Source organism: Sus scrofa, chromosome 1 (genome assembly GCF_000003025.6).
Source record: "Sus scrofa isolate TJ Tabasco breed Duroc chromosome 1, Sscrofa11.1, whole genome shotgun sequence".
In the NCBI taxonomy this organism is placed as follows: Eukaryota; Metazoa; Chordata; class Mammalia; order Artiodactyla; family Suidae; genus Sus; species Sus scrofa.
Genome location: NC_010443.5, coordinates 66,347,190 through 66,472,130, shown reverse-complemented (window position 1 = coordinate 66,472,130; position 124,941 = coordinate 66,347,190). Strand labels below are relative to the sequence as shown.

The window sequence follows — 124,941 nt, the reverse complement described above, 5'->3', positions numbered from 1 at the left end:
TGTGATTAATAGTGCATTTGGAATGGATAAGCAATGACATCCTACTGTATAACCCTGGGAACTATATCTAGTCACTTGTGATGGAGCATGGTGGAGGATAATGTGAGAAAAAGAATGTGTGTGTGTGTGAGTGAATGACTGGGTCACTTTGCTGTACAATAGAAAATTGACAGGACACAATCTTTTTAAATTCATGGATTCCTCCTTTATTTCATTTAAAAAATACCCATTTGGTTTGCTTGTCCACTAAGAGTTTCCCACCATACATATTTTACTGATTGTAACCTTGAGGTGTAACTTAACATGTCCCTTTCTTCTCCATATTTCTAAATAAATTGGTCATTGAATCCAAAGTCTGATCAGGTTCAGGCTCAATTTTTTTTTTTCCTTTATAGCCTACTGTGTAAAGTGTCTTCCAACTGGAGGCATATGATAGCTGGCTTTCTCTTTCTGTGATTTAGCAGCCATTGATTATGTGCATTGTCAAATAATAAGCTGCACTGCCCAGTGTGATAGCTGCTAACCACATGGCTATTGAACACTCAAAATGTGGCTAGTCTGAATTGAGATGTGCTATAAATGTAAAAATACACATTGGATTTCAAATACTTGGTACAAGACAAAATAAGATAAAAATATCTAATTTGTTTATAATGATTACAAATTTGTTTTTTTGTTTGTTTGTTTGTTTTGTTTTTGCCTTTTCTAGGGCCTCTTCCCGTGGCATATGGAGTTTCCCAGGCTAGGGGTCTAACTGGAGCTGTAGCCACTGGCCTACACTAGAGCCACAGCAATGCCAGATCTGAGCTGCGTCTGCGACCTACACCACAGCTCACAGCAATGCTGGATCCTTAACCCACTGAGCAAGGCTAGGGATCAAACCTGCAACCTCATGGTAAGTCGGATTCGTTAACCACTGTGCCATGACGGGAACTCCTGATTACAAATTTTAATTTTTTTTTTTTTTTGTCTTTTTAGGGCCACATCCACGGTACATGGAAATTCCTAGGCTAGGGGTTGAAACAGCTGTAGCCACCTGCCTATACCACAGCCACAGCAACGCGGGATCTGAGCCACATCTGCGACCTACACTACAGTTCACAGCAATGCTGGATCCTTAGCCCGCTGAGTGAGGTCAGGGATCAAACCTGCGTCCTTATGGATGCTAGTCGGGTTCATTAACCACTGAGCCACCACAGGAACTCCCTGAATGATTTTTTACTTTTTAAAATGTAAGAAAATTAGGAGTTCCCGTCGTGGCGCAGTGGTTAACGAATCCGACTAGGAACCACGAGGTTGCGGGTTCGGTCCCTGCCCTTGCTCAGTGGGTTAATGATCCGGCGTTGCCGTGAGCTGTGGTGTAGGTTGCAGACGCGGCTCGGATCCCACGTTGCTCTGGCTCTGGCGTAGGCCAGTAGCTACAGCTCCGATTAGACCCCTAGCCTGGGAACCTCCATATGCCACGGGAGCGGCCCAAGAAATAGCAAAAAGACAAAAAATAAATAAATAAATAAATAAATAAAAAAATAAAATGTAAGAAAATTAAAAATCACATGGCTTACATCATAATTCATTTGGACAGCGCTGCTACAAGACATAAGGAAAATGTATCCCAGTCTCATTTCCCTTACTTATTCTTGCTCCCCAGAGCAACTTTTAGTCATTTCTCTGCTGTTGTGTTACTTCCACATTTCCAAGTAACAAGCTAATGATTATATAGCATTTATTGAGCACTTATTAGGTGACAAATATGTTCTAAACTCTCTGCATGATGAAGTGATTTAATTCTCAGAATAATCATTTTAGAGATGAGTAAACTCAGGAACAAAAAGTAACTTACTGAATCACAAGTCAAGTGACAGGAACTTGGATTAGATTATTAAGACCTGGGGAGCTGTGCTCCAGGGGACAGGCTCTTAGACACTTAACCATGTTGCCTCCTCTGCGTACCCTCCAGTTTCTTTTTTCTTTTGATTTTTTTTTTTTTCCAAATATCATCTATTAACTTCCTACTATGGAAGATGAAGATTTATTTCACTTTCTCACATGCCTCCTATTCTCCACTTAAAACTTTCACCTCACTCCTCCACTCCCAAATGTGTTCTACACTGGGACTTCTCCTCCCCTCATCCTCCCAATTTAATTGTGTCGTTTTTGATAAACTCATATTCAGTACATATTTAAGTATACATAGATAAATGTGTTCAGAAGTATTTCCTTTTAGAACATTTTTTGTCTTTCTGGAAGCAGTAATTGTTTTGGTTGTAACTTGTTCAATTTACCTTATACTTTTTATTAACTTATCACCAGAATCATTTATCACAAAATCATTTTCATTTATTCCACAAATCATTCACAGGGAGACATTCTTCCTTGAATCTTTCGTCTTTTTGTTCAGATAGTAGCACCTCATTCTTTTTTTTTTTTTTTTTTTTTTTTTTTGCTTTTTAGGGCCGCACTTGCAGCATATGGAAGTTCTAAGGCTAGGGATCTAATCAGAGGTACAGCTGCCAGCCTACACCACAGCTACAGCAACACAGGATCCGAGCTGAGTCTACAACCCACACAGCTCACGGCAACACCAGATCCTTAATCCACGAAGTGATGCCAGGGATCGAACCCACATCCTTATGCATCCTAGTTGAGTTTGTTAACTGCTGAGCCATGAAGGGAACTTAGCACCTCCTTCATATTTGAGAATGCAGTGTGTTATCATTCTAAGGATGTTAATTTAGGGGTTTTTTGTTTGTTTTTAAGTTTTCTTTGCTCCCTGCATTAATGTTTCTTTGAAGTTCCTTTTTTTCCTATTTAGTTTGGTCATAGTTTTTCAAGTTAGACTCTTGCCTTATCTTCAGATCCTTCATATTTAAGAGGCAGAGAGAAAGCTAACTGGAAGGTCTCTGCATGGGTAGGACTTTTCAGTGCTGGGCTTCACAGTAGGGAAAGGGAGCAACAATGCTTTTTCATGACCCATTCCTCCTAACACCAGCATCATATTCTGAAGCTTTTTTCTTTGGAATGGATCCATTTTTCTAGAGAGAAAGCTTCTAGCTTTCAATTTGAGGTGGTAAGAGCTGGGCTGTCAGAGTTTCAGAGGTAAGTGAGGGCAGGAGGGTAGGTATTATTCAATATTCAGAGTTTCACTTTATCTTTGTATTTTTCAGTATGAGATCTTACTGCCATTACTGACCTCAGATGTTTAACTGGAAGTTTCACCTGCCTTCTTTACCCATTAATGGTAAATGAATGCAAATAGCAACCCCAAAATATCAACTACTTATAAATAAGTACCAGACTGTACTGATTATAACTTATTAAAATTTCTCTCCCTTTTCCTTTTCCCTTATCCTTGCTCCTATTGAAACTTCTAGCACTGAAAAGAGGTGGTAACGAAATTACATTTCTCCATGAATAAATAAATAGACACTGGAAAATAATTTTTACTGAATGGTGAGAAGATTCAATTTCCCATTTGTCTTTAATAATAAAAACTCACAGATTAGCTGTTGATCCTACTTCTCTAATATTTCTATGGTATATACATACTACACAGCAAAAAGGTGCATTATCACAGAATCCAAGAGAACTCACTCAAATCATAAGGCAGGTGGGAAATGTACAATATAAATGAGGAACCTGGGATACTGATTAACTCAGAATGCTGAGACTGTCCACTCTTGCCACATTTTCTAGGACATCTTTCTTCTACTCCATTATGAAAATAATGTACAGCACACAGAGTGTTTACAAATGTAATCTGGCTTTTTTATATTTCTGAAATTTTTGATCTACTCTTGCATTATCAGATTTAAAATGATATTCTCCCATGATTGAAATAAACAGCCACATGTTAGTGATGTATTATATACCGTGCTATTTTGGGGAGTTCTCACTGTGGCTCAGCAGTTACGAACTGACTAGTACCCATGAGGATGCAGGTTTAATCCCTGGCTGCGCTCAGTGGGGTAAGGATCTGGTGTTGCTGTGAGCTGTGGTTTATGTCACAGACGTGGCTCAGATCTGGCGTTGCTATGGCTGTGGTATAGGCTGGCAGCTGCAGCTCTGATTCACCCCCTAGCCTGGGAACTTCCATGTGCCACAAGTACGGTGCTAAGAATAAATAAATAAATCGTGCTATTTTTTCACATTTTGAGGCATCTGATAGCAGACTTTAGTAATGATTTTACTCTTGAGAGTTTCACTGTACATACAGGTCAGTGCTGTTTCAGATATGTAATTTAACTTTTTCAAAATAAACGACAACTAAAACTAAATTTAGTGTAGAAAACAAATTCTGATTTATTAATCCATTGCTTCTTCAAAAAGATACAAATACAATTACATTTAGGTAAGATACATTATTTATCATAAGTTTTTTTCTTTAAAAAAGTACCAAGAATCCAAAGGTATTATGATTATAGAATCTAGTTTAAAGTGTCTCCAAGTGGGGATACGAAGTTCCTATCCCATTTTACACAGAAAAAGTATTAATTTAACCACCAAACACATTAAATACTATCACAACCTTCTGTGTTCTCACCCCAGAGGAAACTTCTGAATTTGGTATTTATTGTTCTCATAATTTATACTTATACATGCATATATGTGTACATACATGTAAAATGCATAATATATGGTATTTTGTATGTTTTACGCTATTTTGTAGTGTATGTTCCTGTAGTTTGCTTTTTCTCACAATCTCAATTTGAGAGTCATCCATATTAATGTGTGCACCTCAGTTTTTCATTTTTATTAATCCTCATCAGTTGTGTCTAATCTGCTGTTAAACCTATCCACCATATAAAGTCTGTCTGAAAACTCCAAAATGTAAAACTTCTATAGGTCTGTTTCTGTCGTATCTTCTTTTTTCTTATTTTTCAATCATGAGGTCCTATTTATTGCTACTTCTAGTAAGTTTTGTTTTGTTTTTTGTCTTTTTAGGGCCGCACCTGCAGCATATGGAGGTTCCTAGGCTAGGGGTCGAATCCGAGCTGTAGCTGCTGGCCTACACCACAGCCACAGCAACACCAGATCCAAGCTGTGTCTGCGACCTATACCACAGCTCAAGACAACACAGGATCCCAACCCAGTCACTGAGTGAGGCCAGGGATCAAACCCGTGTCCTCATGGATATTAATTAGTTGGGTTCGTTAACTGCTGAGCCACAATAGGAACTCCTGCTACTTCTAGTTTTGGTAGAATTTTGAGTGTTGCATATGAAAAACTATAGGAATAATGTGTAGCTCCAGCACAGAGTTCTGCAAACTATGCTCTATGGGCCACATCCCACCTGCCACCTCTGTCTTGCCTTTGAGCTAAGAAAGTTTGCTTTATTTTTTAGTTGTTGAAAAATAATTAAAAGAAGACTATTTGGGAGTTCCCGTCGTGGCACAGTGGTTAACGAATCCGACTGGGAGCCATGGGGTTGAGGGTTCGATCCCTGCCCTTGCTCAGTGGGTTAAGGATCCGGCGTTGCCGTGAGCTGTGGTGTAGGTTGCAGACGCGGCTCGGATCCCGAGTTGCTGTGGCTCTGGTGTAGGCTGGCAGCTGCAGCTCCGATTCGACCCCTAGCCTGGGAACCTCCATATGCCATGGGAGCGGCCCAAGAAATGGCAAAAAGACAAAAGACTATTTGGCAGCATATGAAACATAAAATTCAAACCTAAGTGACCTATTAGATTTATCAGAATACAACCCCACTCAGTGGTTTTCCTTTTGTGTATGGCTGCTTTTGTGCTCAGAAGCAGAGATGCATAGTTGAAACAAAGACTTTATGGCCTACAAACATAAAATATATTCTTTTGCCAACCTCTGCTTTAGCTAGATAATGGTGTCTTTCTCCAAGAGAGAATATACTTCTGGAAGGCCCTTAGGGTATCAAGATCACCTTAATTCATTCAAGGATTTAGTTGGTTCAAAGGTACCCTTGCATTTTTATGAGGATTAGTCATTTTCCAATTCACCTCTACTCCTAGGGTATAGCTTTTCGGAGCTTTTAACTACAAGTCTGGGGTATTTACCTATTCTTTGATGGGCCCAGCACTTCAACGGTGGTTCATTCTCTACAGCTTTTCTTCTCCGTGAGATTGTGGCTCCTCAGATTCTTACTCCCTTAGTATATTGCCCTAGTAATATTTGTTTGTATAAATGTATAAATAAAATTTGTTTAAAGGCATCAAAGAATTACTAAGGCAGCCATGATCTGGAGAGCACTGGTCCAAGGAGAAGGAAAGGCATAAAGGATGAACCAACACAGAAGAGAGTGTGTGTGTGTGTGTGTGTGTGTGTGTGTGTGTGTGTGTGTCTGTGTGTGTGTCTGTTATGTGTGTGTTTTCCAGGTTGTCTAGTTCTTGTAGGGAGTCTTCTCTGCTAGAAACTAGACTGACAAAGCAGAAATAGAAGTTCAAGGTGATAACATCACATCCCTACCCCAGGTTCTCCGATGGCTTAATAAATCATTTAGGACAAAATCAAGACCTTATAGTTTACTTGCTAGGCATTACATAATCTGAATGACTATATAAATGAGACTAAAAACAGATGGGTCTGAAGAGACACGGATGGAAGAAAGAAATTTTGTTTTACCACCAGTACACTAGTGTACTACCAAGTACAGGACTTAATGTTCCAAAGGAATATACTCATGCTAGTGGGAGTCATTTACATTTAAACTTTTTTTCTATTTTCATTATTTGTGAAATATAATTACAGATAAGGTATAGTTTTAAAGTTTTCACTTCAATTAAGTTTTTTTTTATACATCCACAGCATATGGAGGTTTCCAGGTTAGGGGGTCTAATCAGAGCTGTAGCTGCTGGCCTAGGCCACAGCCACAGTAAGGCCAGATCCAAGCCACATCTGCGACCTATATCATAGCTCAGGGCAACATTAGATCCTTAACCCACTGAGCGAGGTCAGGGATCGAACCCACAACCTCATGGTTCCTAGTTGGATTCGTTTCCACTGCACCATGATGGGAACTCCAGGTTTTCATAAATGTATACCCCTATGTTACTGACACCTCGATCAAGACATAGAGCACTTCCTGGAAATTCCCATTGTGGCTCAAAGATGATGAGCCTTACTAGTATCCATAAGGACTGGAGTTTGATCCCTGGCCTCGATCAGTGAGTTAAGGATCTGGCATTGCTGTAGCTGTGGGGTAGGTCAAAGACGCAGCTCAGATCCTGCGGCAGCTGTAGCTCCGTTTCGACCCCATGCTGGGAATTTCTATGTGCCACAGGTGTGGCCCTAAAGAGAAAAAAAGAAAAAGATATGGAGCACTTCCACACTGTAGAAATTTTCCTCCTTGCCTTTTCCAGCTAATCTTCCTTGCACAGAAGCAACCTCTGTTCTGATTACTATCCCCATAGATCATATTTTTTTTTAAATTGCAAATTATATTGCCACCATTGATGGCCACACTGCCAAAAGTCTTTGGATGTTGTTAATGTATTTTCATTGTTGATTTTTCACCTACTTTTCTGGATCCCAGATTCTTGGTGTTTTAAGGTTAAATCTGTCTGTTAATCTACTGGTCTAGCTCATAGCCTCTTTGATGAAGAGTACAGAAGCTATATACTAACACAAATGGTCACACATTATGATTAGGCATTACAGGTAACCAGGTCTTTTGGAATACTACTGAACTATACTAAACTATTTACAAATTAATATTTAGAATCCCAATCCTTCTATTTCCATGGCAAGTCACATACAATTACCTCAATCCTCGGTAGCCTTTGGAAGTAGGCAGAGCACATGGTATTCTCAATTTGTAAGTGAGAAAAGGATTCAACAAATATTTGACTTATACAAATCCCCTTGCCATTAACCAATGGTGCCAGGGCTACATTTTTATTCTTTTGCTTATTCCACTGTCCTGGGTTGCATGTACACAAGGAAAGGGCCAGTTGTATTCCAAAATTCAATTTCCTTGTTTCTTCTCTGAAAATTCATATGTTGCCCATTCCTTCCATCCTCCAGCATAGTGTTGTGCACTAAAAACATAAATAATTAGTGCTATAAACGTTTTCTCATGCTTTGCAGCACAAGGTTTTTTTTTTTTTTAAGGGCCACACCTTAGGCATATGGAAGTTCCAAGGCTAGGGATCAAATTGGAGCTACAGCTGCCAGCTTACACCACAGCCACAGCAACACAGGATCCAAGCTGCATCTGTGACCAATATCACAGCTCGTGGCAACGCTGGATCTCTGACCCACTGAGCGAGACCAGGGATCAAACCCGAATCCTCATGGATACAAGTTGGATTCGTTTCCACTGCGCCACAACGGGAACTCCTGGAGATAAGAACTTTAAAGAGAGAAGCAATGGCTTCTCACCAGGCTATTTAGACTTTAAGCCTATTTAAAAGATTGCAGGGTAAGTAGAGACTTGCAGTCTCACTGTCCTCCCATTACAAACATAGTAATTATAAGAAATTCTTCAGCAGGCCAATGAAAATATCTGTGAAACACTGCAATACACATTCTTGAATCCATTTTTATCCTACACCTACACACCTGTTAAAGCCCAGAGATACTGCTGTGTTCAGAGCCTTCTTGCTTCTCACTCCAGCTAAACAAGAAAACACTAGACTGTCGGATTGGGATGGTTTTACTTCATTGTACTTCTCTTTGAAGTCTTTTGGGCTCATCTGCAGAGCTTTACCTACATCATCCACTGAAAGAAAATGTTAAGAATTTCAAGTAAATTTTAGATGCAATTACTGGCTATATATTTTTCTAATGAATCAGGTTAAGACACATGGCACTTACATGGTATATTGACAGACCCAGGGATTTTTCCATACTCAAGAATTTCCCAGGTTTCTCTAACATCAATTAACATAATTTTTTTGGATTTCAAGAGGCTTTTAAGTTCCGTATAAGTGACATCTTTACACTCAGCAGTACAAAAATTGTGGTAGCTTCCTTTTATTGACTTCAAACCTAGAAAGAATAAAATTAAGTACCTTCAAAATGACATCACTATTAATATCTGCAAAGAGTAGGTCAAAGGATTTTTCCCCCTTGTTCCATTCAGCTCCATACTGGTCTTCTGACTTTACTAAACTGTAACTGATGTATGTATTTTGCACACAGCCTATCTGGGCAATGAGATGTAGGCCTGTCTTCCTGTCCTGCATACTTATGGCTGGTCTTAGGCCAGCTCCATGTTCTACTCTCTCCAAGTCCTTTATTAGCGGGGGCCGGGAGGCGGGGGGGGCGGGGGTGGTTGTAAATACACATTCAGCGTTTGGTAACTTTGCAAATAATTTGTAAATCTTACCCTAATCCAAGTCTTTCTTGTATAGTAGAGTCCATTAGACTGACATTTAACTCTAATTAAACAAGGGTGAGGGGGTGAAGAACAGGAGGAGTAATCAGTAAGACTGGATCTTCTGGAGTTCCTGTCATGGCTCAGCAGTTAATGAACCCGACTAGTATCCATGAGGACGCAGTTTCAATCCCTGGCCTCCCTCAGTGGGTTAAGGATCCAGTGTTGCCGTGACCTATGGTGTAGTTCACAGACGTGGCTCAGATCTGGTGTTGCTGTGACTGTGGTGTAGGCCAGCAGCTGCAGCTCTAATTCGACCCCTAACCTGGAAACTTCCATATGCCATGGGTGCAGCCCTAAAAAGACCAAAAAAAAAAAAAAAGACTTGATCTCCTGCCCTCCACTCAGTGGGCAAAAGCATGAAACAAGCATGTTATGTTCCTGGATGAGTCTCAGCTTCCCCAAGCCTCTCACAGTATGAGACTGTACTTCACACTAATTATTAAAGCCATAGTGTGTGTGTTTTCATAAATTCCACTTTATCTGGTGCTTAACCAAAAAAACAGCAATCTGCTCCCACATTGAAGAAAACCTAGCTGTTTGGGATTCGTGAGAGATAATATATGGTTCTCTTCAGGGATTTTTTAAGAGTAATACAGACTATATGTGACTTTCACTTTTTGAGCTTAAACTTTATATTTATTTATTTATTTGTCTTTTTAGGGCCATACCCACAGCATATGGAGGTTCCCAGGCTAGGGGTGGAATCGGAGCTGTAGCTGCTGGCCTACACCACAGCCACAGCAACATCAGATCCAAGCCACATCTTCGACCTACACCACAGCTCACAGCAACACCGGATCCTTAACCCACTGAGCGAGGCCAGGGATCAAACCCAAAACCTCATTGTTCCTAGTTGGATTAATTTCCAATGCGCCATGGTGGGAACTCCTGAGCTTAAACTTTAAATAAACTCCAATTTTGCCATTTCCACACCAGTAAATCCAACCTCACCTGGTTGCTCCCTCCAGCCTACATTACAGGATTCAGTCCAAGCTTCTTAGTATGATCCACAATGTCCCTCAACTCATCAACATAATTACCAAAACTCTTCCTCATTCCGTGTCTGCCCCAATTATCCTACCCTCCAGCTACATATATCAAAAAAATATATATATGCTCTAATCTCACTTTTATAGTGAAAAGAGCTGGGACTTTTTTTTTTTTTCCCAGCCTGCCAGCACATGGAGTTCCCAGGCCAGGGATCAGCTCCCAGCCGCAGTGAACTCTGACGCCAGAACCTTTAGCTCACTGTGTGGGGCCAGGACTGAACCTTCATCCTGGTGCTGCAGAGCCACCACAGATCCCATTGCACCACAGAGGTAACTCTAAGAGCACAGATTTTACAGTCAGATAAACCTAGGTTCAAATCCTGGTTGCCCAAATAGCTCTGTGACTGGGCAGATTACTTAAACTCTGTGAGACTATTTGTTATTTCTAAGATCAAATAATATTTAACCTTGAAAATTTGCTGTGAGGTTTAAATAATCTATACAGGGCACAATAAGTGTCTGTTTTGTTGTTGTTGTTGTTTGTCTTTTTAGGGCTGGCTGCACCCACTGCATATGGAGGTTCCCAGGCTAGGGGTCAAATCATAGCTGTAGATGCCAGCCTACGCCATTGCCACAGCCATAGCCACAGCAACTTGAGATACGAGGCCACGTCTGTGACCTGTACCACAGCTCACCACAACATCAGATCCTTAACCCACTGGATGAGGCCAGGGATGGAACCTGCGTCCTCATGGATGCTAGTGGGGTTCGTTTACGCTGAGCCACAAAGGGCACTCCTCAAGTAGAATTTTAAAAATGAAACAGGCACCTTTTCTCTAACACCTTCTCCAACTCATCAGTTGTTCTTTCAACTGCATGACTGGGCTTTGTGTGGTGATGGTTTAAATCTGTGTCCACCCCCCCCAAAATGGTGAGGTGAACTGTATCCCCAATAGGGGCGTCTGGCAGATTAAGAGCTCAATAAATGATTATTAATTAAAGGTAAAATCAAATAACAAAGAATTTCCATGAACTACACATCTTCAACTACAGAGGATGTACCCAGAGTTAAAACAGAATAATTGGACTGGGACGGGGGAGGGGAGAAAGTGGAATGGCTGGGGTCCCCGTAGCTTTATCCACTAAAGCTGTTGCTAAAGGAGAGGCAGCATGTAAAGCAAAGAGAAGGGACCGGAGGCCTGATCTGAGTTCTAGACCCACTTCCTCCACTAACCACCTTTGCTTCTCTGGCTTGTGTTTCGTCAGCTGTAAAATTAGGGGTGGTGCTATTATATCCCTAACATGTGATAACTGTAGGTTTCATCAACCTACAAAACACTGGGAGGTCACAAGTATAACTCGCTCGTCATTGCGTCTCTCCTGGGAGGAACCGGCCATTGGGCTCATTCCTCTGACCTTCATTACTCATGCAAGCACCTTTATAAACTGCCTTCGCACGCGAGCTCCCTGGAACAAAGTTTACCCCTCTCCGTTCGTCCGCCGAGAACAACCCCAGACCCCAGCAGCCCGAAATCTGAAGGAATAAGAACTGTAAGTGGGTGTTACATACCCAGGGACCAAGAGAAATGCGTCTGGCTTTTAACTGGAAACCTTAAACAAGCGAGTACCCCCACCAATGCTATCCCTCTCCAGGGCCCCGAGGTTAGGCTTTCTCCTTTTCCCCGATAGCCGAGCTCACCCCAGAACGCAACCTCCGCGGACCCGAGGATTGCCTGGCGCGCACTCCCGAGCAGCAGCCGCTGCAGCACCATTGCGGGTTCCTGACGCAGGGCTACCGACCGCTTCCTCCTCCCGCTCTTGCTCCTCCTCCCGCCGCTGGTGAAGCCGCGCCGGGCTCTCGAGCGCCCTCTAGCCTGGTGCCGGCCGAACCGGGTAGTGCCCCTTGGAGTAATAGTGGACCGAAACGAGCCCTGCTTTAAAACTTAAAATCATGTGAAAAGCAACTAAGAGTTGGGCTTGTTTTTTTGGTGCTGATTATTATTTTTTTTTTTAAGGAGAGACTAAGTTGAAAAGTGGAAAGAAAATTTAACAAAGATAATGTTTAAAGGTAAAAACTAAATAATGCTCTCCAATTTACTTCATGACAGGGTTAAAGCAAACTACATGGAGGCTTTTCTTAGAATTACTCTGCACTCCCAGAGCTGATTCAACTGATGTCAGTATTAAGGTAATCTTATGCTGTCATCTTTTCCCTGCAACGTGGTATTTGACTACTTCAAGGATAACCTTGTCACGGTTAGATCCAACTATGTTATAAAATGTGTTCAGGGAGTTCCCGTTGTGGCGCAATGGTTAACGAATCCGACTAGGAACCATGAGATTGTGGGTTCGGTCCCTGCCCTTGCTTAGTGGGTTAAGGATCCGGCGTTGCCGTGAGCTGTGGTGTAGGTTGCAGACGCGGCTCGGATCCCACGTTGCTCTGGCTCTGGCGTAGGCCTGTGGCTACAGCTCCAATTCGACCCCTAGCCTGGGCACCTCCATATGCCGCGGGAGCGGCCCAAGAAATAGCAAAAAGACAAAAATAAAATAAAATAAAATGTGTTCATTTCCAATTGCTACTATAACAAATTACCACAAATTTATTATGTAGTTTTGTAGGTTACAGGTCATTCAGCTAAAGTTAAGGTGTCAGCAAGCCTGCGCTCCTTCTGAAGGCTATAGGGGAGAATTTCTTTGCTTACCTTTGCATCTGCTGGAGGCTGCCTGTATTCCTTGACTGGTGGTCCCTTTCTCCATTTTCAAAGCCAGCAGTTTAGCATCTTCAAATCTCTCCTAACTCTGATTTCTGCTTCTGTTGTCACATCCACTTCTCTTCCTCTAACCCTTCCGCCTCCCTTTCATAAGGACTTTTGTGATTACACTGGGACCACTAAGATAATCTTAATTATATGTGCAAAATCCTTTTGCCATTTAAAGTAATATATTCATAGGTTCTGAGTATTAGAACATCTTGGTATGTGTGTTGGGTGTGTGTAGGTCACAACTATGCCTCAAGTCCAATCCCCGGCCCAGGAACCCCATATGCCACAGGAGCAGCCAAAAAAGGGGTGGAAAAAGCATTAAAGTTATTCAGTGTTCAATAATCAATAAAATCACTTCAATTTTCTAAACCAGTGACATCACTTATAATTACGTTTTTCCAAATCATTTGGAGTTTAACTATAGTCTCTGTGTAATCTGTTTTGGGGACTGACTTCTTAAATTTTATTTTATTTTATTATTATTAAAGTATTGTTGATTTACAATGTTTCATTAAGTTCTGTTGTACAACAAAGTGTCCCAATCACACACTTCCCTATCCATTCCAAATATAACAGTTTGCATCCCCAAGACTCCCAAAATGCCCATCCATCCCACTCCCTCCCTTTTCCCCCTGGGAACACCAAGTCCACTCTTCTTGGCCAAGATCTGTTTCTGGTTTTTGTTTGCTTGTTTGTTTGTTATTTTTAGATAGGATCATCTGTTCCATATTTTAGATTCCACAAATAAGAGATATCATATGGTATTCGTCTTTCTCTTTCTGGCTTACATCACTTAGTACGAGAGTCTCTAGTTCCATCCGTGTTACTGCAAGTGGTGTTAGTTTGTCATTTTTATGGATGAGTAATATTCCATTGCATGCATATGTACCACAGCTTCTTAATCTGGGGATTGACTTTGAACTAAGATGTCATTATATATTGTACTCTCTATGGCATCCCCATCATAAACCACAGATAGCATGGACACAGATATGGAAACAGTGTACTTGGCCTCAGTGAATCACATTTAATTTAATTTACACTTTTGTGAGAACACATATTACTAAACAATTCTTTTTCAAGTGTTCATGACTAATTATTTCAGAAATATTTTTCTGTTCTGAAAAGATGAATATGCCCTCCTGTAACTAGCACAGTGCCAAATTTGGTTTATTTAAGAGAACTTAGAGCAAAAAGATTGTGTCAAACAAGAATATCGATCCCTGCTCCTTGGACAAGTATCCGAGTTCTTCCTTCAAAGTCAGTGTGATGGGGGGAAGTAAGGCTCAAAATGAGATGAAAAGGAAAGAAATAATTTGACACTTCTAGGAAAGGTCTACTACTGCTGAGTTGATACAAATCATTAATTCTCAAACGACTCTTTTTTTTGCCACAATGCAAGTGAAGAACAATTGAAAGGAGGAGGGTTTTAACAGACTTGAGATTTTTCCCATTTCTTCCTAAATCAACATCAAACCCCCAGATTTTAGACAAATCGAATGAAGAGTTAGGAAATGTGTGTCTTTCATGCAACGTTCTTTTGAAGAATTTTTATTAAAACTTAAAATGAGCATCTGTTGACTCAGCATTTTCACTAATAGTTTACCTACCTAAAATATCTGCACAAGTAGGCAAAGATTAAAGTATATCACCAGGGGACTGATTGGGAAAAAATGATACATCCATCACTGGAGTTTTAAGCCAACTAGTCAAAACAATGGGGCTAATGTAGAGATACGTCTAAGACATAAAATCAAGTGAAAAAAATCAAGTTGTAGGCTACAACATAGACCATAATCTAACCTGACTTTTAAATTTTAACAAGTGATAGTCATGTAAAAATGTAGTACAAATGCATATTGTATATGCAAAGACAATTCCTGAAACTATACACAAGAAACAGCAAATAGGGGAAAGACAACGTTACCTCTGAGGAAAGGAAATGAGAGTGTGGGAAGGAGGAAAAGATGAGGAACTTTATACCAAACTCCTATGTATTACTTTTATTATAAAGAGTGCATCTTTAAAAATAAATGATAGGGAGTTCCCTAGTGGTCTAGTGGTTAGGATTTGGTGCTTTCACCAGTGAGGTCAGGGTTCAGTCTCTGGTCTGGGAATTGAGTTCCCACATCCAGCCACTGTATGCTGGCAGCAAACAAACAAACCAAAAAACCATGGTAAAAACTGTAAAGATATATGCATAGCCTATAGCTTAGTAAAGTTTACATATATTTCCAGGCAGAACAAGAAGATAAAATGAAGATATTTAACTTATTTGAAATATATACACAGATGAGTTTTTACATTTCTATTTGGTACTTTGTTATAATGTTTTTGCAATAGCACTAAAAATACACTTATTAGGTACCATCTGAAAATAATTTCCAGGAGTTCTCTTGTGGCACAGTGGGCTAAGGAGCCAGCATTGTCACTGCAGCAGCTTGGGTCACTGACATGTGGGTTGGGAACTTCCACATGTCACCGGTACAGCCAACAACAACAACAAATTAAAATTAAATAAATAAATAAAAGCAATTAGGTTTCCAAAGAAAATAATAATAATTTCCTTCCTTTGAAGGATCTATCAAAGAGTAAATTTTACTTTCAAGTAAGTGAAAAGTAAATAATTTGAAGAACATCAGAAACAAAAACTTAGTGTTAGACAATTTTCCCTAACTCATGCCAAGTTTTCAAATGGAGATTGCAATCTCTGGAGATTTTGATTATGCTAAGAGTGTATCTGCTAGAAATGAAGACAGCATTTTTGGAGATTTTGGTTATGCTAAGAGTGTATCTGCTAGAAATGAAGACAGCTTTCGGATTTTTGTCATTTTTCAAGAAAGATTTAAGTAGGAGTTCCCATCGTGGCACAGAGGAAACGAATCCAATTAGGAACCATGAGGTTGCGGTTCTATCTCTAGCCTTGCTCAGGGGATTAAGGATCTGGCGTTGCCATGAGCTGTGGTGTAGGTCACAGACCCGGCTCGGATCTGGCATTGCTGTGGTTCCGGTGTAGGTTGGCAGCTGTAGCTCTGATTGGACCCCTAGCCTTGGGAACCTCCATGTGCCACAGGTGCTGCCCTAAAAAGACAAAAAAAGAAAGAAAGATTTAAGTATTAAATGATGATTTGCATAATTCCTAAATTTCTTTAGGAAGAGGACATAAACTTCAATTTTCAAATTCAGTCTTCTCTTTTTTTCCCTCTGTAAATTGGATTCCAACATAGGACACAATTTAAACATTCCTTTTACTGAAATGCAATTCAGCTTTCAAATTATGCAGATTTGCTTAAGATTACATGTCCTTTACCCCTCCATGTTCTGTTTCAAATCTGATGTTAAATGATTTATGATGTAGACAGTTTTGTTTTGACTTACATGGCCTATTCTTATTTGGTGATTATTTTCTTTTTCTCTTGGGAAAAAAAAAATTCCCTCACCCTGAAATTTGATTATGTACTTCGATACATAGTGGCCCACACATTTGTACTCAGTTACAGTTGTTGAATGAATGGTTTCAATACATACAATGCAAATATCTAGTAATCTCCTTTTCAAGTTTGCTATATGGAAATAATTTTACCTCTTTTGTAAGAAATGAACAAGAGTTTTAAAGGGAGAATCAGTTTTTGGATTTATTTCTAGTAACTTTGACTCATAATCCAAGGCTCTATCCATAAGGCCATCTGTTCCTTGGCTGAAATTACGAAAGCTTATAAGACTTGTACAGTTTATCCACAACCAGTGTTGATTTTTATGATTATCATTCAAACGAAGTATTTTTCAACCAACTATTTTTACTAAACATATGCAAAGAGCAAACCACTTTAACAGATGAAAAGATACATGTATAGGTCAAGAAATTAACTGTCAAAGAAGAGAGAACAACGGGTAAGACAATAATAATGGGAAAAAGCAAGAAAATATATGATGTTAGATATGAGTTTACTGCACAGTAGAAATGTGACGCTGGAAAGTCGGAAGTTGTTTGAGCGGTCTGCACAGCAACAAGTGGGACTCAATTTCGACTCCGAGCTGCGAATTCCAGGCCACTGCCAGGATCCAATTGTGAGTCTATTTACATTACTATAAGATTAGCCAGGGCCTACTCAGCCCTGCAAACCTAGAGGACGCGGGACTGACGCAAGCCAGACCCGCCCTATCCATACCCAACTCCTGGTGCGCGTCCACGCGAGGGGCGGTCCCGAACCCCCACCCTCCTGTGGCGTGGGGGCGGCACATGAGGCCCCGCCCCCGCTAGCGGGAGAGACGGCCGCGCAGGCGCAGTTTCTTCTGGTTGTAGACGCGGCTGCTCGGCCCGGCAGGGTGAGTCCGGGGTGCGGTGCTGGGGTCGCCCCAGTTTCTCTGTCTTCGTTCCTGACCCCTTGTGGCGTGACCCGCCGGGGAGAGAAGCCCCTTCCGCTCCCTCACCTTTCCGATCCTTGGGGGCGCCAGGAGGTCACCAACAGCCGCGTGAGCGCTGCCGGGCCGGCCAGGCATCCGGGCCGCGGCGGGGGGAGCCGGGGAGGCGGGGCGGGGACAGGGGCCGCCTCACCTTGACCTAGGGGCGCGTTCGCTCAGCACCCTTCCGGCTTCCCACATCCCCTCGCTCACACCTCCCAGCTCACTTTCTTTTCAGAAATTTTGGATGTTTTTGTGACCGGAGGAAGCGTGTCTTAGGACGGGTTTCTGGCAGTATCGTGTAGTATTAGGAACCTGGAGTTGGACTGTCTGGGTCCAAATCCTCATCCATCACTTAGTGGCTCCTGGCCTCTGCAAGTCCCCTAACCCCTTTGTGTCTCAGTTTAAGCATAAAATGGGGGGAGGGGGGACAATAGTAACCTATCTCATAAGATGGTTGTTATGATTGTAATTGTGAGGATCAGGTGGGTTAGTTATCTCTGAAGTGCTTAGAACCTAATGAGATTCATGCACAATTAAATACGTAAGTGCAAGTGCATCTTTTTGAGCCTGGTATCTAAAAGGAGAGTTTTGTCTTTCTCCGCCCTTCCCCAGAACCCCTGCCAAAAATAATTGCCCAAGACTGGGGGAAATTTTTTTTTTTCTTTTTTCAGAGTAGGGGCTTTTGTATGCATGGCCTTTTTAAAAAATGAAACATTTCTAAACAATTTAGTTGCACATCCTACCTTAGAGAAAAGACAGATTAGGGTAATGCAGAAGTTGAGTTGAAAACTGGAAGAACTTAATTTGTGCTGAAAAGATTTAACATAGTAGGCCTGAGACTGCTCTCCTTAGAAGGTTCCGCTTGCAGAGTTGGGCCTTGCTTAGCATCTGGGAACAATATGCTGTAGGATACAGTTTATGCAGAAGTTAGCAGCTTCCATAAATATCCCATGCCTGTGAGTCTGTAATAAATTTCCCTGAGCAGAAACATTGCACAGACATTATTGGATTTTACTCATTGTGGGGAAGAGTGTGGTTTGTTTGACCCCTCCTGGGAGGGTGAGAACCTGAGGAAGCCTGCACATGAATTCCTCTGGACTTGGCCTGTGTCTTTTTCCCTGTGATCAGTCTGTGTGTCCATATTACCTTGCTGTAATAAATTTTAGCCATGAGTCTAACTATATGCTGGGTCTCGTGAGTCTTTCTAGTGGATCTCCAAATGGGAGGGTGGTATTGGAACTCCCCAGATGCAGTATTGGTGACAGTATTTGAAGCTCTACCATTGGACTTTCATTTTGTCTCTTTTTTCCTGAAAGGGGAATTGAAAAATAAAGCCATACAGATAAGTGATGCCAAATAGTGGGTTACTGTCCAAAAATGAGTCTATGTTTAGACATACTGCATGTGTCAGAAAAATCACTGGACATTGATTCGACATGGCCAAGTTAAGTTAGAGTCAGTGCATTTGAAAATAGGCATAGGTCTTTTATAGATCACAGGTCAAATGACTTGTTCTTTTGGGTATTCTGCCAGCCTTAGCTATGTGTTAATGCTCATTTATATCAAACTCTCATGGGGAGTGAAAAAATGACTAATTTCTCATGGGATTCTGTTATGTCTATTTTCAGGGCAGCAAGTTAAAAGTTTGAGGGTAGAAAGATCAGATTTGCTATCTGATTATGTCTCTTTTCTCTCAGTAAAACAGAATACCAGATTATATTTGGAGGAGTAGGGAAAGGAGGAGTAGGAGGTTTGGGAGATTGCCAAATGGCTCTGTAAGTAAGTTGGCCAGAAGGTGTAGTAGATGATGGGATGTCTTGATCCATGTGAGATTGTGACTGAAGTTAGCAGACCCAGTTTCCTTTCTTGCAAGACTTTCTCCAGCCTACTTGGATGCAGACATGAGGAAAGTGGCTAATAATCCTAGAAAGAGCTCATCTAGGATTGGGGTTCTGTTAGTGGAGTGGTCTGGTGGTCATTAAGGCTGTGCACACATATTGTGTTCTTTCTGGGTACATGATAATGTTACAGTCTTTGTTCACATATCCTCTCCTCATGCCCACCCCCAGCCCCCTTGTCTACTTGAAGATGACTGTGGCCATATGACTTGCTTTGGCCAGTAGTATATAAGCAGACATGTGTCACTTGCAAATGAAGCTTGAAGAACCAGGACTCCATTTGCCACTTGCCTTTCTTCCTTCCCTGCTATGGTGATTGTGGAAGCACTCGCTGAGATGCAGCCTCTTGTCACCCTGTGCACTAGAGGAGGGTAGGAGTGGCTGACCATGAAAGCTGGAAGAACTCAACGTTGTGATCAGATAATGGAACTTGTATTAGTGATTTTGCAAGTGGGAACTATAGGGATAAGTGGATGCAGTCTGGACGGTGAAGGCAGGCAGAAGCAAAGTGGTTAAGGAGCCCAGAGGCCTGTGCGTCTCTGTAACCCTGAAGGCCTTAATTTATTGCAGCTTTGTTCAATGGTGATGACCCTTAGACTTAAAGAAATGGCTCTTAAAATGATAAACTCAGAAGCTTCCTTATGTGGAACATGGTATGACTAAATCAGGATTCAGAATTTATTATTGAATTCAAAGAGTTTTCCACCTTGATCAATAAAAGCAAATAAATCACCATGGAAATTCCAATAGCATTTAGCCATGGAGTAGCATGACATTAGGATGGATTTAGGATATGGTGGTTTATTTATGTAGTTATTTTTGTCTTTTTAGGACTTCACCCATGGCATATGGAAGTTATCAGGCTAGTGGTCAAATTGGAGCTGCAGCTGCTGGCCTACGCCACAGCCACAGTAACGCCAGATCTGAGCTGCATCCGGATCCTTAACCCACTGAGTGAGGCCAGGGATCAAACCTGCATCCTTAGGGACACTGTGTTGGGTTCTTAACCTGCTGAGCCACAGCGAACTCCTGACTTTTAGTTTTTTTTTTTTTTTATTATAAAGAGTTCATTAAAAAAAGTTTATTAAAAATATAGAGGTAAATAAATATCAGGAAGAAAGAGATAAGTTCGGTGTGGGATGTTATACGGCTTTGCTATTGAAAGTGTGGCCTGTGGATCCCAGCAGTGGCTTCCTCTTGGGAGTTTTTCAGACAGGCAGACCCTCAGGTCTTCTGCTAGCTTGATGAATCAAAATCCACATTTTAATAAGATCTCCAGGGTGACTCATATGCACTATCCTGATATCTTTAAATAGTCAGTGTCTTAGGAAAGTAAGACAGTATTAACTCTCTATTTCTTATGAGAAGAACATATTTGTAGACTAAAAAATACTAATGTGACGTAATCAATACAATGAGCAAACTTTGAATCCTTATTCAAAAAACCAGTGTAAGAGTTCCTGTTGTGGCTCAGCGGAATCTGAGTAGAATCCATGAGGATGCAGGTTTGATCCCTGGCCTTGCTCAGTGAGTCAGGAATCCGGCATTGCCCTGAGTTTGGTGTAAGTTGCAGATGTGGCTTGGATCCCATATGGCTGTGGCTGTGGTATAGGCTGGCAGCTGTAGCTCTGATTTGACCCCTAGCCTGGGAGCTTCCATATGCTGCAGGCGAGGCCCTAAAGAGCAAAAACGAAAACAAAACCAGTGCAGAAGCTACTTTGGGTCAGCTGAATAAATTAGAGTATGATGGAATATGAGATGATATTAGGGAATTATTGCTAATTTTCTTAGACTTGATAATGATGTGATTATATAGGAGAATCCCCTTGAGGAATACATACTCTGCAACATTTTTTTTTTTTTTTTTGTCTTTTGTCTTTTTAGGGCCGCACTTGTAGCATATGGAGGTCCCAGCATAGGGATGGGATCAGAGCTACAGCTGCTGGTCCGCACCACAGTTCACAGCAACGCCAGATCCTTAACCCTTCGAGCTAGGCTGGGGATGGGGATCGAACCCTCGTCCTTATGAATACTAGTCAAGTTCATTAACCACTGAGTCACGATGGGAACTCCTATGCTCTGCAACTTTTAAATAGTTCAGGAAAAATAAACATACATACGTGTGTGTATGTATATATATTATATGTACACATTGATATTTAGATAAGACATGGCAAAATGTTCTAGATGTGCAATGTAGATGGTGTATGGGTATTTGTTATACTTTTTTTTAACTTTTGTGAAAGTTTGCCTATTGTTACAATAAAAAATGGGGAGGGGAACCACAAAAAGTGCCATAACTCAAGATAGAAGTATATTGCTCTCCCAGTCGTCCACTGCTGGGTCCTACAGTACAGGAGGGGGCTCTACTGAGTTTGGCACCTGGCTTCCATCCCTGGTCTGTTGTGGCTTTTTCAGCTCCTGCTTTCTCCTACTTGGTGAAATGGGAGAAAGGGCAGAGGGAGGACATGAACCAGAAGCAGCATAAATCCTTTTTTTTATTCACCCTGACATCTTGCATCTGGGGATCAGCAAGTAAAAGTCAAATGTAAGGTGCCATGTGTATACTGGTTTAATAAAGATCTCTTTGGTTTTCAGCTGATGTTCTCCTCTTCTTCCTCTTATTAATTTACTAGACCAATTGAAATCAAGTTCATTTCCATTTTAGTATTCATTAAGTAAAATACATAATTTTTTTTTCTTTTTTGGCTTCCCTGAAGCATATGGAGTTCCCAGGCCAGGGATCAGATCTGAGCCCCAGTTGTGACCTAAGCTGAAGCTGCAGCAACACCAGATCCTTAACCCACTCTGCTAGTCCAGGGATTGAACCTGTGTCCCAGCACTCCCAAGATGCCATCAATCCTGTTGCACCACAGCAGGAACTCCAAAATATATAAAATTTTAATTTTGAGGATTAATATGTATTTTTTCCCTGAACCTTTTCAGTAAATAACAGATGCGGGTGAAAGAGCCATCCAAAGCTTTAACTGAGAAAGCCAAAAGAAGTAAAAGACCTACTATACCTCATGATGAAGACTCTTCAGATGACATTGCTGGTAAATTGTGATGTCTGGCTTCCTGAATAGTGTTGCAGAGGAGAAATAATAGTTATGTTTTTAATTAATACTTTAGTCTTTATTTCATCGTTTTCTGCATGAGCTTTAAAATCAGCTTGTCTAGTTCCAAAATATCCTGTTGGCATTTTTATTGAGATTTTCTTTATTTTATGAAGTAACTTAGAATTGGCATCTTTTCTTGTTGTTGTTTTGCATGGCTGTTAAAACCAAGCCCTCAAGCCAGTGAGGTTGGCAGCTGACCCTGGGGAGCTGTTGGCTTCCTGGCTTGGCTTTTTCTTTTAACCTCATGCTTTGGGTTTTGGCCGCTGAGGATTTTCCTTACTGACTTACCCGTTCAGTCCTCCATTTAAAAAGTTGTTTTTAATGTATTATTTCCATTTCTAAGTATTTTTAACTTGGAGGAGTGTTTCAGGTTAGATTGCCATATTGAAGGAAGTCTGAATTATGTCTTTAAATATTTGTTCGATTCTGTTAATACAGTTTTCTTCAGGGGTTCTAATTATTCCTCTGTTAACTCTTTTGCCTATCTTTTGAAGTTAATATTTTTCCTCAAATCTTCTAAAATTCTTATTTCCTTTTTCTTTTGTCTGCTGTTTTCATTTTTTTTTTTTAATTTTTATTATTTATTTATTTATTTATTTTAAGGCCAAGCCCGCAGCATGTGGGAGTTCCAGGACCAGGGATCAAACCCTCTCCACAGCAGCAACTCAAGTCACAGCAGTGATAACACTGGACCCTTAACCTGCTCAGCCCCCGGGGAACTTGTTCATTTTTATTTCTTACTGTGTCTTCAGCAGTGTCTCTTTCACCTTACCATCTTTTTAGCTGTATCTTTGTTTTTGTGGTTTATTTACTTCCATTTCTTTCCTGGACTGTGCTGGTCACTTCCTATTGTTTTGCCACCTTGGCCTAAAGTATTTGCTTCTTTTTTGTGTTGTTATTTCGTAACAGTGATTGCTTTGCCTTTTTTCCTTTCCCTTCTTTGCTTTTCCTTATATTATCTTAGCATAGAATTTGTGGCTTTGATTTTTCTTTGATTAGCCATTCTTTGATGTAGGGTTGCTTTTTTTGGGCCAGTTGGTTTTAGAATATTTGTGTAAGAAGGAAAACCAGAGCATTGTCTCCTAGTTTTTCTGAAAATGAACTTGGTGTTTTTTTTTTCTTTTTTGGCTGCCCCACAGCATATGGAGTTCCCAGGCCAGGGATCAGATCCCAGCCATAGTTGTGCCCTAAGCCACAGCTGTGGCTACTCTGGATGCTTAACCCACTGTTTCAGGCTGGAAATCGAACCTGCATCTCAGTACTCCCAAGACGACCCTGATCCTATTGCACCACAGTAGGAACTCCTGAACTTTTTGTTTCCTGTTCTTTTTGCCCTTGGATAGTGTTGGGGAGGATGAAGAGAAAATGTTCATTTTATGTCACCATTTGCAAACTAGAAGACCTCCTTGTAAAGTATTTTTGTTTTGTTTTGCTTTTGAGGGCTAAACCTGAGGCATATGGAAGTTCCCAGGCTAGGGGTTGAATCGGAGCTCCAGCTGCTGGCCTACACCACAGCCACAGCAACAGGGAATCTGACCTGCATCTGCGACCCACTCCACCGCTTATGGCAATGCTGGATCCTCAATCCACTGAGTAAGGCCAGGGATCCAGCCTGCATGCTCATGGATATTAACTAGTTGGGCTTGTTACTGCTGAGCCACAACAGGAACTTCCTAAAGTTTTTATTAATATTTAAACAAAAAAATGGAGATTTTGTTTATTGTTTTTGATTTGTTAATGTGAAACAACTGTAGACTTTACATTTTTATATTTTCATTCAGGAATCTCTCAAGGACCTACTTGTCAGATGAACTTTGGACAATTATATGATGAAACAAATTGCAGAAAGCTGAGGAAATTTATTTATTAATGTAGAAGGAAATTTTTTGCATTTTCCCCACAAAAGATAGTGAATACTATTTAATACTTGTAGCTCTTGTAGGGAAACCTCAGACTTTTTAATTTACTTATAAAAAATATATGTGGTTGAGATATTTAAAAGCTAATCGATTTAATTTAGAAGCCTGGGTGCTTTTAATCGTGAATTCACTTACATCTGAATTCATTAACAATTTCAGTCTCCTGAGTCTGAATTGTAGAATTAAAGAACAGTTGAGTTGTACCATGGCCAGATGCCACGCCAGAGGTGATATAGAAGTTGTGTGGAATGATTTTTCCCTTAGGGAATTTTAAAATATAAAAACCCAAACAGGAGTTCCCTTGTGGTACAGTGGGTTAAGGATGTGGCATTGTCACTGTGGCAGCTTGGGTCAATGCTGTGGTGTGGGTTTGATTCCTGGCTTGGGAACTTCTACATGCCGAAGGCGTGGCCAAAAATACCAACCGCTGCCCCCCAAAAAAACTCAAACAAAGCAATGACATTTGGTAAACTGTTTCTAGGTCCTGTACTTGTATGATCTTTTTTATCAGTCTTCCCCTGAACAGCCCTTTAATGTCATGCATACTTGCTTTTGAAACATAGGACTTCAGAATTACTCCTTTATTAGTCTAGTTTTACACCAAATTTGCTCTTGGTGTAAAATTAGAAGTTTTAATCTTTTTTTTTTTTTTTTTTTTTTTTTTTTTTGCTTTTTGCTTCTTAAGGCTGCACCAACAGCACTTGGAAGTTCCCATGCTGGGGGGTCAAATCGGTCAGAGATGCAGCTGCTGGCCTACACCACAGCCACAGCAATGCCAGATCTGACTTGCATCTTCAACCCATACCACAGCTCACAGCCGTGCTGGATCATTTAACCCACTGAGCGAGGCCAGGTATCGAAATTGAGTCCTCATGGATACTAGTTGGGTTTGTCGCCCCTGAACCACAACAGGAACTTCTAGAAGTTTTAATCTTTTATCAGATTTACATATTATTTTTGTTGAAATTGTTTATTATAAATAATTTCTCAGAAATCATATTCTACGTCTTCAGAATGAAATGGAACTAATGCTTAGTCTCCAGTTAACCAGTAGGTGAAAAGCAATGCTTTGCCTTCAGAAAGAGAAGTAGAGAAAGTTGAAATGTAAATGCTCCTTCTCTTTCCCTCTTCAAGGTATTCAGTCTCTGCCTTTGTTGTTTGATTTTTAGCAAGTCGTTGTAGGTTTGGTGTTTGGGACATTTGAGGTGTAGAAATTGAAGCATTCAGTGTTTGGGAGAAATGGAAGTGTTATTGAGCCCTTGGGAGAAGAATATGGTTATTTGAAGAACTAAAAACATACTTATTCATTTTGGCCATTTGTCTCCACACAGTGCACTCAGTGGAAATCTATTATAAAGGATAATTAAGGACCATGCTAAATGCTTGTTATTTTGGGAACAGCCATTAAGGAGAACTTTGTTCCTGCAAATTATGCCATTTTTTGCTCCTCTCTTTTCTTCATCCCAATGGTGAAAATAGTGTCATAGCCCATGGGAAAAGATTTCTCTTGTGTATCTTAGTGAAAAGAAAATATACTAAAATTTTTGACACATAGTAGCTGCTCAATAAATAATCTTCTTTATTAATTAAACTTCTAATTTTTGAAATAATTTTAGATTCACAGGAGGGTACAAAGACATATACAAGGAAGTTCCATTCACCTTTCATCCAGCCTCCTCTGATTTAACATCTTGTATTTCTATAGCACCATATCAAATCCAGGAAATTGACATCAGTATAATTTTTGGAGCTTATTCAGTTTTCACCAGATGTACATACATTTTGTCTGTGTGGGTGTGGGTGCGCATGTGTGCATGTGCGTGCAATTTTATTACATGTGTAGCTTTCTGTAACCACTGCAGTCAAGATACTTGACTACAATGTCACCACCCTGAGTGCTACTTATTTATAGCCACACCACTGCTCCTGGCAACCGCTAATCTGCTCTCCAATTTTATTACACAAATGTTTTATAAATGGAATCATGCAGTATGTATCCTTTTTGAGTTATTTTGTTTTTGGAATCTCTGTGTTTATTACAACATTTTAATATTAACTTTTGCTTGCTAATGGTGGTGCTTTGGTTTAGCAAAGAAAATGTTTAACTTTTGTTTTGTCTTACTCAGTAGGTTTCACTTGCCAACATGTAAGCCATGCTATCAATGTGAATCATGTGAAAAGAGCAATAACTGAGAATCTGTGGTCAGTTTGCTCGGAATGTTTAAAAGAGAGACGATTCTCTGATGGACAGCCAGTACTGCTTTCTGATATTTGGTTGTGCCTCAAGTGTGGTTTTCAGGTGAGAAAAATCTCTGTAATATGAGTTTGTCTTAAATATTTTCCTTAAATGCCTACTGTGAGTTGGACTGTTGGTAATGTTTGGAACTTAAGATAAATTTACTCTCCATTGAGACTGAACTCTCCAAGGCTGAGCTTATGTTTATGTTTACCATAAACATTTCTGTGTTATGTTCAGAAAGTAATCATGTGTGGTTTATAAATACTTTGAAAGGGAATCCAACCCACTTGCAAAAGTTCTCATATGTGGACTTGCCTTTATCTGTTTGTATTTACTTCGGAAATGGATCCAAGTTGTTCTGGGTTTTTTTTTTTTTAATCTTTTTGCATTCATGTTTTCTCTGAGAAGTGATTATTCTGTCTTTTTCCCCCCCTTTTTTTCCCAAAGTAATTTCTCTTAAGAGCATAGAAGTGATTGATATCGTTAATAAAAGAATTTTTAAATAAAATTAAAAGGTTTTTTGTTTTTGGTTTTTGGTTTTTTTGTTTTTTGTTTTTTGCCTTTTTTTTAGGGCTGCAGTCATAGCATATGGAGGTTCCCAGGCTAGGGGTTGAATCACAGCTGTAGCTGCCAGCCTACGCTACAGCCACAGCAATGTGGGATCCAAGCTGTGTCTGCAGCCTACACCACAGAGCACGCAATGCCAGATCCTTATCCCACTGAGCTAGGCCAGGGATCAAACCCGCAACCTCATGGTTCCTAGTTGGGTTTGTTTCTGCTGTGCCATAATGGGAACTCCCAAAGGTTATTACTATTTTTTTTTAAATAAGAAGCATCTCTGTTTTCTCACATAATAAGCCAAGAAGTAGAGCCACTTCAGAATTAGTTAATTCAATGAAAAAAACATTAAAAACTGAGATTTTTCCATTTTTCTGCTGTGCCATCCTCATTTTCATGGTTTCAGGATGGTCAAAGATGTTGCATGCACAGTGTTATCACACAGCAATTTCCAAAGGCCAGAAAGAGGGCAAAAAGTACATCCCTTCTCTGTGTTTTTTAAAATATGTGAAACTTTTCCAGAAACATCCATTAGACTGCCCCTTATGGCACATGGACCAGAACTGAATCTCACTTTATTTCTCTGATGATGGACATGACTGTGACTGGTCTGAGTCTCACTAGTTTTCCGTGGAGGTGTGTACAGGGGAGGGGCACTACTGGCCTGTGAGCATGTTCAGTAGCCCACCTTGCTAAGACAGAGAGTGTGTACATTTTTAATGGTATGGAAATTAACTTGGCTCATTACTGTTTTACTGTACAGCAAAAACCAGGTTAGCCTCTTTGCAAGAAATTGGATTTAATGAGAATCTCTGTTGCTTTCAGAAACTTTTCTATCCTTGAAATTAAAAACAAGAGAAACTTTTTTATAAGTTCGAGTATGATTTAAGTTTTGATTAGTATGAAATAGACCTATGTGTAAATCATGCAAATGGTATTCTCTTCATCTTTAGGGATGTGGTAAGAACTCAGAAAGCCAGCATTCAGTGAAGCACTTCAATAGTTGGAGAGCAGAGCTTCATTGTATTATAATTAGCCTAAGCACATGGATTATATGGTAAGTTCGATTTTGTTAGTACTTGTGTCCACTATAAAAAGTACCTTTTTTTTGAGTTTTATAAGGTAAGATATTTAACGATGTTATACCAGCTTATGCTTTTTAACCTGAACACCACATATGGAATAATTTAAGAAAATTAACATTATCCATGAATATACAGTTTAAATAAGGGAAAACCTAGTCATCCCACTAATTTTCGTTAACATTTTCTTTGTACAATAAAATAAAATTCTTGTAAGTTGATTTTTTTTTAATGAACTTACTAAATGAGAACTCTAGAGTTTTAGAGGAGGAAGGTGGTTAAAGTAGTCAAGCGGTTTGGCAAGTCTCTGCAGGGAAAAAGGAAAGCCTAGGCATATATAGTTTGTAAAAGTTATTAGATGATTCTGTTACTTAACCCTGGTTTGGAACTAAGTCTAATTCCCCCGTTTTATGTATAAGGACACGGAGTATCATTTACCTTTTTGTGGTTACACTGTAAAGACCCAGGCGCTAATATAAGTCTCTTGATTCTTTTAGTCCCTTACCAGCCTAGAACATTGCTTCAGTGGTATAAGTGCACACTGTGTTGAAAAGCTTTTCCTATATCTTAACAACAGAAATTTTCTGACTGGAGTTCCAGTCATGGCACAGCAGAAACAAATCCGACTAGGAACCATGAGGTTGCAAGTTCGACCCCTGGCCTTGCTCAGTGGGTCGGGGATCTGGCGTTGCCATGAGCTGTGGTGTAGGTTGCAGATGTAGCTCGGATCTGATGTTGCTGTGGCTGTGGTGTAGGCTGGCAGCTGTAGCTCCGATTCAACCCCTAGCCTGGGAACTTCCATATGCCATGTGGGTGCAGCCCTAAAAAGCAAAAAAAACTAACTGTAATTTATAGACTCCTAGGGTTACTTGCATGAATTTTCAAAGCTTTCAGGTTTTCTCTAGATGAAAATATTTTAACTTTTTGTTTCATTTCAGGGTTCTAAAATCAATAAAAGGATGTTTTGGTTTATAGAAAAGGCATTCATTGTATAGTTTAATTTAGTCACAGGATTAGATGCCTGCTGCATTTGTGTTTTTACTGTTGTTGGCCCCAAGTAATAGAGTTGGGGCGAATGAGTAAAGAACAGCTAGAACTTAAGATGTAGATGAAGCATTGGAGCCCAGGGAGAGGGCAGGATGCCCTAGTGTGTGGCTCAGCAAACATTTCTCAGTAATCTGAATAGTGCAGTGTCTCCAGTGGTAGGGTGTATCAGAATCATCAGCAGGGCTTGTTAGAATGGATGACTGGGTCCCAGGCCTTGAGTAGGGCCTGAGAATTTGCATTTCCAACAAGTTCCCAGGTGTTGCCCATGCTGCTGGTCTGGGGGCCACAGCTTGAGGACCACTGAAACAGAAAGAGGTAGCGGAAGAATTGAGTGGCACCTGGTAAAATAGGTTCATCTCAGGTGCATCTGAATTGGAACTTCTGTTGTAGCTCTTCAGGACCACAGTTATGGTATGGATCATGACTTCATTTCAGCAGCAAAACCCTACTTAGCATAATAGAGTTGTTAGTTTTAACTGAATTGATTTTGTAATTTTGTTTTACATTTCATTGTAATTTTGCTTTCATAGTTATATAGCATTACAAGTCTAGAGTTATAAGGAAGGTGAATTTACTGAGTTTTGTGAGATGAATGTATTCAATTTGTATTGTAATGAAAATTATTTTAAGTCACATTTGGCAATCCATAAAATTATTTCTCTTTCAAAGGAAGAAATTCAAGTTTGTCACATGCATTTACAGAAAGTTAAAAGCTGTGACTGTTTTCTTTTTCTCATCTAATTCTTAAACCTTAAAATGTTTAACAATTTCAGTATAAACTTCACTAATTTGGATTAGAGAAGGCAAGCCAGAACCAGAGAAAAACATGAAAAACCTAAAAAAAAGAAAGGACTATTGCAGATTTGATAACTTAATCATGACTAACAAAGTGTTTCTGGATAGTGGATTTAATGTTGCTTGAACAGATAATAATTATCACTAGTCATTGTTGTTTTTTTATCTCTGACTTCACATCAGAATCAGAATGAAATTTGAAAAACCCACAGACACCAGTGATCCTCTATTAAATCAGGGATTCTCTATTTTTAAGTTCCATAGGTAATTCTTACGCCTAACCAGGATTTAGAGGCACTGACTTGATACTTAAAAATAACATATAAATAAGTGCTTTTAAATCACTCAAAAGTTTGTTGAAAGAAGATTTATCATTTTCTTTATTACTGACTTGTGAGCCTGTGTCTAAGTTTCTCATCTGTAAAAAGCAAATATTGCACTTCTATTAAGCTATTTATTTTTAAAATGATCATACTTTTGGTGGGGGGGTGAACACGCAGCATATGGAGGTTCCCAGGCTAGGGGTCTAATTGGAACTACAGCTGCCAGCCTACGCCAGCCAGTCGCCAGATCCAAGTCTCGTCTGCGACGTACACCACAGCTCACAGCAACGCCAGATCCTTAACCCATTGAGCGAGGCCAGGGGTCAAACCCGCAACCTCATGGTTCCTAGTTGGATTCGTTTCCGCTGCGCCATGACGGGAACTCCGATAATACTTTTTTGATTGTTGTGAGGAATTAAACCAGAAAATGCATGTAGAATTTTTAGAACAGTGCATGGTGCATAGTAAGTGCTCGATTATTTTTTTGGTTATTTCTAATGGAAACAAATAGAATTATCTTGAGCTCTCCTTTTTTTTCCAAATTCCCTGCCATTGTGCAGTTTTTATGTATTTTTTTGTACTCTTAAAGGTACAACAATGTGTTTAATAACAAGTAAAAATTCAATTGCAATCTCAGTAAAACCTGCGACATTTCAATATTTCTCAAATGAGCAGTTATATTTTTATTATTTGTATCAATCATTGCATCAGTAAATATAAAGCATCTGTTATAGTGGCTGCTTGATAACTATAATTGTTTAAATTCCATCATGGTCTACTGGCGAAGATATTTAGGGAGTATTTTCTGACTTCATTCCTTTACCAATTTATCTATGTATCCGTATTTCTTTTTTTTTTTTTTTTTGCCAAAAAAATATTTGTTACAAACAATTCAAGAATTTAGCATGCTTACAGAGTACAAAATTAATGTTTATAAAATTATTAAAATATGAAAGTATATGTAAACACATATAACAAGCATTTAAAAAAAATACTACAGGAGTTCTCATCGTGTCTCAGTGGTTAACAAATCCAACTAGGAACCATGAGGTTGTGGCTTTGATCCCTGGCCTCTCTCAGTGGGTTAACGATCCGGCATTGCTGTGAGCTGTGGTGTAGGTCGCAGACTCGGCTTGGATCTGGCATTGCTGTGGCTCTGGTGTAGGCTGGTGGCTACAGCTCTGATTAGACCCCTAGCCTGGGAACCTCCGTATGCTGCAGGTGCGGCCCTAGAAAGACAAAAAAAAAAAAAGAAAAAGAAAAGAAAATACTACATAAATAGTAGCTATGTATCTGTATTTCTGTGTGCAGAGTGATAGAGTGGATCCTCAGTAAACATTTGACTGAATTTTAAATGCTATTTAGAAAAGAAACCCAAACCAAGTTTATAATAAACCAAGTTTATTGATCCCAGGACCACTAAGTTATAAACAAGAAAATTGCGAAGATCTAAGGCAGTGTTGGCATAAGGCATTGCATTTATAAAACACTTTCAGTACTGTCACTGTTCTCATTTGATCATTAGCTCTCATTAAGATGATAATGTGTGGAAGAAACCTTTATTAATACTACGTGCACTGATGAGTAAACTTAGTGGAGTGTAGTATTCTGAAAAGGAATATGTTTTGAAAATATCTTTTCTAACCCCCTCTTCCCAAATAAACCCCAAACAGAATGAAACACTTATATTGTCTAGTCTTGCTCTTCTCTGTAAGTGGAACCTCCATCACTTAAGCATTCAAGCCAGAAGCCTGGCAGTTAGTTTCTTCCCCTTTTTTATTTCATTTTATTATTCCAGTCTTCTAACAAAGATAGACAAAGTGGTATAATGAATTCCTCTGTATCGTTCAGCTTTAAACATTAACTCATAGGATGTCTTACTTCATCTAGACCAGGATTTCTCAGTCTCAACACTGTTGTCATTTGGGTTGATAATTCTTTGTTGTGAGAGGGCCATCCGGTGAGGGGACAGGATTAGCAGCATCCCTGGCCTCTAACCACTGGATGCCAGTAGCAGCTCTCCCAGTTGTGACAACGAAACAGGTCTCAAAACCTTGCCAGATATCCTCTGAGGGGAAGAATTGCTGTTTGGGTATCACTGGCATCCCCACATTGGCTTCTCCCTTTCCTCTTCCTTATATCCCATTCATTACTCCTACCTGAAAATATGTAAACCTTTTCATTTCTCTCCAGATCCACTGCATCAACCCTGATCTGCTTCCATTCCTGATACCATCCATCCTGACATTAGTCAGAGCGATGTTTTCAAAATGTAAATTGGATCATAGCACTTTCCTGCTTAAAAACTTCTCTTGGCATGCCATTACACTTAGGATAAACTACAACTCTAATTTGAATGATAAGGCTCTATATGAATTGTTCCCTGCTTATTTCTGTAGGTGTACCTTATTTCTCTTGCCTCATTCTATATATCCCTGTTACCTCATTCTTTAAAGACAGATAACACCTTTATTACCTGATGTGCAGAATTATTGAAGCTTCTTTTCTAATATTTGCTTACATTTTATATTTTTTCAGGTGTTATGAGTGTGATGAGAAATTATCAACACATTGTAATAAGAAGGTTTTGGCTCAGATAGTTGATTTTCTCCAGAAACATGTTTCTAAAACACAAACAAGTAAGTTAAGCAGTTGCTAAAGAAATTTGTATGAAACTATGATATTTCACAATTCTTATAAGGAGATAATAAATTCATAAAGAGTACTTTGGATTTTATTTTGACCTCTCAGTAGGCGTGCCATGAATTCTTAGGTAGCAATTTTGTGATGATGTTATCTCTTGTTGTATATACGTAACTGATAATGAGAAGCTGGAGAGAGTAGTGACTAGATTGTGGCCTTTTGAGTTAAACATTGGCTGAATTTGTTTTTGCTTTTTTGGGGGGTGGAAGGGGGCTGCACCCATGGCATGTGAAAGTTCCCGGGCCAGGGATTGAACCCACACCTCAGATGCAACCTGCGCCACAGCTGTGGAAACCCTGGATCCTTAATCTACTGCACCCACAAGGGAACTTCCCAAACAGTGCTGAATTTGATTTTAGATTCAAGTTCCTGTCTGTGTGGCTTCTACTCCATAGCTTCCTTATGTAAAAAAGTTAGTGCAGTAATTCTGTCACATGGGATTGTTGTGAGGCTTAGGGTTGCTTTCTAAAGACTTGGAAATAAAGTGTGCAAAAATCCTTGCACAGTTGCATAGTCCCTAGCACATACTTAGGAAATGATATCCGTTATTTGTTACAGAATTGTCATGTGGTTCTGACACTGCCTACCTGCCGTTAGGCTCAGCTTGCCAATTAAGGGCTCAGTTCCCTGAAAATACTGCCCTCACTTCAGACATTCTCAAGCTAGCAGTTCTCTGGCCACCTGCATTTCTGACCAACTGGCTATGGAGGTTCCCACTACCCTTTTTGGTTCAATAATTTGCTAGAATGACCTAGAGAACAGGGAAGTGCTCTACTTATAGTTACAGTTTCATTGTAGCAACGACAACAAAAAGAAATAGAAATCAGAACCAGCCGAAAAGAAGAGCCACATGAGATGAGGTCTGAGAAGGTCCCAAACGTGAAGCTTTTGTATCTTCTTTCTGTGGAGTCAGATGCACCATCTTCTCAGCACATGGACTCTAACAGTACACACAGAGTATTGTTCACCAGGGAACCTCATTGGAGTTGGGGTGTGCAGAGTTTTTAGGGTTTCATTGCATAGGCGTGGCTAATTGAATTATTGACCAGCATGATTTAACTCAGTCTCCAGTATCTCAACCCTCTAATTACATGTTTGGCTTTTCTGGTCTGGCTGGCTCCCATCCTGTGTCATCTCATTTAGCATAAATTGTCTAGGGTCCCACAATGAATAAAAAATATACTTAGTTAACATAAACTATCAAGTATCTTCCATGGAGCCCACCATGAGTAAAATAGATACTCCTGTCACACTGGAAATCCAAGGATTTAGAGGGTGCTTCTTAGGAACCTCGGACAAAAGGACAGCCAAATCCTTTATTGTACAATAGGAATGTGTTATATATGGCACTTTGTTATCCAACATATAAGGAACATGTAACACATGTTAATATAAATTTATTGTATATAGAGAAGCAGTTTCTTGGTTCAAAAATATTAAGTGCCTACAACATGTCAAGTTTTATACTTTATTTGACATGTTGAATAAAACAAGTTTTCTCTTGCCATTGCAGGGTTTAGAGCTTAGTAGGAGAGACAGAAACATAAGCAAATATATAACTTGCTTATAATATATAAGGAAATATATGGCCGTAGTATAAGTACTACAAAGGAAAGGAACAGATTGCAGTGATAGGTAATAATCTAGTGGTCCTAGTGATCAGGAAAGGCCGGTGTGGCTGGAGTATGGTTTGCTGGGAGAGAGTAGAATGTGATGAAGAAGTAGGTGGGCAGATCCTGAAGGATACTGTAAGGAATTCCATGGTAAAGAATTTCTGTTTTAGGAGTTCCCTGGTGGCTCAGCAGGTCATGGAGTCAGCGTTGTCACTTCTATGGCTCGGGTTACTGCTGTGGCTTGGGTTTGATTCCTGGCCTGGGAGGTCTGCATGCCTCAGAAGTGACCCGCATTCCTCTTTTATTGGAAGTGCAATAGAAGCTATTAAAGAGTTTGAAGCAGAAGAGTAACAGTCATTTCATCTTTTTAAAAACAAAGATAACTCTGATTGCCATTTGGAGACTAGACTCTTGTGGGTTAAGAGTGGAGGTGGGTTGAGAAGACAGGAAGTTATTGTGGTAGTCAGGTGAGAGATGAGTAGAGGTACTGGTGAACTGATAATTTAGGTGTAATGAGTGAGGGAGAGTAGGAGGAATCAAGGACAAGCCTCAGGATTTTGATTAACCAGTTAAGTAGGAATAAATGGCCATGATAATTTTGAAATGCCTTTGGAGAAGGAATTGAACTGCTTAGAGATGTAATCAGAAACTGAAAAATTAGGTAAAAATACAGTTTTCAGCTGTATTTTCTTTTTCGGTGTTGTTTCTTTTTTGGCCACCCTGCGGCATATAGAGTTCCTGGGCCGGGGATCAGATCCAAGCACTTGCGACCTAAGCTGCAGTTGGGCGGCTCCTTAACCCACTGTGCTGGCTGGGGATGGAACCTGTGTCCCAGCACTCCTCAGACGCCACTGATCCCATTGCACCACGGCAGGAACTCCTTCAGCTATATTTTCTTATTTTTTATTTTTATTTTTTGTCTTTTTGCCTTTTCTAGGGCCGCTCCTGAGGCATATGGAGGTTCCCAGGTTAGGGGTCTAACTGGAGCTCTAGCCACCGGCCTACACCAGAGCCATAGCAACGCAGGATTTGAGCCGAGTCTGGGACCTACACTACAGCTCACGGCAACACTGGATCCTTAATCCACTGAGCCAGGGATTGAACCCTCAACCTCATGGTTCCTGGTTGGATTCGTTAACCACTGAGTCATGATGGGAACTTGCTATATTTTTTTCTAGCCCACTGTATAACTGTTTTTGTTAGCTATTGCTCTGGGACAGTCATAGTGAAAAAATTGGAGGAGGAACTACAGGAGGTAAACATGGGTTCTTGGACAGCAAAAGAAGTGACTAATTTTATCACTCATTCATTGGAGAATATGGTGGTTGTAGACATTTAATACTTACAGATGTCAGTCTTAATGCTGTCTCCTGAAAGGTGCGAATTAGTTTCATTGGCCAAGAGAAGAAATGTAGGGAGATGATGCCAAGGGTGGCAAAAGTAGGATTGTACTTTTGGATTTTTTTTTTTCTAGACTTTTTACCTTGGAGTTTCCTTAAAGAGCAAAGCTGGTCTGATTCCATTCAGTTTTACAGGTTTCTTAAATATTTATTATCACAAGGATATAAGGTGAGGAACCTGGAATGCTATGAGAGAAGAAACATAAGCCTTGAGTTGGAGGAGTGGAGATGCGGGCAGGGTCTGGCTTTCACATTTGATTCTTTCAGTCACTAGCTCTGTGACCTAGGACAAATTGATTTGTCTGAGCCTCCTTTTCCTCAGTACCTTCTCCCTCTTGCTCCAGGAAATAGAAAGTGGTTAAGCCCTTTCCTAAAAAAGTTTTAAAAAGGTGTGAGATTGAAAAAAAGAATGGTGTAAGCTGAATAGAATTTTGCATCTTGAGTGATATTCAAGCAGAGTCCTTCAGATATTCAGAGAGGGATGCAGTGTTCACTTGAAGGGACTCAAAGGAATCAGGATGAGCTGGCTTCCATGCTGACCATTAAAGGATGAACTTTGGAGAGTTGGAGAGAGAGGAGGGAAGAAATCCTTTCAGGTGGTGGGAAGGAAGCACCAATGTAAGCTTTAATTGTGTTTCTGCAACCATGGGTAGCACCTGGATCAGTGCGCAACAGGTTCTTAAAGGCGTTTGAGAGGGTCTAGAGCCTTTAAAGTTTCGGGAGAGATGTAGTTCTGAATTCAGGGTGTCCAGAAATTCTGGGGCAAAATGTTATTTTCTTTGCATTCCAGGCTACAGCAGCTCTCAGGCAAGTTTAATTTAAAAAAAGATTCCTTGGTATTCTAAAAGTAAGTTGGGGGGAATATAGAGTATTTCTATAAAATACTTTACAAATCAAATACGCAAGTTGCTATTGAGGTTTGTAAGAATGCTGGATATGGTTATGTAGCTATTTTAAATGATAATTGTGGGCATGTCTGTGTCTGGTAATTCAAAAAGACTGTGAAACTGTATATATTGTGTTCAGGTTAGAGAATAAGAATGGTTTAAAAGGAGCCCTGTTGTATTTTGTGGTAAGTAAAAATAGCTAATGAGAGGAAAGCCTGTATTAAATGAACTTAAACATGTTTTTAAGTTCTACGATACCTGGGCTGATTTCATGTCTCATACGCCTACTTCAGCTTCCCTGCTTGGTGAATCTCAACTTTTGTTCCCAGTAGCCTTTAGGACTCTTAAAAAATTATTGAGGACTTAAGGAGCTTTGGTTAAATAGAGCATATCTATCAATATTTATCATTTTAGAAATTAAAACTGGAAAATTAGAATATTTATTAATCTACTGAAGAATAGTAATAATTCCATGACATGTTAACACAAATAACACTTTTCCAAAACAATCCAAACTTATAATGAGTGGCATTGTTTTACATTTTTTACATATCTCTTTAATAGAAATAGCTGGATTCTCATACCTTCTTCTGCATTCAGTGTGTTCTGATGTCACATGGCCTGTAGCCTCTGGGAAACAGCTTTGTATAATTGAGAATGAATGAAAGTAAAAAAATAATAATAGTAGTAACATCTTAGGCTTATTATGAAAATACCTTTGCCCTTAAAGACACCTGAAAGGAAGGGTTTGTCTTCGGATCCACTTTCAGGACTGCTGAATTAGCCAGCACATTTCTGTCTTTATAGTTTCTTTGTTCTTACTTGCCCTAAGACTAAGCTCAAATCCTACTTCAATGACACTTTCCCAATCCTTTGCTGTATCTCTTCTCTGAAGCATACTGTAGAATCTTAACATTCAGTTTTTTTGTTGTTGTTGTTGTTGTTGTTGTTGTTGCTATTTCTTGGGCCGCTCCCGCGGCATATGGAGGTTCCCAGGCTAGGGGTTGAATCGGAGCTGTAGCCACCGGCCTACGCCAGAGCCACAGCAACGCAGGATCCGAGCCGCGTCTGCAACCTACACCACAGCTCACGGCAACGCCGGATCCTTAACCCACTAAGCAAGGGCAGGGACCGAACCCACAATCTCATGGTTCCTAGTCGGATTCGTTAACCACTGCGCCACGACGGGAACTCCCCAACATTCAGTTTTGTGGTGTTTAGCTTTTATGTGTCTACGTGTCTTATTTATAACACTGTTCATGCCTTGAGGATTGCACTCTGGCTTACATTCTTTTTGATTCTCATATAACGAGGCAGTAAATTCTTGCTGTATTGAACTGAACTAGCATGTTACCAGTTTTTACTAAGTAGATAAGCTTTGCATTTTCAACACAACACCCCTGAATATTATGATTTTTTATTTTATTCATTCATTGTTTTAATACATTTGAATTTCTACCTTGGGCTGGACTCTATGCTCGATACCGGACATACAGTAGTGAATAAGACATATCTAGTTCTCTGTTCCTGCCGTTATTGATCTTTTGGTCAGTGAGGGATATTGTCAGATCCTAGTTATGATTACTGTTTAAACAGTGCCATGATAGAGCAAGCATAGAGACTGTAAGAACACTTTGGAGGAGTATGTAACCTAACCTAGACTTTTTATTTAGAGGAAGAGATTTCTAAGCTGGGAGCTGAAGGATATCTAGATATTAGCTAGGCAGAGAGGGAAGGGGTGGGAATATGCTCCAGGCAGAGGAGACGGCTCTTTGAAGAGGGATCTTGATAACATGCAGGGTTGAGTTTTGTGATGTTGGACCATGGTGACAAGTGAGAATCTAGAGGTAAGTAGAAATAGCTATTGAAGGGCCTTGCAAGTTTAAAATTTATCCTGCAGGCAGTGAAGAACCACTTATAGGTGTTAAGTGGAGACGTGGAGGATCAGTTTTGTATTTTAGAAGTATCAACGGACTGTAGTATGGAGATAGAGAGGAATGCTTGAGTATGAATACTTGCCCATTCATATGACAATATCATTTTATTATATGACCAAATAAAGATTTCTAAGGCTTGGATTTATTGGAATTTTGAGAACAAACAAGTGAGGTAATTATTATTTGGTTCCAAGATAGAAGAGTGGTGAGATGGCAAGGTTTTTCTTTTTATTCTTTAAAGATTAAACTTCTTTTCAGCTGTAGAAAGGGGCAAATTACATTAATACTACATGACTGGTTTAGGTAATTGCATTAAGCAGTTGAGGGAACCCTAGTGCTGGTTCCCAGAAGAATGCTTACAGCTGTGTAGGTTTCACATCTGATGCTAGGCTTTGCTTAAAAAACAAAACAAAATCAGAAAAAAAAACCCTCAAACTCTCCACCGCCTCCCCTTCAAACACATACCAGAAAACTAAAAACAACAAATAAAATCCCCATGTCATGAAAAGGTCATATGTGACACAAGATTGAAAAAAGAGCAAGAAAACTTTCCTTTGAGACCCAATCATAAATATGTATTGTTAAAAGGGGGCCAATATTCTCTGAAGGGCTTTTTTCTCATTCTGGTAGTCTTGTAAATGTTACATAAGTATTCTACAAGCGCTTATAGGAATTCCCACTAAAATTATATTATTGAATATTGGCTTGCTGTTTGTGAACCAGACAGATAGATTAACAAATCTCACATTCTTTTCTAAAGCAATACATTTGGCTCATAAGTTTAATATTAGTGGGATGCCATATTCAAAGAACTTAGAGCATAAAATATTGTATTCTGTTAAATACGTTAAGCTTATACTCTTGGTATAAAAAGACGTGTTATGTTGGTTCTTTTGGTTTTATTAAGTTTGCTGTGTCTTTTTTTGAAATAAGAAAATAAATAGTACATTTGAGATCTGAAATAAGATATCAGAGTATAAATAATATCATCCTTTTACAGTTACAATTTGTAATATAATACTTTGAATTTATTATAAAGTAATACATTCTGTTCTGCTCTGAAGTGATAATCATATTCCTAAAATTTGCATTTTCAAAAATTAATACTAAAAAATAGTTATTTCCCTAGGCAAAAGGGGTTAGGAACAAAAAAATGTTGAACATTCAAAAAACAACTTGTGGGAGTTCCCTTCGTGGCTCAGTGGTTAACGAATCTGATTAGGATCCATGAGGTTGAGGGTTCGATCCCTGGCCTCACTCAGTGGGTTAAGGATCCAGAGTTGCCGTGAGCTGTGGTGTAGGTTGCAGACGCAGCTTGAATCTGGCGTTGCTGTGGCTCTGGCATAGGCTGGCAGCTACAGCACTGATTGGACCCCTAACCTGGGAACCTCCATATGCCGCAGGTGCAGCCCTGGAAAAAGACAAAAAGACCAGGGGAAAAAAAAAAAAAAAACCTTGTTCCATAAAAGGATTTAAATCTGGGGTGCCTCGTCCAAACTATAGAACATAGAGAATTATTCGAATGACTGTTTTCTCAGTTATCCCCGAAACAGCGCTAACTTCTGGACATATAGGAAGAGGTTAATTGCAAACATTGGGTACCTTGGGCATTAGGACTTAACTTTTTCGAGGAATGCTCTGAAAAGGGCTGCTGTAAATTTTAAGAAAGCTATAAATTCACACACCAAAGACATCCAGCAATTGATCTCATCTAGCTTTTGCTTGAGAGTAGTGGTCTTTTCTTTTGAATCACAACTAGCATTTCATTACTGTCTTAGATTATCATATTTATTAAACATTGTCATCCTTCGTTATATAGACGGAGAGCAGTTCATAATGGTTAAGTATGTGGATTCTGAAGCCTGACTGCCTGGGTTTGAATCTGCTCTTTTTTTTTTTTTTTTTTTTGGACTTTTTGTCTTTTCTAGGGCTGCACCCGAAGCATCGAGGCATATGGAGGTTCCCAGGCTAGAGGTCTGGGAGCTGTAGCTGCCAGCCTATGCCAGAGCTACAGCAAGTCAGGATCTAAGCCGAGTCTGCAGCCTCCACCACAGCTCACAGCAATGCCGGATCCTTAACCCACTGAGCAAGGCCAGGAATTGAACCCTCAACCTCATGGTTCCTAGTTGGGTAAACCACTGAGCCATGACAGGAACTCCTAAATCTGCTCTTTATAACTAGCTGGTGCCTTCGTTTGATCATCATCTTTACAATGGGGAAAATTATCAGAGGAGATGATGCTCTCAGACTCTTTATTTAAATAAGCAAACTGCAAAATAAGTTTGGCTTCCCAGTGCTTATGGGAAACTCAGGGTGCACTGGTGTTCCACTTCTGGTTTAACCAAGGCAAGTCACAAGTATTTATACCTTTGAGAAAACAGACATTCAGTATTACTTGGCAGCGAATCCACTATTGGCTGTTTCCAGTTTTCTCCTTTGGTGAGCAAAGCTGCATCTCTGTGTACTTGCTCTTTTATTTCTGTAGGTTAAATTTTTTGGAATTTCTGGCCATTTTATAAACACATCTTAAATTTTGATTACTTTTGCTAAGCTGCCCCCCAGAAAAATTATAAGAGTAGTCATTTTTCCATATTTAACTTTGTTTTGTTTATAGTCTTTAGGTTTTTTTTGTTTTTGTTTTTGGCAGTAATGAAGTTTTCAGTGGCATCATTGCCAAGTCTATCAGTCTTTTCTGCAATGGTTTTTTTGCCTTTGGGGGTTATGATTTGAAAGTCTTTTTGTACTCCAAGATTATAAAGATATTCACCCACAAGTTTCTGGTATGTTCAGAGCTTTTTAAATTTATAATTTAATGTCTTTAGACTTGGTTTAAAAAAATAGTTAGAGGATCTTTGTGTTGGAATCTTTTTTTTAGGACTGTGCCCGAGGCACATGGAGGTTCCCAGACTAGGGGCCGAATTGGAGCTGTAGCCCCCAGCCTATGCCACAGCCTCAGCAATGCCAGATCCGAGTCACATCTGCAACCTACACCACAGCTGACGGTGACGGCAGATCCTTAACCCACTGAGCAAGGCCAGGGTTTGAACCCGTGTCCTCGTGGATCCTAGTCAAATTCATGTCTGCCGAGCCACACCGGGAACTCCCTGGAATCATTTTTGTGGTAGAAAAATTTGAGGTACTTAAGGTTATTTTTTAGATAGTCTTAGCCAAATTGTTGAAAACAATTTTCGTTTGTTTTGTTTTGCTGGTGCTTCAGCGAGTTTTCTGTCTTGCCAAACCTGAGAGGTATGTACAAAGCCTATCAGGTCTACTCAATTAACTGGCAACTCTTTGAGTACTCAGATTACAGGCCTAAAGGTAAACGAGAGAGGAGTTCCTGTTGTGGCACAGTGGAAACAAATCTGACTAGGAACCATGAGGTTGCAGATTCGATCCCAGGCCTCGCTTAGTGGGTTAAGGATCCAGCGTTGCTGTGAGCTGTGGTGTAGGTCGAAGAAATGGTTCAGATCTGGCGTTGCTGTGGTGTTGGCTGGTGGCTATAGTTCTGATTAGACTCTAGCCTGGGAACCTCCATATGCTGTGGGTGGCCCTAAAAAGCAAAAATAAATAAATAAATAAATAAAAGTAAATGACAGAGATATCTATGAAAGACCTTTAAAACTTTTTAATCTAAAATGCCTGAAGTTTTCTCTTCATGTTCTTTGCATTCTCGTGGGTGTCTATGTTATATTGTTAAATAAGTGTAATACCTGATGGCAACATTGGTAATATGAAGGAGAAGGAGGTAAGTAATGTTATGTAATAATAGATAATATATACCTAACATATTAGATATATGTATCATTGATAAATATATGTGTCATTAATAAAATAACCTTCTAACCCAGAAATTCCGTGATGATTCTTCATAATTATGGGCATTTCATGGATTCAAGTAAAACTTGAGGAAAACAAATGATTCAAATTTTGGGTCATTTGTCTTTTTTGTTATTGTTGTAGCAGCTTTGTTCTTTTTTTTTTTTTTTTTTTTTTTTTTGTCTTTTTGCCTTTTTGAGGGCCGCTCCTGCGGCATATGGAGTTTCCCAGGCTAGGGGTCAAATCGGAGCTGTAGCTGCTGGCCTACGCCAGAGCCCTGGCAACACAGGATCCGAGCCGCGTCTGCAACCTACACCACAGCTCACGGCCACCAGGTCCTTAACCCACTGAGCAAGGGCAGGGATCAAACCCGCAACCTCATGGTTCCTACTCGGATTCGTTAACCACTGCACCACGACAGGAACTCCAGCTTTGTTCTTTTAATTGTCTCATTCATCAATATATCTTGAATCTCAGTCCTTAGTACATTCATTCCGTGTTATAAAGGAAGAGTTCTTTAAGTGAATATGGTCTAAAATCACTACCGGGTTGAGAAAGCTTTATTGTCTCCCAAAACAAAATGATCAGTAATTATTCTTCATTAGAAGTAATGAATTGCTTTTTATTAAAATGCTTACCTGCTTGTAGGTCAAATAATTGAGAGACTGATTCAGACACCCTTGTTTTAAATAAACTAGGATCTTAAACTCTTAGTTGACAGTTTCTTAGCAAATGTACATGAATGCTTAGTTTCTAAAAGTTTTACCAGGATGTTATCATGAATTTAAGACTTAATATCTCTATGTTGTTCACTATATGTTCATTCCTTATACTCTGGACATAAATCATAAGCAGTTAAATATAAATAATTACAGATATTGGTTCATATAGTGCCTGTCAGTAGACATTTGATAAGTCAATTGAATTTGGATTCTTATTTTATAAATGTGGTGCTTAGTAAAAGGAAAAACTTGCAATTGAAATACATGTAAATAGTTCTTAGAAAATGGAATTCTGTTTTCTAGTTATATTATCTGATCTATTTAATATTCAAGTCTAATAGCATAATTAATTTTGAATATGTTCTCACAGACTTAATGTAAAAGTCAACAGACTCTTGCCACTTGTGTGAAGTGGCTATTTAACCATGAAATAAACTATTTTTATTGCCATTGCCCTGTGGATATGTTCTTTCTGGCAGTGCTGTCCATATTTGGTGGCTTTGCATGGAGAGCCAGGTGGTGCTGAAAAGCATCGCACAGTGAAGCGTGGATATATCTAGGTTTGACATTTGTCATCCCTTACTGCTGAAGGGAAGGGTAAAATCTGTTTTTCCATATGTTTATGCTTTTTTTTTTGCCTGCAGTTTTGACCAGATGGTCTTATGAACATTGTTTACTTTAGGATGCTATCCCAGATGTTTTGAAAACTGATGGGTAAATGTAGTACACAGATATATAAATCATTTGTGTGTTATAGTTTTAAAAATGCTATTTGGTCTTATAATATTAAAATATAATTTATTTCTGGAAGTGTTTGCCCAGGCAAATAATAAGTATATATTTACATAGATATTTTTATGTATATAGTTAATGTAATCTATATAGTTAATCTAATCTGTGTGGTTTATTCCATCCACTCTGTTTTCATATTAATAAGCTAAAAAATATTATGGCAACATTTAATAAGAATGTTAACTAAAGGAAACACTTCTGAGGAGTCATATTTGTTTGACTCAAATCTGTAAGAACCTTGCCTACTATTTTTTGTAATTCTGGTTGTGCATAAATCGCTGAAGAGAAATTACCTGGCAAAATAACAGTAGATTTATAATTAAAAGGTTATCATTATAACCTTGGGCAAATTACTTAACCCGTTGGAGACAGTTTTGTAAATGTAAAATCAGAGTAACAGTCTTGCCCTGAAAGATGGAGCACTGTTTGGATTTAATTACTCTTTCATCTTAAATCTTTTAAAAAGCACTATGAAACCATCTAGTGGCAACAGCTCTAATGAGAGCCTGAAACCTGCCAATTCTGGGCTTTAGTTGGAATCTCAGATATAATTAAGAGGTGGACTGCTCTCATTTGCAAACCCAGCCAGGATCGGTATGAGGCTTCCTTTTGTTTGTGTAGTGCTTCTTAAGCACTGGCTGGCTTTTTCGTTTGCTTTTCCATTCCCTTGCAGGTTTGAATATTGTCTGGCCTTTTCCTTCTCCTTTTCTCTATACCTGGCCTCTACACTTCTCTGACCTTTCCATTGATTGTACCACCCTTTGCCCTGAAGCTCTAGTATGGCGTTTCAATTTTTTTTTTTCTTTCTGCGATGTGCAGTGGCTTGATATGAGTTCCCAGACCAGGAGTTGAACCTGTGCCACAGCACCGAAACCACTGAATCCTAACCCTTAGGCCACCAGGGAACTCCTTGCAGTTTAATTCTTATCACTTATTTTAATGCCTGGAGGACAGAAGAGATCTATTTTGCTAGTTCCTTTCTGTGTTAACTCAGAATTCTAGGGTTGGCAGCTAAAAACAACTCTTCGTTATCTGGATGACAGCCAGTAACAATCAATAATGTTTAAAGAATAACAAATAAGAATAAAGGTGAAAAAAAGGGTAATGAAACATTGCAATGTTTCATTTATAATGAAACATTGCATCACAGGATAAAAGTTAAGACTTGAAAGAATCTTCCTTGTAATAGATTTGCTTAGTGAAAGAAACATCTGCAAAACCAATTTATTTTTTTCAATCATGTTTCCACATGTTAGGAGGAAAAGCCAAGATCATGAAAACCAGAAGGTCAGTATAAAAGATAAAACTCAGAGTAGCACTTCAGAAAATTCAATTAGAAATAAACTTAGATAAAATTATCAATTGGATAAATAAAATTAGATAAACTTGGGGGAAAAAATCCAGAAAATACAGGAAATTATTAAAGAGAAAAAAGAGCAGATAAACAATGGACATGAAGGATGCCTCATGAAGATAAGGATTTTGGCACAAATAATTTTGGCACAGATTGCTGCCAGGTGCTTTGCAAAGCAAATTTGGCTCATTTAATCCTTATGAAAACCGTATGATAAAATGTGTTAATAATCCCCTTGATTGATCCTAGAGCCCTATATCTAGATGCTTTTTCTTTGGCAAAAGTCCCAGGTGCCAAGTCAGACCTTATTCAAACCAACAGGATATGCATGACATCAGTCTGCCTACCTGAGACTAAAGTTTCTCTTTATGGTGTTCGTTTCCTGCTCCTGTCCCTGAGAACAGGGCCACCTCCACTCCTTTTCATCTCCCATAATGTTCTTGTACAGAAGGGCGGGGAAGGGATGTCTTATTTCCTTCTAAGAACTCATTAGATTCACAGAAAGCTAAAATTCAACTACATTTACTGTTTAATCTTGTAAGTTTTCGTCTATATTGAAGTTGTTGTTGTTTGGGGTTTTGGGGGTTTTTTTTTGGCTGCATCTGTGACATGTGGACGTTCCCGGTTGGGGATCGAACCTGTGCCAAAGCAGTGACCCAAGCCATTGCAGTGATCACACCAGATCCTTAAACCTCCTCGCCACAAGAGAACTCTTACATTGAATTTTTTTATTTTTATTTTTTGCTTTTTAGGGCCACAGGTGTGGCATGTGGAAGTTCCCAGGCTAGGGGTCCAATCGGAGCTATAGCTGCCGGCCTACACCACAGCCACAGCAAAGCCAGATCTGAGCTGCATCTGCAACCTATACCACAACTCAGTTCAACACCAGATCCTTAACCCACTGATTCAACCCGAGTCCTCATGTTTATTGGTTGGGTTCATTACCGCTGAGAGACAATGTGAATTCCAATGTTTTATTTTTAAATTCACATGGAATTTATTCTGCTTTGGGGTTTGAGGCACAAATGTATATGTTAAGATGAATTTAATTGCTTTAGCAAAAAGATCCAAACTGGAGGCATTTATTTTTGTTTGTATTTTTGCCCTTCAGGAATGTTGATGCAAAGAAAAATCATATTTAATTTTTAATAATGCATTTATATGATGTCAAACAATATGTATTTAATTTTAAATCTCATGTCCATTATGTTTCCTCTAACTTAGATGCATTTTCTAGAATCATAAAACTTTGTGAAGAAAAATATGAAACAGGTGAAAAGAATAAGGGAAGAAAAAGCAGCAGTGTAACATCTGTAAAAGGAATTACGAATTTAGGAAATACCTGCTTTTTTAATGCAGTCATGCAGGTAAGAGCCATAAAAAAGCTTTGTGAAATGTAAAAGGTTATTTTAATTAATTGGTTTATTGGCATGCCTATAGACTGTCAGATGACTGCTAAATGTTCATCTTGAAGTTTGTCTGATTTCTTTTTGTTTTAGGCTATCTTTAGCCAGTGTCATATACATATACACACCTTCTTTTTCCACCAGCTTCTGAAAGCTCTCTGTATTTTAGCTGTCAGTAATAGTGACATTTGGTAAATGTAAAATGTATTCAATTAAAAATACTTTTGCCTCGCCAGATGATATTTGAAACTTTTTGAGAGAATATTCTGTAAAATCAGAATTATAACTGAATCAGAAGATGTTACTTTTGTTTTCTTTCAGAATTTGGCACAGTCTTACATTCTTACTGAACTGATGAATGAGATCAAAGAACATGGTGTGAAACTCAGGATTGTTCCTTCCTTAGACTCTCAACTGGTGAGAAGTATAATTTTTTGGATAGCAAGTAGCTTTTTTTCACATGAACCAGTGATGTTGCCAAAACCTACCTCTCCTGTTTTTCAGAACTATCAATTGAGGTGGTAGCCAGAAATTTTGAAAACGCAATTCAAAAACATTTTGTGAAAATAAACAATTAGACTTAAAATTTCTATAATCATAGCTTTAAGATGTGTTATAGTTCAAATATATCATGGGTCAAATAACACAAGAAATAAGTTGAGGCAGCTTTCAAACAGACATACTAGAAAAGACAAAAGGAGTTTGACTTTTGTTGAGGAAAATGTCTAGGACTCCTGTTTTGTGATTACTGGTGATATTTGCTTAAATATAACATTTTTGTTCTTTAAATGTAGATTTAATTTTTATATTGACCATCTAAAGGGTTTTTTGGAACCTAGTTTGATATTGGGTTTTAAACTAATGAGAAAAGAAGAAGAAGAAAAAAAAAAGCAGCCTCTGATATTTAGGAGCAAGCCTAAACCCACAGTTGGCCCATGTTATTAAGACAGTCTCATAGACTATCAGCCTCAGGCTAGGTGACGCCAAGACTGTTAAAATGAGACAAAGCAAGGCCACTTCATAATTTTGTCTAAACACAAACAAAACAAGGTTACTCTACCACTTAGAAAAATCCCAAACACCCTCTCTTGGCCAAAATGAGTCACCGTGACTTTTTTTTTCACTAGTTACAGCTTTATCCTCATTCTAGTCTTCCTTTATTGAGATACCCCATCATAGAATTACCCCCACTTTCTTTTCTTTTTCTTCCTTTCTTTCTTTTCTTTTTTTTCTTTTTTTTGCTTTTTAGGGCTGCACCCGAGGCATATGGAGATTCCCAGGCAAGGGGTTGAATCCGGAGCTGCAGCTGCCGGCTTACACCACAGCCACAGCAATGCCAGATCCTGACTGAACAAAGCCAGAGATCAAATCCACCTCTTCATGGATACTAGTTGGGTTTGTTACTGCTGAGCCACAACAGGAACTCCCACCAAAGAGACAATTTTGGAAGACAGTATTATTGTATTTTTTTGTTAAAAGGCAGTCTATAAAGCCTCTTAAGATTTTTATGGTGGATCCCAATGCCCTTTTCTAAAGTGTAGTGAGATAGTGAAGATAACCGAATGGAAGTTAATGGGAGTCATTTGAAGAGATTTCTTATTAAATGTGATTGAATGTTAGGTTTAAGTATTTCACATGTGGAGCTGTGAAATTACCAAATGGCAATAAAATATTATAGCTGGTCACTGTAGGTTTGTGTCATTCTAAAGGGAAAATTTCAATTTTAGGTCTTAGGTTTTTAGGACATACAGTTGACCTGAGCTGTGAGATTATCAGTGTAGATCACTGTTGTTTCAATCACCAGTTTTATTTTGTCCTTTGTGATCTGTCCGCCTTTTCTTTCTTTTCCTTACCTTATTGTGCTGGCTTGAACCACCCATAACGTGTAGAATAGAAGTGATGAGAGCGTGTATCCTTGCCTTTATCCCCAAATTAGGGGGAGAACACTCAGTCTCTCACTATTATTAAGGGTAGGTATAAAATAAGCTACAGGAATATATTGTACAACATGGGGAATATAGCCAGTGTTTTAAAATAACTAGAGTAAAACCTTTAACAATTATGAATCACTATATTGTGTACTGGTAACATACAATGCTGTTCATCAACTACACTTTAATAAAAAGAAAAAAGGAGTTCCCACTGTGGCGCAGGGGGATTGGCAACATCTTGGGAGCACTGGGACTCAGGTTCAATCCCTGACCTATCACAGTGGGTTATGAATCTGGCATTGCTGTAGTTGCAGCTTAGGTCAAAACTGTGGCTTGGATCTGATCCCTGATCTGGAAACTCCATATGCCACGGGGCAACCAAAAAAGAAGCAAGAAAGAAAGAAAAATAAAAAGGATTTAAGATTAGAAACTGCACCACCAAAAAAAGAAAAGAAAAGTGAACTTAACTGTAGGTTTTTCCATAGGTGTTCTTTTTGTTTTTCTTTTTTTTCTGTGTGTGTTTTTTTGCCATTTCTTGGGCTGCTCGGCGCGGCATATGGAGGTTCCTAGGCTAGGGGTCGAATTGGAGCTGTAGCTGATGACCTATGCCAGAGCTACAGCGACTTGGGATCCGAGCCGCATGTGCAACCTACACCACAGCTCACGGCAACGCCGGATCCTTAACCCACTGAGCAAGGCCAGGGATCGAACCCGAAACCTCATGGTTCCTAGTTCGATTCATTTCCTCTGCGCCACCACAGAAATTCCTTTTTTAAATTTTTTTTTTAGAAATGGGTATTGAATTTTGTCAAATACTTATTCTGCATCTACTGAGATTATCACATAGCTTTTCTTTATTTTCCATTAATGTGGTAAATTACATTGGTTTTTTTCAGATGTTAAACCTATCTTGTATTCCTGGGACAAACCCCACTTATAACAATATGATGTATTATTCTTATATGTTGCTGGATTCAGTTTGTTTATATGAATATCAATAGTGTGCTTATTTCTTAAGAACTTTTTATTAAGGTATTCACACAGGGAAGTGTACGTCATAAATTTATAGTTGATGAATTTTCACAAGCTAAATACACTGAACTGAAATGGAATGAATATTTTATGCAAGAAATATTGCCAGCAGCTAGAAGCCCCTTCAGTTTGCCTTCCATCCCCTGCCTCCCTCCCTACAAGGATAACCTCGTTTCTAAAGGAAAGAATAGTTTTATTCATCTTAATATCATATATAAATGAAATTATACAATATGCACTCTTTTTACATTTGGCTTTTGTTAATATCGTAGTGAGAGCCATTGTTAATTGAATTCTTATCAACAAACTTTTATTTTCAAAATTTAAATATATTTTTGAAAACTGAGGTTATTTACTCACTCAGCTCTGAAGTGGGGTTTTTTTTTGTTTTTTTTTTTAAAGGTCTGCCCCCACAGCGTATGGAAGTTCCTGGGCCAGGGGTTTTGAATCAAAGCTGCAGCTGCTGGGCTACACCACAGCCACAGCAACGCTAGATCCAATCCACATCTGTGACTGGTACTGCATCTTGTGGCAATGCTGGATTCTTAATCCACTGAGCAAGGACAGGGATCAAACCTGCATCCTCATGGATACTAGTTGGATTCTTAACCCACTGAGCCACAACAGGAAGTTCAGTTCTGAAGTTTTTAAACTTTGTCTCAAAATGCTTTAGTCAGGAGCAGGAGATATAGCACCTTAATGTTTGAGCTTTGAAACTGCCTTAGATTTTATTTTTGACCCTTGAGGTAACTTTACCTTTACTTATTATTGCAGAAAGCCTTTTTAAACTTTTATTTATTTATTTATTTTGCTTGTTAGGGCTGCACCCGCGCCAAAGCACATGGAGGTTCCCAGGCTAGGGGTCTAATTGGTGCTACTGCTGCCAGCCTACACCATTGCCACAGCCACTTCAACACAGGATCAGAGCTGTGTCTGCAACCTACACCATAACTCATGGCAATGCCGGGTCCTTAACCCACTGAGCGAGGCCAGGGATGGAACCTGCAACCTCATGGTTCCTAGTCGGATTCGTTTCTGCTGTGCCATGACAGGAACTCTCAGACAGCATTATTTATATTCAAGAACTATAGAAAATTATAGCCTTCCTTTTCTGTGATATTGGCCAGATGGTGGATTTTTAAGGATAGTTGGTATGTATCATGTATTTCATGAATATGTGAATGTGATAACATATATGATAGTTGTCTTAGAAGGTAACATTCTATAATGTCTGAGGATATATTTGGGATCTGCTTTTTATTCATTGTCCACAAGGAGAGGGGGTTACCAGCGAGGATAACATTTGAAAAAATAAAACTTAGGAGAGAATTCTAGAATAAAGAGTAGCGATCCTTCACACAATTTTAGCTGCTTTAGTCAATCTTTATGTCTCTTTCCTTTAAAAGAGGGAGATGATGTACCAATTTTGTGACATAAGTTCCCATTTCTTATTTTTTTAGTAAAGTATGTTGGGAAAAGAAGGATATGGGGTTTTGCAGTAAATGTAACTTATGATTATTTGTGAATATGTACAGATATCAAATAGATGAGTAATTTTACTTTAGTTAGAAGAGCACATTTAGGGAGCTACAAGCAACTAAAAATTGGTTTTTCACTCTTAAGTTTTATTAAGTAAAGGTCAGAGAATATGAGAATACCTGTATTTTTCAAGGAAAGGTATTTACTTTCATTTTTTATATATTCATTTTATGAATGAGGGAATGATGTTTCTTAATATACTTGAAGCAGTGTAGTCATCACTGAAACAGTATAACTCTTAGGTTTTTAATAATATTTTATTTTAAAATTATATATTTCTGACATATAGTTGATCATGTTTTTAAAGGACCCATTAGTGGTGGAACTTTCAAGCCCTGGACCGTTGACCTCAGCCTTGTTCCTGTTTCTTCACAGCATGAAGGAGACTGAAAAAGGACCACTTTCTCCTAAAATTCTTTTTAATCAGCTTTGTCAGAAGTGGGTACATCTACATTCTTATTATATATAATCAGGAGTTATGAAACACTGTGTTTATTGTTTAATTTGAGTAGTTTGACTTTTACTGTGACATGGCTACTATCGCCTAGACTACCAAGAGAAAGAGCTAATATTTGTTTAGTTGCAGCTGTGTGCTTTATGGAAATTATATATGATAATACTCTGAAGAAATGATTGTTTATCCCCATTTTATGTATAAGGAAACTGAGACTCAGAGAAATTGAGTAGCTTACCTTGTTTCATAGCGATGAAGGCAAGATTCAGATAGAGGTCTGTCTTGACTCAGAAGCCCATGATGTAGTACCATAAAGTGAGAAGTGATAGTATTATAAAATCCAGAAGTGCTATATAGATCATCTAACCTAGTTTTCTTATTTTTAAAGATGAGCTTTGAGGCATATAGAGTTTAAGTAAATTTCTCAAGCTGTAGTAGTATTTTTAAAAACAAAATTCTTGTGTGCCTAGTAGTTTGCAACGTGCTTGTCTTTCTTAATGTATTTTGTACATCTTTCTGTGTTAGTACATGTAGATATACCTTATTTGATTTTACATATAAATATATGTGTGTATTTGTGTGTGTGTGTGTATCGTTGTACTTGTGAGAGAACATCTGTAAGATAAATAGAGTTACAATGTTAATTTGAGGAGTTCCCGTTGTGGCTCAGCTGGTTAAGAACCTGACTAGTATCCATGAGGATGTGGGTTCAGCCCCTGGCCTTGCTCAGTAGGTTAATGATCCGGCATTGCCATGAACTTCGGTGTAGATCTCAGATGTGGCTCGGATCTGGCGTTGCTGTGGTTGTGGTGTAGGCTTGCAGCTGCAGCTCTGATTCGACCCCAGGGAATTTCCATATGCTTCAGGTGCAGCCTTTAAAAAAAAAAAACATTTAATTTTAAATTTTTTTTTTTTTTTTGGTCTGTTTTTAGGGCCTCGCCCGTGGCATGTGTAAGTTCCAAACTAGGGGTTGAATTGGAGCTGCAGCTGCTGGCCTACACCATAACTCATGGCAACGCAGGATCCTTAACCCACTGATCAAGGACAGGGATCAAACCCGAATCCTCATGGATACTAGTCAGGTTCATTACTGCTGAGCCATGACAGGAACTCCAATTTGAAAATATTTTAAAATTTTCATTTTCTTGCTTTATTATGTTTACTTTAAAAAGAGATATGTCTATATTAACAAAAGGGATTTATTTTAAAATCTGATGAAGATATAAGCTAAGGCGTTGAGTATATTTTTGGACTTTGCTCTGTTCTTACCCCAATACTGTACTGTCTTGATTACTGTAACTTTATACATAGTCAGTCTTGGAATGGGATGGTATAAGTTCTCAAACTTTCTTTCTTTCTTTTTTTTTTTGGAACTATTCTAGATACTTTACTTTTTCATGTAAATTTTATTTTATTTTATTTTATTTTATTTTTTTTTTTTGTCTTTTTGCTATTTCTTTGGGCCGCTCCCAAGGCATATGGAGGTTCCCAGGCTAGGGGTCCAATCGGAGCTGTAGCCACTGGCCTATGCCAGAGCCACAGCTATGTGGGATCCAAGCCGTGTCTGCAACCTACACCACAGCTCACTGCAACGCTGGATCGTTAACCCACTGAGCAAGGGCAGGGATGGAACCCGCAACCTCATGGTTCCTAGTCGGATTCGTTAACCACTGCGCCACGACGGGAACTCCTCAATGTAAATTTTAGAATTAATTTGTTAATTGGGATTACATTGAACGTGTAGATCAATGTGGAGGGAAATGATATCTTAACAATGTTGAGTTGTCCAGTGCATGATTATGATATACCTTTTCAGTTTTTTAGGTCCTTGATTTTTCCTCATCAAAGTTTTATGGTTTTCATCCTACAGATCCTGCACCATTTTGTTAGATTTATCTTAAGAATTTCATGTATTTTTGAAATGCTAGTTATTGTAATTTGATACTTTAAGATTTTTTTCAATTTCCAGTTGTTCATTGCTAATATATAGAAATACAGTTGATTTTGGTATAGTGACCTTGTTTCTTGCTGCCTCGCTTGGTTCACTTACTGGTTAGAGTAGCTTTATGTGGATTCTTTTGGGATTTCCTGTGTAAACAATGTTATTGCTAAGCAAAGACCATTTTCTTCTTTTCCAGTCTGTATCCTCTTATATATATTTTTATTTTTAGAGCCACACTGCAGCATATGGAGGTTCCCAGGCTAGGGGTCCAATTGGAGCTGTAGCTGCCAGCCTATGCCACAGCAATGTGGGATTTGAGCAATGTCTGTGACCTACCCCACAGCTCATGGCAGCACCAGATCTTTAACCCACTGAGCAAGGCCAGGGATCTAACCCACATCCTCACGAATACTGGTTGGGTTCGTTAAATACTGAGCCACGAGGAGAACTCCTTATATATTTTTCTTTTTCTTTCCTTTTTTTTTTTTCTTTTTTTTGTCTTTTTGCCTTTTCTAGGGCTGTTCCCGCGGCATATGGAGGTCCCCAGGCTAGGGGTCCAATCAGAGCTGTAGCCACCAGCCTACACCAGAACCACAGCAACCCGAGATCCAAGCTGTGTCTGCGACCTACACCACAGCTCACAGCAAAGCCAAATACTTAACCCACTGAGCAAGGCCAGGGATATAACCCACATCCTCACGGATAGTAGTCGGGTTCATTAAACACTGAGCTATGAGGAGAACTCCTTATATATTTTTCTTACCTTATATCATTGACAAGGACTTTTAGTATAGTGGTGGAGTGGTCAAATGAACATCCTTCCTGTGTTCCTGATATCAAGGGCAGAGCATTCAGTTTTCCACACATAAGAATAATAGCTGTAGTAGAAACCTTTCATCAGGTTGAGGAAATTTCTGTTCCTAGTTTTTTTGAGAGATATTACTGAGTATTGGGGAATTCCCTTGTGGTGAAGCAGGTTAAAGATCCAGTGTTGTCACTGCAGTGGCCTTAATCATCTCTGTGCCATGGGTTCAATCCCTGGTCCAGGAACTTTCATATGGCCCAGAGAAAACATGGGATAATAAGTGCTTATCATTTTTTAAGAAGAAAAGATAGGTATTAAATTTTACCAAGTGCTCTTCTTCATCTGCTAAAATAATCACTTTTTTTAATCCATCAAAATAGTGAATTGTATTCATGGATGTTCTGAATAGCTTTAGTGGATATATTTGACGTATAATTAACTGTACGTATTTAAAGTATACTATCAGTTAAGTTATGACATGTATACACTTGTAACACCATGGCCACAGTCAATATGATGAATGTATCCATTGGCCCCTAAGAATTTTCTTGGACCCCTTTGTAATCTCTCTCTTTGGACTCCTTCCCCTGAGCGCTGTCCCAGGGCTACCATTTACCTGTTTTTTGTCACTGTGCTGTAGTTTGCATTTTTTAGAATTCCATGTATATTTGACCCTTGAACAACACAGGGGTTAGGGACACTAACCCTTCCTGAAGTTAAAAATCTGCATATAACTTTACAGGCAACCCACTCTCCAGATCCCTGGTTATATATTTGTGGGTTCAGCCAACTGGGGATCATGTAGTACTATAGTACATATTTACTGAAAAAAATCTGCCTGTAAGTGGACCCACACTCTTCAAACTTATATTGTTCAAGGGTCAACCATAAAGGGATCATGCAACCTATAGGCTTTTTGATCTGGCTTCTTTCACATGGAGTAATTAGTTTGAGAGTCTTCCATGCTGTATGTATACATTAATTGATTTTTGAAAGTTGAACCAATCTCTTGAAGATTTTGTTATAATAGTGATTGTCAGATGTTTTGACCACTTGTGGTGAATTGTTAGAAGCAAGTTCTTCGACTGTCTTCTGGCCTTTTTTTTTTTTTTTTTTTTTTTTTTGCCCCTTTTTAAGACCACATCTGTGGCATATGGAACTTCCCAAGCCAGGGGTCAAATCAGAGCTGTAGCTGCTGGCCTATACCACAGCCACAGCAACGCCAGAGCCAAGCTACGTATGCAACCTATGCTGCAGCTTGCTGAAATGCCGGATCCTTAACCCATTGAGCAAGGCCAGGGATCAAACCCATATCCTCATGGACACTGTGTCAAGTTCTTAACCTGCTGAGCCACAAAGGGAACTCCCTGGGCTTTTTCATTAGTTTATTTCCTCCTTGAATACCTTATTTGCAATAGTTTAAGACTCACAAAAGGTTACCAGAAGAGTACAGTTTCAGTGTACCCTTCATCCGGCTTCCACCAATGATAATATCTTATATAATAACAGTGCATTGACAAAACCAAAGAATTGACATTAATGCAAAATTAGCAGCTCTGGTACAGATCTTATTTGTATGTCACCAGTTTTTACATGAACTCTTCCTTGCAAGATTTAGAGATGCTGTAGAGTGATTCTGTTTTTCCATTCTTATTCATGCCTGTCTTTTGCTTCCTTTATTTCTTTATGTTGCTGACTAATACTGATATGCTGAGCTTTCTTTGGGTTTTGTCCATGAGGAAATTACATACATATATATATATATTCCTAGTTTTGTGATATTCTGTGGTGTGTCATATACCTTAAGGGTGCTACCAAATTCTCCAGATAGAACGAGAGAAGAGTTCCCGTCGTGGCGCAGTGGTTAAAGAACCCGACTAGGAACCATGAGGTTGCGGGTTCGGTCCCTGCCCTTGCTCAGTGGGTTAAGGATCCGTCGTTGCCATGAGCTGTGGTGTAGGTTGCAGACGCGGCTCGGATCCAGCGTTGCTGTGGCTCTGGCGTAGGCTGGTGGCTACAGCTCCGATTCGACTGCTAGCCTGGGAATCTCTATATGCCGCGAGAGCGGCCCAAGAAAATGGCAAAAAGACAAAAAAAAAAAGAACGAGAGAGTTCAGTATAATGTAGTATTATGGGTATTTCTTCAGTGTATCTTCTAATTTACTAATGTACCCTTCAACTGTATATAGTTTGAGTTTATCTTTTGCATTTTTGTGTCTGTGGTTTTATTTTCTTATTTCTAATATTTTTAACAAGCTATCCTATATGTACATGCTTTCATTTAGTTTTTTCCTATTTTTCTTAACATCTAAGCTTTTATTGGAGGTATGCTTTTATTTTATGTTTTTGGACCTTCCCAACATATTTATGATTAGGTTTTTGTGACAGTTTTGTAAAATTTATTTGGAGTGAAGTAAATTTGTTTCAGTTGGTGAGTTTTCAACATTAGATTTCTTTGCGTGTTTTATAATATTGGATTGTAGGCTTCTTTGGAGGAAAGTTGTTTTTCTGTTCCTATCTTTGATCCCTTTGCTTTTTTCCATTTCCTCCACCCCTGCTTGTTTCCTGGACACTCTCATCTCCTTCTCTGCCTCCTATCATCTCCCTTCCACAAACCCCTCCTCTCTCTGCCTAAAAATTTTAAATTTTAAGATAGCCTCACCCCCTCCCTCCAGGCTGCTGGACTTGGAGGTGCAGGTTTCTTTCTGTTTTTTTTCTATTGTCCTTTTAGGGCTGCACCCAGGGCATATGGAGGTTCCCAGGCTAGGGGTCCAATCAGAGCTGGAGCCGCTGGCCTACACCACAGCCACAGCAACTCGGGATCCAAGCCGAGTTTGCAACCTACACCACAGCTCATGGCAATGCCAGATCCTTAACCCACTGAGTAAGGCTGAGGATCGAACCTGCGTCCTCATGGATGCCTGTCAGATTCATTTCTGCTGAACCATGATGGGAACTCCAAAATGCAGGTTCCTTAATGGTTCAGTTCCTGTGCTGTCCTGGTTCGGGGGATGTGAGAGGAGTCTGCAAAAGACGCATCTCAGCCTCAGGTTGTATCTGTGTTCTGTTGTAGCCTTAGGCAACACTTGCTTAAAGGCTTACTCTCCCTGCTCTTGGTAAGATCTGCCAGACTTAAACAATGAGCCTGGCTCTGGTCTCTGTCTGAAATACTTTTAGTTCTCTTTACCCTTCAGGACTGAGCTCTTTCAGGGCTAGAGTCTTATCAAGTCTGTTTTTCAGTCTGCTTACAATTTTGTGTTCTATTTTTGCTTTGTGGGAGATACACACACACACACACACACACATACACACTTTTTTTTGGTATTGATTCTCACTTAAGCCTTTTTATTTTTTCTTTTGGGCCACACTTTTGGTATGCGGAAGTTCCAAGGCCAAGGGTCAAACCCCCACCGCAGCAGTGACAACACTGTATCTTTAACCTGCTGAGCCACCAGGGAACTCCTAAGCCTTTTGTTTGTTTTCTCTTTTTTATATTTTGTTATGTTTGGAGCAGAGAGAGTTTTGGGGTTATGAACAGACTGATTCATCTTCACCTAGAAGACATCACAAAGTCTCTCTTATTTTAAATTTCTTTTTAACAGTCTGTCCCTGTTTTATGAATATGCATCATACATTTTCCTCCTAAATTTTAGATTTTTAGGCATTCCCAACTCTTTCTCATAGTAACACTTTTTATTAAGGTACAATTCTTGTGAGTGTTTACTGTTTCCCTACCTTTGAATAGGGTGAATTTTTTTCATATATTTGGTGATTTTTCTGTTTTTATCCTTTAAGTTTGAAGGGTGTTAAAATTAATATCTTTTGGTATTAGTAGTTTAGATAGGCTTTATTAGAGATTCTGTAAGTCATCATGATTCGTTCCCCAGTCCTAGGTAAAAGAAGAAAGAAAAAAAATCTAGGTTTATTAAATTTTCTTCAGTGGTTTAGAAGGCAGTAAATGCCTTGTACATGGTTGACATGGAGCTGTAGGCAGAGACATGGCAGGAACAATTTCTCTTTTTTTTTTTCTTTTTTCTTTTTAGGGTTGCACACACGGCATATGCAGGTTCCCAGGCTAGGGGTCGAATCAGAGCTGCAGCTGCCGGCCTACACCACAGCTCACGGCAACACCAGATCCTTAACCTACTAAGTGAGGCCAGGGATTGGACCTGTCACTTCATGGTTCCTGGTTGAATTCATTTCCGCTGCTCCACAACGGGAACTCCTCTCCTTTGGGGTGTTTTTGTTTGTTTTTGTTTTTTGCTCTTTAGGGCTGCCCTTACGGCATATGGAAATTCCTAGGCTAGGGGTAGAATTGGAGCTGCAGCTGTTGGCCTGTGCCACAGCCACAGCAAGAGAGGATCTGAGCCAAGTCTGAGACCTACGTCATAACTCACGGCAGTGCAGGATTACCGACCCATTGAGTGAGGCCAGGATCGAACCTGCATCATTATGGATACCAGTCAGATTCGTTATCACTGAGCTATCATGAGAACTCCTCAAGGTTATTTTGTATGGTAGGAATATATCGTTGATAGAATGATTGATCTTTTTTTCTTTCTTGTTTTGTTATTAAATCATAGGGCCCCTGGATTTAAAAGTCTCCAGCAGCAGGACAGTCAGGAGCTTCTTCATTATCTTCTGGATGCAGTCAGGACAGAAGAAACAAAGGTCAGGTTTCCTTATGCTTATCACTATACACTTTATTTTATTTTATTTTATTTTTTATTACTCAAATGAATTTATCACATCTGTAGTTGTATAATGATCATAACAATCTGATTTCACAGGATTTCCATCCCACAGCCCAAGCACATCCCCCCACCCCCCCATACACTTTAAAATGAGGGTACAAACTGAAGGAATTAATTTTTGCCAAGATTTTAATGTGTGGTTAAGAGTAATTTGATTTTTTGACTATTCTGTGTATTCTCTACCCCTCTTTTTTTGCCTCTCCTACCATAAGATTATTTTTTTAACCCGTTCACAACACTATTATCCTTTATTAGTTAATGCTGTTTGATTACAAATAACAGAAATTAATGAAAACTGGCTTAAATAAAGAAAAAGGAATCTAATAATCCAGATAAAGGGAGATATAGGACAGGAAGGTTCTCAGCAATCCAAAAAAATAGTCTCCTTTTTTCCCAGTTTCTCTGGCTCTGTAGATTTTATTTGTCCATCTCTCTGTGCCCTGAATAGTTTTTGTGCTCCTCTGTCTGGTTGGTAGCACGTGACCACCATGGTTTGCATGTTGCAGTTGCACAGATATAAAAAGGAAACTGGCTGTTGGTGAATCCCAAGTCTAAATTCCCAAGAGAGAGAAACTTCATTATCTGATGTTGGATTAGGATCTACTCAGGGACCAGAGGATTAGGGTCCCAGCCTCCTGGATCAGGGAATGTTTCTGAGTAACGAAGGACTGGATAGACTGCCCATTGTTTACTGTAATCCTCTTAGTTGATTGCCTGTTGGTTGGCTTTAATATTAAATTGGTTATATTCACCTTTTTTTGGTGGGGTCCTATGCAAATAGAATAGTTTTTCAGAGAAAATGCAGGATATTCGAGAGCCAGTCAGAGCTGGAGCCACTGGCCTATGCCACAGCCGCAGCAACTCGGGATCCAAGCTGCATCTGTGACACACACCACAGCTCGTGGCAACACCGCATCCTTAACCCACTGAGTGAGGCCAGGGATTGAATCTGCGCCCCCATGGATGCTAGTCAGATTTGTTTCCAATGAGCCATGACGGGAACTCCTGTAAATTGTTTTTTAAAGAGATTTGTAATTAGTTAAGTTTTAGCACAATCACCCTGAGCTAATATTTGATCATATTTTCTTATACTAGAAACTGATACTGAGAATGGAGATTCAAACTTGTCTTTCTGACTACCAAACTAATGATCTAATTTTTTACAAATTTTTATTGGAGTATAGTATAGTTGTATTGTATACTCCTATACAAGGTAGTGTTAGTTTCAGGTGTACGGAAAATTGAATCACTTATATATTTATAATACATGTATTCATTCCTTTTCAAATTCTTTCCCATATAAGTCACTACAGAGTATTGAGTAGGTTTTCCTGTGCTATGCAGTAGGTTCCCATTACTCATCCTTTCCATGTGTCTTACTGTGTCTATGTCAATTCCAACCTCTCATTTTATCCCTCTCCCCAGCATTTTCTCTTTGGTAACCATAAGTCTGGTTTCAAAATCTCCGAGTCTGTTTTTGTCTTGTGAACAAGTTCCCTTGTATCATACTTTTTTAGATTGCACATATTAGTGATCTCATATGGTGTTTGTCTTTCTCTGACATAACTTCACTTAGTATGGTAATTTCTGGGTCCATTTACGTTGCTGCAAATGGCATTATTTCCTTTCTTCTTATAGCTGATAGTCCATTGTATATATGTACCACATCTTCTACTTTTTTTTTTTTTTTGTCTTTTTTGTCTTTTTAGGGCCTCACCCACGGCATACAGAGGTTCCCAGGCTAGGGTTCTAGTTGGAGCTGTAGCTGCTGGCCTACAGCAATGCCAGATCAGAGCCAGGTCTGCAACTTACACCACAGCTCACAGCAACGCTGGATCCTCAACCCACTAAGTGAGGCCAGGGATCGAACCTGCAACGTCATGGTTCCTAGTCGGATTCATTTCTGCTGAGCCACAAGGGGAGCTCCTATACCACATCTTCTTTATCCAGTCTTCTGTTGATGGATGTTTAGGTTGCTTCCATGTCTTGGCTGTTGTAAATAGTGCTGAGTGAACATTGGGATATAAGTATCATTTTGAGTTATGGTTTTTCTCCAGATATATGCCCAGGAGTGGGACTGCTGTGTCAAACAGTAGTTCTTTATATCATGTTTTAAGGAATCTCCATACTCTTCTCCACAGTGACTGTACCAATAACATTCCCACCAATAGTGGAGGAGGGTTCCCTTATCTGCACACCTTCTCCAGCACCTACTATTTGTAGACTTTTTGATGATGGCCATTCTGACTGGTGTGAGGTGATATCTCACTGAGATTTTGATATGCATTTCTCTAATAATTAATGGTGTTAAGCATCTCTTCATGTGCTTTTTGTCATCTGTCTGTCTTTATTGGAGAAATGTCTTTTGAGATCTTCTGACCATTTCTTGCTGGGGTTGTTTGTTTTTTTTTATATGAAGCTATATGAGATATTTATATATTTTGGAGATTTATCCCTTGTCAGTCACTTCGTTTGCAAATATTTTCTCTCATTCTGTGGGTTGTCTTTTCATTTTGCTTATAATTTCCTTTGCAGAAATTTAATTTAATTAGGTCCCATTTGTTTACTTTTGTTACAATTTTCTTTACTCTAGAAGGTGGATCCAAAAAGATATTGCTGTGATTGATGTCAGAGTGTTCTGCCTACATTTTCCTCTAAGTTATATAGTATCTGGTAATTTTTTTGATTAAAAATTAAAAAAAAATTTTACAAGTATAGTTGATTTATGGTGTGCCAGTTTTGTTTTTTTTTTTTTTTTTTTTTTTTTTTTTTAGTAGTATCCAGTCTTATATTTAGATCTGTAATCCATTTGGAGTTCATTTTTCTATGTGATATAAGAGAGTATTCAAATTTCATTCTTTTACATGTAACTGTCCAGTTTTCCCAGCACCATTTACTAAAGAGACTGTCTTTTCTCCACTGTCTATTTTTGCCTCCTTTGTCAGAGATTAGTTGACCATATGTGCCCGGGTTTATCTCTGGGCTTTCTATCCAGTTCCACTGACTAATGATCTAATTTTACACAATACTTCTTATTAAAATTTAATTTTAATGCATGGTCATCAGTGATTAGCATAAATAATGTATTTTTAGGCTTGTTATTTAAAATTTACTCATAATTATTTCACTATTTGAAAAAAATGTTAAATCTGATTCAGTAACTATGATATATTGATACCCTTATTGAGGAAGTTGATACAAGGTAGCAAGGTGGAAAGAGATGCTGTGTCTTTCTATTATGAATAGCAAACACATTTTGACTTTCTGAGAGCCTACAGATGACATAGGAGTTACTTTAGGATTAACTCAAACTGTGGGTTGCTAGAATGATTTTTTTTTCCCCCTGTGATTTGCAGGCATATGTTTTTTACATGGTGGTCTTATATCATTGAAATGGAATTAAAAGTTACCTCTTTATATTAAGTGTTCTTCTCTGTTGATATTACAAATAAAAATAAAATCTATCCCTATTTTTTTCTATTTTACTTTTATTACTTGATGGCATTCTTTGTTACAATTGAATTATGCTTCTGTCATAAGGATGGGTTGGGATTCACAGTAGCTTGAAAACTTGGGCAGTACCGCAGGAAACACTGGCTTTTGAAAGCTCTTACCTTTTTTTCACTTTGAGGCTTTTAGATGGTGTGGCAAAATTAAAATGTCAAGTCTGTGGATCTATTCAGTCTTGTAAGCAAGGACAGCCCTGCCGGTCAGTTACAGTGAGTACCCAAGCAGGAGCTGCATTGTCTAGCCTGGGAACTCCACAGCTGTTCATCGGGCTATTGCTGTAGTTTGTCACTGCCATGTGTTTTTTGATTGAAGGAAGGCAACAGCAGTATGTCTGCCACCAGACTCTCTTAGTGATGATTAAAAACGAACTGACCTTCTTTCATATTGTTTCATTAAAGTTGGGTTTTTTTGTTTTTGTTTTTATGTCTGTGAAGTTTAGGGATATAACACGCTCTTGCTGACTAGAGAGCTAAAGGGATCATTTGCGTAAAAACTAAAATTTTTATGTATGGAATAAATAAATTAAACTTTAAAATAAGAGCTTCCTTTGTGGCAGTCTTCTCAGCTTAGAAATATATGCTTCTTCACTTTTCCTTTTAACTTGAGCTATCACTAAATTAATGATACTGTATTTTTATTATCAAAGATTTATCGCTTTAGTATATTATTGAGTAAATTATTTTCAAGATAGACTATCTCAGCTGACTTAAATTATGAGTGTTTTACATTCTTATTTTTGAAAGGAGTTTAACATGGAAATTTAAACTAGTTGAACCTTGATAATGCTAATTGATTATTGTATTGTGGTTATTAGTAGCTCCTTAACCAAAGTCTTTTTTTTTTTTTTTTTTTTTTAACCTAAATGGGTCAAAGCTCAACTCTTAACAGTGAAAGGTTGTTGATGGACCTAAGCCCATTTATTTTATTTGGCTTGATGAACTACCTCTTAACCAACTCTTTAACAGCTTAGAGCAGAGAATATAAATTTACGGCTAGGCTACAATAAAAGGACAAAAGTCTAGTAGTTTAAAAGTTAATAATTTAAACAACTTTATTGTTTTTACTCTTTTTTTAAAGACTGTGATATCAGAATTCTCATTGTGGCTCAGCTGTAGTGAACTCGAATTCCATATGCTGCAGCTGCAGCCCTAAAAAGACAATAAATAAATAAAGAGTGTGATGTCATGGTTCACCTTTCAGAGTATAGTAAAGACTCCTCAAATCATATTGAAAATCGTGTCTGAATTTGAACATTTTACTAATTGTAGGATAAATTCACAGTCTTCTAAAGCTGAGGTGTTTGGTAGCTGGAGAAGCTTTTCACACATACATTAAATTTATAGGTGAACATGGGTATTCATTGGAATTTCTCATTTTTCATTAAATATTCTCCTTTGTGGAATTCACATCATTCTATTTTGCTTATTTTAATCCAATAAATTCTCTTTTTCCAGGTGTAAAAAGTCAACTTTAGCTTAGACAAATCCAAATTATATCAATTTTCAAATTTATTGAGTCTTAGTTATAGATTATTCAATACTTAATAGCTTTGGGACACATTGTTTCAGTTTCCTTTATGTATATTTCAGGAGAGCATGACATGACATATAGATTGCTGTATGTTTACTTTTATACCCCATTTTGTATATATTTAGGCTTTTTTTTTTTTTTCTTGGCTACAGCTGTGGCATGTGGTAATTTCTGGACCAGGGATCAAACCTGTGCCACAGCTGCAACAATGCTGGACCTTAGCCTGCTGCACCCTACACAGGAACTTCCTTTTATTTAAGTTTCTGAATATTGCATTAATTTTCGAAATACAGAGTTCCTGTTGTGGCTCAGCAGTAATGAAACCAACTAGTATTCAAGAGGACATGGGTTTGATCCCTGGCCTCACTCAGTGGGTTAAGGATCCAGTGTTGCCATGAGCTGTGATATAGGTTACAGACACAGCTTGAATCTGGCGTTGCTATGGCTTTTGTACAGGCTGGTAGCTGCAGCTCTGATGTGACCCCTAGCCTGAGAACTTCCATGTGCCGTGGGTACGGCCCTAAAAAGACAAAAAAAAAAAAAAAAAAAAAAAATTGTTTTCAAAATATGCTTGAAGAAAATAGCAGTTCTAAAGAAATAAAATATGCTGATCATAGGCTAGTCAGTAAACAAAACTCAGTGTCATAATTATTGGGGGAGGATGTTAAAAACTTATTGTAAAACATATCGAACATATAGAGCAATGTGTACAACATACATGTGGCTTAAAGCATAAGTTCCTGTCATGGCTCAGTGGTAACAAACCCAACTAATATCCATGAGGACACGGGTTTGATCCCTGGCCTCCATCAGTGGGTTAAAGGATCTGGTGTTGCCGTGAGCTGTGGTGTAGGTTGCAGACATGGCTCGGATCTGGCATTGCTGTGGTTGTGGCTGTGACTGGCAGCTGTAGCTCTGATTCAACCCCTAGCCTGGGACCCTCCATATGCTGAGAGTGTGGCCCTAAAAAGACCAAAAAGGTGTAATATCAACACTAGCACTCTTTCTTACCACCGCCCCTAGAGTTACAAAAAGGTTCTTTTCATTAGTACTGTAAAATCTACCTATTTTGTTTTTGCAAGCACTTCTTATTGTTTTGAGGGCTATTTCTGTATGCTTAAACATTATAATTTAGTTTTGTAAGACTGGGTAGCAAGCATAAACCTATTTCCATTATTGGATGAAGGTAACCCAAAGATGATGATAGTCGTTGCTGTGGCTGTGATGTAGGGCAGTGGCTGCAGCTCTGATTTGACTCCTGGCCTGGGAACTTCCATATGCCATATAAGCATCTCTAAAAAGCAAAAAAAAAAAAAAAAAAGTCCTCCTCTTATTTAAGAGGATGAGGCTTGAGTCAACTGTTACTGAAGCTAGATTCTATTCACAAGAATGCAATATAATGCTCTGAAAGAATACATTCTAGTATAGATTCTTATTAAATTCTTGTTGTTTTACAGCGAATACAAGCTGGCATTCTAAAAGCGTTTAACAACCCAACTACTAAAACTGCTGATGATGAAACTAGAAAAAAAGTCAAAGGTATGTTGACTTTTTCACTGTTAAAACTTTCTTCTAGAAGAAAATACTAAAAAGTTTCTTCTGGGGGAGAAAGAACTGAGCATTATGTGAACTAATTCTCTGAAGTAGTGGCCTTAGAAGGAAGAGTGTACTTACTCCTGTGGTTGCGAGATAGTCTGGTGGGTCATAGAAAATGTTAGGATCCATGTGAATTTTTAAAAATAAAACCAATAACGTATATGCAGATTGACACTGATGCCCTTATGGGAAGTATCCTATGGGAGACCTGAAAGGTTGAAAGCAATAATCTCACTTGGAAGTTCGTTTTTATCATATTGTAATGTTTTGCATATAAAGTGTACTTAGATAAGTGTATTTATGGCCATTGTCTACTAGACAGTGCTTCAGTGTTCCAAAGACTCCTGCCAGGAAGCCATTTATTTAAAAGAGTACTGTTAAGTATACATGTCTATACCTAGTGTTGAATCTTCATCAGCCAAAATGTGAGGCCAAAACAATGATTAACTAATCAAAGCTGATCATTTACAGTGATCAGTATTTCAGTATAGGTTTATATCCCATGTTGTTAATGATTTACCTTGTCCTAAGTGTATATTTTGCCTTGAGATATTAACTAATGGTAGTAATGTGTAGTCATTTTTAGAAAATATTTAAAAACATTGTATTTTATTCTCATTTCTACATCTTTTTTTTGTAGCATAATATATAATACATGTCTATAATTGATAAACAGATATACATACATTATAATTGTATGTAACAAAACATTATTGGGTTCAAGATTTTTAAAAAATGTAGAGCGTGAATGTTTTGCTCTTTTGTTTTGAGATAGTGCCATCTAGTGTATGTTTGGAATAACTGCTCATTTTGTTCTTTCACTTCTTTCCACTTTGTAATCTTACCTATTTTCAATCCAGGCAATTTTTCTTTTCTTTTCTTTTCTTTTTTCTTTCTTTTTTTCTTTCTTTCTTATCTTTTTGCCATTTTCTTGGGCCGCTCCCACGGCATATGGAGTTTCCCAGGCTAGGGGTCGAATCGGAGCTGTAGCCGCTGGCCTACACCAGAGCCACAGCAACGTGGAATCCGAGCCGTGTCTGCGACCTACACCACAGCTCACAGCAATCCCAGATCCCCAACCCACAGAGCAAGGGCAGGGATCGAACCCGTAACCTCATGGTTCCTAATCGGATTGTTAACCACTGGGCCATGATAGGAACTCCCAGGCAATTTTTCTTAATGAAACATCTTTGTTTAACATAACATCTAAATAGCTATCATCGTAATTAATAAATGTTTATTGTTACCTCCAGATAAAGTCTGCTCTGTCATTCAGTGATTCAAATAATGTTTTTCAATGATTTAAAATGTTGTTTGTATGAAATTTGAAGATGGAGAGCGAAAAAGGATAGAAGAGACGTTTGAAAGAGGAGTGAATAGGTTTGGTAATATATTTTTCCCCGTGGTTTACTATGGAAAATTTCAAACGTCCACTAGAGAGCATGGTCTAAGGAAGCCTGTGTGCATGTGTGCCCATTGCCTATGTTAAATGACATTCCGTCCATGGTGTGTTATGTTTCATATATTTCCCTCCAACTGCATATTATTTTGAAGCATATCATCAACATAATGTTCTTTTATTTATAAATATTTCTGAAATAAATAATTTTAACATTTTATTATGGTTGAGTACAAATATAACTGAGTTATTAATTGCCATGTGAGTTCTTTATGCTATGCAGTGTTTACTTGTCTTTTACTACCCTGTTGTTTCCATAGTTATAGTCTAGGCCTCTGTAATCCTAAATCATATTCTTCCCAATCCCTCTGTCTACCTCTAGGCTAGGCACAGAGGCTTTAAAGGATTTGGTGGGAGAAGTTGAGTATGGTATGAACGGTGGTTATTGTTTTACTTCTTAAGTTTAAGAACAGTTTGTTAATTCTTAGAGACTACTGTAGTTGCTAGTTACTTTTTCTCTGTAGAATTGTAAAGAAGAAAGACATGGTGATATCACATAGTAAAATATATTATTAAATATGGTACTAGATATCTGCCATATTCAGATTTCTGTTGATTCAACAGAAAACAAGCCTATTACATTGTTAGGTTGATGGTTGACATGTTTTTGTGCATTAAAAAGTATTATTTTTACAGCATATGGAAGAGAAGGTGTGAAAATGAACTTCATAGATCGTATCTTTATTGGTGAATTAACTAGCACGGTCATGTGTGAAGAATGTGCAAATGTAGGTAACTTTGGAATTCACTTCAACATGGAATAGATTACAGTTACATTGTTTTTACTTTCTTTCACATGTAATCATCAGCAGTCATTTATTTTTATTTGTGACAGATGACTACATAATAGTTTTTTTTAAGTCTTGAAAATACATCCTTCATTCCTAGAAAATAAATATAATGTATAATTTTTTACTAGGAAATGTGTTATCTAACTTTTCCTCTTAATACACCTTTGCAGTTTATTTAGCTTGTTTTAATATGCTTCAATGTGTTAGCTACTCATTTGGATTGAAAATGAAAGAGAAACTCCTGTGAAGAGAGTAACCATGTTAATATAACTGTGTACTGCTCTGAATTGTAATCTGAATAGAAGTAATTTAATGTAGTAACATAATTTAGGCTGATCTACTTTTTAAAAGTTTACATTTATTTGACTTGAAGTTTTTTTAAGCAGACTTGACTCATCTTTGAATTTAGTGATAAATGTTAATTTTGAATGACATCTGTACATTAAAAACTTCTTAAAATATGTATAAATTTTTACAGGTTTTCAGTTGCTTGGTAAAGAATATTTCTGAAAGCATATGGCATATGATAGGTTTAAACTTGTCTTGGAGCTCTCTTGTGGTGCAGTGGTTTAAGGATCCAATTATACCATTGTAGTGTCTTGGGTTGATGCTGTGATGCAGGTTTGATCCCTGGCCTGGGAACTTCCACATGTTATGAGTACAGCCTCTCCAAAAAAGAGAGAGTCTTTATGTCCATTAACTTGTCCCAGATTATGGAGTACCTTTCCTCTCTAGTCTTATAAAACCAGGATTATATAGTATATCTCCTTCTAGCCTGTCATACTAAAACACGGAACATGTCAACGTAATATTATAGTTGGGCTTTGAACAATATGGGTTGAATTGCAAGAGGGCCACTTATGCTCGTGTTTAATTTTTTTTTTTTTTAATAAATACCACCACAGTACTACATAATCTGTGTTTGGTTGAATCTGTGGATGCAGAACCCCGACTGTAAAATTATACTCTGATTTTTTTTTTTGGCTGCCTTGTGGCATATGGATTTCCCAGACCAGGAGTCTGATTGGAGCCTCAGTTGCCACCTAAGCTGCAGCTGCGGCAATGCTGGATCCTTAACCCACTGTGCTGGGCCAGAGATTGAACCTGTGTCCCAGCATTTCCAAGGTGCTGCTGATCCCATGCACCACAGCGGGAACTCTAATTATACTCTGATTTTTGTCTGTTGAATGGGATGGGGGTCAGCATCCATAACCCCCACATTGTTCAATCGTCAACTCCACTCAAATTTCTATTATATTCAACGTAGATGTTTTCTTTTTCACGAGGTACAGAGTATCTTGTTTTGTTTTTGGTGGCACCGTCAGCATGTGGAAATCCTTGGACAGAGATTGAACCTGCGCCACAGCATTGACCTAAGTTGCTGCAGTGACCATACCAGATCCTTAACCTACTGTACCACAAGAGTATCATCCCCCCCCCCCCGTTTTTTTTGGCTACCCTGAAGCATATGCAGTTTCTGGGCCAGGGATCAGATCCGAGCAGCAGGTGTGACCTATGCCGCTTGTGCAGCAACGTTGGATCCCCAATCCACTGCCCTGGGCCAGGGATTGAACTTGTGTCCCAGCACTCCGGAGACTGCCTATTCCATTGCACCACAGAGGGAACCCCCCAAGAATATCTTTTAAATTATCCTAAAGAATCTATAGAACCAAACTCTCTGACTTTTTTTCATGACATTTTTTAACATTTCATATTTTATGTTATGGTCCTAATTTCACCAAAAATATGTTTATGTCTTCAATTCATCCATTTTATTAAGTACAATTTATTTTAAAGTTACTTTAAGTATTAAAGGTTAGTCATATTAACAGTATGATAAAATTCAACTGGATTGCGTTTATTCAGGTTTTAAAATATCTTGATTTAGTAATATGCATTGCTATACTCAAATTACTGTTTGTTCCAGGAACACTTTATAACTTAAAATTTTAAGTTGCCTGGGAAGTTTGATTTCTTTAAGACTTTACAAAACTACATTGTCTATATTAGAATTCTAACTAAAGTCCTCAACATGTTTTCTTTTTAAGATCTCCACAGTGAAAGATCCTTTTATTGATATTTCACTTCCTATAATAGAAGAGAGGGTAAGGAGAAAAAAAACTTAAGTCTTTTTGTGAAGGGAGTTATAAATTCCTATGTTTAGACATGTGTTGAATGTATTATCAGATATCTGAGAGTCATTATTTTTTATATGCAATACTTGAGTTTATGCAGTGTGTTTGATATTGGAGTTTGTGTATGTTTGCATGAAGTATGACATAATTCTTATTCTCAAGGAATTTCAACCCTTATGCTTTATATTTTGAGAAATAATGTTAAGAAAATTATCCATATTTCAAATGAGTTAAAAATTTTGAAAAGTAGATGATATCCAGAGTTTATTTCCTAAAGAAGTTTTGTGTTGTGTACATGGTATCTATCTAGGTTTCAAAACCTGTACTTTTGGGAAGAACGAGTAAATATAGAAGCTTACAGGAGACAGATAATAGTCAGTACAGTGGCTCTGTTACTGTAGAAAATACTCAGCAACCCAAAGCCACCAAGAAGCATTCTCCATCTAAAGATATGGTAAGATTATGAGCATTTATGAGATATCTGGTTTTTTAAAACTTTTTTATTAAGAAAGAGTTTAAAAGTATATAAAAGTAGAGAAAAAAGTATAATAAACTCCCATGTACACATTTTTCAGCTTCAGTTATCATTCACAAGTAATCATGTTTTATCTGTATCCCACATTTCCCTCTTCCCCATCCTAGATTATTTTGAAATAAATCCCAAATATATACTTCAATATGTATTTCTAAAACAAGCTCTTCTTTAAAAGACATAACCATCATATCATTATTTTACCTAAAAATATTAATAACTTATTAATTATATAAATATCTAGTCATAATTTAAACTTCTGCAGTTGTCTCATAAAGTATTTGTTTTTTTGTTTTTGCTTTTTAAAACATATTTGAATTTAGGGTCTAAAAAAGATATATAGATTTGCCATGTCTCTTAAATATCTTAATCCACAGATTCCTCCTTTTTTTTCTCTGCAATTTATTTGTTGGAGAAATCAGGTCATTTTTTCCAGCAGTTTCTCACATTCTCACATCAGTAGTAACTCATTTTGCATGTTGTGGTAATTCATTTTGTGTGTACTAATTCATTAACATATTGTTAAGAGGTAACTCTGTCCCTTTTGTTTCCTTTCTAAGGCAGTTTGAGGTAGAGACCTAATTAGGTTTAAGCTTGATTTATTTAATTTTTGATTTTTTTTTTTTAAGGGCTGCACCTGCTGCATATGAAAGTTGGGCTAGGGGAGTTCCCGTCGTGGCTCAGTGGTTAACGCATCCAACTAGGAACCATGAGGTTGAGGGTTCAATCCCTGGCCTTGCTCAGTGGGTTAACGATCCGGCGTTGCCATGAGCTGTGGTGTAGGTTGCAGAGGCGGCTCGGATCCTGCCTTGCTGAGGTTCTGGCGTAGGCCGGTGGCTACAGCTCCGATGGGACCCCTAGCCTGGGAACCTCCATATGCTGCAGGAGTGGCCCAAAAGACAAAAAAAAAAAAAAAAGACAAATAAAAAGACAAGAAGACAAAAAAAAAAAAAAGAAAGTTGGGCTAGGGATCAAATCAGAGCTGCAGTAGCAGGCCTATGCCATAGCCACCCAATGCCAGATCTGAGCTGCATCTGTGACCCACACCACAGGTGGCACCGTCAGCATGCCACCATTCCACAAAAGTCCTGTTCCCTCTCTATGAGTAGGTAACCATTATTTTTGGTTTCTTGTATAGGAGTTTACTTTTATTTTTTATTTTTTGTCTTTTTAAGGGCCGCACCTGTCGCACATGGAGGTTTCCAGGCTAGGGTTGAATTGGAGCCATAACTGCCGGCCTATACCACAGCCCCTGCAGTGCCAGATCCAAGCTGTGTCTTCGACCTACACCACAGCTCACAGCAATGCCAGATACTTAACTCACTGAGTGAGTCCAGGGATCAAACCTGCGTCCATGAATGCTAGGCTGAGCCACGATGGGACTCCTGAAGTTTACTTTTGAATTAGAGCTTTTTGTTAGCATATCTTCAATTGACTGCAGTTTAGGTAGGTTTAGGAAATAGATATCAGAGATATTAGAAATAGTATTTTAGTAATTGTGGAATATTTAAGACTTATTGCCATTTATTTTCAGTAAGGTCACAAGATTCTTTTCTCTGAAAACACTGTCAACTTACAGAATCAACTAATTCATGGCAGAAAATGTATAAGAAAATTGTCATCTGGAGATGATAAGGCTGCTGTCATGTACCAGAAAAACGAAAACCTTGAAACGGATGGAGGCTCTTCATTGTTTGCAAGCGTCAGGAGCACTGAGTCCACTCTGACTGAAAGCCCTACCGATGGCAGTGAAAAAGAAGCCAGCCTTTCTGACAGCAGTGTTGATGCTGACAGTGAGGCTTCAGAGTCTGAAAGTGCCCCTAAACAGACTTTGTTGTTGAGGTCTGGCAACAGCTACTGTGTGCACACAAATGGACACCTTCGCCACCCATCAGAAAGTGAACCACCCGCCAGGGAGAGTGACAGCGGTGATGACGGAGTGGCTCAAGCTGTTTCTGAACTTCGTTTGAGCAGCGCTGTAGCTGGAGATGGGGATTTTGACCGAGAAAATCCGCTGCTAAATGTTTCAAATAATTTATGTTTTTCAGAGAATAAGCAAATGGTGCCTCAAGGCCCCCAAAATGCTTTTCAGACCCTTTCTCAGAGTTATATAACCACTTCTAAAGAATGTTCAATTCAATCCTGTCTCTATCAGTTTACGTCTATGGAATTACTAATGGGGAATAACAAACTTCTGTGTGAGCACTGTACTGAAAAGAAGCAGAAGTACCAAAAGGAAACCAGTTCTGCAGGTAAATGTTTAGCTTAATTTTTTTTTTTTTTAGGTATTCGTGGATGATCTGATCATTAGTGACTTGTGGGTCATAGATCCCAAGTAGAGGAACCTAAGAACCTTGTCTCCACACTTCAGCTGCATGGACGCAGGGGTTGTCTATTCAGATCTGTATCTCAGCACTGAAGATACTGACTGGGCAGAGTCAATCTGCAATAGATCTGTTTAGTTAGTTAGTCTTTTTAGGTCTGCACCCATGGCATATGGAGGTTCCCAGGCTAGGGGTCTAATCGGAGCTGTATCTGCTGGCCTACACCACAGCTCACAGCAACTCGGGATTCTTAACCCACTGATGGAGGCCAGGGATCAAACCTGCATCCTCATTGGTACTAGTCAGGTTCATTATCACTGAGCCATGATGGGAACTCCACAGAGCCACATAATCTTATTTCAGGGGACTAGCTATCTGAAATTTTTCAGAAGAAATATTCTTAAAACTTAAAATTTTATTACTAGTAAGATTAATGTTCTTCACAAATCCCATCAGTCTATTGTAAAGTCATGTCATAAGATAGAAATATGAGGAGTTCCCATTGTGGTGCAGTGGAAACAAATCCGACTAGGAACCATGACATTGCAGGTTCAATCCCTGGCCTTGCTCAGTGGGTCGAGGATCCAGCATTGCCGTGAGCTGTGGTGTAGGTTGCAGACGCGGCTCAGATCCCACATTGCTATGGCTCTGGCGTAGGCCGGTGGCTATGGCTCTGATTAGACCCCTAGACTGGGAATCTCCATATTGCCATATGCCACGGGAGCGGCCCAAGAAAAGACCAAAAATAAAATAAAATAAAAATAAATAAATAGAGCAAACACTGATTCTTAGTGACTAGTTTTTTCAAAATATAGATTTGGGGAGTTCTCTTGTGGTGCAGCAGGTTAACTATCTGATGTTGTCACTGCAGCAGCTTAGGTTGCTATTGTGGCACAGGTTTGATCCCTGGCCCAGGAATTTCTATATGCTATGGGTGTAGCCAAAAAAAAAAAATGTAGGTTTTATTATTCAGTTATGGTGAGCCCAGCAAATAAGGAGATGATTGCCACTGTCAGTAAGGCCCCATATATCAAAGCATCAGAATGAAGACATGCTTAATACATTAGTAATTAAATGTCTAAATGGGAGAGGAAGAAATGCCAACTTAACATTAATCCAAGTTAAACATGCAGTTGGCCATATTCAAGTCCTATCATGAGTCCTTTGAAACAGCCTCTTATTGAAATGCCCCATTGTTCCGTAATAGTGAGCTCCTTCCACTGCAATGAGTAATGACCAAGTTTTTTTCAGCTATAGTTGTGTTTCTGATGATCTTTAGAGGACATTGACACAAGTCATTTATGGTCTGTCTGCTTATAGCTTCCAAGTTATGTTGCATGTGTCACCTCCCCTATTCTTCATCCTTATAAGTGTGTGCCTTAAAAAAATCACTTTCATATTAGTGGTGTTTGGGTAGAGGCTGTCTGTAACTAGAAGTCTGATTTCATTTTTAATATTTTCAAAAATGTGGTATAGTGCTTCTGTATAAATTTTAACTATATTAGATGGTAAATAATGTATAAAATGGAACTTTACATATAAATTTATAATATTACATTTTATGCAGAAAAGAAAGCAGAAGGGGTTTATACAAATGCCAGGAAGCAACTGCTCATTTCTGCTGTTCCAGCTATCCTAATTCTCCATCTTAAAAGATTTCATCAGGTAAATTCCCTTTAGTAGCACTATAGTAATTTTCCTCATATGTTTTACAGAGCCCTAAATTTGTTAAAGTATTGTCAAGGATTAGACAGTAATTATATTGAATTTGCAAATTTGTCATGTGAGATTTACTGCTTTTTCAGCTGTAATAGCTTACTTTTCTAAATGAAATTGTTTAATTCACGGCATTTGAAGATTTAGGTGGTAGGAACTTAAGTAGCATTCATATGCATGTGTGTGAGTGGAAAATAAGATTATTAAGAACCCTTAGAAACAAAGAAATTGCCTAGTGCACATAGTTTTTTTCTGAGCTCTCATGTTTGAGATGAGAGTGATGCTTGGGTTGGCCGTGGTTGACTGGGACTAATTGCAAAAAGGGCTACAAGGGAAGTTCCTGGTGGTCTAGTGGTTAGGACTTGGTGTTTTCACCTCTGAGGTCCTGTTCAGTCCCTGATCTGGGAACTGGGATCCCACATCAAGCCTCTGTATGCTGAGGCCAATTTAAAAGGATGGGGGAGTGGTGCTGCAAGGCAGACTTCACTCTTGTAGGACTCTAATGAGAGAGAAACTAAATATTTTTAATGTGTTGGGTTTTTCTCCAGTTATTTATAGTTTTAATTCAATGCCATCTCTCATTTTTTTTTTTGCACTTGATAAAATGATTTTAAACTTTCTCGAAAAGCAACATTTTTCCCCTGCCTCTCTAGAAGAAACTTTAATAATTAAAACAATATGGTCAGAATTGTCAAAAAATAAAATTTGAGTATAATTTAAAGCTCTTTTGTTATGTTAAAGGATGAATTTCAAATCATTTTGGAAGAGGCTTAATTATTCAGTAAAGGACTTAGGGAAAATAGGTGTTTGAAGAAATAAAAATATGGAGCTTTCTTATTATACCATATATATCAATACTATTTTCAGATAATTTTTTTTTTTTTTGGGGGGCTGCACCTGCAGCATATGAAGACTAGGGGTCAAATCAGAGCAACAGCTGCCAGCCTATGCCACAGTCACAGCAACGCCAGATCTGAGCTGCATTTGGGACCTATGCCACAGCTTATGGCAACACCAGATCGTAACCCACTGAACGAGACCAGGGATTGAACCCACATCCTCATGGATACTAGTTGGGTTCTTAACCCACTGAACCATAAGGAGAATGCCTCAGATAAATGTTTTTAGTTGTATGAAACAAATTATTGAAAGACTAGAAGAAAACTTGATAAACATTATTAACCTAACATCTGTATGAAAGATAGAAGTACAAAAACCCTTGAAAAAAATTTCAAAGGAAGAGATTGCTTTGATTATATATCTGCAACAACAGTTCAGGTGGGCCATGCATGGATGGGCAGGAAGGGCTTTTTTTCTATCTAACCCTATCCTTACCCACAGGAATTAGATTAAGTTCTTGATTTTCTATAGCCAGTGTAACAGAAACTCAGTGGAAGTGAAATGGCCGTGGAGAGCAGAAGCAGTTGTATCATGTCTCCTTACATCAGAATGCGTAATGGAAGGTATATGTTGGCAGTGATTCTGTATGAATCTTGCCAGGGTCGTGCCAGATCTGAGAAACTAATTTTATGGTGTGCCACGGTTATTTTATATTTAGTACTTGCATCCCTTTTAGGAACAACTTAGAGAAAGAATTCATACCCGTTAAGGCATGAAAAAACTAACTTCCAGGATTCCAGTTTGGGTTTTAATTAACAAACATAATGATCTTGTTTAACTAAGTTTGTTGCATTAAGAAAATTTCCTTTGGTATTTTTTTAAGGCTGGCTTGAGTCTTCGCAAAGTAAACAGACATGTGGATTTTCCACTTACGCTTGATTTAGCACCATTCTGTTCTGCCACTTGTAAGGTATAGTATATTATTAAGATATTTAATTGACTTGCAAGTGATATCGAATATATTGTTAATTAGGTCATTTAAATTAAAAACATTTTGTTTAATACATAAAATATTCATGTAGTTACAAAGTCAAATGTGTGAAACAGAGTAAATTTAAACGAGGATAGCTTTTCTCCATGTCTTTTCCACCTGTTTCTCTCCTCCTTTATAGATAGCCTTTTTTTTATTTTATTTATTTTTTTATTATTTTTTGTTGTTGTTGTTGTTGTTGTTGCTATTTCTTGGGCCGTTCCCGCGGCATATGGAGGTTCCCAGGCTAGGGGTTGAATCGGAGCTATAGCCACCGGCCTACGCCAGAGCCACAGCAACGCGGGATCCGAGCCGCATCTACAACCTACACCACAGCTCACGGCAACGCCAGATCGTTAACCCACTGAGCAAGGGCAGGGACCGAACCCGCAACCTCATGGTTCCTAGTCGGATTCGTTAACCACTGCGCCACGACGGGAACTCCAGATAGCCTTTTTTAAAATGATTTTTATTTTTTCCATCATAGTTGGTTTACAGTGTTCTATCAGTTTCTACTTACAGCAAAGTGACCCAGTCACACATATACATACATTCTTTTTCTCACATCATCCTCCATCATAAGTGTCTAGATGTATTTCCCTCTGTTATACAGCAGGATCTCATTGCTTATCTACTCCAAATGCAATAGTTTGCCTTTTTTTTTTTTCTTTTTTTAAAGGGCTGCGCCTGCAGCATGTGGAAGTTCCCAGGCTAGGAGTCAAATCAGAGCTGAAGCTGCCAGCCTATGCCACAACCAGAGCAACGCCAGATCTGCGACCTATACTGCAGCAACGCCAGATCCTTAACCCACTGAATGGGGCCAGGGATGGACCCTGTATTCTCATGGATGCTAGTTGAGTTCATTACTGCTGAGCCACAGCAGGAGCACTTTTTTTTTTTTTGGCCATAACTGTGGCATATGGAGGTTCCTGGGCCAGGAATCAAATCCAAGCTGTAGCCATTGCCTGCATCACAGCTGCAGCAATGCCAGATCCTTAACCTACTGCATCGGGCGAGGAATTGAACCCATGCTGTTGTAAAGACAATGCTGGATTCTTAACCTTCAGCATTACAGCAGGAACTCCAGGATAGGCATTTTTTAAAATTATGGTTTATTCATCTATTTTTAAAAAATAAATAGGCATGTTATATCTGCATTTCTTTAATAATTATAGTTTATAATATGTATGCTTTTTTCCACCTTATTCTTAACATTATATCCTGGAGGTTATTTAATAGCAGTATTTATTGAGAGTCTGCAGTCCATTTTTTCAAGCAGCATAATACTCTGTTTTATGGATGCATAATAGTTTATTCAGCCAGTCCCCAGTTTATGGACATTTGAGTCTACTCCAGTTTTTTGATACTACAACTAATCCTATAGTTAATAATCTGGTGCACATCTCTTTACATTTTGCTCATATTCTTCTGAGATAGAATCCTATAAAAAAGATTAATAAATCTGAGGGTAGTACACATATAACTTAGCTAGATATCCTTGAAGAGGGGTGTACCCCTTTGCATTCCCACATGTGAGTACTCTTCCCCACAGCCCAGCCAACAGAAAATATTGTCAAGTTTTTGCATTTTGCCAATCTAATACATGTGGGAAGTTACCCCAGCATAGTCTTACTATGCGTTTCTCTCTTATTTTAAGTAGGATGTGCAGGACCTATGACGCAGTGGGTTAAGAATCAGACTGCAGGAGTTCCTGTCCTGTCTCAGCAGTAATGAACCTGACTAGTATCCATGAGGACATGGGTTTGATCCCTGGCCTCGCTCAGTGGGTTAAGGATCCGGCGTTGCCGTGAGCTGTGGTGTAAGTCAAAGATGCGGCTCGGATCCCATGTTGCTGTGGCTCTAATTTGACTGACCGCTAGCCTGAAAACTTTCAGGTGCGGTCCTAAAAAGACAAAAAAAAAAAAAAAAAAAAAAAAAAGAATCAGTCTGTAGCGACTCAGGTCACTGCAGAGATGCAGATTCAAACCCTGGCAGGGTGCAATAGGTTAACGGAGCCAGTGTTGCAGCAGCTGTGGCTCACATTCAATCCCTGGCCCAGGAACTTCCATATGCTGGGGTGCAGCCGTAAAATAAAATTTTAAAAGAAATGTAGGAAGTATTTTTAGCTTAATTTCCTTATAGTTATAATTTCCTTATGATTTTCCTTATAATTTAGTATTTCACTAAATATTACTAATTTGAGTTTTTTCTTTGTCTAAAAGAATGTATGTGTGGGTGATAAAGTTCTCTATGGTCTGTATGGCGTAGTAGAACACAGTGGCTCAATGAGAGGAGGTCACTACACTGCTTATGTGAAAGTGAGAACACCCTCCAGGAAATTATTGGAACATATCACTGGAAAGAAAAATATACCAGGTATGCCATCCTAAGTTTATTTTATTCTTAAAAAACAAATGAATTTAGTCTTCCTCTTCTGGAAGAGGTTAAGTTAGTTCAAGTCGAGTCACTTTGTTAAGTGAGAAATACCTTTAGGAGTACTTAGATAATCTTAGAGGAACTTAAAGATCATAAAACTGTATACTTCAGGTGATGTGAAGTGACACCCAGTTTTTCAAGGTGTTAAGTTATCATGTATCACGGTGAAGTAGCATTTTATTTAACAATACCAGTAGTTTTTGAAGACACACCGGATCCTCAGAATAGAGTTGGAGTAGAAAATTTGCTGGATTTGCTTAGGATCAGCAAACTAACTTTGTATTATTTTTCTCTCTTTTTTAGTGCAAATGCTTCTTTCTTTGAATTAATAAATATTTACAAGGCTATCTAATAGTTCACTAGGTACTTAAAGTAAAATGATACTAATAGTAATGCTCTGAAGGAGTTCATTTTAGAAGGTGCTTTAACCCAAGAAGAAACAGACGTATGCAGTAAAATCTTGCATTAGATAAATACAGTCTGTAATGAATGTGTTGTTTATATGTAAAGTCAAAACATATTTATTATAAAATTATACTTCTTTTTGTTTTGTTAGGTTTGAAAGAACCTGATAGTGAATCAGCAGGCCAGTGGGTCCATGTTAGTGACACTTATGTGCAGGTGGTTCCAGAATCAAGAGCACTAAGTGCACAAGCGTACCTTCTTTTTTATGAAAGAATATTCTAATTATCTGTTAATTATTAATGGCAATGATTATTTAGATCACTTTTATTTAAATGCTGCAATGATAACCATAATATGCAATGTGCCTTTCTTTGTAGTCTTTTTCTCTTCTGTATGTATAGCATATCCCTCAACTGCTCCTGAACATTCTTATCATCTGGGGTATCCTTTTTAAAAAAAAAAAATCAGATTTACTAAATGCTTTCAAAATTATATTCTTAAAATAAAGCTAAACATGTATTTTTAAAAATATATTTATCCTTGAAAAAACCCAGAATTTACAGTAGTAGAGGAAACCCTTTTATGATGTGGCTTATCACAAGCATTCAGAAATGATGCTGGCTAAATCAAATCGTTCCTTAAAACAGTCACATCCCACCTTTCTGTTCTCATGTGTATGTGTGTATACACACACACACACACACACACACACACACACACACACACATAGACATATATGTATATATCCTATGTCATTGTTTACTTATTATTTTTAACCTTACCTTTTAGCCTTTTTAAATCATAGTTTTATTTTGGGCATATTCCACATTGTATGTGCTAGCTGTGTCTTTTCCAAATAAACATTAAAATAAGAATATAAATATTTAAGAAAAATTGTTCATTCATGAAGCACTCCACTTAAAATTATCTCAGGGCTATGTATATACTGCTTGATGGGAAATATTAGCTGTAACATGTACTTACACAATTGGCATAGTGACCTTGTTCTATTTTGTATGATTCAACCATATAAAAAGGTAGCTTTAGTAATATGGATTTACAAATAATATGTTATTTAGCTTATTGCTTTGGGGTTTTGAGAACTAGAAAAATATTGAAATATTTTTCAATATATTATTTGCAGTCTATTCATGGTGAAGTTGAGGATAATTTGCAAGTTATGTGCCAAGGTCAAAAATATATTTATAGATGCAACATGTGAAATTGATAAATTTTAATTGTTGATCCATATGGGACCATAAGATACCTTTAAAATGTAAATGACCAAATCATATTTACAAGTAATAGAGAATTATATTCTTATTATACTTAGCAGGAAAACATAATGCATTTTCTAGTTCTATAGGTCAGTAAATATTAATCATGGTTTTAAGGTTTTGGAATCACCTTTTGTCTTCAGCAAGCATCATAAGTTCAAGTGTGTTTAGTTTTTATTATTTTAATGGGCATAAGGTTGGCATTTTTTTATCTTCTTTTAAAATCATTAATAGCAAAAATATGGTAGTTTTCCCCCCAGAATACAAATTATTAAGCTGACAAAATTTGGCATGAAAATGTTATCATTACTTAGGCTTACCTGTTTAAAAAAGGACAATTTTGGTAAACCAGCTATAATGGAAAGAATAAAAATCATTTTAAAAAAAGATAAAAAAGGGGGAAAAAATGTAATTGTAATGTATACATGTAAGGATAACCTGACCCCCTTGCTGTACAGTGGGAAAATTAAAAAAATTATTAAAAAAAAAAAAAAAGATAAAAAAGGACAATTTTGGTCTTACCTTTTTGGGGGGTGTCTTTTTTTTTTTTAAGGCCGCACCAACAGCATATGGAGGTTCCCAGGCTAGGGGTTGAATCAGAGCTGTGGCCGCTGGCCTACGCCACAGCCATAGCAATGCAGGAACCAAGCGGCATCTGGCACCTACACCACAGCTCACGGCAATGCCAGATCCTTAACCCACAGAGCAAGGCCAGGGATCGAAGCCGCATCATCAGATACTAGTCAGATTCATTTCCACTGAGCCACGACGGGCACTCCCTAGTCATACATTTTTTTTTTTTTTTTTGGCTTTTTGCCATACATTTTTAAATCAAAACATAGCTGCATAGTTCAAGCACATCCAAATCATTAGTGCTGACGAATGATAGTACAGGCAGATGTTGGTTAAGTGCCTGGTCCTAGTTCATTCTCCTCTTGTTAAAGAAGGATAAGTATAGGGGCTGTAGATAATGTGTGGAAATATTGAACGAAGACTCTGACCCTCCTTGATATGTAAGTATCAAGGTTACCAGTGCTGCCTTTTGATATATGGATGAATAGAATTAGCAAGGTTGCCAGTGTTGCCTTTTGACATATGAATTATGATTGGTGTTAAAGATGGTAATATACAAAATTCAGAGGTTAAAATGTCATTGCACAAATTCTGTTTTTAAGGTATTGAAATTTCAATAGTAGTGTTTTTCTTGATTTTTAACAGAAATGATGGAGAAATAGAGCTTTATAAATTATTCTACAAACTCAGGTTGTGTCTTATAAAAGGCAAATAGTGTTTAAAGTTTATTTCATTGTTATCCATTAACATTAAAGCTTTCAGTACCAGAGCAGTGACATTTTTTGGAAAAATATTAGTTAAATCTCTTTATTTGAATCAGACATCCTGGTAATGACAGTTAGCATCACCTCCCCCAAATGTAAATATTAAGATGTCTCATTTTTCTCCTAGAAAAGACAGCAGAGGTATGCACTTTTCATTGGACAGTTACTTCTTATTGTGTTGATAGATGGATAGAGGAAAGAGAGAGAGAAGGAAAGAAAGAGTGAAGGGAAGAAAGAAAGGAAAGAAATAAGAGCATTCTTTTCTGTTGCTTTTTGGCTTATCCCTTACTCATTTATGTCAGAGATGTGAGGGGTAGGTGACGGCAAGGAGTGTGCCTTGTTCCTCCTTTCATTGATAAGATGCCAGGAAACAAACTCGTGCTGTATTTATCAAATAGGAGATCTTTTAAGCTTTATTGGAAATACCAGTTAAGACTGATTTTTTCATTAAATGAATGATGTACTGTAGCTCAGAACATTACCTCAGTACTCAAGTAATATAGTAATTTTTATGCTTAACTTCACATTTATTCATTAAGTATATATTTATTGAACATCTACTAAGGATCAGGCACTGTGCTGACACTATTTTAACATGTTTTAAAATGAAGAGGCCTGTACATGTTTTAGACATTCTTCTTCTTCTGATTGTTTTGTTTTTTTTTTTTTTTTTTTTTTTTAGGGCCACACCTGCAACATATGGAAGTTCCCAGGCTAGGGGTCGAATTGGAACTATAACTGCAGGCCTACACCACGGCCACAGCAATGCTGGATCCTTAACCCATTGAGTGGGGCCAGGGATAAAATCTGAGTCCTCATGGATACTTGTTGGGTTCATTTCTGCTGAGCCACAACAGGAACTCCTGGATATTATTCTAGAAGTAACAAGATACTTTAATTTTCATTTCCACAGTGTTAAATGAGTTAATTCTGAAATCTGATGTTTAGTTTAGTTTTTTTTTTATGGCCTACAGTTTGTGAATGCCTTGTTTTTCCGGGTCTGCTAGTGATGGAATAAATTTGATTTGATACCTAAGAATTTCCTAAAGATAGCTTTTATAATAGAGAAGGTATGTGAAGTTACACATGGGCCTACGTTTAAATTTTTGTCTTATTTTGAATATTTCCAAAGCACATTTGCAGGGGTATTAAATTGTGAAGCTCCTTTGAAAGTAGCTTCCAGATGACCTCAGGAAATAGTACAGATCAGTGAGAATGTTTACAGATCCTCAAAACAACTACTACAGTGTTTAGCAAAATAAATTTGAGAGGTAAAACAGAAGTTTCCCTTGCTTTATTTAGAGACTGGTATACAGTGTATATCTAAACTTGTTTTCCTCTATTTAAAATGATAGATTTTTGACTGTATGCCAGTTATGTGACTATTTTGACATAACCAAATACATGTTTATATTTAAGACTTAGTCAATGTTTTTAAAGCAATGTGAAAACCACCTTTTTCTGTAGACAGGGAGAGTGGTAGTTGGTGTCAGTTCTATGAGTCGTTGATATCAATTTTGTTATTTTAAATGTGTCAACAAAGCTATTTTATTATCATATATTTAATAGCTCTTAGTTTGCATGTGTGACTTTAGTCAGTGATTTTATACAACCGAATAAAATTTCCTGAAGAATAAGCTGTGAAATGTATCACCTTCATCTAATTTTTGAAGCATAAAGTTGTATTTTGCCTACTTTTATTAAATTCATACTCGTAATTTAATTTGTTTGCATGTTACCTGGTGAAATAAGCCTAAATCAGATAAGTGCAATAAAAGTGATTCTTTATATATTATCTACTGTGTTAAGAAAGACTATTTTTAGATATTTTAAGTGTTTTGGCTTATGTAGAAATCCATCAATTCAAATCTGTTTAAAAGATAGATGACTATATTTTAAATTTTGAGTAACATTGATTATATATCATTCCTACTATTTTATCTTTTTTTGCAGTGTTTCTGGAAAATAGCTATGTAACTTATTGAGCATTATTTTGATGTTACTGTATAAATATGTATAATAAATATTAAATTCTTATTTATGTTTCAAGATTGGTCCTAGAGTTTTTTCAATGCACATTATTATTTTGTGTACCAACACTGTACTTGCTTACCTTCATATTTTAGAAATTATTATTTCAGAATAAAATATCTCATGGGCCTCTTTTATTCACATTTTAGTATCTACTAAGGGTGAGTCATCATCCTTTTAGATGTCTCTCAAAATGTTTGAGTTATTCAGGCAGGATAATTCATTAGGAAATATTTTGACGACCTGTTTGTATTTAACTTTTTTTAGGATACGAAGCTCTTTAAGATTAGGATGAATGTTATAGACCACCTTTCATTTGTTTAATAAGTTAATAAGTATTTATTAAATATCTGCTGTGCGGTAGGCATTGAGGATGCAACATGGAATACAGGCGATAGAAATCTAAGAAGTGAGACGATAGACATTCTAAGAAGTGAAGAATAGGGAAGAGATATTTCAAATGGTAAATAATAATGGAGAAATATCAAGCAGCATTACCCACAAAGCCATATGGGAATTAAGGTCCAGGGGATGAAGGATGTTCTGGGGATAAAAGGTATATGATACTAGTATGACTAGTATTATACCAATCCTGATAGTCGCAAAGAGAAGCTGTCAGTGTCAGAGGAAGTGGAGGGTTTTAATTCTGGGATCCTCTCTTCACTCCTGCTAATGGCAATAAAGAGGCTGAGAAGAAATGTCAAGAAATTGTCAAGGAATAATCTTGACATATCTTCTCAGAAAAATATATGCTCCAAATTTTTGTAGGTAATTTCAGAGGTTCATGGACCCTCTGACGCCATTTTCATACATTCTTTTTAAGTTGCACTCAAACAGAAATACCTAAAATATTTGCATTCCCATATGTATTAGAATAGGCTGGGTTATGTTGCAGTAGCAGATAACTTCACATCCCAATGGCTTGCCACAACAAAAGTTTATTTCTTCCTCACCCAAAGTCCATTGTGAGTCTGGGTAATCTGCAAAGGCAGCTCTTTTCCAGGTGGTAACTCTGTAGTCCCAGCTGATTGTCTTCTGGCTCTATCATTTTAACACCAGGCCTCTCCACTGTGGCAGTAGGTAGAAAACACCAAAAGTCTTACACCAGCAATTAAGTTCTTCCTCTGGGATGTGTCACGCACAACACATTGGTCAGAAGTAGTCACATGACCATGCCTAATTGCAAGGAGGAGTGGGTAGGAAAGAGTAGGTCTCCTAGGGTTCAGAAGAAAAGAACAGGATATGAGGGTGCACTAGACGTCTCTCACAATCTACCCTCCGGCCACCAAATATTCAGCTCTTTCTACATGTGGAACATAGTGGCTCCCTTTTCGAGAGATACAGCCCCAGAGTACCATCCTGACAAAGGTTAATTTTCCAAGACCAAGCTTTTTAGAAATGCTCTGTCAGGTCTGGATGTTGCTCCCACTGGTCTGGAGACCCAGGAAACAGAAGGATATGTTCTGTTTTCCACAAACTTACTGTCAGTCATGAAACCAGTGGAGCTATAAGCACAGTAAACATTCTCAGTCAGGAGGGTGAAGAAGAGTGGAGATACTATCAGTCTGTTACCCTGGGCTTGGGGAATGTTCGTTGTTAGACCTTTCCCCTATTCTCTAACAGTCCCCTTCTCCATTGTTCTCTGTGACCCTAGACTTCATCCTGTGGGAGAATATTTTTTTGTTTTGTTTTTGTCTTTTTAGGGCCACACCAGCAGCATATGGAAGTTACTGGGTGAGGGGGGTGATCGGAGCTGCAGCTGCTGGCCTATGCCACAGCCACAGCCAAGCTAGGCCCAGCAATGTCTGGGACCTATACACTGCAACTCTTGGCAACACTGGATCCTTAACCCACTGAGTGAGGCCAGGGATCAAACCTGCACCCTCAGGGATACTACTTGGGTTAGTTTCCACTGGGCCACAACAAGAACTCCATAGTCTTTTTTAATTATCTTCCTTGGCTACATCTGAATGGCTGCTGAGGAATATGCCGTCCTTGGGAAGTTGCACACTTTTTTTTTTCAGTCTGTTTCCTAGATAATGAGGGGCTTAAGTTGGGTTTGTTTTTTGTTTGTTTGTTTGTTTGGTTGGTTGGGGGTAGTTGTTGTTGCTGTTTTTGTTGTTTTGTTGTTTCATTTTAGGGCTACACCTGCAGCATATGGAAGTAATACAGGATCCAGGCCACATCTGTAAATCTGTAAACTATACCACAGCCTGCAGCAACACTGAGCGAGGCCAGGGATTGAACTCATGTTCTCACAGACCCTATGCTGAATTCTTAGCCTGCTGAGCCACAATAGGAGCTCTGGGGTGTTTTTATTTTTTATTTTTAAATTATTTATTTATTTATTTTTACTTTTTAGGGCTGCACCTGTGGCATATGGAAGTTCCCAGGCTAGGGGTTGAATTGGAGCTACAGCCGCTGTCCTACGCCACAGCCACAGCAACTCAGGATCTGAGCCGTGTCCGTAACCTACACCACAGCTCATGGCAATGCCAGATCCTTAACCCACTGAATGAGGTCAGGATCGAACCAGCATCTTCCTGGATCCTATTCAGGTTCCTTAACCGCTGAGCCATGAAGGGAACTCCCTGGAGTGTTTTGTAAAGTATGGAATAAGCACAAGTTTTGTCAGCCAAAGCTTTATGGTTTCTTTTCCAGTACAAGCCATGAAAGCTTAATAGGCCTCTTTGTTTCTGGTCAGATTTATATGCCAATAACTATACCACCTTTTTGAGACAAGTGTTCTTGGCTATATTTCTTTGATTTCCTACCTTCATATCTCTGTCTTGATCTTATGACAAGTATCTTCTGTCCACAAGCTTTGACTGGGAGAGCCATCCTTCTAATTACCTTTTCATCCACAGGTATTTTTTTTTCCAAGTGAGGAAAAAAATTTGGATTACTTTAACTACATCCTTAATTAAGCCACTGAAAATTTCCAAAATAACTATGAAGTTTAGTTATGATTTCTGCTGCAAGGCTGAGTTTTAATTATCATTTGTCATTCAAAGGCTTTTGAGAAAACTTGAGAGTTTATTTTCTACTGCTTGGAGTTGAAAAATACAAACAAACCTGTGAGGCTCCATTATTCTATTTGCCCTAATTCCCTATTTCACCTTTTACAAATTAACCATTCCTTTCTGAACTCCACTCTTCTTATAATACCATCCAATGATGTATCCAATAGCATCCAACACACACTGTCTTATTTTTCAACTTCCTCCCCTCGTTTGAATTTCATTAGGTACATTTTCTGCCTCCCAGGTTATTGTGGGTGACAGTCTTTTTTTTCTTTTTTTTTCTTTTTTTTTAAACCACTGCATAATGTGAAGTGCCATGTTTCTGGTTTCCACAATTAGATTTCTATGTATCCCAACGAACCTCCAAGCTAGTGGCACATATTTTCAGTTCATTGAGCAGCACCGAACTCCCCCAGTATCTATACTTGTCAGGATAAGTTAGCTTTATGTTGTATTCGCATATGAGTCCAGAATCTCAACAACTCATTTTGTGGTCATTGCAAAGTCTTTTGCCAATTTGGGGCTCTTTCTGGCCACTATTTCCATGAAGCAACTCGGTGATCCAAGCTGGCAGAGAATATACTGACCCGTAGCTGCCCCTTTATCTGAGACCTATAGCCTTCTTGGTTGATGTGATAGTGCACCATGTCTTATTAGCTTAGGTCCAGAAATAACAGTCATCACTTATCCTACAGCCCACTGGCCAGAACTAATTAATTGATTACTTTCTAACTTTAAGGGAGCTTAAAGTATTTTGTGTGCTGTAAGTCAGTGGAAAATCAGATATTGGTGAACATTAATAGTGTCTACTACATCATACAAGTAAATTAAGTATAGAAACAGTGGTTTGAATCACAAAAGATGTTAAAAATATGCCAGTCAATGAACATAGTAGCTTTACCTTGCTTTCTCCAATGTGGTCTAAATAGTCATTACCTGTATAAAGTCCGGTTTGGTTCATTGTTAAATAACTGAGGTAATTATTATTTTATGTCCTCCTCATACATCATTATGCCAGATACTCTCACTACTTTCTAGAACATGTTTAAGTAATAGTACTATTTAAGAATTAAGGAGTTCCTGATGTGGTTCAGTGGATTAAGAGTCTGACTACATGGAGTTCCCGTCGTGGCGCAGTGGTTAACGAATCCGACTAGGAACCATGAGGTTGTGGGTTCGATCCCTGGCCTTGCTCAGTGGGTTAAGGATCCGGTGTTGCTGTGAGCTGTGGTGTAGGTTGCAGATGCGGCTCAGATCCCGCGTTGCTGTGGCTCTGGCGTAGGCTGGCAGCTAGCTACAGCTCCGATTGGACCCCTAGCCTGGGAACCTCCATATGTCGCGGCAGCGGCTCAAGAAATGGCAAAAAAAATAAAATAAAATAAAATTAAAAAAAAATAAAGAGTCTGACTACAGCAGCTTGGGTCTCTGTGGAGGTGCAAGTTCCATCCCCTACAGTGGGTTAAAAAATCTGGCCTTGCCACAACTGCGGCTGGGATTCAATCCCTGGCTTGGGAACTTCCATATGCCACAGGGTGGCCATAAGAAAAATAATAATAATAATAATAAAATAAAAGGACAGTCTAGGAATTCCCACTGTGGCTCACTGGGTTAAGAACCCGACATTGAGTCCAGGAGGATGTGGGTTTGATCCCTGGCCTCATTCAGTGGGTTAAGGATCCAGCGTTGCTGCAGGCTGCGGTACAGGTTGCAGATGTGGCTTGGATCCACGGCTCTGGAACTGATTCACAGCAGTGACAGACAATGCCCACATTCTTAACCATTAGGCCAGTAGGGAATTTCAATGAAGTTTTATTTTGAGGGCCACTTGGATCTTTTTCATTCTGGACTTTGTCCTAATACTGATCCAGGAGTATCTGGGTTTCAAGTGTTTATTCAGGAAGACAATTTCATGCAAATAGCATCTATCTAGATTTATCTTCTTTGTCCATCTAGCTTTCTTCTTTTTTTTTTTTTTTTTGGTTGCACCTGCGGCATGTGGAAGTTCCCAGTGACAGGGATAGAAACCAAGCCACAGTTGCAACCCTGGATCTTTAACCTGCACCCCAAGAGAACTTCCTACTCTTAATACTTAATTTCTACTGTAATTTGCTATTTCTTCTGCACAATTCCCAATGAAACAATTTAGATACTTAGTATACTCTGTTCAGTCACGCAAAAGTTTCATGTTACTCTCTAGAAAGGAACTTTCCAATATTTAGTTGAGAAATACATACTGTATCTTTGGAACATTTTTTGTTTTCCTTGTAGCTCGTGGCCTAGAAATCGATACTTTTGATACGTGACCTTTGTTCGTATTATAACACCATGGAATCAAAGTATTCTATTGGAAGAATTGCTTAAGTCCTTTCAGGAGGCCATCTTGTGGTTGACAGAAAAGAGCAGCAGGACGGAAACTGGACATCTCCGCCACTTTCCCCTAAAGGTCATGGGGAAAGAACGAAACTTCGGGACTAGCTGGGTGAGGTAGAGCTGAACAAGTGTCCCCAAAAGGGGGCGCGATGCTTTTGAGCTTAACAAAGAGCGACTGCCGCGGGGTCAGCTAAGTTCTCCGCTGGACCCGCAACTGCACTAACGTCCGGTGTCCCTGGACGCGAAGTCCTGGGAGGCGCTCCGTGAGACCAAAGCCGGGAGCACTCCGGGATTTGGGGCCAGATTCTGGTTCCCCTTGAAGTGCGGCTGAAGGCTCACGGGGCAACCTACAAGTTCATTTGATCCTGGGGTCCCTCCGTACTCTGAAAGTAGCGCTGGGAACTCAGTCCCCTTTCCGCAAGCGAACATACCTCTCCTTTAAGGAGGATCGCGTTGCTAAAATAAAAATTTTTGTTGTTAAAGAATTTTGAGCGCGCTCTCTACAGAACACTTAAAATCTTGGCTTTCAGCCCACTGTAAAGATTCAAATGGGTGGGGCATGTCGGTGGCTACATTAAAAAGTAACGTAGGGGAGTGTCCAGACACTTGTACGGCGTTGACTAGATAGTGGAGGTGGTTTTGCCCACAACAAAAATGGCGCCGAAACACGTTAACCGGATACGGTCACGTGCTCAAAGACCAGCCTGGGGGACAGTATGGCTTCAAATGGCAAACGGATGTTATTACTATTTACTTCCGGGTGAAACCAATCGGGCGCCATCTTGTCTTGTTCGTGAAGAAGTAGAAGCATCGAAAGGGTTGGAGAGGTATTACGCGAACGGTGGCAACAACAGTGTTCCGGAACCAGAGTGGGTAAGTCGTGGAGAACAGTTTCGCGTGGATATTTGCAGAGCCATTACAACCTTCTTTGTTTCTGTGGCGAAGGTAGCATAACTTAAACACGTAGGCTGCGTACGCTGCCTGGCGAGACCGCTGGAACCTCATCTCCCTTAAAGCGGTGGCATCCGCCTGACTTGGTGAATCACGGTGGTGCTCCTGGTGAAAAGGAAGTGTTCTCATGAAAAAGAATGGCCACGACTTCTCCCCCTTTAACTACGAGAGTTTCCTTTCAGATGAGAAGGGAGTGATTGTTGGGCTCCTGACCGGCCGTTAAGCACTGCGCGTGCGCATTGGGAACCCCCTTTGGGGAAGGGGTGCAGGGGGCGGAGGAGGCGAGTGCTGGGACCTGAACCTTCAGTGCTGTGAAGCTCCGACTACGCAGGCGCAGTCAGGGGCAACTAGATCCTTTTAACTACAGTTAGGTTCCTTAGTTGGTATTAGCCTTGTGTTTTTAAAGTGATAGACACTATGTATGTGTTAAGCTTAAGGAAAGAAAGAGGTACTATCCAGCATTTCAGTTTTAGTATCCTGTTGTGGGTATTATTGTCATTCAGACAACGTGGGTATTGGACAAACTGATTGTTGGTGGTTAATTCATAGAACAGTAAAATAAACTTGTAACTTCTGGTTTGAGTGCAGCAAGGCAAATGCAACAAAACCCAGAACATTAAAGATTCACCTGTGAAACTGTTTTGTACGGTGCTGTGGGGCTGTAGGTAAAGTAACAGTAAATCAGTTTTTTGGTGGGTTTTTTTTTTTTTTTTTTTCTTTTTTTTTTTAGACCCGTACCGGAAGCACATGGAGGTTCCCAGGCTACAGCTGCCGGCCTACGCCAGAGCCACAGCTACATCAGATCCGCGAAGAGTCTGCAACCTACACCACACATCACTGTATTGGATCTGTAACCCACTGAGTGAGGCCAGGGGTCAAATGGCAACCTCATGATTCCTAGTCTGATTCCTTTCCGCTGCACCACGACAGGAACTCCGTAAATCAGTTTAAGATGCTCTTGAGACTCTGTTTAAAAATTATTAATTAATACTTTTTTAGAACAGTTTCTGTTTACAGAAAAATTGAGCAGATAGTACAGTGTTCCTATATAAACTCCCCGCTTGCTCTACACAGTTTCTCTCATTAACATACATTAGTATTGTACGTTTGTTGAAATAAATCGACTAATATTGGCACATTATTATCACTTAAAGTCCATAGTTTATTCACATTTCCTAAGTTTAAACCTAATGTCCTTTTCATGTGCCAAAATCCTATGTAGAATATCATATGATATTTAATTGTCATGTGTCCTTAGTCTTCTCTTGGCTGTGATGGTTTTTTTGGCTTTCCTTCTTTTCAATGACTGTTAGAGGCTGAAAAATTCATATAGCGAAGTCCTGACTTCAGTGCCTCAAAATATGATTGTATTTGGAGATAGAGTCTTTAAAGAAGGAAATGAGATATTAGGCTAGGCCTTAATGCCTTATAGTGGTGTCCTTGTTAAGAGAGCAGGACACAGAGGGAAGACCATGTATAGACATAGATAGGAGACAGCTGTGGGCAAGCCAAGGAGAGAGGCCCCAGAATTAAACCAACCCTCCTTACATTTTGATCTTGGATGTCTAGCCTCCAGAATTTTGTGGAAATAAATTGTTGTTTAGGCTACCCAGCTTGTGATACTTTGTTATGGCAGCCCTAGCACAGTAATACAGTGCCTTTGACAATTTTGAGAGGGTACTAGCTAGATACATTGTAGAATGGCCTGCTACTGGAATTTGTCTGATGTTTTTCTCATGATAAGATTGGTTTTAGGGGCTTAGGGAAGGAAGATCACACAAGTGCATTTTCATCATATTCTATCAAAGCTGCATACCATGAACATGACTTACGTTGATATTGGCCTTGATCATATGCTTGAGGTGGCATTTGTCACATTTCTCCACTTGTAAAGGTACTGTCCCCTACCCACTCCTTTCCATGCTGTACTCTTTGGAAAGGAAGTCCCTTTGCACAGTCCACACTTAAGGAGTAGAGAATTAAGCTCTGCCTCCTTTAGAGTGGAGTGTCTACATAATTTATTTGGAATTCTTCTGCTTGGAAGATTTGTCTCTTTCCTCTCATTTATCTTAGTCATTTATGTACTCATGTATATCAAGAACTCCTAGATATTTATGCCATAATTTGTGTTATAATCCAATACTATATTTTGTTGCCCAAATTGTTCCTGCTTTGGATGTTGGTAGCTCTTTCTGTTACCTGCTGTGCTCCTTTGAAATGTACCCATCTCCTCCTCTCACTGTTTGTTTTTTTTGTTTTTTTTTTTTTTTTTTTTGAGCGTCTTCTTACTTCCTGACACTACAAGATGCTGCAGGCTTATTTGTATATTTCTTGCCCCAGTGCTAAGAATCAGCTCTTACTCTAACATCCCTGATTCCTTTTATTGAAGAATGGTATTAGACCCAAGATAAGTGTTTTTGTTACTCTTGGGAGGTTGTTTCCTTTAGACTCTCTATGTTCTCTTCTTTTGTTTCTTCCAAATTTATTTTTCAAGTATCACTTTTTTGGGGAATCTATAACCAAAGTATTCAGTTCTGCAATATTTTTTGATTACTGCTCTTGAACTGCAAACTGCAAAATATTTCAGTGTAAATTAAAATGCATATCACACCAAGAAGCAAAAAAAGGTTGTTTATTTTAACCACATTTCAAATGATTACAAGATTAACTTTGTTATTGCTATTTCCACCTAATCAGAATTGATTCAAGTGAGTTCATTTTAACTTTGACATGTTACCTGTAGTATAAGACTGAAATGGCAGGGGAGAAGAGAATTGTTGCATTTTGTGGTTTCTAAACTTTATGTTTAAGGTGAGATTTCATTACATGCACCAGAGGATGAATATGTTTCTATATTTCTTTGATTTTGTAATTGATATCCAAGGGCTTTAAAACAAAACTACATTTCCATTCTCACTCATCTGTCACACAGTCTATGAGATGACTTTTACAAATATTAATGATTGTCATTATTTATTTATTTATTTTGTCTTTTTTTAGGGCTGCACCCATGGCATATGGAGGTTCCCAGGCTAGGAGTCAAATTGGAGCTGTAGCTGCCGGCCTATGCCACAGCCACAACAATGCCAGGTCTGAGCCACGTCTACAACCTACACCACAGCACACAGCAGTTGAGCTGGATTAGCTGCATCCGTGAGGATGCAGGTTCGATCCCTGACCTTGCTCAGTGGGTTAAGTCAAGCTGGATCCTTAAACCACTGGGCAAGTCCAGGGGTCAAACCTGCGTCCTCATGGATGCTAGTCAGATTCATTTCTGTTTAGCCACAATGGGAACTCCAGTGATTGTCATTTAAATAAGTAATTTTAAGAACCTCAAAGCAATTAATGTTCTAATATAGGCTCATCTAAGAAATAGATAATAATATAATTTCTGGTTGTATTAGTTTCCTAAGGTTACTGTATCAAAGTGCTACAAGCCTGGTGGCTTTAAAACAACAGAAATTTGTTCTTTCACAGTTCTCTAGGCTACAAGTATGACTGAAATAAAGGTTTTAGCAGGGTCTCCTCCCTTCCCCTCCCCTCCCTTCTCCCCTCCCTGCTCCCCTATCTAGGGGAAGATCCTTCCTTGCCTCTTTCTAGTTTCTGGTGGTTCCCAGCAATTGTTGGCTTTCCCTGGCTGTAGACACTTTAGTCTGCTTCTGCTGTCACATGGCATTCTTCCTATAAATGTCTGTGTTTCTTCTAAGGACACCAGTCATACTGGATTAGGACCCACTTTATTCCAGAATGACCTGATCTTAACTTGAATATGTCTGCCAAGACCCTATTTCCAAATAAGGTCACATTCACAGTTATGGGAGTGGGAGTAGGACTTCTGTGTATCTTGTAGTTCAATCCATAACACTGATCATATTCGTACACTAGATTTTTATAGCTATGTGTGATAACATGCATGCCCTGATGTAAACCATGGTTGTTGATCTCTGTGTTCTTCCCAAATCCTAATTGTTTCCAAGGAAATAGCAGTTTTCCCTATAAAGGGAGAAAGTCTTGCAGCCTGGCTCATTAATAATCACATTTCTCCAATTGAGAAATTAAGCTTAAAGATCTTTAAGACTAAAAGAAGAATAAGTTGGGATTTTTGATGTTATAAAGTTAGATTAGCAGCACTAGAATGTCATCTTCATTGTTGAATATTTAATATATTTGATAGTAAATTTCAGTGAGTAAAATGTTTTACCACTTAATGTGGGCAAAACACTTTGGAAGATTCAAATAACTATAAGATATTTCCTCTGCCCTCAAGAAGATACTTTTTTTTCTTCCTTTTTTTGGCTGCCCTGCAGCATATGGAGTTCCCAGTTCAGTGGTCAGATCCAAGTTAAGCTACAGCTGTGGCAATGCCAGATCCGTAACCTACTGTGCTGGGCCAGGGGTTGAACCTGTGTCCCAGTGCTCCCAAGATGCCACCGATCCCAGTGTACCACAGTGGGAACTCCGAGAGGATTCTTGTTTGAGCCAAGACAGAATATATGAAAATTTTCATGATCCGCTTCTTTTGATTCTTTGTATCTTTAAAATTTTTTTTCTTTTTTTTTAAATAAAGCTTTTAAGGTCTATTAAAGAGAGACACTTATAAGATACAAAATACTATATATAAAATAGATAAACAACAAGGTCCTACTGTATAGCACAAGATTTTTTCCCTTTTATGGTCGCATCTGGGCATATGGAAGTTCCTGTGCTAGGGATTGAATCAAAGCTGCGGCTGCAAGCTTGTGCCACAGCTACCACAATACCAGATCTAAGTCACATCTTTGACCTGTGCTGCACCTTGCAGCAATGCGGATCCCTAACCCACTGAGTGAGGCCAGGGATTGTACCCACACCTTCATGGAGGCTGTAGCAGATTAAGAATCTGACTGTAGCAGTTTGGGTTGCTGTGGAGGCACAGATTCGATCCCCGGCCTGGGAACCTCCAGGTGGCATGAGTGTGGCCATAACATTTTTAAAAAATATGATAGATGTATTGATTTATTTTTTTATTTATTTTTTTTTTTTTGTCTTTTGTCTTTTTTGTTGTTGTTGTTGTTGTTGTTGTTGTTGCTATTTCTTGGGCCACTCCCGAGGCATATGGAGATTCCCAGGCTAGGGGTTGAATCGGAGCTGTAGCCACCGGCCTACGCCAGAGCCACAGCAACGCGGGATCCGAGCCGCGTCTGCGACCTACACCACAGCTCACGGCAACGCCGGATCGTTAACCCACTGAGCAAGGGCAGGGACCAAACCCGCAACCTCATGGTTCCTAGTCGGATTCGTTAACCACTGCGCCATGACGGGAACTCCTGTATTGATTTATTTATTTTTACTTTCTTATGCTTCTGCCTATACCTGCAGCATGCAGAAGTTCCTGAGCCAGGGATTGAACCCAAGCCACGGTAGTGACAACGCCAGATCCTTAACCCACTAGGCCACCAGGGAACTCCTATACCAGGCTAATTTATTTTATTTTTTCTTGTCTTTTTATGGGCCACACCCATGGCCTTTGGAAGTTCCCAGGCTAGGGGTTGAATCAGAGATGTAGCTGCCAGCCCATGCTGTAGCCACAGCAACACCAGATCCAAGCTGCTTCTGTGACCTCTACTACAGCTCATGGCAATGCCAGATCCTTAACCCAGTGAGTGAGGCCAGGGATCCAGCCCGAGTTCTCATGGATCCTAGTTGGGTTTGTTATCACCGAGTCACAATGGGAACTCCCAGGTTTATTTTTTAAGATACACATTCATAATTAAATAATTCAAATACAGAAAGATATCAAAAAATGTAAAATTCACTGATCTGTTTTTCCTCTCTACAGCTTACCAGTTTTAAGCATTTTTTTTTGTAATTTAAGGATTTTCTATATTAAATTGCATTCTTATTAAAAAGAAAGAACTGTATCATTCATTCTGTATTACATTTTCACTTAATGCAATTTTTACATCAATACATCAGCGTATAAAATCTACCTTATTCATCTTATTTTATTTTATTTTTTATCTTTTCTACCTTATTCATTTTATTTCTTATTTATTTATTTCAGCTTTTTAGGGCTGTACTCACAGCATATGGAGGTTCCCAGTCTAGGGGTTGTATTGGAGCTACAGCTGCCAGCCTACACCATAGCAACAGCAATGCCAGATCCATGCTGTGTCTGTGACCTACACCACAGCTCACGGCTCCCTCCTTAACCCACTGAGGGAGGCCAGGAATCGAACCCACAACTACATGGTTCCTAGTCGGATTTGTTTCTGCTGAGCCACGATGGGAATTCCGTACCTTATTTATCTTAATGAATGGGAGTCTAGTGCATGGTTCACTCTTATCTGCACTTTGGTCACTAAAAGCAGATGTTCACTGTTAGAAACATGCTGCAGGTTTTTGAGTTAAATGGTGAGTGTATTCATCTGTGGTTTTAAGTCGTTGTAGTGGAATTTTTATAAAATTCTCTGCTAAATTGTCTTCCAAAAAGACTAGGCATTTGGTATCTTACCTGCCCCCTTGTTCAGTATTCACCCTCTGTAGGCAGATAAAGTTTCTCAGCTGTGGATTTAGTTGAAACATTTTATTAAATAGCTTCTAACTTATTACTTCCTTGACTTTACTGTCATCTTTGCTGTGTTTTTATTCTGCTCTACTTGTCACAATTTCACATAAGATGTTTGCAGCCTAAGTCTATCAAACACTATATTTGAATAGTAGCTTCTTTAAAACTTTAAGGTGGAAAAAAGCTTTGGAAAACATAGTAAAAGTAGAAGTGGTTGATTTTAACAAACAGAAAAATGATTATAAGTAACACAAATCACTCTTGAAAATATGTAAGTACAATGTCTTTGGGCATAGGAAAGCTTGGAAGTTTTGGTTTGGTTTGGTTTTTTTTTTCCTCTGGTTTTGTTTTTTGTTTTTTTTTTTTCTTCTTCTTTTTACAGCTGCACCTGTGTGGTATGGAAGTTCCTAGGCCAGGAGTCAAATTGGAGCTGCAGCTGTGGCCTGTGCCATAGCCATGGCAACACTGCCTCTGAGCCACATCCTGCCACTTGTGCTGCAGCTGGCAGCAAAGCTGGATCCTAAACCCGCTGAGTGAGGCCAGGGATTGAACCTGCATCCTCACAGAGACACCATTGGGTCCTTAACCTCCCGAGTTGCAATGGGAATTTTTGTTTTAATAAAAGCTTCAACCTATGATATTTTAAGAAGTAGGGACAGAAAGATTTTTTTCCTAAGGATAAAAGGAAATCTAGCGAAGTCTTAGGTTGCTTTACAAGAAGAAAATGGAAATGAGTAGAAATAGATTGGTCTGATTCCCACCTCCACCCCCCCACGCCCTAGTTGTAAACTATAGTGCTATCAAAAAAAAATACTGAGAAAGTCTTGGTGATGCTATCAATAACTACTTATTCAAGCTTTCTGTTTCCAAGTTTTTGTATTTTCCATTTAATCCTCACAATAACCGTATGAAGTAGACATTTATTACATCTACCATTTTACAGATGAGTTCCCTGGTGGTTGAGGGTGTTAAGGATCCAGCATTGTCAATACGTGGCTCCAGTCAGCACGTATTAGACAGCAAGGTTTGATCCCTTGTCCAGTAGCTTCACATGCTGTGGGCATAGCTTAAAAAAAACAAACAAAAAAAAATAACCTCAAACAAAAGAAATAAAAACCTGACAATTGAAAAGGTTGGCTATGACAACTATTAAACATGAGTAAGTAGAAGAAACTTTGTTTAGAGTGATTTCTTTCTTTCTTTCTTTTTTTTTTTTTTGGTCTTTTTGCCATTTCTAGGGCTCCTACCTCGGCATATGGAGGTTTCCAGGCTACAGGTTTAATTGGAGATGTAGCCGCTGGCCAACACCACAGCCACAGCAACGAGGGATCTGAGCCGCGTCTGCGACCTACACCACAGATCCGAGGCAACGCCGGATCCTTAACCCACTGAGCAAGGCCAGGGATCGAACCCGCAGCCTCATGGTTCCTAGTTGGATTCGCTAACCACTGAGCCACGATGGGAACTCCTGTTTAGAGTGATTTCTAGAAAAATAAATTTATGTATTGGAATTGATGATAAGGAGTGAACACATACTGTTTTCATCATTTGAGTGGTTTTACTATGTGCACATCTATTTGAAACTCCAGTAGGCGGTTATGGAGCTAGTTTTAATGCCTACATTGTATGAGTTTGCAACCCACAACAGAAAAATCTATGCATTGAATTCCAATATGTTTTAGAGCTTTGGAAAACACAGCAAGCTGAGCTTACTCTAGTGTTTTGGTTTTCATGTGTATAGGTCAGCAGCTTTCTTATTATTAACCTTTAAAAAGTAAGAGAGAAGCTACAGACCATTTGTTCATTTGTTGTTTAGTGACTGCTATGTCACCTGCTTAGACAGCAAGAAGCTGTCCTGTGTATTTAGAAGATAAGAAGAATACATTTGTCTCTCAGCTTTAAAAAGGTATTGATCTAATGGGAAGAAAGTGAAACCATTTGAGGGATAAATTATTCTCACCTTGCTGACGTTAAATTTTTAAACTTGGAATTCCATAGAAAAATCTGAATGTATTATCTTATTTGTACCATTTAACTTCATATCAGATGGATGAGATCTTTTAAAATGTTTGTTGTTCCTTTTTTTTTTCTCAGTATTTGTGACAGTCTCTAAATTTCTTGGCATTGCTTTGTATTGTTAACATTGTTCAAGTAAATAAAAAAGATATTTTGGAAGAAAAATGTTTTAAAAGCTTTACTTCCTTTCTGATATACCTGTTTCTCTTCAATTTATAATGATAGAATGAATGAAAGTATAATGAAGAAAAAGGTTCCATATTAGTTTGCAGATGGTCACACTTTCATGTTGCATCTCTGGAATTTATTTTGATTAATTATAATACCTCTTCATAATGTAAATGCAAATGTATACTTTTTTTTTCAGGGTCTAAGTAATCTCGCTGCTATGCTTCCAAGCTGTAGTTCTGAATCAACCTAAATTTTAAAGAGAAGGCGAACCTCTGAGGTCAGTCAAAATAGCAGTTGGTATTTATTTCTTCTGGGTGTTCCTCTTTATTTGTTAGCTTTTAAGTAAACTTGTAAATGAAGTTACCTTTCAAGGGTGCCAATGAGTCATTGGATTTTAAAGGGCTTTAGAGGTATAGTTGAAAAAGCAGAGAGGGGAAAAAGAAGAGCAAAGAGAATCTAAAGAGAGATAAGAAAAAGTAGTATATTTAGCTTAGAATTGATACCTAGTCCAGTTGTTGGCCTTAAGTGTAGTACTATTTAGTGCCTATTTTGCCATGTTCTAATAATACCATTATAATAGAATATATTAATACACCTAGAAGGCAAGTGCACTTGACTCATAAGTAAATCAAGATTATATCAAAGGAATGCATCTTCTCTAATTCACAGTGTTCTTCAACTGAGAGGTCAGGATCTGTCATTGATAGAACTATGTAACATTCTGAGAATGTCACCAACATTGTAGTTGCAAGCTACACTGCACTGTAACAGCCAATTATCCTGTTTAAGTTGGTACCGATCACTTCCTTATTATCTGGCTTTCCTTCTTTTTGTGATCATGCAATCTTAAGATGTAGTTTTGTTTTTAGAATAGAGGAAAGGGTCAATCTAAAAGGATTCATTTAGTAGACATTTCTTTAATGTCTGCTATGTGCAAAGTCCTGGGGTACAAGATGAAGAAACATACCCTGCTTACTATGTGTGTTATTGGTTCTTGAATAGGGTTGTATAAAGTACAAAGATAATATGATTTGTAGGCATTTAAAACTTTTTATAATGAAAGTTTTCAAACTAGTTTATAGATAAGTAGACCAGTGTGATGAACCCCACTGCCCCCATACCCATCACCTAGATTTACTAGATAGTAATAGATATTAACATATGTTCTTTTCCCCTTACTCTTCCATGCTAATTGTATGTTAAGAAACCTGATCTCGTAGACTGTCTCACCTTCTGAATTTGTCTGATTGTTTCTTTTGATACTATTTGGCCAATACCTTTGTCCCCTATAATTCCTTTACACTGGAAGTAAGAGCCAAAAGCTTGATTGAATTCAGGTAAATATTTTTGGTGAAAATATTCATTGTGATTCAGGGGTTATAATGTATCTAGTGAGTAGAGATCTAATAATCTCTAGGGGAGATATTTCGGCAGCCTTTGAATTTGTGGTTTCCCATCGGCTTTTCTTCTAAGATTGCTTGAATTAGTTGTTTTTATTAAATTTGACTGTAAGACAGTTTTCTACCTTCTGCATTCATTAACTGTAATTTAAAAGAAGTTTTCCTTCATTAGCTAGTGCTCTTTGCTTATTCTCCAGCGAATCTTGGTTGGGGGAGATTATATCACCTTTTTTTCTTTTTTTTTTTTTTTTTTTTGTCTTTTTGCTATTTCTTTGGGCCGCTCCCGCGGCATATGGAGGTTCCCAGGCTAGGGGTCGAATCAGAGCTGTAGCCACTGGCCTACGCCAGAGCCACAGCAACGCTGGATCCGAGCCGTGTCTGCAACCTACACCACAGCTCACGGCAACGCCGGATCGTTAACCCACTGAGCAAGGGCAGGGACCGAACCCGCAACCTCATGGTTCCTAGTCGGATTCGTTAACCACTGCGCCACGACGGGAACTCCACCTTTTTTTCTTATAGTCTTCAAAATAATTACATTTCCAGAAATTTATTGGGAAAAAAATAGATTTTTTTTTTCCTCCTTTTAAGCTAAACTGACTAGAGCTATGTTTGTCCCTAAACTTTTCTTCCTCCCCCCCGCCCCCTTTTTAGGGCTGCACCCACAGCATATGGAAGTTCCCAGACTAGGGGTCAAATTGGAGCTGCACCTGCTGGCCTGTGCCACAGCCACAGCAACTTGGGATCTGAGCTGAGTGTGTGATGTATACCACAGCTCATGGCAATGTCAGATCCTTAACCCACTGAGTAAGGCCAGGGATCGAACCCTCATCCTCCTGGATACTAGTCAGGCTTGCTACGAGTGAGCCATAATGGGAGCTCCTGCCCCTAAACTCTTAACACCAGCATTAACATGAAATTTTCTGCTCTTACTTGCCAATCAAAAAATTCGTTTCCTCTGGCAACCTTTTGACCAGAATTTTAGAGCTCTGATCACATAAATGTATCATCATATAATAATGTGTGAGCTTTTAAAATTAAAGAACTCTCATTTTCATTTTTAAATTATGTTTATTTTGTTGAAGACTGAAAATCAAATATATTTTAAAAGTCAAGATGTGGGATCAAGGAGGACAGCCTTGGCAGCAATGGCCCTTGAACCAACAACAATGGATGCAGTCATTCCAGCACCAGCAGGATCCAAGTAAGGAAGCAAATTGAATTTAGGGGGTAAGGGAGTGGAGGTATATAGAAATGAGTGGGAAATAGGCACTGGGATCAAAGGAGATAGAATTGGGATTGGTTTATTTGATCATTTTATGGTCAGATTTTAACTTTATCTCATAAATAATCTTGCCTAGCACATGTATTAGGGAATGGACTTCCCTTTAGAAGATTCCTGCAGATAGAAAACTTCTTAGAGGTTTTATGTTTTTAGAACTGATTTAATTCTTGTTTTCTAAACAGGAAAGTCTTTCTTAAATCAGTTGCTTATAAGTTAATCATACTTCTGCAGTTAATTCTGAATCTTAGGATTCTATGTAGATCACAGTGAAGGATGGTTTGCTGTATCATTTAAAATTTTTCCTTTAATATGGAATATTTCAAGCATATACAGATGTAGAAGAGAGTATAGGGTGCCCCATTTTTACTTAACTTTCATAGTTGTTGATTCGTAGCCAATTTCATTAAATTGATATGACCCCGTCCACTTCCCTGCTTTCTTATTAGGTTAATCCTATTTCCTTCCTTCCTTCCTTCCTTCCTTCCTTCCTTCCTTCCTTCCCTTCCTCCCTCCCTCCCTTTTTAGGGCCTCACTCTCTGCATATGGACTTTCCCAGGCTAGGGGTCCAATTGGAGCTATAGCCGCTGGCCTTGGCCACAGCCATGGCAGTACCAGATCCTTAACCCACTAGGCGAGGCCAGGGATCGAACCTGTGTCCTTATGATTACTAGTCAGATTTGTTTCCACTGAGCCACGACAGGAACTCCCCCTATTTCTTGTTTTTCAATAGCTACATAGCATTCTGTCATAGGACTATATTGTTATAAATCCACTTTTTGCTTTTTACGGCCACGCCTGTGGCATATGGAAGTCCTAGGCTAGGGGTCAATCCATGGCCATAGAAGTGCTGGATCTGAGCCTCGTCTGCGACCTACACCACAGCTTGCAGCAATGCTAGATCTTTAACCCACTAAGAAAGGCCAGGGATCGAACCCACATCATCATGGGTACTAGTTGGGTTTGTTGCCACTGAGCCACAACGGGAACTCCAGTGATAAATCCACTTTTAGATGATTGATTGCATGTGACTTTTTACTTTTGAAATCATTACCATAATTTTGTATATGTATCATTATTACTTCTCCAGTTATTTTCTCAGGGAAACAAAAATCCAAGAACTAAGTTCGGTAGATCACAGTTGCACACTTAAAAGTTGTAGATATATACATTGCTAAGTTTAACTTTATTTTTGTCAAAACTTATGAGAATATACCTATTTAATTTGCTAAACTGGGATGTGAAAAACTATATCTTAGTCTACTGTTGTCTTTATTAAAACTGTTAGATCTTAAATTGTTAAGTATAGATATTTGAGGAAAGGAGGTTCTTTAAGATAGTGGAGACAATGAATTTTGAGTAAAGAATGGCTAAGATGTTGTCATTGTCGAAATAAGGAGATGTATTTTGACTAGAGAAAGGAGTCAGAGATGCTGAAGAAGAGTGACTGAGAAAACAGAACAGCTCTCTGTACTCATCTGAGGCTTATAGGATCCACTGTAGACCTGAATGGGACCTGTTTGAGAAAAAGTTTAATCATTTGTATTTATGGTGGTTTAAGAAAAGCATAGGAATTTTTAAAAACTCAATAAAGTAAGGTACAGTGTACAAGTTTTCTTAGGAGTTAATGTTAGAAATTGGTTAAAAGTGTTTTTTGTGGAATCCTGTTTTGAATGTCTTAAGTATTTAATATTACTTGGTAGCCTGAACATGGGTTAATTTCTAAGTGTTTTTTTTTTTTTTTTAGCTATAATGTTCTGTAATATTTTAAATCTCTAGTAAGTAATAAATGAAATGCTTGTTTTACATAGAGGCACTATTCTTTTAGCTCCTATATTCTGAATGCCAAATTCTGCTTTATTAAATTACATTAGGCCAGATTGACTGGGCTGCATTGGCTCAAGCTTGGATTGCCCAAAGAGAAGCTTCAGGACAGCAAAACATGGTAGAACAACCACCAGGAATGATGCCAAATGGACAAGATATGTCTACAATGGAATCTGGTCCAAATAATCATGGAAATTTTCAAGGGGATTCAAACTTTAACAGAATGTGGCAACCAGGTTTGTTGTTTATGTTTTCCAAATTTTAGGACCATTTTAGAAATAAAATGATTAAATGAAATTGTTTAATTTGCTTAGTTTTATGACTTCTTGAAATTAATGGTTCTCAAAGACTAGGTGGTGTCATTTAGATTTGGCCTTGAAATTTTGTGGTTTAAATGATTCTATACTCATTCTGCTAGCATAATGGCACTCAGTTTGATTCTTTTCTTGGTTCTTCATTCCTAGGCTGACAGGGGCTGGGAACACTGGAAACCTCACTTGGCATCTAGGGAAGAGAGCATTCTATGTCTCTCTGTTGCAACCTCTGGCCTTTTCAGAAGCAGTACTGGCAGAGCAAAACATGTTCAGTCTCTAATTAAAGAAAAATTGTGTCACTGTGTGACAAATTAGTCTGTCAAATACACTCTGCCCCCCCCATCCACCCATCTTTCTCTTCCTTTTTTTCCAGATAGTCAAGATCTTCCATAAGTTTTTATCTGTTTGTTTATTTTTGTTTGATTGCTTTTTAGGGCTGCACCTGCAGCATATGGAAGTTCCCAGGCCAGGGGTGAAAGTAGAGCTACAGCTACCAGCCTGTGCCACAGCCTCAGCAACATGGGATCCGAGATGCATCTGCAACCTACGCCACAGCTCATGCCAAGGCTGGATACTTAACCCACTGAGCGAGGCCAGGGATCAAACCTGAATCCTCATGGGTACTAGTCAGGTTCCTTTCTGCTGAGCCATGCCAGAACTCCCTGTTTGTTTACTTTTTTTTTTTTTTTTTTTGTCTTTTTGCCTTTTCTGGGGCCGCTTCCCTTGGCATATGGAGGTTCCCAGGTTAGGGGTTGAATCAAGCGGTAGCCACCGGCCTACACCACAGCCACAGCACCGTGGGATCCGAGCCACGTCTGTGACCTACACCACAGCTCACGGCAACGCCAGATCCTTAACCCGCTGAGCAAGGTCAGGGATCGAACCCGCAACCTCATGGTTCCCCCGCCACAACAGGAACTCCTCTTTACTTTTTTTACCTCACAGTATGATTTAGGTTCCTTGTTGCTAGTTTAGTTTTCTATGACGTGTTATTATTTTTAATAGTCACTTCAGATTATTTATAGTTGACTCTTACATTTGAGTATGATAATGGTGAAGTCATATTTCCTTTTCCCTATTAGTACATATTGTTTCTCAATGTTAGAATGGAAAACTCAGGAAGTAATCCTCTAATATCACTTTGAAAAGGATAATGAATATTCTCTGATACTGGGAGATAGTTCATTTCTAGTTTTCTTGAGTCTATGCCAAATTTTCCCACATTTGAAAATGTTTTTGTTTCTAAGTTCAAGTTTATTGATGATTGACCTCAGCATCACCACTTTGCCAACTTTGCTGACTTTCTTTGTGTCCCAGGCAAATGATTTGCCTCTGTGTGCCTCTATTTCCCCTCCTGAAATTGGGAAAATAATACCTGATTTCCCCCTACCTCACAGGGATGTTGTGAGGATAAATGTGTTCATGAAAGACAGAAATTATATAAAATCACAAGGTATTATTTTTATGGTGTTGTTACGGAACAGAAATAGAAAAACCCAACAAAAAATTTCTTTGGATTTTGTTGTGTTTATTAAAAATAATTTGGGGCATTTGTTTTCAGTTTGTTTAGGATATGAAGTAGGGTGGAAGTTAGCTATTTGAATTATTTATTCGATTAATTCATTGCATATTTTTAAGATACACAAAAGGAATTTGACCAAGAAGTCATAGATTTTTTAATCTCTTTCTTTACTTGAAAAATCTAGCTTTCTTGAGATCTTAAAAATTTGTGTTGATTTTGTTATAACCCCCTGTTGAATGTTTTTATGCCTAAATCCTAAATAGAATGGGGAATGCATCAGCAACCCCCACACCCCCCTCCAGATCAGCCATGGATGCCACCAACACCAGGCCCAATGGACATTGTTCCTCCTTCCGAAGACAGCAACAGTCAGGACAGTGGGGAATTTGCCCCTGACAACAGGCATATATTTAACCAGAACAATCACAACTTTGGTGGACCACCCGATAATTTTGCAGTGGGGCCAGTGAACCAGTTTGACTATCAGGTGAAAGATATTTTGTTACTTTAATATTGTAGATGTGCACGTAATCCATTCTTTGGAAGTGTCTCATCAAGAGTACCTAAGATATGTGTTTCACGTTTCAGTCTTGTACAGATAAGCACATACTGTGTCTCAGAAAAGCTATTAATTTTTGAGTATTAAATCACTAGGTTTTTATGGTTTGCTTAGGAAAATGGTATAAAGGATTTTTAGAGAAAATTTTGAATAAAATGAAAAGTATGTAAGTGCAATAGCTATATGATGTTTTGTTTTCTAATTTATAATTTCCAGATGGTATCTTTAAATATTAAATAAAGTTTAGAAAATGCACAGTAGTCGAATATATTATTTATCAATAATAGATTATGGTTAAAACATGAATAAAATACATGAAGAAGGTAGATCATCTTTCTAAATGTAATTCCTTCTGCTATGTAGAGTTAAGACTTGTTCTAGTGTTGTCATTTTTTTTTCATTCTGACATGACATGTTGATGGAATTGTACATATAATTTCCTTTGTAGCATCTAATTCATTCCTAGGGACATAGAACTCTATGGAGAATAGTGTCATTATGTGGGGCTTAATTTTTCTACTTACTCTGCAAGGGTCTACCCTTAAATTATAGTGGTAGATGTCATTTTGAAAAAACTGATTGCAAAACTGTTACCTTTAAACTGAGTTATTTAAAGTTTTGGGAAAAAAAAAACCCATATGTTATTTCATTGATTGTATGGATATTGGGCATAAATGTAAACAGTATTCACTTTTAGATAGTAATCCTCTTATTCATACATATGCAAGTACTTTTGTATACATATGTTTGGTATACAGATATGATAGTTTTTGTTTTGACAAAATGTAGTAGCAGAAAGCTTCTACTTACACCACATTTGCTTGGTAGATCCCTATGCTAATAAGACAAAGAGCTCTGTTGGCGTCCAGCTTAGAAAAGCCTCTAAAAAGGGCAAAATTGCAAAAAAAAAAAAATTTAATATGATTAAGTAGCTTTTATCTTTGCTTAAATTAATGACAAGCTCATAAGTAGAAAGTTAGAATTGATTTAATTTTTTTCCATGTATATTCTAGTTACAGAAAAACTGACGTATTTGATTTCTTGGTATTGGAAGGTTTAGCTTATAAATGAATTCAGGATGAAAAAGCTCATCTGTATGTTCTTTTCTATACTTCTTGATAGTAGTGTATCAGCTGAATTTTATGTGGCTCTTTGCATTTACATAGGCAGAAAAATCTTTATTTTTCTTAAGAAAAGTAAGCCTAGGTTCTTGGGGCTACAGAAATATCGGTGGATATTAGAATCATGGAATTCTTGGATTTGCTGCACACATGGATTTCTACTGTCCCAGTTCATAACACGCGTGTGTCCCAGAGAATATATTGTATTAATGTGAAGAAAAATAAACTGCAATACTCTTTCAGCATGGGGCTGCTTTTGGTCCACCGCAAGGTGGATTTCATCCTCCTTATTGGCAACCAGGACCTCCAGGACCTCCAGCACCTCCCCAGAATCGAAGAGAAAGGCCATCATCTTTCAGGGATCGGCAGCGTTCACCTATTGCACTTCCTGTGAAGCAGGAGCCTCCACAAATTGGTAGTTGTTTAAATTTAGTGAACTACAATTGACATAATTTCTTTCTCTTTTCTTTCTTTTTTTTTTCCTCTTTATTGGGCCACACCCACGGCATATGGAAGTTCCCAGGCTAGGGGTCGAATCAGAGCTACAGCTGCTGGCCTACACCACAGCCATAGCCATGCAAGTTTTGAGCCACGTCTGTGACCTTCACCACAGCTCACAGCAGTGCCAACCCTTAACCCACTGAGTAAGTCCAGGGATTGATGACACAGCTCAAATACGCTGGTTGGGTTCGTTAGCACTGAGCCATGACAAGAACTCCTGACATGATTTCTTTTTTTTTTTTTTTCCCCCTTGTTTTTTTCTAGGGCCACATCCACGGCATATGGGGGTTCCCAGGCTAGGGGTCTAATTGGAGCTGTAGCCGCCGGCCTACACCAGAGCCACAACAACACCAGATCTGAGCCACGTCTGCAACCTACACCACAGCTCATGGCCACACCAGATCCTTACCCACTGAGCAAGGCCAGGGATCAAACCTGCAGGGTTTGATGGTCCTAGTCGGATTCGTTAGCCACTGAGCCACTACGGAAACTTCTGACATGATTTCCTGATCATATGAAAAGGATGTTTTATTTTCTTAAATCGTTCTAGGAGTTCTTATTTGGCGTCTTGGGAGCGCTTGGTTGCAGGTTCCATTCCTGGCTGAGCACAGTGGGTTAAGGATATGGCATTGCAATAGCTGCAGCTTAGGTCGTGGCTGTGGCTCAGATCGGATCCCTGGGGCTGCCAAAAATGAAAAAAAAAAAAATTGTTCTAATACTCTGTTATGTTAGGAATTGATACTCTAAAGTCCTAACATTCTATAATTATAAACCTTAAATTAAAAGATACTAGTCTAAAATATTAAAAGTTTGAATGATTTTCTTTAAAAAAAATCTTTACTTTAAACTCCAGATTTTGTGAGGAAATGTAAATTCATCATAACCTTACATGTTGATATTTTCTTTGATGTTGACAGATGCATTATGCCAATATATGATGAGTTCCCTCTTTTAAAACGTTGTTCTCTGTCTCTGAATTTTTTACAGTCTCAGTTCATCTGATATACTGCTGTCAGATTTATTTTTCTCTGTTTCACTTTCTGTAATGTTTAGTTTAAATTTTTTTTTTTTTTTTTTTTTTTTTTTTTTTTTTTTGCTTTTTAGGGCCACATCTGCAGCATGTATAAGTTTCCAGGCTAGGGGTTAAATCGAAACTATGGCTGCCAGCCTACACCACAGCCACAGTAATGTGGGATCCAAGCTGCATATGTGACCTACACCATAGCTCATAGCAATGCCGGATCCCTGACCCACTGAGTGAAGCCAGGGATCAAACCTGCTCTTCATCCTCATGGATACTTGTCAGATTTGTTTCTACTCTGCCACAGTGGGAACTCCAGAAAGTTTTAATTTTTAAGTAACATATTAGAAGTAATCTATTGCCAGTGACAAGCTACATGTTTATGTTCCTTTTAATCTGGAAATCCAAATCTAGCAGTTAATGGGCCAGAGCACTTAAGTCTTTTCCTTTTTTGTCACAAAGTAGACATTTTAGGAAGATTCTAAATTTTTTTTAAGAAATAATGTTAGTTCAAATCTTTTTTTTTTTTTTTTTTGAGCATGTACTAGTCTATTTTTTAATTATAGTTGATTTACAGTGTTGTGCCAGTTTCTGCTCTACAACAAAGGGACTCAGTTATTCATGTATTACATTCTTTTTATATTCTTTCCCATCATGGTCTCCCCCAGGAGAGTGGCTAGTCCCCTGTGCTGTACAGTAGAACCTTGTTGTTTATTCATTCTAAATATAATAGTGGCATGTATTAATCCCATACTCCCAGTCCATTTGGCTTCCTCCCCACTCCTCAGATGAATTCTTTTTTCTCTTCTTTTTTTTTTTTTTGGTGGCACATGGAGGTTCCTGGGCCAGGAATTGAATCTGTGCTGAAGCTGTGACCTACACCACAGCTGTGGCAATGCCATATCCTTTAACCCACAGCACCAGGCTGGGGATTAAACACACACTTCCACAGCGACCTGAGCCCCTGCAGTTGGAACTCCAAGTGAATCTTTCCCCTTTTTGTTTGTTTGTTTGTTTTTTAGAGCCTTGGCATATGGAAGTTACTAGGCTAGGGGTCGAATTGGAGCTACAGCTGCCAGCCTACACTATAGCCGCAGCAACGTGGGATCTGAGCTGCACCTGTGACCTACACCATAGCTCACAGCAACACTGGATCCTTAACCCACTGAGCAGGGCCAGGGATCGAACCCGCATCCTCATGGATCCTAGTTGGGTTCGTTAACCCCAAGCCATGAAGGCAACCCCATCCCCCAAATGAATTCTTAATGGAAAAATGGACTTGTGGTTTTGTTTAGCTCTGTTATGTTTTCATATTTTATGAAGCAGCAGAGTGTAAGAGTTGGCCCTGAACTAGCCCCAGTCACTACTTTTTTGTCCTAGTAACCTTGAACACATCACTTAATCTCTGTGAGCCTCAGTTTCCTCACTTAAAGGAGATGGCATAGTAGCAGTGCTCTTTTAGGGCTTTTGTATAATTAAGTGAGATAATGTGCTTTCATAATGCCCTGGCACATTGTAAGGATTAAGACAGCATTCACTGTTGCTATTGAAAGTGACGATTTTAAAGAAAAGTATTGTGTTTTAGGGGACTGCTTTTGTAACTACAGTCATTTAAATGAGTATGTGACCAGAAACAAATAGACTTCTCTATCTCTTGCCATGTATCCACCCAATGAAACCTGTTAAAATGTCATGGGTTGGATAATCTGGTTTCTAAAATTGTTTTAAATTCTAGAAGTAATAATTAATAGGCAGTTTGATAACTCTTAAATGTTTGTTGTCTCTCAACCAACTTGGGTAGAAAATATGAATGTACATGTTAGGTAATATCTATCTTTTTGAATTTCAGTGATTGCTATAAAATAGAAATTGATGATATTTACTAAGTTTGTACACTTTTTTTGTTCCACCCAGTAATATCTTGATACAGATAATAAGGAAATTTTAAAAGAATAAAGAACTCATGCATCTATGACTTCCACTTAACCGACTTAGGAATATTTTTTTTTCCATGTGAAACAGATGCAGTAAAACGCAGGACTCTTCCAGCTTGGATTCGAGAAGGTCTTGAAAAAATGGAACGTGAAAAGCAGAAGAAATTGGAGAAAGAAAGAATGGAACAACAACGTTCACAATTGTCTAAAAAAGAAAAGAAGGCCACAGAAGATGCTGAAGGAGGAGATGGCCCTCGTTTACCTCAGAGAAGTAAATTTGTAAGTAGACTATCATGACATGAAACTCCATAAAGTATCTTATGTGAAAAGTTTATTGACTTTGACTGACTTATTTCACTTAGTATGATAATCTGTAGGTCCATTCATGTTGCTGCAAGTAGCATTATTCTTGGCTGAGTAATAGTCACACACACTGTATATATATGCCCAGGAGTGGGATTGCTGATCATATGGTAACCAATTTTTAGTTCTTTAAGAGACCTCCATACTGTTTTTCCATATTGGTGGCACCAATTTACATTAACTGTTTAAAAATATGATACCACATGTATGTGGAATTTTTAAAAAATGATATAAATGAACTTATTTTAAAACAGGAACAGACTCATTGTTGTAGAAAACAAATGTATAGTTACCAAAGGGAAAAGGGGAGGAGAGGGATAAATTGGGAATTTGGGATTAACAGGTACATACTACTTGGAGTTCCCATTGTATCTCAGTGGATTAAGAACCTGACTAATACCCATGAGGATGCAGGTTTGTTCCCTGGCCTTGCTCGAGGGGTTAAGAATCTGGCATTGCCACAGCTGCGGCATAGGTCATAGGTGCAGCTCAGATCCCGTGTTGCTGTGGCTGTGGTGTAGGCTGGCAGCTGTAGCTCCAATTCGACCCCTAGCCTGGGAACTTCCATATGTCAAGGCCCTAAAAAACAAACAAAAAAATAAAAAGAAAAACAAAAGGCTACCACTGTTAAAATTTACCTTAAAAGGTTTTTTTTTGGTTACTGTTTGGTGATTATCTTCCCTCTCCTCCTAGATGCCTTTGGACTTGTGTTACATGTATTCTTTCTCTGGTTCACATAGTCTTTCCATTGTAGTATTTGAGTGATTGCCTGGTAGTAGGATTGTTAAAAGTGACTGTGAAATACTTTTTTGCCTAACCATACAGAGACAAACTGCTGGTATTTCCTCTGTCTGAAGTTAGACCTCATTTCTTAACCTATCTGTTCATTATGTAGCTGAAAAGAGACAAATTTCAGTACCAGCTGAGATCTTTTTAGACTTTTTTTTTTTTTTTTTGGTTTTTAGGGCTTGCACTCACAGCATATGAAAGTTTCCAGGGTATAGGGATCAAGTCAGAGCTACAGCTGCTGGCCTATACCACAGCAGTGCCAGATCATGGCCACGTCTGTGACCTACACCACAGCTCACGTCAACACCAGATCCTTAACCCACTGAGCAAGGCCAGGGATAGAACCCGCAATCTCATGGTTCCTAGTCGGATTTGTTTCTGCTGAGCCACGATGGAAACTCCAGAGTTTTATTTATAAGTCACATGATTTTAGGTAAATAGCTGAAATTTACAGCTATGAAAGTTACTGAATAATTGTGATCCATTTACCCAAAATTCTACATACCACCTCATTTTATGACCATCAAATAAAATGGGTATTCATTAAATCAGTCTTTGGTCATGATGTGCTCCTAGTTATTCATAAAATAAGGTAAAATTTGACTCAGGAAAAAAATGAAAAATAATTAGTTGATTCTTTTTAAGACGTGGTCATCCTACGTTTCCTCTTAGGTAGCACTTTAAATTACCAAGTGAAATCTACAGCACAAAAAGGCAATTCAGAGAAAAATTTCTTTTTTGGTGGTGGGGGCAGGGTTGGTTGCATCTGCAGCACGTGAAAGTTCCTGGCCCAGGGATCTAACCCGCACCACAGCAGTGACCCAAGCTGCTGCAGTGACAATGCCAGATTCTTAACCCACTGTGCTACAGTAGAACTCGAGAAATTTCATTCTTATGTATCTGCTTCATAGACTTTAATTTGGGGTTTTGAAATAGAATATGTAAGAACTGTTTTATATTATAAACATGAATTCGAGCTACCCAAAAGTACTATTACTCTTTTAGGATAGTGATGAGGAAGATGAAGACACTGAAAATGTTGAGGCTGCAAGCAGTGGAAAAGTCACCAGAAGTCCATCTCCAATTCCTCAAGAAGACCAGAGTGAACCAGAGATGACTGAAGAAGAAAAGGAGTATCAAATGGTAGAATGTTAAATTTCTTACCTTAGAATTACGTTTTTTTTAAAAAGATCTTTTTTTTTTTTTTTTTTTTGTCTTTTTGGTATTTCTTTGGGCTGCTCCCGAGACATATGGAGGTTCCCAGGCTAGGGGTTGAATCGGAGCTTTAGCCACTGGCCTACGCCAGAGCCACAGCAACGCGGGATCCGAGCAGCGTCTGCAACCTATATACCACAGCTCACGGCAACGCCGGATCTTTAACCCACTGAGCAAGGGCAGGGACCGAACCCTCAACCTCATGATTCCTAGTCGGATTCGTTAATGACTGCGCCACGATGGGAACTCCCATTTTACTTATTTATTTATTTTTTTGTCTTTTTGCCTTTTCTAGGGCCGCTTCCCGCAGCATGTGGAGGTTCCCAGGCTAGGGGTCTAATCAGAGCTGTAGCTGCCAGCCTACGCTAGAGCCACAGCAAGGCGGGATCTGAGCCGCGTCTGTGACCTACACCACAGCTCGTGGCAACTCCGGATCGTTAACCCACTGAGCAAGGGCAGGGATTGAACCTGCAACTTCATGGTTCCTAGTCGGATTCATTAACCACTGCACCATGACGGGAACTCCAGGATTAAATTTTTATTAATTGGGGTATAACTGACATATAACATTATATTACAATGTTTATCTTCTTTAATTTAAAAAGAATTAAAAGAATTATTGGTTGACTATCTTAAAACATTTACATTGAAAACTTATGAAATAGTTATAAAATGTATATCTGCTGGGCAATAATATCTGCTAAATCCAAGTAACACTTAAAATACAAAATTACAGCTTATAAAGGAGGTATTAAGCACATTTCCATTTTTTGTTTGCTTCTGTTTTTTTAGGGCTGCTCCCATGGTAGCATATGGAATTTCCCAGACTAAGGGTCAAATCAGAGCTGCAGCTGCTGGCCTACATTACAGCCACAGCAATGCCGGATCCGAGCCGAGTCTCTGACCCATACTGCAGCTCACAGCAATGCTGAATCTTTAACCCACTAAGCAAGGCCAGGGATCGAACCAGCATCCTCATGGATACTATTTGGGTTCTTTACCCACTGAGCCACGACGGGAAGTCCCAAGCACATTTTCTAATACCAACGGTGTAATTAAATAGCCTTTTATTACATGAGACCCAAGAGAACATTTATTGATCTATTTTTTTCTAAAAAATGTTTTTTGGGTACTAAGGAGATCGAAAGGCTGCATAGAAGAGTAAATTTGGGAAGGACTAGGTTGAACACAATTAAACATTACTTTATTGCAAGACTTATCACAGCTTTCACTGTCTGTAATGTATATTGTTGTTTTCTGAGATCAGGAATATAATATGCTGTGTTTCTCATATTTAAAGACCAGTGATTTTTGGAATGTCTTTAGATGATGCTGATTCAGTGTACTTTAATTTTAGTAGCTGAGTAATCTGGAGTCCAGGGAAATAAAGTATCTGACTAATGGTCTACATTTGAAACAGCTGTTGGTACCCAAACCGGTGTTAGAAGCCACCTCTTATTTCTTATTGTATTCTCTATTATAGTAATTAAGAAAAGAGGGCTTCATCTCACAGAATGGAATAACTGCCTTTTCCTTATTTTTCTTGTTTCCCCTCTCTCAAATTTTACTTTGAGTTGAGAGTTAATGTGAGTTCCTAAGTGACTTAAGAAACTAGCTTTTTTGGAGTTCCCGTAGTGGCGCAGTGGTTAACGAATCCGACTAGGAACCCTGAGGTTGTGGGTTTGGTCCCTGCCCTTGCTCAGTGGGTTAAAGATCCGGCGTTGCCATGAGCTGTAGTGTAGGTTGCAGATGCTGCTTGGATTCCGCGTTGCTGTGGCTCTGGCATAGGCCGGTGGCTACAGCTCCGATTAGACCCCTAGCCTGGGAACTTCCATATGCCGAGGGAGCAGCCCAAGAAATAGCAAAAAAAGACTAGCGTTTTGCTGCGTGCTAATGTTACTAAATGAAGGGACACTACTATCAAAACACTCGTGGAACTTCTTATTAATAGGAATTTAAAAAAGATGTTTTTGTCTCTGGATTTGGGATTCAGCATGTCTATACAGATAAATCCACATTTTTTTTTTTAATCCACATGATTTTGAAATTAAAATTTTAAAGTTCTGATGTTTTAAAATAATTTCAAGATATTCTATTCCTTGGAATAGCTGATCTAATCTCTAAAAATTTTTTTTTTTTTTTTTTTTTGCTTTTTAGAACAGTACCCGTAGCATATGGAGGTTCCCAGGCTTGGGGTTCAATTGGAGCTACAGCTGCCAGCCTACACCACAGCCACAGCAATGCCAGATCCAAACTACGTCTGTGAACTACACCACAGCTCATGGCAACACCAGATTCTTAACCCACTGAGCAAGGCCAGGGATCAAACCTGCAACCTCATGGTTCCTAGTCAGATTCATTTCCACTGTGCCACGATGGGAACTCCTAAAAATATCTTACAAAATGTCTTTGTCTTTTAATTTTTTTGAAAATGTCAAAATGTATCAGTAACTGTAATAATTAATTAGAAAAAAAACACATAAAATATCCTTCCTTAGATGTTGCTGACAAAAATGCTATTGACTGAAATTCTACTGGATGTTACAGATGAAGAAATTTATTATGTAGCCAAAGATGCACACCGGAAAGCAACGAAAGGTATATTAGGGGTGTTCTTGGTTTTCTTTTTCTGGGGGTTTTTTGGTTTTGGTGGCTATTTTGGACTTTTTTGTTGTCCTTGTTGAATTAATAGCAGATTTTGAATATTCTCTTGCATGTTTTAACTCTTTGGGAAAGGTTAGATTTGTAGACACCATATTAAAACTATACAAATATTTTTGTTTTATCCAACCTACCTGAGCACAGATCAGCAGTTTTGCTGTTATTTTATAAAATGTATTGTGAAAAATTCTTGATGTTCAATTTCACCTGATTTTTTTATAGATACCATGGTAATGGTATATGATTTCTATTATAGTTAGTTTGACTAATGAATTGAATTATGAACCTTCAGAATTTTCACAGTTTACAACTTATAATTCTTACAGAAGCAAGTAATGCTCTCCCCACCCCATAACACTTAAAAAGTATATTGAAAGAAAATTTTAAATAATGGGCCATACCTCAAACATAAAAATACCAGTGTACTGGTCAATATTTTTCCTCATTATCAACCAATATCAGCTCACATCACAATTAAAATTTCAAGGCCAGACATGCTACTAGTTTAAAATGAATGTTATGTTTTTAATGTTTCTTCTCTCCCCAAAAAGCAGCAATAGTAGTAGATTAAACAATACCATAGACTCTCATGACTATGAAATCGTGGCTATTTGTGTTAACATGTTGTTCCTGTTGTTGATGTGATACAAAGCTCCTGCAAAACAGCTGGCACAGTCCAGTGCACTGGCTTCCCTCACTGGACTCGGTAAGTATTCTCCTTATTTGTGAGAGGGCCTTAAAGGGAAACACACTTACCTTGTCTCTCTACGTGTTCCGTTTTGAAACTGTACTATTCCTACTCAGTTTATAAAGTTTAGGTCTTAGGGTTATATTAGTCTGTAGAAGATTTGCTTATTTTGTTCTTTACTCAAGCATTCACAGTGGAATGATAAATGTGACTAATTCAGAGTTTATTAGGGCAAGTTGTAATAGTTCATAATTTAGCCATTTTAGCATTTAGGCTCACTTTTAAAATTATTACATACATGCCTTAGGGAAGTACCTGTCCGCTAATGCTTTTAAGGACCTTTATTTAGGTTGTGTTGCAGCAAGTCAAATTTTAATGTAGTGGAAAGGATTTATCTTATAATAGTAGTGATGTGTTCATGATTTGCTACTTGCATGATATATTACCAAGTATATAGAAGCTTGAATTTGCCTTTTCCACATTCATTTCAAATTAATTTTTTTGAGGATCAACAGAAATGGGTAAAACCAAAAGCCCATGTAGTTTTGTTACGATTATTATTTAGATCACTTCAGGGTGGGGAGTAGTTTTAGCACAGTACCATTTCTGTATCAGTGAGAATTACAGTATTCTAATTTTATTAGGAAAAAACTTAGCATCCCTTGGGTTTCTAAGCTTTGAACAGTGAAGGAGTTAAAGTTAGAAATATTTTCAGGGAGTTCTCTTGTGGTGCAGCTGGTTAAGGATCCAGCATTGTCACTGCAGTGGCTCAGGTTACTGCTGTGGTACGAGTTCTGTCCCTGGCCCAGGAACTTGCATATGCTGTGGGTGTGACCAAAAAAAAAAAAAATATTTTCAGGATCATCACAAATATGCTTAAGATAGTATGAATTGATTGTGCTTTAGTGAAGCTGTGTTACTGCCCTGTTAAATGGTTTTGTTGGTTATTTAGCATAGACAGACAAAATCACATATATGAAATGTTCCTGAAAGAATAAAATATAAAGTATCGGTTTTCCTGAGGGTTCTTTGTATTCCTTAGGCATTGTAATTTATACTCCTCCCCACCCCGAATAAGCATATTCTTTCAAGAAAAGGCAATGAAAAAAGAAATGAGTTTTCTTCTCAGACCGTAAAAAGTTTTTAGTGTATAAAGTGGTTTTTACATATGATAGACTGGGCTTTATGCACACAGGTGGACTGGGTGGTTATGGATCAGGAGACAGTGAAGATGAGAGGAGTGACCGAGGCTCTGAGTCATCTGATACTGATGATGAGGAATTACGGCACCGAATCCGGCAAAAACAGGAAGCTTTTTGGAGAAAAGAAAAAGAGCAGCAGCTGTTACATGATAAACAGATGGAAGGTATATCTTTTTAATGTTTGTACAAACTTAATGTTTATACAGTTCTGTTTGTATTTCTTTTTATTTTTCAACCAACCTAGAAATATTAAAGTATAGAATCAAGACTTAAATAATATGTGATATAAGTGAAACCATGGTTTTTGGCTCATTTACAATTTTATCAAACTTAAAATCAAAATTAATTATTGTGGGGAGTTCCCACCATGGCACAGCAGGTTAAGAATCTGGCATTGTCTCCTTAATGGTACAGATTCAATCTCCAGCCTGACACAGTGGGCTAAGGATCTGGTGTTGTCATAGCTGTGCCGTAGGTTGCAGCAGCTGCTTGGATTTGATCCCTGGCCCAATAATTTCCATATGCTGTGGCTGTGGCCAAAAAAGAAAAAAAAAATAATTGTGGTATTCAGAATATGTAGTTTATAAAAGTTAAACCATGTTTTTGTTTTGTTTTGTTTTAGGAGGATATTCCACTGGCTATAAGTTAAGCTATTTTAGAGTATTTTTATTTCTTGTTACTCAAATGAAAAAATACTTTGAAAGGGGGAATGCATTATAAACTATTCAAAAATTTGGAATTTCTTTCTTTTTTTTTTTTTTTTTTTGGTCTTTTTGCCATTTCTTGGGCCGCTCCCACGGCATGTGGAGGTTCCCAGGCTAGGGATTGAATCGGAGCTGTAGCCACCAGACTATGCCAGAGCCACAGCAACTTGGGATCTGAGCCGCGTCTGCGACCTACACCACAGCTCACTGCAAGCCGGATCATTAACCCACTGAGCAAGGCCAGGGATTGAACCCGCAACCTCATGGTTCCTAGTCAGATTAGTTAACCACTGCGCCACGATGGGAACTCCTGGAATTTCTTTTTTGAAAAATCTTGTTTGGACAATTTGAAAAATAGCAAGAGTTAAAGGCTGCAAATTTCCTGTAAATTACTTATTTACATTCAAGTTGCCTTCTTGTACAATAGGCAATACTTGTTTTATAAGTACCTTTACACTTTGGTACTCTACTGCTATACTGTTCAGGAAGGTAGCTAACTGCATGTTGCTATTGAGCATTTGCATTGTAGCTAGCCAGAATTCAGTTGCATTGTAGGTATACTATTCCAAAGACATTACATTAAAATAATAAAAAGCAGAATATCTCAGTATTCTTTGTAACTGATTACATGTGATAATAGTAATATTTTTATATGTTAAGTTGCATTCTATTTCTGTTGAACAGTGCTGCTGTATTTTTGTAGTTTAGTAGCTTGAAATTTGGTAGTGTGGGAGCATTTTCATTGTGCTTTTGCCTTAGTATTTTTTTCTTTTTCTGTTTCAGAAGAGAAGCAACAAACAGAAAGGGTTACAAAAGAGATGAATGAATTTATCCATAAAGAGCAAAATAGTTTATCAGTACTAGAAGCAAGGGAAGCAGATGGTGATGTGGTTAATGAAAAGAAGAGAACTCCAAATGAAACTATGTCAGTTTTAGAACCAAAAAAAGAGCATAAAGAAAAAGAGAAACAAGGAAGGAGTAGATCAGGAAGTTCTAGTAGTGGTAGTTCCAGTAGCAATAGCAGAACTAGCAGTACTAGTAGTACTGTCTCTAGCTCTTCATACAGTTCTAGCTCAGGTAGTAGTCGCACTTCTTCTCGATCTTCTTCTCCCAAAAGGAAAAAGAGACATAGTAGAAGTAGATCTCCAACAGTTAAAGCTAGACGTAGTAGGAGTCGAAGTTACTCACGAAGAATTAAAATAGAGAGCAGTAGGGCTAGAGTAAAGATTAGAGATAGGAGGAGATCTAATAGAAATAGCATTGAAAGAGAAAGAAGAAGAAATCGAAGTCCGTCCCGAGAGAGACGTAGAAGTAGAAGTCGCTCAAGGGATAGGCGAACCAATCGGTCCAGTCGCAGTAGGAGTCGAGATAGGCGTAAAATTGATGATCAACGTGGAAATCTTAGTGGGAGCAGTCATAAGCATAAAGGTGAGGCTAAAGAACAAGAGAGGAAAAAGGAGAGGAGTCGAAGTATAGATAAAGATAGAAAAAAGAAAGACAAAGAAAGGGAGCGTGAACAGGATAAAAGGAAGGAGAAACAAAAAAGGGAAGAAAAAGATTTTAAGTTCAGTAGTCAGGATGATAGGTTAAAAAGGAAACGAGAAAGTGAAAGAACATTCTCTAGGAGTGGTTCTATATCTGTTAAAATCATAAGACATGATTCTAGACAGGATAGTAAGAAAAGTACTACCAAAGATAGTAAAAAACATTCAGGCTCTGATTCTAGTGGAAGGAGCAGTTCTGAATCTCCAGGAAGTAGCAAAGAAAAGAAGGCTAAGAAGCCTAAACATAGTCGATCGAGATCCATGGAGAAATCTCAAAGGTCTGGTAAGAAGGCAAGCCGCAAACACAAGTCTAAGTCCCGATCAAGGTAGTATACTTTTTAAAGTATTTTGTCTGATTTTTAAAAAAAAAAATTTGACTGAATTTATTCAAAGTTGAAAGTGTCCTTTCTCTCTCTCTCTTTAATAAACTCAATTTGGTACTGATAAATTATCATAGTCTTAAGTAATTTTAGAAATCCTATATAATATTATTTATTTGAAAATTGCAGATTCTTTAGTGTAAAATACATTTTTATTTTTAAATTTTATCTTTTCCCTTTCTTTTTTTCAGATCAACAACCCCTCCCCGTCGTAAACGCTGAGGAATGATGTGGCAAGAATGCCATGATGTTTAAAAAATTCCATGAGTTTTAAGGGCTTGTCTCATTATAGAGGCACATTGTGGCTGTGTAGGTGAAACCAGAATCTTTTTTTTTTTTTTTTTTAAATCTGTAAATAGGTGTACTTTTTCCAAATGCTGCTCCAAGTTACTTAATAGGATTTCTTTGTATTACATTTTTTTCAAAAAAAAAAAAATAGTGCATAATAAGACTATAAACATGCCATTCTCTTTCAGCTGTAATGTTCTTAAAATTATTCTTGAATGTACTGTGATGTCAATAAAGCTCTTTAGTTCATTTTTGTTAACTTCTTGCACCTTAATTTTATGATTTTAAACTAAGGAACGTACTTTTATAAAAAGGCAGCTGGAATTTTGTATAACAGGTTTTAAAGGTACTTCCTCTCATCTTCCCCAAAGAAAATGGTTTTAACTTAATAGTTTGTCAAAGTTTGTAAATTGTACCCATGGATTTTTGTCAAATTCCAACAATAAGGGTGTAGAAGAGGGCCAGAAATAGACCTTTACTTTTCATTTGGAAGCATTTGACAGCTTTCTAAACTTTTCTTCCTGTTTGGGGATTTTTCAATTAATATATTCTATGTATATAAAATATGGTTCACTCCTGTAAAATGAAATTGCTGGAATCAATCAAGCCAGTGCACCATTAGAATTATTTATAAGGAACGATTGTGTTTGACACTAGTAGTCAAGTCTGGACTATATTCTGCAGTTAGCCACTTTTGTCTTAAAGCATATTTTAAACACTTTGAGGTTGTAATAGAACTAAAACTCACAGTTCAGTATATTTATATTTTTAAAGTATAATATGACCTCAGCTCAGTGGAGGAATGCTGTATTATGCAGGTTTGTGTCAATTTCCTAACATTAAAATGACCTGGTTTTATCAGTTTCTTAAAATTATGATCAGTGAGTGGTCTAGCAATTTAAGGCAGTAGTAAGTTATGAGTAAAATGAGGCTCTGCAGGCATTTAAATGCTCAACTGCTTTCAGTGTCCACTTTATATGATTACTCACTTATGCCACAATAGATAAATCTTTGAAAATGAATGCTTTTAAATTATAATTTAAAAAGAGCAGGTGCAGGTCACAGAAAAATTTTAAAGTATGCCTTCTTGCCAGCAATAGTTCATTATAAAGTAAGCCAGGTTTTTGCCAAGATCAGTGTTTGTTTCTTCAAAACAAAGGTAGAAATAGATTTGTAATAGTGTGCTCTTGTACCTCTACATGGGTTCTTAATTTTGAGCAGTTATGCATTTATATAGAGGAAATAAATCAACTGTGAATAAATGCATGTTTACCAAAATGATTGTTTTACAGTGCATTTAGTTCTGATATTTATAAAGTTGACATTTCACACAATAACTTTTAAATAGTTTGGAATTCTATATAGTTTAGACATCAGTCACATCTGGAGACAAAGAAAAATGTGCAATATTTTTTATGTAGGTGAGCTAACACAGTGTACCTAATTGCAGAATTAATTATCTGATTAATTTGTAATAGATAAGTTGTATAACATTTTCATATCTTAAAATGTTTTTTAGATCTATCTTCAAGTGAAATAATATTTTCAAAATAAAATTCTACAGAAAAGTTCTGCTGCCTATGATATGCACATTTTTGGGCAAGATATGAACTAGAGCCAAAAAGTATTTGACAGTTTGATTTACTCTGATAATATGCAAGCTTCTTATCATTTAAATCTGTAGATATTTTTAAAAACATAGTCATGATGTAAGTGATTATTAGTAAATACATCAATGTTAAAATTAGGTATTTGGGTTTTCAATTTAGAGAATTCATCATTCATTTTCATTGACGTGTAACAAAGTGTGTTTACCTTGAGTGGTAAGTTATAAAATAGGGCTTCCATGATTTGGGGTATGAATGCTAAAATTTATGTTTAAGTTAATTAGATGTATAATTTGGTTATGAAATCTTTTTAAATGACACCTCCATAAAATTAATAGATTAATTTTTTGAGACAATCATTGGTCTGGATTGGTTAATAAAAACTGTCTTAAGAGGTTTTCTTTTAAAACACTTCTAGTGTATTCATCATACTTGATTTTATGGAATGGGGTAAACCACACCATTAAGAGAATAAAATGTAATTTGGAAAGGTTATTATAAGATTTGTTTCAGGCCCCCAAATATATGAATAAAGATTGGTGTGGAATTTCAGTGCATATGTTTTCTGCCCTTGTAAAATGTCTTTTTAAAAAATTTATTTCTAATGGTATGATACACAGTAGGTGAACTTTCCAAACATCATCTATATTTAGTATCTGAGTTACTCTGTTTCTTCTAAGAAAGACATGAAGTATAATTAGTAGATGAGATTTTTAAATTTTATGTGGGAATTTTTACATAGGAATTATGTAAAGTCCTAAGTATTATAGAAATCTTTACACTTAAACTGCATTCTTCCTTATTTTTCGGCTGTGCCTGTGGCATGTGGGAATTCTTGGGCCTGGGATTGAACTTGTGCCACAGCAGTGACCTGAACCACAGCAGGGACAATGCCAGATCCTTAACCTACTAGGTCACTAGGAAACTCCTAAACTGAGTTTTTCTTTCTTATACATTAAAATCTATGATTTTTAAGGTTTCTAAGATACTAAGCATAGTTGAATGGAAATAGTATTAGATTCATCGCAATGTCTTGACTCTGCTGCTTGATGTATTTTGGGTAGATCACATAATCACTGTAGGGCTCAATTTCCTCAGCTATATGGGGGTGGAATTAGATTATCTCTAAGGTCTTAAACATTCTAGTCCTTAAGTTCTTCAGTTTTAAGAAGAATGTTGTAATGTCTAAACCTAAATGAGAAAATGGTCTTTTTAACTAACAGCCCTTAAATAACTGTGATGAGCTACATTTATACCATAAAGTTTATTAGGTGTCATTCATAGAGTTTTCCTATAAAAACACATAGGTTAAATCTGCCACATTTGGATTATGGTATTAAGTGTCAAGATAAAATTATCCAAAGTTACCAATTTATATGGAATTATATAAATATAAAAATTTACCAGTTAAACCTGAATGGGATATAACAGTGTTATTTCAAAAAGCTAAAATTGTGTTAGCTGTAAGGGAGCACTTTATCCTTAACTTGAATGACAGAAGTGTGTATAAAATTATGTAGTTTCAATATATAGTTTTCATTTTTTTGTTGTTGTTGTTGTTGTTGTTGTTGTTGTTATTGTTGCTATTTCTTGGGCCGCTCCCGCAGCATATGGAGGTTCCCAGGCTAGGGGTCGAATCAGAGCTGTAGCCACCGGCCTACGCCAGAGCCACAGCAACGTGGGATCCGAGCCGTGTCTGCAACCTACACCACAGCTCACGGCAACGCCGGATCGTTAACCCACTGAGCAAGGGCAGGGACAGAACCCGCGACCTCATGGTTCCTAGTCGGATTCGTTAACCACTGCGCCACGACGGGAACTCCTAGTTTTCATTTTATAGCAAGATGAATTGTAGACTTCTCGTTTATGTGTAAGACCTTGGAGATTATGTGGGTAATAACTCCAGCAACAGCCATATGTATCTGTTACAGCTGCTAGTTCTTCCAACATAACTCCAGTTTAAGTGTCATTGGAAAAGCATTTTATTGGTAATTGTAGAAAAAAGTACTGTGAGCCAGTTTTGCTTATCTGTGCTAAACTAGTGGGTATTCTAGATATTTTTGTTTCCTATTGGTATTAAGGCAAATCACTGATAGCCTTTTTTGTTAAAATGTGGAAATGCTCTGAAGCCCAATGAGAGGGAACATTCAAAGAAAGTATGTTCGCTCTTAGAACTTTACTCATTCTTGAACTTTGCTTTTTCCTTGGATCTCTTACTCCAGCAAACATATAACACATGCTAAATGTTCTTTTGTGCAGAGCTTTCTGCCTTCAGTTGGAGAGATGGTCATGTATCTTGAGAGAGGTGCTCTGAAGAGGACATAACTACTGCAAAGTCTGCAGCCACTCTTAGGAGGAGGTCAATATTTTACAAAGAAGCCATAAGGGAAAGACCATAAATGAGCAGTAATTTTTCACCCATTCAAA

General features: G+C 38.3%; 3 protein-coding genes across 15 annotated transcripts; 2 read left to right on the top strand and 1 right to left on the bottom strand.

Annotated features, from left to right (window-relative positions):
* Positions 4,275–13,089, bottom strand: TSTD3 (thiosulfate sulfurtransferase (rhodanese)-like domain containing 3). The gene is made up of 5 exons (XM_013992718.2): positions 13,035–13,089; positions 12,032–12,274; positions 8,779–8,952; positions 8,524–8,683; positions 4,275–8,000 (listed from the first exon to the last, which is right to left on the bottom strand). The coding sequence occupies exons 1-5, from the start codon at positions 13,087–13,089 to the stop codon at positions 7,928–7,930; spliced, it is 705 nt and encodes a 234-aa protein (XP_013848172.1). The 3' UTR covers positions 4,275–7,927.
* USP45 (ubiquitin specific peptidase 45) lies at positions 17,325–84,515 on the top strand. Of its 8 annotated transcripts, none has more exons than XR_002343647.1 (18): positions 17,325–17,420; positions 22,343–22,452; positions 26,561–26,733; positions 28,185–28,288; positions 33,017–33,117; positions 46,927–47,069; positions 47,430–47,525; positions 51,918–52,048; positions 59,395–59,482; positions 66,063–66,144; positions 68,297–68,388; positions 70,500–70,556; positions 70,897–71,040; positions 72,653–73,370; positions 75,010–75,107; positions 76,882–76,968; positions 79,251–79,404; positions 80,021–80,171. XR_002343647.1 is itself a non-coding variant. In XM_013992722.2 (18 exons), the coding sequence occupies exons 2-18, from the start codon at positions 22,353–22,355 to the stop codon at positions 80,149–80,151; spliced, it is 2,451 nt and encodes an 816-aa protein (XP_013848176.1). In that variant the 5' UTR covers positions 17,325–17,420; positions 22,343–22,352; the 3' UTR covers positions 80,152–84,515. The 8 variants fall into 8 exon arrangements, 7 of the variants coding, with proteins under 7 accessions (XP_013848176.1, XP_001925615.1, XP_013848177.1 ...); XM_013992722.2 differs by having other exon boundaries at positions 26,564–26,733; positions 72,698–73,370; positions 80,021–84,515; XM_001925580.5 differs by having other exon boundaries at positions 72,698–73,370; positions 80,021–84,515.
* Positions 89,926–123,066, top strand: PNISR (PNN-interacting serine/arginine-rich protein). Of its 6 annotated transcripts, XM_021079463.1 has the most exons (13): positions 89,926–90,780; positions 99,789–99,869; positions 102,078–102,196; positions 104,149–104,337; positions 106,201–106,424; positions 107,861–108,032; positions 111,162–111,352; positions 113,231–113,368; positions 115,939–116,038; positions 116,754–116,807; positions 117,985–118,155; positions 119,479–120,565; positions 120,811–123,066. In XM_021079463.1, exons 3-13 carry the CDS (start codon positions 102,109–102,111, stop codon positions 120,839–120,841), a joined length of 2,445 nt encoding a protein of 814 aa, XP_020935122.1. In that variant the 5' UTR covers positions 89,926–90,780; positions 99,789–99,869; positions 102,078–102,108; the 3' UTR covers positions 120,842–123,066.

Coding starts and splice junctions, on each gene's coding strand:
- TSTD3 (XM_013992718.2), bottom strand. CDS start 13,089: ATGGAGAAAGGGACCACCAGTCAAGGAATACAGGCAGCCTCCAGCAGA. Junction 8,684..8,778: donor TGGGTCTGTCAATATACCAT/GTAAGTGCCATG, acceptor ATTTTCTTTCAG/TGGATGATGTAGGTAAAGCT. Junction 8,001..8,523: donor GTATCTCTGGGCTTTAACAG/GTGTGTAGGTGT, acceptor TTATGTTTTTAG/TGCACAACACTATGCTGGAG.
- USP45 (XM_001925580.5), top strand. CDS start 22,353: ATGCGGGTGAAAGAGCCATCCAAAGCTTTAACTGAGAAAGCCAAAAGA. Junction 33,118..46,926: donor TGTTTCTAAAACACAAACAA/GTAAGTTAAGCA, acceptor CCTCTAACTTAG/ATGCATTTTCTAGAATCATA. Junction 76,969..79,250: donor TCTGTTCTGCCACTTGTAAG/GTATAGTATATT, acceptor TTTGTCTAAAAG/AATGTATGTGTGGGTGATAA.
- PNISR (XM_021079463.1), top strand. CDS start 102,109: ATGTGGGATCAAGGAGGACAGCCTTGGCAGCAATGGCCCTTGAACCAA. Junction 113,369..115,938: donor AAGAAAAGGAGTATCAAATG/GTAGAATGTTAA, acceptor ATCCTTCCTTAG/ATGTTGCTGACAAAAATGCT. Junction 116,808..117,984: donor GGCTTCCCTCACTGGACTCG/GTAAGTATTCTC, acceptor TTATGCACACAG/GTGGACTGGGTGGTTATGGA.